Source organism: Telopea speciosissima, chromosome 7, assembly GCF_018873765.1.
Source record: "Telopea speciosissima isolate NSW1024214 ecotype Mountain lineage chromosome 7, Tspe_v1, whole genome shotgun sequence".
Taxonomy (NCBI): Eukaryota; Viridiplantae; Streptophyta; class Magnoliopsida; order Proteales; family Proteaceae; genus Telopea; species Telopea speciosissima.
In genome coordinates, this window is record NC_057922.1 from 14,345,790 (window position 1) to 14,457,247 (window position 111,458).

At 39.3% G+C, this 111,458-nt stretch overlaps 6 protein-coding genes and 1 non-coding gene across 10 annotated transcripts; 5 read left to right on the forward strand and 2 right to left on the reverse strand.

The window, feature by feature from the left end:
• The first annotated feature begins 29,404 nt into the window (after positions 1-29,404).
• On the forward strand, positions 29,405-31,231 carry LOC122668262 (probable LRR receptor-like serine/threonine-protein kinase At3g47570). Its single transcript, XM_043864851.1, has 2 exons — positions 29,405-30,086; positions 30,825-31,231. The coding sequence occupies exons 1-2, from the start codon at positions 29,405-29,407 to the stop codon at positions 31,229-31,231; spliced, it is 1,089 nt and encodes a 362-aa protein (XP_043720786.1).
• A 4,037-nt stretch (positions 31,232-35,268) lies between these two features.
• LOC122668154 (protein YLS7-like) lies at positions 35,269-44,342 on the reverse strand. Of its 2 annotated transcripts, none has more exons than XM_043864743.1 (4): positions 44,199-44,342; positions 43,354-44,128; positions 37,328-37,605; positions 35,269-36,323 (listed from the first exon to the last, which is right to left on the reverse strand). In XM_043864743.1, the coding sequence occupies exons 2-4, from the start codon at positions 44,027-44,029 to the stop codon at positions 35,514-35,516; spliced, it is 1,764 nt and encodes a 587-aa protein (XP_043720678.1). In that variant the 5' UTR covers positions 44,030-44,128; positions 44,199-44,342; the 3' UTR covers positions 35,269-35,513. The 2 variants fall into 2 exon arrangements, with proteins under 2 accessions (XP_043720678.1, XP_043720677.1); XM_043864742.1 differs by having other exon boundaries at positions 43,354-44,131; positions 44,202-44,333.
• Positions 44,343-55,618: 11,276 nt separating this feature from the next.
• On the forward strand, positions 55,619-72,699 carry LOC122667764 (hydroxypyruvate reductase). 2 transcript variants are annotated; one of them, XM_043864175.1, is made up of 10 exons: positions 55,619-55,737; positions 57,873-58,011; positions 59,472-59,616; positions 59,780-59,907; positions 61,201-61,272; positions 68,501-68,627; positions 68,721-68,845; positions 68,951-68,992; positions 69,973-70,185; positions 72,359-72,699. In XM_043864175.1, the coding sequence occupies exons 1-10, from the start codon at positions 55,622-55,624 to the stop codon at positions 72,425-72,427; spliced, it is 1,176 nt and encodes a 391-aa protein (XP_043720110.1). In that variant the 5' UTR covers positions 55,619-55,621; the 3' UTR covers positions 72,428-72,699. The 2 variants fall into 2 exon arrangements, with proteins under 2 accessions (XP_043720110.1, XP_043720111.1); XM_043864176.1 differs by having other exon boundaries at positions 55,628-55,737; positions 57,878-58,011.
• Positions 72,700-74,487: 1,788 nt separating this feature from the next.
• LOC122667761 (pentatricopeptide repeat-containing protein At1g56690, mitochondrial-like) lies at positions 74,488-77,191 on the reverse strand. 2 transcript variants are annotated; one of them, XM_043864173.1, is made up of 2 exons: positions 76,756-77,191; positions 74,488-76,650 (listed from the first exon to the last, which is right to left on the reverse strand). In XM_043864173.1, exons 1-2 carry the CDS (start codon positions 77,000-77,002, stop codon positions 74,891-74,893), a joined length of 2,007 nt encoding a protein of 668 aa, XP_043720108.1. In that variant the 5' UTR covers positions 77,003-77,191; the 3' UTR covers positions 74,488-74,890. The 2 variants fall into 2 exon arrangements, with proteins under 2 accessions (XP_043720108.1, XP_043720107.1); XM_043864172.1 differs by having other exon boundaries at positions 74,488-77,191.
• Positions 77,192-78,713: 1,522 nt separating this feature from the next.
• On the forward strand, positions 78,714-84,184 carry LOC122667762 (probable amidase At4g34880). The gene is made up of 5 exons (XM_043864174.1): positions 78,714-79,275; positions 80,060-80,274; positions 82,546-82,788; positions 83,079-83,277; positions 83,799-84,184. Exons 1-5 carry the CDS (start codon positions 78,736-78,738, stop codon positions 84,165-84,167), a joined length of 1,566 nt encoding a protein of 521 aa, XP_043720109.1. The 5' UTR covers positions 78,714-78,735; the 3' UTR covers positions 84,168-84,184.
• A 397-nt stretch (positions 84,185-84,581) lies between these two features.
• TRNAP-UGG lies at positions 84,582-84,653 on the forward strand. Its single transcript has one exon. It is a non-coding gene; the product is annotated as a tRNA-Pro (tRNA).
• A 17,327-nt stretch (positions 84,654-101,980) lies between these two features.
• Positions 101,981-106,484, forward strand: LOC122668263. The gene is made up of 2 exons (XM_043864852.1): positions 101,981-102,307; positions 105,709-106,484. The coding sequence occupies exons 1-2, from the start codon at positions 102,136-102,138 to the stop codon at positions 106,482-106,484; spliced, it is 948 nt and encodes a 315-aa protein (XP_043720787.1). The 5' UTR covers positions 101,981-102,135.
• The last annotated feature ends 4,974 nt before the right edge of the window (positions 106,485-111,458 follow it).

Here is a 111,458-nt window from a genome sequence, read left to right on the forward strand (position 1 = left end):
TACATCTTCTCCTCCCCCTCCCCCTCCTCTAAAGCTCCATGTTCTGTGGTTGATTATAGTTTTTAGACATCATGCCGAGGGATTCCTAAACAAGGGAGGTTTTTCTATTTTCTTTGTTTGTGTGTTTTGGTGATGCCGACCCAGGTGCTGGTGGCACTGAGAATGTTGTCGGCTCTGAAACTCCAGTCACCGTTCAATCTTCATCATTCCTCTCCTGTCGCTGGGCACTGGGCGAAGCTCCACTCACCGAACCAGCAGATCCTTGCAGATCTGTTCGAAAGTAGGTTGTGACATAGCTTCTGGTAGCCTTTTTGTCGTCAGTCGAAGCTCCACTCGTCGATCCAACAGACTTTTGTTGATCAGGCAAGTTTTGTTTGAAAGTAGATTATGGCAGCGTGTCGGCACGCGTGGGCAATTAGACGTTGGACTGTTCAGCAAGTTTGGGGTCCCTTCTATTGGCATGCATGTGCATGCGCTCAATTTTAGGTGTATCTGCAGTTTCTTATTTAGGGAAGTGGTTGTGACTCATCCCCTAGTCTGAATGACCCAGTCAATGGCATGTTAGATTGGGTCTATTTTCGATCTCGATTTTGGATACCGTATATCCATACCTTATATTTATCATGTTCTCTATTTGTTTTATATATCTGATTTCCTTTGTTTGGCATTGGACGTGCATAAATAAATAAACTTCTTTCTACCCGAAAAAGAAATTCTACAATCCACTAAGGAAAGATAGTGAATGCCAACTCATTGACCTTTACATGAGTTTTGAACCCAACTTAATCTAAACGCTCGAACAACTCCACGTGAGACTGGACCAACATAGTCCAACACTTTAAAGTAAGAGCAATTTGATCAATAGATACCCCACATTTGATAACTTCACTTTTAGGCCTCATGTTTTGACCCGGAAGAACAAATTGAAATTAAAAGGAACTTCCCACTTGCAGAAAAAGACATGATAAAGATCATTGAATCAAAAGAAAGTTCCAAATCCAAGTGGGTGTATTAAACAAATGGGGGATCCTAAGTAAGCCTCAAACGTACAATACGTTCTGGAGCGAAAGTAACATGAATTAGCAAGATTGACTCTTGCTGTCATGGCATAAAACACAAAACTTTTTTTTTGTTTTTTGGTAGAAACCGACTTGACTTGACTTGACTTTAAGTTATCATGGCATAAAACACAAAACTGACTTGACTTTTATGTCACACTTTCGTTACTCATCTATGAAAGTAGTCGTATGAAATACGGTGATGACTCTCTTCGTAAGGACTTTATTTTGCATAAGATGTTGAGAGCTTTAATTTTTTGGATCAGAATCCTCTACAATTTTGGTGGGGTGGTAGTATACATTCGACGGTATAATAAAGGCCAAGTGGTACACATGGCACACATGACTTCTGCTGTGCCGTCGGATATGCACTATCGCCCCACCGATACTGCAGAGGATTTTAATACCAATTTTTTTCCTCACATCCATCTCTATCGGCCTCGATCGATCAGGCTTACCCTTGTTTTCTTTTAAAAAAAAATATATTTCTTTACATTTTTACTCTTATTCATATTGATCCATCGATATGGGATCAGTCAGGAATCGATATTGGTATCCACCAATACCAATAAAAATCAGCCGATTCACTCAATCTGATACTAATTCCTCAAATCATATTCCGAAGTCCATAGTTTCCTGGACAATACATCTACGCAAAAAGGAGCCTATGTTCCTTGTATGAGCACTATAAAAACGAAGTTGAAGATGCCCTAATCTCTCTTGAGATGTAAATTGTTATGTTGCATACATACTTCACTCAAAACTCTTGACCCATATAATTTGTTCTATGGGATTTTCGTCGATGATTATGCTTAATTTAAACCTTGAGTTCAACTGAGTAGGAAAATCACGCTTTTGATATCATGTTATTCTTCTAGTTGAGATCAATAGGCTTTGCTCATATTCTCACCAGCTATAGAAATACTAACCTAAGGTAAATAAATTGCAGAATATGGTGCTAGTGCTGATGTTTAGACATTATGATGTCTACAGTTATGGGATTCTCTTGTTAGAGATGTTTACAGGGAAGCATCCTACCCATGAAATGTTCAAAGCTAACGTTAATCTTCACTACTGGGCTAAGATGGCTTTGCATGATGATAGAGTGATGATTGTCGTTGACCCATCACTTCTCCCTAGGGAAGAAGATGAAGAAGGGGCAACAACAACTGTAACCAACATCATTGATAGTCGAAGATGCGTGAAAAATAGAGTTCAAGACTGCATTAATTCAATTATTAGAATTGGAGTTGACTGCTCAGTTGAATCACAAGGGGATCGAATGAACATAAATGATGTGGTCAAAGAGTTACATCTGATCAAAGACATTTATCTTGGAGTTAGAACTCACCAAGGAAGACGAACTATAATAACGATTATGAACAATGGTAAGTCATCATTTCCTTCAAAATTTGAGTTTTTCATACTTATTGATGAAGCTGAAACTTTTTTTCTTCATCTTCCCCAAATGGTTTAGGGTTTGATTCTCAGTTTCGAACCCTAAACCATTTAGGAAGATGAAAGCAATTTGGTTATTTTATTCTTTAATTTTGGTAGTTTTTTATCAGAAGAGTATTTTGGTCATTAGATTCCACCAAATTAACGTCTAACATCCTAAATTAACGGATTTGACCAAAGTGCTACAATATTTTAAAAGTAGAAAGGAATTTACAATTAGAAAATTTGTAAGAGAGCATTTGGACAAATAGGCATTTTAGGGGAGGGGGGGCATTGTCAAAAACCCAAATAACCCTTAGACGTTTTCAAACTCCTTGATGCTAATCGACTTTCCAGAGTCCTAAGTTTTGCCTTTAAAGGCTTAAATATATGATAGAGTTGGGTTCGGGTTGAGAAGTCTCAGCCCGACTTCAAGGCTGGGTTGGGCTTGAGTTGGGCTAAAAAGACTTAGGGTTGGACTAGGGTTTTAAAAGACTCGGTCTGTTTCACCCATACTTTCTCCGGTGTTTCCGAAATATACAGAACCCCATTTGACTAACACTGTTAATGGAAAGAAGTAAATTACTATTTTACCACCCTCCTCCTCCTCCTCCAATAGAGGAAGAGAAAAATGGATTCTCTACTGCATTTGCCCGTTCTTGGTTCTTTCTTCTCCACTCCCTCTGTACAGCCGAAAAAAAACAGATCAATATCATGTTTTTTTTTAAATTTATAGAAAATCAGAAATTTGTGGAAACCCAATTGGTTTTACCTCAAACCCAACTGGAATCAATGATCAGATTAATATAAACCCAATTGTATTTTTTGAGAACGACTGGCTGCTTTTAGTTCTGCAATTTCCAGCACAGACCAGCAAACAGGGGAAGTTCTACCTTTGCTTCTCACTTGCAGAATTTCAGCTCTCTGTTTCGAAGGCTTTCATGGCTATGGGTCGTATACTCGTATGCTCGCTCGCCGTCGAGAGACCGACCGTCGAAAAGAGTAAAGCCCTAATTATTCGTCCCTATTTTGTTTTGCGGTCATGGGCAGTTTGGTACTTTTACTTCATAGTAAGGGTAGTTTGAACATTTAAAACTTGGAAAATTACATCCCCTCCCCTGTACTATATCCTAATTACACCTTTTTCCCCTTCATTTTCTCAACTCCTCTGACTGACGGTGTTAACTTGCTGTTAGTTATTATTTGAAAAAGACCATTTTACCGTTGTTCTAAAACACCACAAACAGAATTACAATGATACCTAAACACCTATATCTTTCCTCCTCCACCGCCTATGTTTTGAGTGTTTATAATGTTGTTCAAACGAAAATCAGAGGAGATCAAAGATACATAGGATCAGTTTTACCCTAGTTTTGGAGTCGGAAGTGCTTCAATTGATGTGGGTTTTATTAACCCATTTCTGACCCTTGGAGTTCTTGAGCTGATAACATCCATGTCAGGCTCGCAATTCCTGGCTGGCTTGCCACTAATCATCTCCACCATGACACACCCAAGAACCCATATATCCGAGGGGGCTTCCTGTTCCTTACCTGCAACAGATTCAAGCAACGTATAAAGAGGGGTTCCTCTCAAAGACAAAGAATGGAAGTCCTTCCTCTTCCTCTGTTCCTACACGGAAAACTTTTTCCTAAATCATTTTGTACGAAAAACTGCCAGAATTTAAGACCAACTCTAATTCACTCCTAACCTTTTGGGATTCGTGTGTGATTTGTGTCAGTACACTTTCAGCAAAAAAAAAACCTCTAACACTCCTTTTGGAACAGCAAGACTTGCATTAAATTACAACCCTCCACTTTACCTAATTTTTACTTGAAATTTTTATTTTTACATACTTTTTACTTAAAAACAGACAATATTCCTCGAAGATTACAACTATTAATTTATGACATTCATGATGAGGTTCTTTGGTGTATATTTTTTGCTTCTTATTTTTTTTTTTTTGTGGATAAGACAAAAACAGAGATTAATGTCAAGTTTGATTTATGGAGATCAATTTTGGAATCAAAAGGTTTTAAGATAAGTAGAATGAAGACATTAGAACGGATAATGAAGTATAGAAAATTGATGAGATAGAGATTCCTCAAAATGATTATTTTAAGTACTACCTAGGCCCAGTCATAATAAATAAAGTGATATTGAAGACGATGTTTCATCGAGAGTTAAAATGGGATGGATGAAGTGGAGAGGTGCAACTAGAGTGTTGTGTAATCGACGTATTCCTTTAAAATTTGAAAGAAAAATTTATAAAACAATCATATGACTATGATATATGGTGCCGACAATTAAGAAGTGATATATATATTAGTTAATTGTAGCAGAAATGAAGAAGTTGGGATGGATGTATATATATTAGTTAATTGTAGCAGAGATGAGGAAGTTGGGATGGATGTATGACAAAACTAGGAAGGATAAACTAAGGAATGATCATATTCAAGCTGATTTGGGAGTAGCCCCGAATCAAAATAAGTTGCATTGCCATATTCAATGGAGACCTTTGGGTGCTCCAGTTTGGAGGAATGACTTGATTCATAGACGCTGAATTTCGTCACCTCCTAACGATGATGACAACAGGATACGAACAGACATCGATATCTCTCTCAAGAAAGATTCTTATCCCTACACCTGAGCCAATGAGAGATCTCTCCAATACTTGTAAATGTATTTCTTTTTCTATCATGCATCCATGACATGATGGGGATGGGATCATTGAATCAAAAACAGAAAAGTTCAAAATCCAATTAATATGAGCAAGTGAGTGGTGGTTCCATATTAATAAGACAAATTAAAGTGGGTGGATGACCAACCAAGTAGCAGGATTGACTGCTATTTCACAGTTCATTCAGCCTTAGCTATTGGAATTGACCAAGTGGGACACCAAACCAAGTAGTCTCGTATGAAGACCGTTTTTGTCACGGTAATGCTCAGAACGCGGGTTTGTTTTCTCAATAGTTTCATGTCTAAAATGCAACTGATGATACTATAAATTGCAGTTGATGAGTTCATAATTAAACCCATCCAACTCTTCTTCCAGAGTTCTATTCTGTTTTCTGTTCTGTTCTGTTCTGCCTACTACTACTACTACTCCATCATTTCCAAAACTTAATTTTCAGTCCATATAACCCAGACAGTAATAGTAATTGATGGGTTTTTCCTGCTTGGTGCTTTTGTCCATTTGCCGCACTATGAATGCCATTCTTCTTCTTCTTCTTATCTTCTAGTGTAGCAGCAGCAGCTGCATGAGTTTGGCAAATGGAACGGATGATCGGCTAGCCTTGTTGGCCATCAAGGCTCGCATAACCAATGACCCCTTTCATGTTGTGAGCTTCTGGAATGACTCCATCCCCTATTGTGAGTGGCCAGGCGTTATATGTGGCGGTCGCCGGCATCCAAATAGGGTTAGAGCTTTGCTTTTACAGTCCAGTGGATTGGTGGGATCCGTGGCTCTAGAAATAAGAAACCTCAGCTTCCTTAGAGAGATTTCGCTCCAAAACAACAGCTTTCATGGTGAAATCCCTAGTGAAGTAAGTTTTCTGTCCAGGCTTCGTTATTTACTCCTATCCAACAATTCATTTGAAGGGGAAATCCCACCCAACATATCACGTTGCTCCAACCTTATTGAACTCCGTTTAGGTTTCAACAATATTGTGGGGAAAATTCCAGTACAATTTGCTGGCACTTTATCAAAGCTTCAATTCCTTTCATTCCATCACAATAGATTGACGGGTCAGATCCCACCTTCCTTTGGGAATCTTTCATCCCTTGATACCATTTCTGCAGCATACAACGATTTAAGTGGAAGTATTCCGGATTCCCGTGGCCAATTGACAAGATTAATGATTCTCGGGCTTGCTGTAAATAAGTTGTCTGGTACAATCCCTCCCTCTATATATAATAATCTTTCCTCACTCTCTGTTTTTGATGTCGGATATAATCAACTTCAAGGGAGTCTTCCACCGAATTTAGGTTTCAGTCTACCTAATCTATGGTGGTTTTCAATTATGGAAAACCACTTTCATGGTCCAATTCCAAGTTCTGTGTCCAATTTGTAAAAACCTGAAATACTTTATATAAGTGGAAACAGGCTTACTGGGAAAGTAGGTATTAATTTTGGAGGCCTATCAAAACTCACTAATCTTTTATTAGGGAAGAATCATTTGGGAGGTGGAGAGGCGGATGACCTGAATTTTGTCAACACATTGACCAATTGTAGTAGTTTAATAGCATTGGATCTTGGTCATAATCAGTTTGGTGGTGTGCTTCCCAATTCCATAGCAAACTTATCGACCCAACTCACACAACTCTATCTAGCATACAATCAAATATCTGGAAATATCCCAGTGGGGATCGGGAACCTTGTAAACCTTCAATATTTTGCCCTAAATTTTAACATATTAGGAGGAAATATTCGGACTTCAATTGGGAGAATTTCAATGCTAACTTTACTCCATTTACATGGGAACAGATTCACAGGGCCAACCCCTTCTTCTCTGGGAAACTTGACATTCTTGATTGATCTCTATTTAAGTAATAATCGCTTACAAGGAAAATTACCTTCAAGTCTTGGAAAATGCAAATCCTTGTTAGACTTGGTTCTTTCGGATAATAGTTTCAATGGTATAATCCCCAGAGAGATATTTGATTTTTCCACGTTAATAGAGCTAGACTTGAGTAAAAATTCTCTCTTTGATACTCTACCTTTGGAAGTGGGTTGCCTGTCCAATCTTGAAAGCCTTGATGTTTCTACGAACATGTTGCATGGGGAAATCCCTACCACTCTTGGTGCTTGTACAAGCCTAGAGTATCTTTTAATGAAGGGTAACTTATTTCAAGGATCCATACCATCGTCTCTGAGGTCTCCAAGGGGTCTTCAGGAATTGGATCTTTCACACAACAACTTCTCAGGTTTTATACCAAAATATTTGGATACATTTAAGTTTTTACAAAACTTAAATTTATCATTTAATCATTTGGAGGGGGAGGTATCAACAACTGGAGTCTTTGCAAATTTGAGTGCAGTTTCAGTCATCGGAAACAATAAGCTTTGTGGAGGTATACCAAAACTTCATTTGCCAACATGCCAAACTCAAAAGTCAAGAACATGGGGCTCATGCTTTCAAGCTGATAATCATCGTATGTGGTTGCGGGGGCTCTCTATGTTTAATTTTTATGACATTTCTGTTCATCATCCACAGGAGAAGAAAAGAAAGGAAAGAATCCAATTTTCTTTTGATAGGGGGTCGTCATTTTAGGATCTCATATGCCCAACTCCTTAAAGTTACCGATGGATTTTCTCTTGAAAATTTGATTGGAGAGGGGAGTTTTGGTTCTGTGTACAAAGGAGTTCTCAATCATGGGGAAACTATTGTTGCAGTAAAGGTCATCAACATTAGACAAAGAGGTGCTTCCAAGAGTTTCACGGTTGAATGCGAATCCCTTAGAAACATCCGACATCGTAATCTTGTTGGAATCTTAACATCTTGCTCAAGTATAGATTTTGAAGGTAATGATTTTATGACTTTAGTATATGAATTCATGCTCGGTGGGAATTTGGAGAGTTGGTTACATCCACATGCAAATGGCATACAAGATGAACAAAGGCATTTAAACCTTGTTTAAAGATTGAATATTGCCATTGATATGGTAGCAGCATTAGATTATCTTCATCATCATTGTCATACACAAATTATTCACTGTGATCTAAAGCCAAGCAAAATTCTTCTTGATGGTGATTTGACTGCACAATTGGGTGATTTTGGGATATCAAGAATTCTTTCAAAAGTAATAAATAGATCTCAAAATTACATGAGCTCAATCGGAGTAAAGGGATCTATTGGATACATTGCACCAGGTAATGTACCTCTTTACTTGATCTAGTATATTTTTTCCTCTTCTTTAGACAGTTATTACTGAATTTACTTTAGTATGATAAATCTGATATTTGTCTTGCTTATTCCACCCAATACCTTAAGACATAATTACTATTTTTATATACATTTTGTGACATATTTAAGCCCCTTCTTAAAGGTATGTATACATGGATTATATTTTGAGTGTCTTTATTTTTACAACAAAGTTTTGATTGCATCTTATTGTAATCAAATCATACCTTGAATTCCATAAGCTATAAACAATGGTTTTTTGAGAAATTATGCCTTTAGTTTGTGTAGAACTTGGTAGTTTCTGCTATACATAGATTAATGTGGCCACATGCGACACTAAGTTCGTGTAATCAAATTGCTTGGATATCATGCCATCAGATAATCTGTTGGATTTAGATCCACAACTACCGACATTAAAGGAGCCCATGTTCCTTGTATGAGCACTATAAGAACGACGTTGAAGATGCCCTAATCTCTCTTGAGATGTAAATTGTTATGTTGCATACATACCTCACTCAAAACTCTAGACCCATATAATTTGCTCTATGGGATTTTCGTCGATGATTATACTTAATTTAATCCTAGCTTGAGTTCAACTGAGTAAGAAAATCACGCTTTTGATATCATGTTATTCTTTCAGTTGAGACCAATAGGCTTTGCTCATACTCTCACCAGTTATAGAAATACTAACCTAAGGTACATAAATTACAGAGTATGGTGTTGGTGCTGAAGTTTCGACACATGGTGATGTCTACAATTATGGGATTCTCTTATTAGAGATGTTCACAAGGAAGCGTCCTACCCATGAAATGTTCAAAGATAATGTTAATCTTCACTACGGGGCTAAGATGGCTTTGCATGATGATAGAGTGATGATTGTCGTCGACCCATCACTTCTCCCTATGGAAGAAGATGAAGAAGGGGCAGCAACAACTGTAACTAACATCATTGAAAGTCGAAGATGAGTGAAAAATAGAGTTCAAGAGTGCATTAGTTCAATTGTTAGAATTGGAGTTGACTGCTCAGTTGAATCACCAGGGGAACGAATGAACAGAAATGATGTGGTCAAAGAGTTGCATCTAATCAAAGACATTTACCTTGGAGTTGGAACTCACTAAAGAAGATGAACTATAATAAGGGCTATGAACAGTGGTAAGTCATCATTTCCTTCAAAATTTGAGTTTTTCATACTTATTGATGAAGCTGAAACTTTTTTTCTTCTGTTTGAGTTTATTATTCTTTTAATCTTAGTAATTCTGATAACAGGAACATTGAATGTCTTTTTTTTTTTTTTTTGTCTTATTTTGTTTGAAATGTTTTTCCTTAGTTCATTTCTAGTTGAGATTTTTGTAAGCATAATAGGTCTATTTTTCATTTTGACTAATATTATCCTCTTGTCATTTCATAATACAAGAAAGCTTTGTGTTGTTTAAACGCCAAGGCAGTCTCCATTTACTATGAGAAGCTAGAGAAGTATAAAGACCGATTGAAAGCAACTAGTATGTTGGCTACAACAAGAGGATTTCCAATTATAAGCATGGGATTTTATTCCTCTCTTATTGGATATAAGGGATAATCTAGAATATTACATGAGCGTGTTTTTAATATGTGCAATTTGAAAATAATTGAGAGGTTCAGGGTATTACGTTTTGACTACAATAGTACATGTGAAGAGAGTGTTTGTTGTCGATATAGTATGTGAAGTACATATACATTTGTATTTAGTATCCCAGGGCCAACCAATTGTACGTTGTATTAAAAGTTTATTGCATATAATGCTTATGTCCTAATGTTGTAATAGTAGCAGAATGCAATATATTCATATTGCCCAAAAGAAATTTCCCCTTGTTTTATTTAGTACAAGAGAGTGAAGAGACTGACGTTAACATGACCGGTAAATTGATAACCGTTATACCTATCCAAAAAAAAATAAAGATTTGATAACCCTCATTTAGAAACAGGCTAATCTCAAAATAACCCGGGTTTTTAATAAATGCTCCTCTTGAAAATGCCCCTTACAATTTTTCTAATTGCAAATTTTCCCCTACTTTCAAAACATTATAGCACTTTGGTCCAGTCCATTAATTTGGAATGTTAGACGTTAGTTTGGTGGAATCTAATGACCAAAATGCCCTTCTGATAAAAATCCACCAAAACTAAAGAATAAAATGATCAAATTGACCTCATCTTCCCCAAATGGTTTAGGGTTTGAAATTGAAAATCAAACCCTAAACCATTTGGGGAAGATGAACCCTAAAATCAAACTTCCAAATTGCCCTCATGGTTTCAAACCCCATCTTAAAAACAGATCAGTATAACGTTTTTTCTATTTATAGAAAATCAGAAATTTGTAAAAACCCAATTGGTTTTTCTTCAAACCCAACTGGAATCAATGATCAGATTAATATAAACCCAATTGTCTTTTTTTAGAACGATTGGCTGCATTTAGTTCTGCAATTTCCAACACAGACCAGCAAAAAGGGGAAGTTCTACCTTTGCTTCTCACTTACAGAACTTCAGCTCTCTGTTTCGAAGGCTTTCATGGCTATGGGGCGTATATTCGTATGCTCGCTCGCCGTCGAGAGACCGACCGTCGGAAAGAGTAAAGCCCTAATTATTCGTCCCTATTTTGTTTTGCGGTCATGGGCAATTTGGTACAATACTTCGTAGTAAAGATAGTTTGATCATTTAAAACTGGGAAAATTACATCTCTCCCTTGTACTATAGCCTAATTACACCTTTTTCCCTTTCATTTTCTCGACCCCCTCTGGTAGGGGTGTAAATGAATAGTCAAAATCCGTTTTCGTATCCGTATCCGTATCCATTTAGCACTATCCGAATCCGACCGAAAGTTAAACGGATGCGGATACAGATAGGCTATAGCTATCCGAAAAGCTATATTTACATGTAAACGGATAAAATATCCGATACGTATCCGTGTCCGTATCCGTTTAGCACTATCCGAATCCGTCCGATAGCTAATCAGATGCGGATGCGGATATAGCACTATCTGAGCCGAATCCGATCCGTTTACAGCCCTACCCTCTGGCTGATGGTGTTAACCTGTTGTTAGTTATTGTTTGAAAAAGACAAATTTACCATTGCTCTGAGACACCACAAATAGAATTACAATAATACCTTTTTCATCATCTTTAACCTAAAACACCCATATCTTTCCTCCTCCACCGCTACCGCCACCACTGTTGCCGCCGCCTTCTCCTCCAACGCCTATGTTCTGAGTGTTTATAGTGTTGTTCAAACAAAAATCAGAGGAAATCAAAGATACATAGGAGCAGTTTTACATTAGTTTTGGAGTCTGAAGTGCTTCAATTGAAGTGAGTTTAACCCATTTCTGACCCTTGGAGTTCTTGAAGTGCTGATAACATCCATGTCAGGCTCGCAATTCCTGGCAGGCTTGCCACTAATCATCTCCACCACGACACACCCAAGAGCCCATATATCCCGGGGGGGGCTTCCTGTTCCTTACCTGCAACAGATTCAGGCGACATATAAAGAGGGATTCCTCTCAAAGACAAAGAATGGAAGTCCTTCTCTTCCTCTGTTCCTACACAAAAAAAAATTTCCTAAATCATTTTGTACAAAAAACTGCCACAATTTAGGACCAACTCTAATTCACTCCTAACCTTTTGGGATTGGTGTGTAGTTTATGTGATTACATTTTCATCAAAAAATAAAAAAAAAAACCTCTAACACTCCTTTTTTTGGAACAGCAGGACTTGCAACCCTCCACTTTACCCAATTTTTACTTGAAATTTTTATTTTTACATGCTTTTTACTTAAAAACTGAAAGGGAGAGATGAGAAAATGGTAATGAATCTCTCATGATGATTCGTTACCAGTAGTGTATATTTATAGAATGCTTTTACAGAGTTTGTTATACAGTTGTGCAAGAAGACAAAATGTAACAATAAAAAAGAAATCTCATAAAGAGAGGAGAATATCAGAATGTGAGGTGGCATTCATGTGTCATTGTGCTGCTCTGGATGCTGCTGTGGATGATGAATGGGATTGTGTTGATGTGTATTCTAGCTGTGTGTTATCAAAAACAGACAATATTCCATGAAGATTACAATTACTAATCTATGACAATCAAAAGTCTGATTGTTAGTTAATCATATGGGGAACTGTTCTTTTGATAAATGAAATTTATAGAGACAAGATAGGGAAAATTAGCTGAGCTGAGTAGATAGTTCCAGTAGGGCATTCATAATATTTTACGATCTCTTTGTTAGTGGTTATTAAGAATAAAAAAAAAAGGGCGTTGTTCTCTGTGTCGCAGCACAGGATGCACTTAGGCACATGGGGGTGGGCACAAAGACCACCCTGCCCCCTGAGTGGCAGGCCCATGTGCCTGGAAGCATCCTGCGCTGCGGCCCAGAGAACATTCTCCCTTAAAAAAAATTACCAACAGTTGCCTAGTGCAGTTGGTGAGCCGTGGTGTGCTTCATGCCATGCTCACCAAGAGGTCTTGAGTTCGACCTGGGTAGTACCTTACCCCCTCCCTAAAAAAGTAAAATATATATAAAAGCTCTCAATTCTAAAAAAAAATAATAATAAAAGAAATTACACTCCGAAAAATTTTTATTATCCACCAATGGAGATGAGAATTCAAGGAGGACAGAAATAGGCTCATGGGAGTGTTGTTGTAGGCCACACTCTCAGATAAAGAACTTTCTCCCAATTTTAAAATATAATGCCATCAATTCATAAGAAATAGCGCTAATTAAAATATGAGAAAAAGGCCATGCGACCTTTTAGGATTGGTGTATGATTTGTGTGATTACACTTTCATCAAAAAAAAAAAAAAAAGCCATGCAACCAAATAGAGATCTCTTACCATTAAAATACTATTTACTTATCTTCATCAATTCATATTAAAAAATTTTATCCGATTCCGTCGTACCCCAGTCCAAAACCAATTTAATAAGGATCGATTCAATTTGATCTCGGGTTTTTTTCATCGATCTTGACGGTTCGGGTTAAGATTTGACACCCTCAACTGATATCATGGCATAAAGTACAATTTTTTTTGCTTTTTTGGATAGAAACTGACTTGACTTGACTTGACTTTGTGTTATTATGGCATATACAAAACTGACTTGACTTTTATGACACACATTCTTTATCAATTGATTCACTATCATTATTTCTTATTAAGAACCAGTTTCTGACTCATCTATCAAAGTAGTCGTATGAAACACGGTGATGACTCACCTCTTAAGGGTTTTTTTTTTTTGTTTTTTGGTAAAAACTTCATAAGGACTTTAATTTGCATAAGATGTTGAGGGTCTCAATTTGTTTTCTCACATGCATCTCTATCGGTCTCGATCGATTAGGTTTATCTTTGTTTTTTTTTTAAAAAAAAAATAGATTTTTTTATATTTTTATTTTTGTTCGTACTAATTCATCGATACGGGATCAGTCAGGGATCGACTAGTATCCACCAATATTGATAAAAATCAACTGATCCAGTTGATCTGATACTAATTCCTCAAACCATATTCTAGAGTCCGTAGTTTCCCGAACAATACATCTACGCTTAATTGAAATTTAACATTTGATTGATGGGTTTTACCTTGGTGCATTTGTCCATTTTGATAATGTCAGATATTAATTAGTTGAAAATTTTTGGGATAAGAAGAAGTAAAGATGAAAAATGCACGATATGCAAATGGTGGTGCTAGAGCTAGATTGGTTGGTGGTTAGTTTCAATCTATTCAACAAATGACCTATCAATGTAAGTAACATAGAGTCATAGACAGATAATATAAATACAAATTTGACCCCACCCATCAAAACCAATGCATACCGTAATGTTTACTTCTCCTCTGACCCCAAAGCATGATCGATTAATCTTTGAAATTTCTATAAGAAAATAAAGATAAAAAATCGTTGTCTGATTACGTGGTCCTTCCATCAATGTGAAACCAATGAGAATATAAACGAACATCAACATTGATGAGATTTTTTATTTTAAAAGACTGAGCTGTAAGAAATAAAAGTGACTTGATTTCAAACGTCAATACATTTTTTTTCTTAAGAACTTTATTGGAATTGATTGGCCTCAAATAGGTCACCAAAGCAAGTAGTCGTATGAAGACCGTTGTTGTCACGGTCATGGTATGAGACAAGAGTAATTAATATGAGAGTAGAGAACCTTGTTTTTCCTACGAAACACATGGTAAGTCGTTAATGCCTCAAACAACACGTTCTGACTGAAAGTAACAGAATTAATTGAGACGAGAACCCTTCCTGTATTTGACCGGCCCATGTTCTTCTGTCATTTTATTGGCTAGACCGCCCAAAAAGGCAATCAATCATGTTCTGAGGTGTAGTTTAAAAATGAGGTGATCGTGACCTCGACCTCTATTAGCAAAATACATTTAAAACTCCGTTTGTATATTATATCTCTCTCTCGAATTTTGATCAATCATGTAAAGATGACTCAAAAGATTATATTTTTTAGGAAAATTTTTTCTGTTGATGTTATTGAAGTGCTGTTGTACATATCGTGCGATGCAGTAGTGGTCATGTGTGTACAGTGAATCCCATTGTGTACACATGATCGCTATTATATCGCATGATACACACAATAGTGGATAAATATCTATTTTTTATGATATTATCTTCAACTCAACGTCATAAAAAAACTCTCAATTTATATGAGAATAATGCTATTTTTATTTTAATATAAACATTTAAAATACTTATTGTCAGTTTTTCATTTTTTATTGTTCTTTTTTTTTTTGATCATTTTATTTGACCGTTCTATTGCAAATTTTTACTATTTAAATTTACATCATAAGACTTCATTTTTTTTTTGCCGTTCCCTTTTTTACTAATTAAGATCATGACAAGATAAATTCCTTAGTTTTTTTTTTTTTGGGGGGGGGGGGGGAGGGGTTAAAAGATAAATTCCGTACTTCTAGTAAATATCTATTATATCCCATTGAAAAGTATCTTTTTTTCTTTTTCTATCATTCAATTTCACTTCAGCAATGAAATTTTATTTTACTTTACCTGTTTCTAACTATTATACAGAAGAACAAATTGAAATACGGGTCAGGTGTCAGAAATTCATAATGGAATTGAGATTGCGGGCAGTAGATATTCAGTGCAGCTCATTAATTAATGTATTTTTGTTATTAAGTCAAAATCCTTTGGATTTAAAAGAAGAAAAAAAAATTTACTAGAATTAATTTGCTACTTTAAAATTTGGAAAAAAAAGTAAAGGAACCTTCCCTCCTAGTTGTAAAAAAAGAAAGACATGATGGGTTCGTTGAATCAAAAGAAAGTTTCAAATCCAATTACTATGAGGAAGTGGTTGCCGAATTTTTATCTCCTATAATTCTGACACCTTTCAATTTTCCTACAATCCCTTACATGGGGTTCCCTCCCATATTAAGACAAATTAAATTGGGGTCCTAAGAAAAAAACACATCGAGGAGCGGGCCTATAAATTGCAATTGAGGAGACTATTAAACTCCTCAATTCATCAGCTCGACTCTGTAGTCTCATTTTTCCTGCTTGGTACTTTTGTCCATTTGTTGCACTATGAATGCCATTCTTCTTCTTCTTCTTCTTCCTCCTCTCTGGTGTAGTAGCAGCAGCAGCTGCATGAGTTTGGCAAATGGAATGGATGATCGGCTAGCTTTGTTGTCCTTCAAGGCTCGCATAACCAATGACCCCTTTCATGTTTTGAGCTCTTGGAATGACTCAGTCGCCTATTGTGAGTGGCCAGGCATTATATGTGGCGGTCGCCAGCATCCAAACAGGGTCAGAGCTTTGTGTTTACAGTCCAGTGGATTGGTGGGATCCGTGGCTCCAGAAATAGGAAACCTCAGTTTCCTTAGAGAGATTTCGCTCCAAAACAACAGCTTTCATGGTGAAATCCCTGGTGAAGTAAGTTTTCTGTTCAGGCTTCGTTATTTACTCCTATCCAACAATTCATTTGAAGGGGAAATCCCACCCAACATATCACGTTGCTCCAACCTTATTGAACTCCGTTTAAGTTTCAACAATATTGTGGGGAAAATTCCAGTACAACCTGCTGGCACCTTATCAAAGCTTCAATTCCTTTCATTCCATCACAATAGATTGACGGGTCAGATCCCACCTTCCTTTGGGAATCTTTCATCCCTTGATACTATTTCTGCAGCATCCAACGATTTAAGTGGAAGTATTCCGGATTCCCTTGGCCAATTGACAAGATTAATGAATCTCGGGCTTGGTGTAAATAAGTTGTCTGGTACTATCCCTCCCACTATATATAATAATCTTTCCTCACTCTCTGTTTTTGATGTCGGATATAATCAACTTCAAGGGAGTCTTCCATCAAATTTGGGCTGCACTCTTCCTAATCTATGGTGGTTTTCAATTATGGAAAACCAATTTCATGGTCCAATTCCAAGTTCTATGTCCAATTTGTTAAAACTCGAAAAACTTTATATAAGCGGAAACAGGCTAACTGGGAAAGTAGGTATTAATTTTGGAGGCCTATCAAAACTCACTAGGCTTTTATTAAACACCAATTATTTGGGAAGTGGAGAGGCCGATGACCTGAATTTTGTCAACACATTGACCAATTGTAGTAGTTTAACACATTTGGGTTTTAGTTATAATCAGTTTGGTGGTGTACTGCCCAACTCCATAGCAAACTTATCGACCCAACTGGCACAACTCTATCTGGCAGACAATCAAATATCTGGAGATATCCCAGTGGGGATCAGGAACCTTGTCAACTTACAATATTTGGCCCTAAATTTTAATAGATTAGGAGGAAGTATTCCGACTTCAATTGGGAGATTGTCAATACTAACTGTACTCCATTTACATGGGAATAGATTCACAGGGCCAATCCCTTCTTCTCTGGGAAACATGACATTCTTGATTGATCTCTATTTAAGTAATAATCGCTTACAAGGAAAAATACCTTCAAGTCTTGGAAAATGCAAATCCTTGTTAGGCTTGGTTCTTTCAGATAATAGTTTCAATGGTATAATCCCCAGAGAGATATTTGATCTTTCCACGTTAATAGAGCTCGACTTGAGTAAAAATTCTCTCTTTGATACTCTACCTTTGGAAGTGGGTTGCCTGTCCAATCTTGAAAGCCTTGATGTTTCTACGAACATGTTGCATGGGGAAATCCCAACCACTCTTGGTGCTTGTACAAGCCTGGAGTATCTTTTAATGAAGGGTAACTTATTTCAAGGATCTATACCATCGTCTCTGAGGTCTCTAAGGGGTCTTCAGGAATTGGATCTTTCACACAACAACTTCTCAGGTTTTATACCAAAATATTTGGATACATTTAAGTTTTTACAAAACTTAAATTTATCGTTTAATCATTTGGAGGGGGAGGTATCAACAACTGAAGTCTTTGCAAATTTGAGTGCAATTTCAGTCATCGGAAATAATAAGCTTTGTGGAGGTATACCAGAACTTCATTTGCCAACATGCCAAACTCAAAAATCAAAAGAACATGGGGCTCATGTTTTCAAGCTGATAATCATCGTATGTGGTTGCGGGGGCTCTCTATGTTTGATTTTTATGACATTTCTTTTCATCATCCATAGGAGAAGAAAAGAAAGGAAAGAATCCAATTTTCTTTTGATAGGGGGTCGTCATTTTAAGATCTCATATGCCCAACTCCTTAAAGCAACCGATGGATTTTCTCCTGCAAATTTGATTGGAGAGGGGAGTTTTGGTTCTGTGTACAAAGGAGTTCTCAATCATGGGGAAACTATTGTTGCAGTAAAGGTCCTCAACATGAGACAAAGAGGTGCTTCCAAGAGTTTCACGGTTGAATGTGAGTCCATTAGAAACATCCGGCATCGTAATCTTGTAAGAATCCTAACATCTTGCTCAAGTATAGATTTTGAAGGTAATGATTTTATGGCTTTAGTATATGAGTTCATGCCCGGTGGGAATTTGGAGAGTTGGTTACATCCACATGCAGATGGCATACAAGATGAACAAAGACATTTAAACCTTGTTCAAAGATTGAATATTGCCATTGATATGGCAGCAGCATTAGATTATCTTCACCACCATTGTCATACACAAATTATTCACTGTGATCTAAAGCCAAGTAATATTCTTCTTGATGGTGATTTGACTGCACATTTGGGTGATTTTGGGATATCAAGAATTCTTTCAAAAGTCACAAATAGATCTCAAAATTACACGAGCTCAATCGGAGTAAAGGGATCTATTGGATACATTGCACCAGGTAATATACCTCTTTACTTGATCTAGTATAATTTTTTCCTCTTCTTTAGACAGTTACAACTGAGTTTACTTTAGTACGATAAATCTAATATTTGTCTTACCTATTCCACCCAATACCTTAAGACGTAATTACTATTTTTATATACATTTTGTGACATATTTAAGCCCCTTCTTAAAGGTATGTATACATGGATGATATTTTGAGTGTCTTTATTTTTACAACAAAGTTTTGATTGCATCTTATTGTAATCAAATCATACCTTGAATTGCATAAGCTACAAACAATGGTTTTCTGAGAAATTATGCCTTTAATTTGCGTAGAACTTGGTAGTTTCTCCTATACATAGATTAATGTGGCCACATGTGACACTAAGTTCGTGTAATCAAATTGCTTGGATATCATGCCATCAGATAATCTGTTGGATTTAGATCCACAACTACAGACATTAAAGGAGCCCATGTTCCTTGTATGAGCACTATAAGAACGATAATCTCTCTTGAGATGTAAATTGTTATGTTGCATACGTACCTCACTCAAAACTCTAGACCCATATAATTTGCTCTATGGGATTTTCGTCGATGATTATACTTAATTTAAACCTTGAGTTCAACTGAGTAGGAAAATCACGCTTTTGATATCATGTTATTCTTCCAGTTGAGACCAATAGGCTTTGCTCATATTCTCACCAGTTATAGAAATACTAACCTAAGGTACATAAATTACAGAGTATGGTGCTGGTGCTGATGTTTCGACACATGGTGATGTCTACAGTTATGGGATTCTCTTGTTAGAGATGTTCACAGGGGAGCGTCCTACACATGAAATGTTCAAAGATAGTGTTAATCTTCACTACTGGGCTAAGATGGCTTTGCATGATGATAGAGTGATGATTGTCGTCGACCCATCACTTCTCCCTATGGAAGAAGATGAAGAAGGGGTAGCAACAACTGTAACCAACATCATTGAAAGTCGAAGATGCGTGGTTCAAGAGTGCATTAATTCAATTATTAGAATTGGAGTTGACTGTTCAGTTGAATCACCAGGGGATCGAATGAATATAAATGATGTGGTCAAAGAGTTACATCTGATCAAAGACATTTATCTTGGAGTTGGAACTAACCAGCGAAGATGAACTATAATAAGGGCTATAAACAGTGGTAGGTCATCATTTCCTTCAAAATTTGAGTTTTTCATACTTATTGATGAAGCTGAAACTTTTTTTCTTCTGTTTGAGTTTATTATTTTTTAAATCTTAGTAATTCAAATAACATGAATTGAATGTGTTTGTTTTTTTTTTTTTTTGTTTGGGTTGAAATGTTTTTCCTTAGTTCATTTCTAGTTGAGATTTTTGTAAGCTTAGTCGGTCTATTTTTTTCATTTTGACTAAATATTATCCTCTTGTCATCTCATAATACAAGAAAGCTTTGTTTTGTTTAAACGCTAGGGCTGTCTCCATTTACTATGAGAAGCTAGAGAAGTACAAAGACAGATTGAAAGCAACTAGTATGTTGGCTACAGCAAGGGGATTTCCAATTATGATCATGGGATTTTATTCCTCTCTTATTGGATATAAGGGAATAATCTAGAATATTACATGAGTGTGTTTTTAATATGTGCAACATGGAAATAATTGAGAGGCTCAGGGTATTACCAACGTATTAGAATATTATTATATATAATGCTTGTGTCCTAACGTTGTAGTTGTAATAGTAGTAGTATGCAATGTATTCATGTTTCCCAAAAGAAATTTCCCCTTGTTTTATTTAGTTCAAGAGACTGACGTTAACATGACCGGTTAATCGATAACCTTTATTCAGAAACAGTCCAATCTCAAAACAACCCTAGACTTTTGTCAGACTCTTTTGAGTCTAATCGACTTTCCGAGGTCCTGGAGTTTTGCCTTAAAAAGGCTTAAATATGCGACAGGGTTGGGCTTGGGCTGAGAAATCTCAGCCCAACCTCAAGACTGGGTTGAGCTTGTGCTGAGCTATGAAGAACTTAGGGTTAGGTTGGGGTTTTAAAATACCCGGCCAGTTTCACCCCTGATTTCATTTGACTAACACTGTCAACGGAAAGAATTAAATTACTAATTTACCACCCTCCTCTTCCGTCTTCTTCTTCTTCCGTTCCCAACCCTGCTGGAACACAACCCACTCCACTTCTTAATCTTCTTCTTCCTTATTGGTATCTACCATTTGGTGCAACCCATTCACAGTCCTGCACTCTGCCGAGGAAACCCGGCAGAAAAAAATTGAACAACAAGTAAAAGATTGCATTAAACAACTAGATCATTCAGTAGCCCAGATGAAAGTATTTCATCAGATATGAGAGGAATGCTGACAAAAAGAAACAAATGGCGATGGAACACAGTTGATAGCTTGAGAAGTTTGTAATAGAGTTAGTAATCCAATAGAGGAAGAGAAAAATGGGTTCTCTACTGCATTTGCCCGTTCTTGGTTCTTTCTTCTCCATTCCCTCTGTACAGCCGAAACCCAATTGGTTTTCCCTCAAACCCAACTGGAATCAATGATCAGATTAATATAAACCCAATTGTAATCTTTGAGAACGACTGGCTGCTTTTAGTTCTGCAATTTCCAACACAGACCAGCAAACAGGGGAAGTTCTACCTTTGCTTCTCACTTGCAGAACTTCAGTTCGCTGTTGCGAAGGCTTTCATGGGTATTGGTCGTATGCTTACCCGCCGTCGAGGGACCGACCATTAGAAAGAGTAAAGCCCTAATTATTCGTCCCTATTTTGTTTTGTGGTCATGGGCAGTTTGGTACATTTACATCATAGTAAAGGTTGTTTTTTTGTTTTTTGGTAGAAATAGTAAGGGTAGTTTGAAGTCGCATATTTAAGGCAAACCTCAGGAAAGGTCCGTTTAATCAACCCAAAAGATAAACATCCGAAAATGAAAAGCGAAGAGTTCAATATACTCTTCAATATGATTTAAAAAAAAAAAAGAAAATTACATTGCAAGCTCCCGTGTTTTCAAAATATACACTCCAACCTCCTGAGTTTAATGTACTTGTTACACTCAGTCTCACTCCGTTAGTTGCTGATCTGTTGGCCATCGATCCCTTAAAATGATAAATATACCCTTCAATGGGATGTGAGTTTACCATTTTACCCATAAGGCAGCCCAAACTTCACACCTCCTTCCCCTGTTACTCGTTTAGGGTTCTCGTGATCTGCCTCAAGCCATCTTCAAGTTCATCACCGACGACCTGCGACGACGAGGGAGGTAATGGCTAAGGTAAGGACAAGGGTTTTTTTCTCCGCAATGGAAGAGATAACAGAGGGAGTGAATAACATCGGCATCGTCGATTCGCACAAGAAGAATCGGATTCAGGTCTCCAACACTAAGAAGCCCCTTTTCTTCTATGTTAATATTGCCAAGAGGTACATGCAGCAACATAATGAGGTTGAACTTTCCGCCCTTGGAATGGCTATTGCTACAGTTGTCACCATTGCTTAGATCCTGAAGAACAATTCCTCAAACCATGTTCCGGAGTCCATAATTTCCCGGACAGTACATCTGCGTGCAACTGAAATTTAACATTTGATTGATGGGTTTTACCTTGGTGCATTTGTCCATTTGCAGCAATGTTAGGTATTAATTAGTTGGAAATTTTTGGGATAGGAAGAAGTAAAGATGAAAAATGCACATCAATGTAAGTAACATAGAGTCAGACACCCCCTGGCCTCTGTGGGTAGTTGAAGAAGCAAGAACATGCGCTTCCAATTCTCTCATTGTCTTTGGTCTCTGCAATTTGATCATTATAATTCTGCTCTTAAGTGCTCCAAAGCCCACTTCACCAGGTACTGAAGAAAGTTTCATTTGTGCCGATGAAGTACCAAATAGAATTGAGAAAGAAGAGACAGGAGGAGATGAAGGGTTCACCTCTGAAGACATTGAAGCATCATTGTCTGCAAATGTTTATCAAGTGTCAAATGCTGTAAATTCACCCGGCGAAGAATTTGTCAGCAATGTTGGTACAGAGGAAAGTGACAATGAAGATGATTGCAAAGAAGATGATGATGAGCTGAGGAGGAGAGTGGAGGAATTCATTGAAAAGGTAAACAGAGGATGGAAGACAGAGAAGTTGATGACTCTGGACCTCAATAGAAGTCCCATATGGTGATTTGAACTGGTTTCAACATCTCTTGCTAATACAAAACTGTGATGAGATTGACCCAGGATGGAAATGGAAATTTTGTTTTTGGGGGATCAATAACCACTGGTGCTGCTTGACTCTAGAGCCAGGAGAGGAGAAATACTTCAACGTTTTACAAGAATGCAACTGAATTACTTTATTCCGGTGTAGAACAAATGTGCAATGATTGCAGAAAGTAGAATGATGGCCACGCTACCATTATCATGGGTTTCCTCACCAAAAAAAAAAAACCAGAAAGGAAGAACTTGTTCGAGAACCCAAAATACTGAAGTGGGTCTTTGGAGGATGACTGACTCTTCCATTTCTCCTTCTTTCTAGTAGAAATCCGACAATAAGCAGCTTTTGATTTCTTCAGGTGCTGCAGAAGCTCTAATGGGTGGAGTTGGGGTTCCAGGGAAAAACACAGGTCAGGGGGTGTCGCAGATGGGGTTTGGGGTTGTGGGAAAAATAGCAGCGGTGGCGGGTTGCGGGAAAACAGAGGAGGTGGAGCGGGTTTGCAGTTTGTAGGAGAGGGGGATTGAACACTGGGCGGGGGTAACGGGGAAGGTTGCAGCGGCGTTGGAGAGAGAGACAGAGATAAAAAGAGAGGGAAAGAGAGAGAGAGAGAGAGAGAGAGAGAGAGAGAGATGCCATCTGCAGCCCCGTCGAAGGTGCCCACTTCTTCTCCATCTCCTTCTCCGTCTCCAGCAGGTTTTCGCCGGAGACGGCAGAGAGTCCAGTGAGCAACCAGATGACCGTAGACGGACTTCAGGGTAGTAACCGGTTATGGGAGGTAACAGCCAGCTAACGTTAAAGATAAGTTTATTATATTAAAAAGATAGGATTGATTTAAAAAATATCAACGGCTTACATTAATCTGTTGCGTTTAACGCTGCGTTTAAGTGAAATAAGGGTCGACCAGTCACTCTTTTTCTTAAGGATTTTAATTTGCAAAAATGCTCAGGTCAGACTGTCAGAGGATCAATTTGTTTCTTTTAAGGTAGGGTATTATTGGAATTGGCCTCAAATGGGTCACCAAAGCAGTTAATCGTATGAAGACCATTGTTGTCACGGCCACGGTATGAGACAGAGTAATTAATATAAGAGTAGTAGAGACCCTTGTTTGTTCCTATGTAACACATGGTAAGGCCCATCCCTTTTCTTTTTTTTTTTTTCTGCAATACCAGCGGCGCGGCAGTGCACATCCGACGGTACAGCAGCGGTCATGTGTGCCATGTGTGCCACCTGGCCTTTGCTGTGCCGTCGGATGTGCACTGCCGCCCCGCCGATATTGTAGAGGATCCTGGTCCGAGCCGAAAAAGGCAATCAATCATGTTCTGAGGTGTAGTTTAATATAAGAGAAGTTAGGTCACTACTAACTTACTAAGTAGCAAGATTGACTGTTGTTAATAAGGGTGTCAATCGATCGGTTCGGTCCGGGTGCAGTCCGGTTTTTTCGATTTCGATGTGACTTTTAGGTAAATCGAAACCGAACTAATAAGGATTTTTCGATTTTGGCCGCAGTTTCGATTTCGGTGCGATTTGGTTTCGTATTGGTTTCAGTTTATGATAATGGGTCGATAGCGGTTTGGATTCGATTTGATATCGGGTTTTTTTAAACAAATTGGGTTAGGTTTGTGCCTATTATCTTCTCTTTTTCTTTTCAACTACATAAAATATTGGGTAAATTACACATCACCTCTTGGTTTTTGAAAAAACTCAAATCATCCCCTCTACAGTAGCGGTATTAGTCTACTGTTAGTTATTGGTGTGAAAAGACTATTTTACCCTTGTACTAAATCATTAGAATTAAATTTACAATACTACCATTTAAAATCTATGTTTGGATGTCAAGGGTAATTTAGAGATTTAAATTTATTTAACTGACTGACATCATCACTTAATAGCATAAAACTAACAGTAGTGACTAATTTGTCATATTGGGGTCTAAATCAAAGGGTGATTTGAGTTTTTCAAAAATCAGGAGGTGATTTGAGTTTCGTTTGAAAATCAGGGGATGATGTGTAATTTACCTTAAAATATTTCATTAGCCCACACTTAAAAAGGAAACCAGTGGAATAAGCATTGTTACAAATCAATTTTCCTATTTTCATAATCTCATACTCATTGATTTGTAACAATTTCCTTTATAATCGTAAATTTGCTCACTAATATTGAAATCAATTCAATTATTCATAACCTTATACTCATTAATTTTTTTATTGATTTCATTCGGTTCAGTTTTCGATTTGTTATCGATCGATTTGATGCGATTCAATTTTTAATCGATCCCATCATACCCCAGTCCAAAATCAATCCAATAAGGATCGATTCGATTTGATCTCAGATTTTTTTGATCGATTTCGATCGATCTTAAGGATTCGGATTAAGATTTGACAGCCTTAGTTGTTATCATGGCATAAAATACAAAACTTTTTTTTTTATTTTATAGAAACTGACTTGACTTGACTTGACTTGACTTGACTTTATGTTATCATGGCATAAAACACAAAATTGACTTGACTTTTATGTCACACTTTCGTCATAGGATCAGTTTTACCCTAGTTTTTGAGTTTGAAATGCTTCAATTGATGTGGGTTTTAACCCATTTCTGACCCGTGGAGTTCTTGAAGTGCTAATCATCTCCACCACGACACACCCAAGAGCCCATATATCCGAGGGGGCTTCCTGTTCCTTACCTGCAACAGATTCATGCGACATATAAAGAGGATTCCTCTCAAAGACAAAGAATGGAAGTCCTTCCTCTTCCTCTGTTCCTAGGCAGAAAACTTTTTCCTAAATCATTTTGTATAAAAAACTATCAAAATTTAAGACCAACTCTAATTCACTTCTAATCTTTGGGATTGGTGTGTGATTTGTGTGATTACACTTTCATAAAAAAAAAAAAAACTCTAACACTCCTTTGGAACAGCAGACTTGCATTAAATTACAACCCTCCACTTTACCCAATGTCTACTTGAAATTTTTATTTTTACATGCTTTTCTTACTTAAAAACAAACAATATTCCTTGAAAATTACAACTACTAATCTATGACATTCAAGATGAGATTCTTTGGTGTCTGTGTTTTTTTTTTTTTTTTTTTTTTTTTGAATAAGACAAAAACAAAGATTAACGTCAAGTTTGATTTATGGAGATCAATTTTGGAATCAAAAGGTTTTAAGATAAGTAGAATGGAGACAGAGTATATGTTGTGTAACTTTGATTACATTAGGACGGATAATGAAGTATAAAAAATTGATGAGACAGAGATTCCTCAAAATGATTATTTTAGGTATTTAGGCCCAGTCATAATAAATAAAGTGATATTGAAGATGATGTTTCACCAAGAGTTAAAATGGGATGGATGAAGTGGAGAGGTACATCTGGAGTGTTGTGTAATCGACGTATTCCTTTAAAGCTTGAAAGAAAATTTTATAAAACAGTCATATGACTATGATATTTGGTACAGGCAGTTAAGAAGTGATATATAGATTAGTTAATTGTAGCAGAGATGAGGAAGTTGGGATGGATGTATGACAAAACTAGGAAAGATAAAATAAGGAATGATCATATTCAAATTGATTTGGGAGTAACCCCGATTCAAAATTAGTTGCAAGAAATTCGCCTGAGGTGGCATTGCCATATTCAATGGAAGCCTTTGGGTGCTCCAGTTTGGAGGAGTGACTTGATTCATAGACGCTGAATTTTGTCACCTCCTGACAATGACGACAATAGGACACGAACAAACATCGATATCACTCTCAAGAAGGATTATTACCCCTGCACCCGAACCAATGAGAGATATCTCTCCAATATTTGTAAATGTGTTTCTTTTTCCATCATGTATCCATGGAAATTCATTGATTTGATATTTAATTTATACATTTTTATTTTTCATTTAATTATTACAACAATTGGATCGTTGGTTAAAGCAAAATATTATAATGCATTAGGGTATCTGGGTCGAATCTGTCCTGTCGATTTCTATTCAAATCAAATTAGAATCGATCTGAATCAATTCTAAAAACCGTAGAATCAATCTCTTAAATCTGATAGAACAAATTGAAATATGAGTCAGAAACCATAATGGAATTGAGCTTGGGGCTTCCCAAGTTGCAGAAAAAGAAAGACATGATGGGATCATTGAATCAAAAATAAAAAAGTTCAAAATCCAATTAATATGAGGAAGTGAGTGGTGGTTCCATATTAATAAGACAAATTAAAGTGGGTGGGTGACCAATCAAGTAGCAGGATTGACTGCTATTTCACAGTTCATTCAGCCTTAGCTATTGGAAGTAGTCTCGAATGAAGACCGTGTTTGTCACGGTAATGCTCAGAACGCGGGTTTGTTTTCTCAATAGTATCATATCTAAATTGCAACTGATGATACTATAAATTGCAGTTGACGAGTTCATAATTAAACCCATCCAACTCTTCTTCCAGAGTTCTATTCTGTTTTCTGTTCTGTTCTGTTCTGTTCTGTTATGTTCTGCCTACTACTACTACTACTACTACTCCATCATTTCCAAAACTTAATTTTCAGTCCATATAACCCAGACAGAAATATTAATTGATGGGTTTTTCTTGCTTGGTGCTTTTGTCCATTTTCCGCACTATGAATGCCATTCTTCTTCTTCTCTTCTGGTGTAGCAGCAGCAGCAGCTGCATGAGTTTGGCAAATGGAACGGATGATCGGCTAGCCTTGTTGGCCATCAAGGCTCTCGCATAACCAATGATCCCTTTCATGTTGTGAGCTTCGGAATGACTCCGTCCCCTATTGTGAGTGGCCAGGCGTTATATGTGGCGGTCGCCGGCATCCAAACAGGGTCGAGCTTTGCTTTTACAGTCCAGTGGATTGGTTGGATCTGTGGCTCAGAAATAGGAAACCTCAGTTTCCTTAGAGAGATTTCGCTCCAAAACAACAGCTTTCATGGTGAAATCCCTCGTGAAGTAAGTTTTCTGTTCAGGCTTCGTTATTTACTCCTATCCAACAATTCATTTGAAGGGGAAATCCCACCCAACATATCACGTTGCTCCAACCTTATTGAACTCCGTTTAGGTTTCAACAATATTGTGGGGAAAATTCCAGTACAACTTACTGGCACCTTATCAAAGCTTCAATTCCTTTCATTCCATCACAATAGATTGACGGGTCAGATCCCACCTTCCTTTGGGAATCTTTCATCCCTTGATACCATTTCTGCGGCATACAACGATTTAAGTGGAAGTATTCCGGATTCCCTTGGCCAATTGGCAAGATTAATGATTCTCGGGCTTGGTGTAAATAAGTTGTCTGGTACTATCCCTCCCACTATATATAATAATCTTTCCTCACTCTCTGTTTTTTATGTCGGATATAATCAACTTCAAGGGAGTCTTCCATCAAATTTAGGCTACACTCTTCCTAATCTATGGTGGTTTTCAATTAGGGAAAACCAATTTCATGGACCAATTCCAAATTCTGTGTCCAATTTGTTGAAACTCCAAATATTTTTTACTAGCAAAAATAGGCTTACTGGAAAAGTAGGTATTAATTTTGGAGGCCTATCAAAACTCACTAAGCTTTTAATAGGCACCAATTATTTGGGAGGTGGAGAGGCCGATGACCTGAATTTTGTCAACACATTGACCAATTGTAGTAGTTTAACACAATTGGATTTTGGTGATAATCAGTTTGGTGGTGTATTTCCCAACTCCAAAGCAAACTTATCGACCCAACTGGCACTATTCTATTTGGCATACAATCAAATATCTGGAGATATCCCAGTGGGGATCGGGAACCTTGTCAACTTACAATATTTGGCCCTAAATTTTAACATATTAGGAGGAAGTATTCCGACTTCAATTGGGAGATTTTCAAAACTAACTGTACTCTATTTAGATGGGAATAGATTCACAGGGTCAATCCCTTCTTCTCTTGGAAACTTGACATTCTTGATTCATCTCTATTTAGGAGATAATCGTTTACAAGGAAAAATACCATCGAGTCTTGGAAAATGCAAACATTTGTTACACTTGGGTCTTTCTGGTAATAGTTTCAATAGCATCATCCCCACAAAGATATTTGATCATTTCACGTTACAAGAGCTAAACTTGAGTAAAAATTTTTTCTTTGGTTCTCTACCTTTGGAAGTGGATCGACTGGCCAATCTTGAAGTCCTTGATGTTTCTGACAATATGCTGTCTGGGGATATCCCTAGCACCCTTGGTGCTTGTACAATCCTAGAGTATCTTTTTATGAAGGGTAACTTATTTCAAGGATCCATACCATCATCTCTGAGGTCTCTAAGGGGTCTTCAGGAATTGGATCTTTCACACAACAACTTCTCAGGTTTTATACCAAAATATTTGGATACATTTAAGTTTTTACAAAACTTAAATTTATCGTTTAATCATTTGGAGGGGGAGGTATCAACAGCTGGAGTCTTTGCAAATTTGAGTGCAGTTTCAATCATCGGAAACAATAAGCTTTGTGGAGGTATACCAGAACTTCATTTGCCAACATGCCAAACTCAAAAGTCAAAAGAACATGGGGCTCATGTTTTCAAGTTGATAGTCATCGTATGTGGTTGCGGCGGCTCTCTATGTTTGATTTTTATGACATTTCTTTTTATCACCCACAAGAGAAGAAAAGAAAGGAAAGAATCCAATTTTCTTTTGATAGGGGGTCATCATTTTAAGATCTCATATGCCCAACTCCTTAAAGCTACCGATGGATTTTCTCTTGCAAATTTGATTGGAGAGGAGAGTTTTGGTTCTGTGTACAAAGGAGTTCTCAATCATGGGGAAACTATTGTTGCAGTAAAGGTCCTCAACATTAGACAAAGAGGTGCTTCCAAGAGTTTCACGGTTGAATGTGAATCCCTTAGAAACATCCGGCATCGTAATCTTATTAGAATCTTAACATCTTGCTCAAGTATAGATTTTGAAGGTAATGATTTTATGGCTTTAGTATATGAGTTCATGCCCGGTGGGAGTTTGGAGAGTTGGTTACATCCACATGTAGATGGCATACAAGATGAACAAAGGCATTTAAACCTTGTTCAAAGATTGAATATTGCCATTGATATGGCAACAGCATTAGATTACCTTCACCACCATTGTCATACACAAATTATTCACTGTGATCTAAAGCCAAGCAATATTCTTCTTGATGGTGATTTGACTGCACATTTAGGTGATTTTGGGATATCAAGAATTCTTTCAAAAGTCACAAATAGATCTCAAAATTACACAAGCTCAATCGGAGTAAAGGGATCTATTGGATACATTGCACCAGGTAATGTACCTCTGTACTTGATCTAGTATAATTTTTTCCTCTTCTTTAGACAGTTATTACTGAGTTTACTTTAGTACGATAAATCTAATATTTGTCTTACCTATTCCACCCAATACCTTAAGACGTAATTACTATTTTTATATACATTTTGTGACATATTAAGCCCCTTCTTAAAGGTATGTTTACATGGATGATATTTTGAGTGTCTTTATTTTTACAGCAAAGTTTTGATTGCATCTTATTATAATCAAATCATACCTTGAATTCCATAAGCTACAAACAATGGTTTTTTGAGAAATTATGCCTTTAGTTTGCATAGAACTTGGTAGTTTCTCCTATACATAGATTAATGTGGCCACATGCGACACTAAGTTCATGAAATCAAATTGCTTGGACATCATGCCATCAGATAATCTGTTGGATTTAGATCCACAACTACAGACATTAAAGGAGCCCATGTTCCTTGCATGAGCACTATAAGAACGATGTTGAAGATGCCCTAATCTCTCTTGAGATGTAAATTGTTATGTTGCATATGTACCTCACTCAAAACTCTAGACCCATATAATTTGCTCTATGGGATTTTTGTCGATGATTATACTTAATTTAAACCTTGAGTTCAACTGAGTAGGAAAATCACGCTTTTGATATCATGTTATTCTTCCAGTTGAGACCAATAGGCTTTGCTCATATTCTCACCAGCTATAGAAATACTAACCTAAGGTACATAAATTACAGAGTATGGTGCTGGTGCTGATGTTTCGACACATGGTGATGTCTACAGTTATGGGATTCTCTTGTTAGAGATGTTCACAGGGAAGCATCCTACCCATGAAATGTTTAAAGATAACGTTAATCTCCACTACTGGGCTAAGATGGCTTTGCATGATGATAGAGTGATGATTGTCGTTGACCCATCACTTCTCCTTATGGAAGAAGATGAAGAAGGGGCAGCAACAACTGTAACCAACATCATTGAAAGTCGAAGATGCGTGGTTCAAGAGTGCATTAATTCAATTATTAGAATTGGAGTTGATTGCTCAATTGAATCACCAGGGGATCGAATGAACATAAATGATGTGGTCAAAGAGTTACATCTGATCAAAGACATTTATCTTGGAGTTGGAACTCACCAAGGAAGATGAACTATAATAAGGGCTATGAACAGCGGTAAGCCATCATTTCCTTCAAAATTTGAGTTTTTCATACTTATTGATTAAGCTAAAACTTTTTTTCTTCTGTTTGAGTTTATTATTCTTTTAATTTTAGTAATTTGGATATCAGGAACATTGAATGTCTCTTTTTTTTTTTTTTGTGTATTATTTTGGTTGAAATGTTTTTCCTTGGTTCATTTCTAGTTGAGATTTTTGTAAGCTTAGTAGGTCTATTTTTCATTTTGACTAATATTATCCTCTTGTCATCTCATAATACAAGAAAGCTATGTTTTGTTTAAACGCCAGGGTTGTCTCCATTTACTATGAGAAGCTAGAGAAGTACAAAGACAAATTGAAAGCAACTAGTATGTTGGCTACAACAAGAGGATTTCCAATTATGATCATGGGATTTTATTCCTCTCTTATTGGATATAAGGGAATAATCTAGAATATTACATGAGTGTGTTTTCAATATGTGCAATTTGAAAATAATTGAGAGATTCAGGGTATTACGTTTTGGCTACAATAGTACATGTGAAGGGACTGTTTGTTGTCGATATAGTATGTGAAGTATACATTTGTATTTATTATCCCATGACCCAACCAATTGTACGTTGTATTAGAAGTTTATTGTATATAATGCTTGTGTCCTAGTGTTGTACTAGTAGTAGTATGCAATGTATTCATGTTGCCCAAAAGAAATTTCCCCTCGTTTTATTAAGTACAAGAGAGTGAAGAGACTGACGTTAACATGACCGGTAAATCGATAACCTTTATACCTATTCAGAATAAATAATAGTAAAAAAAAAATTCGATAACCTTTATTCAAAAACAAGCCAATCTCAAAATAACCCCGATTTTTAACAAATGCCCGCCTAAAAATGCCCATTTGTTCAAATGCCTCTTTACAATTTTTTTAATTGCAAATTCCCCTTTACTTTCAAAACATTGTAGCACTTTGGTCCAGTCCGTTAATTTGGGATGTTAGACGTTAGTTTGGTGGAATCATGATCAAAATGCCTTTCTGATAAAAACCCACCTAAATTAAAGAATAAAATGATCAAATTACCCTCATCTTCCCCAAATGGTTTAGGGTTTGAAATTGAAAATCAAATCCTAAACCATTTGGGGAAGATGAACCCCAAAATCAAACCTCCAAAATTTAATGGAGGGTTTGATTTTCAGATTCCTAGGTGGATGCCTGGCTGCTAGAAATCCCTCGGGAACTTAGCCGACGGAGAGAGAGAGAGACCTACCATTCGGTTCTTATGCTATCGTGGATTTCCATTTTTCTTTCCGATAAAAGCTAATACATTTTGGTGTCAACCGCAGAGATCATACCTTTACGACAATCCCTTTTAAACATTTTAAACCATAAAAATGCCACATCATAAGGCTTCATGTAAGTCTGGAGTGACTGGAGTTGAATTGAATTCATGATTAATTTCCTGCTTGTAGGTTTTGAACAGTAACGGGTTGCAAATACTCTTTTTTCTATGTTTTTCTTTAAGATGGAGCTTAAAACCACGAGGGCAATATAGAGGTTTGATTTTAGGGTTCATCTTCCCCAAATGGTTTAGGGTTTGATTTTTAGTTTCGAAGCCTAAACCATTTAGGGAAGATGAGGGCAATTTGATCATTTTATTGTTTAATTTTGATGGATTTTTATCAGAAGAGCATTTTGGTCATTAGATTTTACCAAACTAACATCTAACATCCTAAATTAACAGATTGAACCAAAGTGCTACAATGTTTTGAAAGTAGGGAAGATTTACAATTAAAAAAGTTGTATGGGGGCATTAGGATAAATGGGCATTTTTAGGGAGGGCATTTGTTAAAAACCCAAATAACCCTAAGACGTTTTCAGACTCCTTGATTCTAATCGACTTTCCAAGGTCCTGAGTTTTGCCTTAAAAAGCATAAATATACTATAGAATTGGGCTCGGGCTGAGATTTACTTCAAGGTTGGGTTAGGCTTGAGCTGAGCTAAAAAGACTTAGGGTTGGACTGGGGTTTTAAAAGACTCGGATTGTTTCACCCAGGATAAAAATTCGTTTCACCCATACTTTCTCTAGTGTTTCCAAGGATATCATTATCCGCTACTGTATTCATCGTGCGGCGCTGTAGGTGCCATGTATGCACAGCGGCCCCACATGGCACCTGCAGCACCGCACGATGAGTACAGCAGCGCTGCAGTTACAGCCGCGGATAAAAATCCTGTTTCCAATATATAAAGAACCCCATTTGACTAACACTGTTAATGGAAAGAAGTAAATTACTAATTTACCACCCACCTCCTCTTCCTCCTCCTCCTCCTCCATCTTCTTCTTCTTTTTCTGCCCCAAAGCATGTAACTGCTCATCGCCCCGTCTCCTAACACCTGTCATTGCAGCCCCGCCATCGCTACCTGCTCCACCCTCACCGTTGCTGCTTCGCACACCATTGATTTATGCTCTGCTATCCGTCCTGCTCACATAAAGGAGAAAACAAAAACACTGTTTATCGCTAGGTTGCCCTCTTTCGATCCAGAGTTGATCTGGGAAGTTCTTGCCACTTCATTCGACTGGAACTCCTTCATTTCCATCAATTTTAACCCCCTGCTGGAAGTTTGAGAGAAACCCCAGTAATTGCCAAAAGGCTCTTCGAAACCCTACCGCTTTAAAAACCTGGCAGAAAAATTGAACAAGAAGTAAAAGATTGCATAAAACAACTGGATCATTCAGTAGCCCAGATGAAAGTATTTCATCAAATATGAGATGAATCCTGACAAAAACAAAAATAAATGGCGATGGAACATAGTTGGTAGTTTGAGAAGTTTGTAATAGAGTTAGTAATCCAATAGAGGAAGAGAAAAATGGATTCTCTAATCTCTACTGCATTAGCCCGTTCTTGGTTCTTTCTTCTCCACTCCCTCTGTACAGCCGAAAAAACAGATCAATATCACGTTTTTTTTATTTATTTATAGAAAATCAGAAATTTGTGGAAACCCAATTGGTTTTCCCTCCAACCCAACTGGAATCAATGATCAGATTAATATAAACCCAATTGTATTTTTTTAGAACGACTTGCTGCTTTTAGTTCTGCAATTTCCAACACAGACCAGCAAACAGGGGAAGGGAACATAGAGTTGAGAATAAAGAGGATTTTTTGAAAGAAAAAAAAAAGGGGTAGTGAGATTTTGTGGATTCAGCAAGCAAGAGAGAGATTGATAATATCTACTTTATTTAATTAAGGGGTAACCGATTAATAAAATACTTAATTTAGTTTAATAAGATTTTGAATATGGTTTTTGAATAATGACTGTGCAGGTTAAAGATTGTGTTAATAAAGGTTTACCATAAATAAAACATGGAATAATTATGGCATAACTCACTCCAATATTCTCTCACTCTCTCTCTTTTTTCCACGTTTCTTTCCTTGTTTTGAGTATTTTTTTTTTTTTGCAAGAAATCCTTATCACTCCAATATTTAATAGGCTGCTACACATTCTTGTCATTCCCAACTGTTCAATACAATAGTGGGTCTGATACAGAGGAAAACGGAGAGTTTAGTGACCGTGGTGGTATCAGAGCAAGAGCAGAAGCAGCACTCTCACGTATGCGACCACGTAACTCGATTCATCTTCTCTTTCGCTTTCCCTCTTTGCTTTTCTAAACCCTTTATTACCATCTCCCCTTTCGCTCTCTACAGGCGTTATGGCTAACCAACTAAACCTTTTAGAGGAGACAAAGGACCAGATTGGTGCCCTGAGTGCGAGGATAGATGGAATTGATGAATCTAAAATCTCAATCGAAGAAATTAATTGCAGAGCATTGTTGAACAACTCTCGGGCTTCATTTGATGTAAAGGTTGAATGGCTTTGCAATAAGTACGGGCAGACTCCACGCTTTCCTCCTGTCACAAAGTCTCAAGCCTTGTTTGAGCATGGATTTGAATTACATGTTACCATATCACCATACTACTTTAGGACCTACAAAATTGCATACCAGTACATGAACATGACTCTCCTTTAGATTGATAAATTTAAAAAAAAAGAATTACCTTCATAAATCACAATCTAGCCGCCAGTTCATTACTACTTTGTGATTCAATTTTTTCTCCCAATTCCCTCAACCTACAAAGTTTACCTAGATCAGTTGAAGAGGAATTGATTAAAGCTCCTCAAATAAATATTTCTCTACTCTTAGACAGAATTACAATTTTACATGTATAAAATTATAACTTTAACACAACTTATACGAACAGACTGAACCAATCGACTTAACTGCCAATGTCATACAGGGGCCTTGTCAATTACCTCAAATTCTCTTCTTATGTTTTCAAGCACAAGCTCATTCCATGTATCGACCGGGCCTGGCATACACCAATGCAAGCAATCTTGTGGCGGAGGCTGTCCATTAGGGCCACGCTTGGTGATCTTATTTGGATCCAGACTCCGATACGGACCTGGATGGCCATCATGACGGTAGCTAAATGCTTTCGTTATGTCCATTAGCTTCAACTTTGATTTGTTAGTTTGGCTCTTGATTGCCTCACTGAAGCCCATCACTTGTTTCTGATGCATTGCATCTGTAAACCCACTGGGCACCAGCTCACTATCTAAGGCAGGCTTTACCTTCCCTGTACATGACCCGCCTGTATTCCAGGCACCACCTTCATAATGATCAGGTGAGTAGGAACGAACAATGGTCAGGCCTGTGTAAGATGGGTGGTTCACAATTGCAGTAAGAATTGTCTGAACAGAGATCCTAAAAGCTTCAATATTGTCAATCTTCCTTGGGCGGGAATTATCAGGCCACCACAGCTGTCCTCCAACAATCTCATTGTTGTAGATGTATACGGATTGCTTCGCAAACCAATGCCCAGAAGAAAGAACTACCACATCAAAACTTGGAAGGTACTCCATGAAGTCCTCATCAGGTTTATCGAGGTGAAGCTTGATCACTCCCTCTGGAGCAAAGTCGAATGCCTGTGGTGTCTTATGGACGAGCCATGATGACCATATTCTAACAATCATCACAGAGGTCGATCTGAAGTACCAACGTTGCATTCTCCGGTTTCCACGGTTTTTAGGAACTTCCACCTGAAAATGTAATAAAAGAGAAATCTAATTATCCAGCATGTGCAAATACCAATACATTCTACTTAACAGAGTCAAACTTTTCATCAACAGTAAGGGTATCAATTGGGATGGATTAGGGTCCTAATTGGTTCCACCTTTTGGGGCCAGGACCAGAACCGTCCCGATAAACTGATCGTTTTGATTGAAATCAGTAATGATTATTGATGGGATGGTTGGGTTCCAGTTCCTAATTGGTTCTGGGTTCTGGTTACCAGGATTCCCCATTCCAAATCTCGGCATTGCCTGCAAGATTTTCAATTGTGCAACAGGGGGTGGAGCCGCACTCATAAAGCTGAGTTCTAAAATGGAAGAACAGAAGGAACACAGCTGGATTATGCCCAGCAGCAGTCAATGCAGCAAGTGCTGCCTGATTTGGAGAAACCCTAGGACCAAATGGAAGGGTTCCAAGCTGCTGACATAACAATGGCAGAGAGAGAGAGAGGGAGAGCCATGAGCATAAGAGAGATGGATAGAGAGAGGGTTTGCAAAGATGGCCACTGCGGATTGCCGGAGACAACAGCCACTGGCCGGACTGAAGCCCCTAACCTTTCTCTTCGTCAGTTAATCTTCACAACCCTAACTCCCTAATTTTAACTTATATCGTCTTTGTTTGATGGCTCCCTAATTGTTCTGGTTCCTAATCGGTTCTCATTGGATATTCAGTTCTGGAACCATTGGGTAATCTGGACAAAAATCTACCCGTCTTGATTAGTAAACTCTGTTCCAAAATCTAAACCCAGAACTGTCCAATAATCTAACAGGTGGGACATTTCCGGTTTTTAGCGGGTCGGTTATGGTCCTAAAGTGACACCCTTAGCAGCAGTAGAACTCATTGGTAAGGTAACTACTCCACAAATCAGCAAAAAGCTAGAACCATCAAGAACTGCCACTGAAATGCAACCAGGCTGGTGTATGATGATATGCTCTGTGAAGTTGTAAAAGAGCAAGCGTACCTATATAATTACCTGCCAGAGAATACATAACATGGACTCCATTTGGTTCCGGGCGACTGAATCACCAATAAATGCTAATGTCTTCCCTCTCATCAACTCAAGGAATTTTGTTCCATTGAACCGTGGGAGGTCGCACTGAGATGGTTTCCATCGCCAGTTCTCATAGTCTTTATCGGGCCTTCCGTTGCCTTGACAATTCTGCATCTGTGTCAGAACGGGGCATGTATTGTTTGTGTATAGCGGCCCAGCTGAATCATAGAACCATTTGCCGTTGTATAGATCGCAGGTGTCTAAATAATAAATGACAAGTCAAAGTATCAACAACCAACGCATGAGAAGAAGAATAAAATACTATGTAGAACTTTCTACAAGAGTAAAATGAATATCAATAATGGTATTTCTCCAGTGTGTTCCTTGATCCAATGTAAAAAATAATAGAGGTGTAGCATAAAGCTACAACCACAAAGTGGGAGCAGAGAACCTAGTTTATAAGCTCTACCAATGCATTATACATATTTTGCAGTACAAATGTGTAGCATGGTCAATGCACTGCAACAAAACCCCGAATCAGTGGTTTAATGATGACAAATATTGGCACTTGTACAATGCAACAAAATTGTTTATTTGTTGATGATGGAATACAATGGCCTTCACTGTAGACAAGGTGATATGCATAGACAGAGCTATTTATGTTCTAAATTTGGGGATATACATTGTCTGTGACTTATTTCATTAATTGACATGAGCAAATAACAGTAAAAAACAGAGAGAGATCTTCAGGAACATCAAAAAGTATTGAATTTGCATGTGTGTTTGTGTGTGTGTGTGCGCGCGCGCATGCACAAATGAGAAAGAGAGAGGTTTGGAATGCGTGACTTTGGTGCTTCATAAACTTCTTGAGAAAATTAATATCCAATTATCAACAAATAGATATTGAATTCATATAAAATCAACCAATATGGGCCAATAATATCTACACATCTCAGTTAAAGCCTCACACCTTACACCATACACCATACACCATACAACAACCTGGCATCATCTTAATTAGTTGGTATTAAGACCCTCATTTGTGTTTCTCTTACTCCTCCTTGGTATTCCTTGTTTACACAGTGATTCTACATATGGATAGGGTTAGACAAATATTTTAACTCAGTCCCCCACATCAAGTCATAACCTAAAAACGAAGTTTTGTTTAACTTTAATTTCAAATATACACGTCAATCCAAACTAGATTTCAACTAGGGCAGTTAAGACAACTTAAGGTACCATTTGACAATGCTGGTAATTAATATTCTGTAAATACACAGCTGGTAATTAATATCATTTAATAATATACACATTATCGTCTCTCTCAATTATTAGCAAGAATGCATTTATTTAACACATTATCCCTCATTAGAGAGTTTGTCTTTGCATATTAGTAACAAACTCTTAAATTCATAATGAATGGGGTATCAGATCAGCCACAACAATGTTGGCGTGTAAAGAAAATGTGAAATCCAGCACGGAGCTGATTGCATAAGAGAAATTATAGTGGAGGCCACACTGTTGTGATGTGATCGAAGGAAGATTATTACTAAGTTGTGATGTTACTTAAGATAATAAAAACAAGCTGACCATGGCCAAAGCACAAGGGCTACTGATTGAAAAATTAGCTTAGGGATTTTTGGAAGGAAATTTATCTGTTCCCTACTTATATCGAGAATATACCCCAAAGATGAACATGATTAAGTCACTAGCAAGAACAACCAAGATGTTTGGGCATAAAATTTTACATGTTGAACAACATGTGAAAATTTTCGAAGTACAATTTTCCAGATAAAATTTTATGCCGAAACAGATGGAGCCATAGGAAAGTGTGGAAAGTCCATTATAAACTATAACTTGTTGTAGCTTTAATTATTTTTCCACGGGTGGGGGGGTGGGGGGGGAAGGGATAGAGCAATAACCATAAAAATATAGTCTTCCATTGTTCCAATTTTTATTTTTTTTTTAATCTAGTTCATCTTTTTCTTCTCTGTTACTTTTTGCTATAATGATAGGAGAGTCTATGACAATACATCTATTACCCTGACATAAAACAAAATGTTTCGTCACTACAGTAGTTGTGTCCTATCTACATAATACCAAAAACTACCTTAACTATGGTTCCAGTTTTCTGCACCTAAAAATCTAAAATGCCCTTAACAAAGTTTATATCACTATGACCAATTGACCAATCGTGGGAGCCTTCTCCTCTACTCTACATTGTTCATTTGCATTCTTCACTTTCATACCAGAGATGCCCTTCTTCTAATTCGACTAGCTACCAAATTGTCATTAACATCATTTATATGCTGGAGGAATCTTCTCACAAAAACTTCAGGCTTTCTCACACTCATGCTAAATCTGCATGCTTCCCTCTTTGTCCCTAGTTCTTCATTTTTTTTTTAACATCCGACTTCAAGTTTATCCGCCCTCTTCCTTCTTTCCCATAAAATCTTTCATATCCATGTTATCTTTCCTCAAACAAAATTAGTTCTCTCTTTCCATAGCGCAGAAAAGTTAGTTTGTTAACATAATGGATGTCAAACATATTACACATGCAATGCATGTGCTTTCTCACTAGTTTTCCTAAACAAAGAAGCCCATTGGATATTACCATATCCACATATACAAAGAAAGATTTCCAGCTATGACTCCGTTTATTTCAATGTAAAATATCACACATAAACCATTACTTGGTAAACTTTAGCTAGAAAAATTTTACTTCTTGAAAAACTTTCCATGTTTGTTTTTAGGAGGTAAACATGATGTAAAATGTCATCGCAAGATTTTCCAATGCTTGTTTGCCATTTTTTTACATAGTAAAATTATTTAAATTAATTATATAAAATGACATTATAACCAATTTGAATTATGCAGCCCATATCATATGTGCATAATCCATATGTGATCCATCTAAGGCAACAACTTATATCCTTAAGAAATTGAAAATTTTACAAGCGAAGATTTTATGATCAAATTGCGCGTAAATTCTGGTAGGGTAAAATCTAGAAATGCACGGAACCCCTGGTAAATTTCCACCTATGAAAATTTTACAAATATAAAAATAAACAATGGAAAATAAGATTTTATAGTTAAATTGCTATTTTACACTGAAACAAACGGAGCCATAATAGAAGAAAATGGATGGAAAATTCAGATAATTTTAGTTTTATCATGAGTACTAATAGAATCATGAGTACTAATAGAATCACGAACACTGATAGGACAATGGACATGAGCATAGAAAGTTGAAACGAATTGACTCAAATCAGCACCAAAGTCCTTAACAGATGAAATAAATGGAATGGGCGTGATCTCACATTCTCATTCTTAGAGAAAATATGAGGTTCCATCATGCCCTGAAAATATTTTATGAAAAAAGCTCACCAACCAAAGCAGGTATTATCTCAACTATTTTTGTCCCTTAAAAGAGCTAAAACCGGGTTATAACAATAGCAGGTTTGCTATAAAATTTTAAGATATTTGCTACTTTTGAATAGGTCAAATGGAATTATTTTCTTCATAATCTACATTTCAACACTAAAAGGAAAAAGAGAAAGCCCACAACACCATAAAGGGCCAGCTCTCCAATAGGAGCTAAACGAGAGGTTACAAAAGAAAACCCACACCCGCCACAGGAAAATTTTTTAAAAAAAATGGAACCCAAAAATTCTCCAAGACTGAAGCTCCTAATCCTCCGAATTCAGCAAAAAGTAGGCCCACCAAAGAACTAGAATTAATCCTGAAACTTTAGATATCACAGTAAGATTTTGATTCTTATCAAGAATATTTCGCTTCAACCCCTGCCAGCACCAGCTGTTAACCTCGCTTAATTGCTCCCGCTTCTCATAATTAAGAGTAGCAGTCAAAATCTTTATCTGCCTTTATCTCTCTTTCTCACTCCCATTTTCTATTCTCAAGAGTTATATGCCCTAAAATTCCCTCCCTTCCTTTTCCTAACTCAGTGAAGAAAATTCAGACCGTGGAAAAGTTCATATATTTGAGCAATTAAAAGAAGTTATAATGGAAGATGAATTTATTGAGGAAATAATTTAGTCAATGTGAATCACTGAATCCATTCAAAAGAAGAAGAAAAAAATGATTTTGAAAGATGTTATATACAAATACTTATTATGAAAATTCGTTGGTACTTGTCACTCTATATAAATAAAGGATATGAAATAATAGATCGCTTACCAAGCTAAAAGGGTTTCTTGATTGTGTAGACTGATCAATATATATCAAAGTGTATTTCATTGATTGATAGGAGATGGAGGGGCAGAGTATGGATGGGGAGGGCGGTAATATGTGGCAGTGGAGTAGTGAGCATACGGTTGGGAGGGGTATGGGTTAGGTGGTAGATGGAGGTAGAAGCACCGGTCAACATTATGATTGGTGCGTTTGCAATGGCTACAAAACAGATTGCCTCCATGACCACGGCCGCCACGTCCACAGCCACCCTGATGTGAAGAGGAACCGGCATCAGAGGAAGCAGCAATATTGGCCTGGGCAGTGTTTGCAGAAGGTGCAGCAGTAGCGATGGGAACTTCAGTAACCTTTAATTTCTGAAACTCTTTCATACTCTCATGGCTCAGTAGTATGCCACTGAGTTCAGTGTAGGAGGGAGGCACCCTTTGAGTGAGCAGAGACAGGACAACGTCCTGCAGGTCGAAGCGAAGCGCGCGAAGAACATAATATTAAAATCAGCAGTTGCAAGAGGTTTCCCAGCGGCAGCCAGTTCATTGGCTAGAAGCTTTGCACGTTGAAGGTACAAAGCAATTGATTCGTCCGGGTGTTGTTGAAGATTCTGGAGATTCATGTTGAGAGACATTAGGCGAGTGGAAGAAGTGGATCCAAAGGCCTCATGAAGCGCGTCCCAGATAGCATGGCTGGTTTTCTTGTCGAGAACCAAGGACAGCACATTCTCAGATAAAGAAGAGAGAAGAAGGCTAACAATAGCCGAATCTTGCTGCTGCCATGAAGAGGTGTCGGCAGGAGGAGAAGGACACACGCTGCTGCCATCAACGTAGGAGAAAAGGTTCTGCCCCTTGAGGTAGGCAGTAAGTTGTTTGCGCCATAGGAGAAAGTTGGTAGAGGTTAGCTTGAGAGAAACGAAGTGGTGAGCACCTACAGGAAGGGGAGTAACGGTGGAGGAGGAGTCACCCATGGCAATGAATGAAAAGGGACTAGGGTTTCAAGGAGAACCAGGATCGTACAAGGGAGATGGGCGTGAGCTTAGAGCGGATGATACCATATCAAAGTGTATTTCATTGATTGATTTCATTGGAGTCTCAAAGAGACATTATATATACAATAGTTTACAAGGAGAAACAACAGAAACGTGGGAACCCTAGTCCGATACACTTGCCATACATATTGAGATTGTATGGGATTCTATATTTTATGTGATTTCATGGGATTGGGTTGCCTTGTTGAAGAGATTGAGTTTCATATCAGAATACCGTGAAGAGAGGGCAATATATGTCAATAATATAGCATAAAAAAATACTTAATAAAAAAAATACCAAGAAGAAAAATGACACCCCGACCAACTAATTAGTCAGTCACAATGCAATAAAATATAAAGTACCCTCTAATGACAAGCATTTTTAGAACTTTTTTTTGCGGAGTTGATGGAGGGGTGACCAAGAAAAAAAGTTCAGTTCATCGTATCCATGGATGGCTGCTCTTGCACAAGATCTAAGTCATGCTCTTGCACAAGATCTTCGTCATTCTAACCCCTCCAGAATAGCATATAAATTACAAATATAGAAAGAAGTAAAGTTATTCAATTAAGGAAAATAGATAGATCAGCAGCAAACCAAACTGGTCAATTTCAATAAGCAAAGACAGCTTAAAGAAAAGCTAAATAAGAGAACCCACCAGCTATGCAACGGGCTAAAGATAGAATTGACAATAAGTTACTCCGAAGGTCGAAAAGGAAAGTTGTAGCAGAAGCATAAATAAGATGATAAAAGCAGGGGAGAAAACAGAAAAAGAAAGGATACCTGAATAAACTGAATCAATTTTGCTAGACTTGCCCGCCAAAGGAGGAAACGGAGAAGGGGAAGTCACTTCCGTGGAATTTGTAGAAGAATCCAATTTACCATCCGGCAAATTAAGAGAAGAAGCCAAGGGACTACCATTTGCCTCTTGACCAAGACTCTTTGAGGTGTTGGACAAACCTGATAATGGCGGTTGAGGCATCTTCATAGCCCCAGAAACCTTCGGAGAAACCGAAATACTAATGGGCTTTTTTGGTTCTCGACTCGAATCATAGGCCAATGAGGAAACTGGTGCTGTTATCTGATCAACCTTCTTGGCCCCCGGAGCACTGGGAGAATCAGAAGAACTGAAAGGCTCTGCTTCTAAACCCTTAGTTACTGCGTCATCAGCAACAGAAGAGGGTTTCGGATCAGCCAAACCATGAATACCATCTTGTAAAGCTGGAAGCCGTGGAAGCACAAGCTCAGAATTGTTGTCACCAGGCAGTAAATATTTCCTGGAATTGTCAATCCCAAGTAGAAAACCCTGAAAGGTGTAACCTATAGGATATGAAATAAGAACCCATGAAGCAAAAATGAGGAACAGAGCTAATCCTCCCCCTGCAACTGCAATGGAGGAAACCGACCGTGGAAATACGGCCATTGTTGAAAACCCTTTTCTTGGCGAAGCCAGATTCATGGCTCTACACAAACAATATCTGATTATTTTACAGAAAACATTGTCTTCAAGGGTGAGTTTAGAATCTTGAGATCCCTTCCCTGTACAATCTCAGAATCAAAATCTACCAGATATCTTCTCCAGTCTAAATTAACGTGGCAACAAATAGCTGAGAAAACTCTCATTCCATAGAGATTTCATGGAACTTTCTGCAACTTCAAGTCATACCCCCTAATATGAATTCCATCAAGCAACGCGAAACCAACTTTGGACCTTTTCTCATATATCATGGATTCCCACTCCGACACCGCATTAAAGTAAAATTGACCAAGTCCCACCACGGGGAAAAAGAAAACCCACAAGAGGGAGAAAAGAAAGAAGAATTTCACACCAATGGGTTAAAGATCAGGAGGATTCAGGACACCATTTCCATTCTTGCTTCAGTCACTTTTTTCTAAATTTCAACCTGAACTCCTATAATCCACATAAAAAAAACCCGGATCATATCTGAGAACATTTCATCTGAAATTCAAAAACAAACACAAACATAAGCAACACTAGAACGAATCAGATGATTTTGGTAATATCAGCTATTTTTATCTCCTTCTCTGGTTCTGAGTTTGATAGGTAACAAGAATTGCTCGATTTAAGGGTTAAATAAGTAGAGAATCTCGGATCAGAAGGGCTTCTCGAGAGATTTTGCCGAAAGTGAGACCCTAACATAGATAACTCTTTTAAATGAGGGCCTACTTAGTATTTGCTTTTATTAATCAGACAAAACAAGGTTAGCCAGTTAGGGTAAAGTCTTGCAAATTATGATTGTAATTTAGAACAGGTATTTCTGATGTGAAATGCCGAAAATAACCCTTCATTTGTATTGCTTTGTCAGCTTCGCTGTTTTTGTATTAAGGTGACACCTTTATTCATGACCCTCATAAGGAGGTTTCCTATATGATCTAACTGATTAATGTCATGCGAAGAGTCCGGACCGAACCTGAATCCACATGGGATGACATCTCATATGAATCTCACTGTTTATGGGGTGTGAAACTCACTTTTAACGTGGCCAACCCGCACCCATGGATGGTGAAATCTATGTGAAGTGGCATTTTATGTGAGGAATTGATCCCAACTCTACGAAAGGTTAATCTGATTTGATCAAATCACAGCCTTATTGATTTTCCATTATCAAAACAAATTCTATTTGAATTCTAATTTATTGAAGCCCTAATTGTTAGGAATATGATTGAGATAGACCATTACATTTGAGATGAAATATCGAACATAATTTCATAGATAAGCAATGGTTAGAATAATAAAAAGCATCAATACATTGTGATAAAAGTAAACAATGGTTTGGAAATGATTTTCCCAACATTTTTTATGTGGGCTCTCACTTCCATTATATTTTTAATCATTTTTACTAAGGAGAGGATTCCCTACACTATCCGAGTGCAGTTTCACGCGAATGAGAGAACCCTTTTTGGAATCTAACAATAAGGTGAGAAACATTTATGACACATCATCCCCTTTCATGAACAGTGATATATGAGGGGATGTGTAATTTCATTTTTGAGTTGACATTGTACACAACTTTTACCATTTTTACTTAACAAAATAACAATTGTAATCATTTCACATGTTTGGATGGAAATTTCAGCAATCCATCACCATCCTACATTGTACATTGTTCATATGAAACATTAATTATGATTGTTTTATGATTCAATAGAATAGAAGGGCATGCTCAATAGACGAGGCTCCCGTCATTACAGGGTCAAGGGAAGACAGATATGTATATAGTCATACCTTCGCTTTGTAGAGAAATTGTTTCTCAATTCAAACACCACTAGGTCACAATGGAGCAATTTTAATTTGTATATTATTGTAATTATTGAATTATGACTTTAAATATTATGTAATAATATAATTGAAGGAGTGGTAGCAACATAAATCGTTTAATTAAGAGTATTTTTTTTTTTTTGGGTAAACTTAAATTAAAGTAAGAGCATGTTGTGTTATCCATTATTGCCATATAGTGGGTAATGGTTGGGCTCCATTACAAATAGAGGGATTCTGGTCGAATGTGGCCACGCTCTTGCTAAACACACGTTCTTAGCATTTTGTCTTATAAATAGAGAATCTAATATGTTGTTTGACTAAAATTAATTTATTCAATTAATACCATTTATGATTAAAACATTATTCAAAATTTATTGAATGTTTTAAGTAAGAATTTGGGTAGGTGACATGGATCCTTCCATCAACAAAAGAAGGGAGGACATAGTTGAGATTTGAAACCAACAATTCAAATTTTGATTACACTGTGTCCACATCTCTTAAATCATTTTTCCATTCGTAATCCACCTTTTTTTTTAGTATAAAAAATTCATTAAACTAAACAGAAATATTCCATGTACAATTCCAATCTCTCCAAAGAAGGGGAAAAAACAATGAGATAGACCTCTCTCGCTCTTACTCTATGAAGAAGCTGGTGTAAGTTCAGATACCATTGGAGGTAGACTGTACGAGCTATATCAAGAAATGTCACAAGTGTCAAATATTTACAAATGTGGTACCTGCACCCCCGACCCCCTTCTCTCAAAAAAAAATTTGCACACTTTAAGTTCTATTTTTATTTATTTTTCTGATGAGAATAAAACCTTATATTAAAAAGAAATATGTACATCACTATGGTATGGAGTAGTACAATTACTAGAGATCCTAGTTCTAGCTAAATCTAAGACTGTATCGTAGAAGGTGTTGTTACTACACCATTTGAAACTAACACTAGCGAAATTTGTAGTTTCATCAGCTAGAGTGAAATAGCTTTTAAGTAAATTCCAAGGTAAGCACATTTTGTCACTTGGATGAAAAAGAGACCAGAGGTCCCTGTTGTAGCACCATACTTCTTTGATGTTAATATTCGCCTTCATAGCGTGTTTTCATTCTTGCAGTAGCCCGTAAAGTTCTGCCTCATTCTCGTCATTGGTTGGTAGACGACCTACATATGTTAAAACTGGCCATCTAGCAAAATGGAGTAATCCCAACTGGATAATCTTAGTTCAGGGTCATAAGTGCCTGCGCAAATTAAGCCAGGGAATTGTAACTCAGGAGTAGAAACATGATTCAATTCATGGAAAGAATGTGTGCATGGTGAGGGTGCATGTATAGGATAAGAGGGGGGGTTGAATTTGCATATCATAAATCCACCGAAATACATCTTTTAAAACTAGCATGGGATCAGCCTTGGCCAAACCCTTAACAACTTTGTTCCTTAGCTAGAGACCAGATGAAATAACAGGTGATAATGAACACTGAGAAAAACCATATCAAAGATTGTTTATCAAAACTTTTTGAGCAAAGGAGAGAGGCACATAAATGTGTCATTGAAAGACTGGATGGATGCTCGGTTCTCAATCCTAGAGGACCAGATGCCCAGATGCATTTAATCCAATCACATGACAGGAATTGATGCCAAATCGATTCATCACAAGACCCATAGAGAACACAAGTAGATTCAACGGACATCCATTTCGAGATAATAGCTTTAACAGAAACTCCTGCATGTAAGACCCGCCAAAAAAACATTTTAAATCTTGGGTGAATCTTAATTTTCCAAAAAAAACACCACCATTTGGTAATCATGGGGCTGGGTGGATTCAACGGACATCCATTTCGAGATAGTAGCTTTAAGTTCTATTTGACCATATGCTACTTGGGGAATAAATGTTATTGGTCAAGTTATCCTCAAATCTTCTAATGGTCAGGACTCATGAGTACCTTCTATTGGCCATAAACTATTTTACTAAGTTGGTGAAACCTCAGTCTTATACCAAACCTACAACGGTAAAAATGGCCAAGTTCATCATAGTAAACATCATATGAAGATATCGAGTACTGCAAGAGCTAATCTTGGATCAAGGATTACACTTCAAAAAAGGGGAGAGGCAATGTGTGATCAATTAAACATTAAAAAGCATAGGTCCTCACTTTATAGACCGCAAACCAATGGAAGCAGTTGAGGTGGTTAATAAAAATATGGGAGAATGTTCTCTGTGTCGTAGCGCAAGCTGCGCCTAGGCACATGGGATGGGCGCAATAACCATCATGCCCCCTTAGTGGAAGGACCATGTGCCTAGGCACAGCCTACGCTGCGGCACAGAGAATAGCACCCTTAAAAAATGTTAAGAGGATTTCAAAAAAATAACTTAAAAGAATAATGATAGGACTAATAAAATATCTTATGGATTATGGATATTTACTGGGACAACGTGGTACTCACTAGTATATTGCATGGAGGCAGTACTTTCAGTTGAGCTGAAAAATCTCCTTAGAAATATTTATGGACAATGAACTCCCAAAAACCAAGTGGATGAGAAATCAATATGAGAAATTGAATCCAATCCAGAAAAAGATACTGCGTGCAATAGATAATACGAAAAAATACCAACAATTGATAACAAGAACTTCTTTGCGAGCAAGCCCTCCTCTTTTTGGTTGTAGCCCTTGATGACACGGCTGGCCTTATAACATTTTATGCTGCCACACGATTTGTATTCGATCTTATATATCCACTTGCAACCAATGGCATCATTGTTAGGAGGAAGAGTAATAAAGGTTGACGGGTTCTAAAATATAAAAGTTGGAGGCTAGAAAAACATGGTGAGATGAAAAAAAATAATTTATAATAAGATAAATAATGAGAAAGAGGGTGGGAAGTACTTTCAAATGGTTTAGTTGTTGGTGATAGTCCTAAAGATCGACGACATAAAATACACAACCAATTAACCTGCAACGATAATCTTTAATATATGTTGGAGGATGAGAAGTCTGAGATGATTAGCAAGAGCGTAAGGGGTTGGGATATGGTGTGGTGGTGGGGTAGGATTTTGAGAGCAGGGAGTGTTCACGTAAGTGAACATACGTGAATGATTCACAACCGGTCAGATGGAATTGATCCAAATTGCTCTGATAATTGAATGTTTAGATTGATTAGATTGTTCATCATAGGCAAATATGTTTTAAAATAAATATTGGGTCGATTTTGATGTAGTGTGGTGGTGTTATGGGTGAGTCTTGGTTGGGTTGGGGGTCAGTTTTGTGGGGACTGGAACTGGGTGAGTCTACTTTTAATATGCATTTGGCTGATAGAGACTCGCCCAGTTCAGTCCCCACAATAATTCGTTTAGTATGAATTGAATTCTTATATGCTTTACAAATGGTTATTACGGCATAAAGCCTATGAAAAGAAAATTAGGGTGTTAAAAATTAACCTATTGTGGATTGATGTCTTGAATTCTGTGGCGTTTTGGGCTGTGGACCACATCCGAAAGGCTGTTAAAAAATAGTAGGGCTTGAAGCTTGGAGGATTTGGCCCAATCTATTGCATCCCTTTCTTGTTGGACCATGCCGATCTAGGAGCGTGGCCCATGTGGGGCAGCCCCTTGAGATAATTTTTAAGGTTTACATTAGAGTAATTTTTGAAAAATTGTATCTCTTTAAATTGGTAGCGATGGGGGCATTAGGGTTAGGTGGGAACCGTTTTTAAAACAAAGAGACGAGAGGAAGAGAGCTTGTAATCCTATACTTCATTGCTATTAAAATCACACTTATCTATTCGTAGATGTTGGTACTTTGCCGAGCTATGTATTAATATATAATCGTGTGTTCTAATTGTTTGATTATTCTTTCTTGTGTTTTCTACATTGTGAATATGTTTCAATGTTCTACACAACTCATTTATGTGCATATAAGAATGTTTTTCTGCCTACACTTACGTGTCTATGTAATCGATGCATCCCTAAGACTATTTGCCAAATTTATTTTTTTATCCTATATTTCATTTTCTATCTAATCTCATTGTATACTAATAAACTGATTGCAAGGGGATCTTGGTCAGACTTACAACTCATATACAACGCTAACACATTATGGACAAATTTTACCTAAAAAAACACACGTACAATACGTATAGATGATGTATGTAGGTGACTGCCACGCTTAATTGGAAGCTCTATTAGTAAAATCGTGTTTTTTTTTATCGTTTTAAGCACGTTTTGCCGTATGTTTGTGTTTGAAAAAAAGGGCAAACGGCAAGCATTCCTATTTTAAACGCGTTTAAAACACGTTACCATTTTTTTGTTGAACAATGACTTACTTAACTAACCAAATCTCTCTCTCCCGAATTGATCGGTCCGATTCTTTCACCGACGTAAAGATGACTCGAAGGGCTATATTTTTCATGTCAACTCAAGGTTAATGAACGGACACCGAAATTAGAAGCATGTATCCTCAATTTATATGAGAATAATGCCGTTTTCTGAATTATAAACGTTTAAAACCTGCATCATCCGTTTTCCCTTTTTTTATTGTTCTCTGATTTTTATACCGTTTTATTTAACCGCCTGTTTGTAAATTTTTACCGTTTAAAACCCGTACCATAAGACTCCATTTTTTTGCTGTTCTCATTTTTGCTAACTATAATTGGGAGAATGGTTTTTATAGAGGAGTGTGCGTACTACGCTCATACACAGAAGAGGGATGCGAAATGACCACCCCACCCTCGTAAAATATGAAAACCTTTGCTCAGGCAGGGGCCACGCTCCCCCAGACCTCCACTGAGAACCCTGGAAAATAATCATCTCCAATTCCCTAAAACTGTGCAGTGTGTAGTTTGGGGTGGAGATATCGACACATGGCAGTTCGGACATCCAATGGTGTCAAGCTCAAGAAAAGAAAAAGAAGTCAATGAGCTCAGACCATTGGATGTCCAAGCTGCCACGTGTCGATGTATATCTCCACCCCGAATTGTCGCATTGCACAATTTTAGGAAATTGGAGAGGATTAAAATCTAGAACTCTTCTCCGTTATATACTCAAGTCCCTAGGTACCATCTCACGTAGGGGTGTCAATTGGTCGGGCTCGATTGGGTTCGGTGGGGCCTAGCCAAGCCTCAGGGTGCTTAAAGCTTGCACCATGATCGCCCGTTTAAGTCTTCGGGTTGGGCCTGGTCGGGCTAGGTCGGGTTTCGGGCTATAATCGGACTAGTGGAATCGGTCTTTAACTGGGCTGTGGGCATGTTTAACTCTAACCGGGCCTTAACTAGGCCTTAACAGATTAAGAGTAAAAGAATATAGGGTAAATTATCGATCACCCCCTAGTTTTCAATCGAAACTCAGATCACCCCCTAGTTTTTAAAAAAACTCAAATCACCCCCCGGTTTAGACCCAAAATGACAAATTAGTTCCTAACTTTAGTTTTATGCTATTAAGTGATGATGTCAACCAGTTAAATAAATTTAAATTCCTAAACTACCCTTGACTAGTGTTGATTTATTATTTTACCCTTTAACTAAAATACCCCAAATTCATCCTCTTCCTCACAACTGCAACTCAATCTCAGGCAAAGTTCACTGGAGAGAAGAAAAGGCAGATGTTTCATTCCAAGTGACAAGAAAAACCTCGGCAAGAAGCTTTGTCCCCTTGATTCCCATCTCTTTTAAAACCAAATTAAGCCCACTCTATCTCTATGTGTACCTCTTTCTCATTCAAAAACTTTCTGTAACTTATCTCTGCATGGGTACTTTTAGCTCCTTGCTCTTCTTCATCACTGTTTACGTGACATACCTCTCCCATTCGTCTTTAGAGATTGTTCTACCTCTGAGTCACTCTCTCTCAAAAACCCACTTTAAGTTTGACCATACCCACCAGCTCCTCAAATCCTCCTCTGTTCGTTCAACCACCAGGTTTCACAACCACCGTCATCATCATGGACACCTCCACCGCCGCCAAATCTCTCTCCCTCTCTCTTTCAGTAGAAACTACACTCTCTCCTTCTCTCTTGTCTCCGACCCAGTTCAAACCATCTCCCTTTACATGGACACCGGCGGCGACCTAGTCTGGTTCCCTTGCTCCCCTTTTAAATGCATTCTCTGCGAAGGCAAATACGACACCTCCGTCACCACCACTCCTCCTGACGTTTCTTCCTCTGCTTTCGTCACCTGCAACTCCCCTGTCTGCTCCACTGTCCACTCATCCCTCCCCTCCTCTGACCTCTGCGCCATCTCTCACTGTCCTTTGGAAACCATTGAAATCTCTGATTGCTCTTCTTTCGCTTGCCCACCTTTCTACTATGCTCTTATTGTACTTTATGTGTGATCTCTCTGTTTGATTGAACTCATTTGCAGGTTTTCTCCAGTCTGAAAGCGAAACGAGAAGAGCCCCTTTGGGACTCTTATCTGCGGAGGAGTTCTACGAACGAAACTCCGTCTCTCCTCTCAGCCAACGCTAGAGGCATGAAGCTCTTCACCCAATCCTGGATCCCTCTCCCAACCAACGACATCTTGGGTATAGTCGTTGTCGTCCACGGTTATACCAGCGAGACAAGCTGGTTCGTACAGCTCAACTCCATCCTCCTGGAAGAAGGAAAGAAACGAGATCAAAAAAAAAAAGAAAAAGAGATTTGGCTGTACAGGTTTTTCTGTCAAGCTGGTTCATTAAATCTTCATCATTCCCACGAAATGCGCCGATGGCGGATGCGATGGCGGTGCTCCGAGCGGAGTTGCATGAAAAGAGTGGGGTATTTTAGGTTGAAGATGAAGGAAGGGTAGTCTTGTAAATTTATTCTAATGTTTTAGTACAAGGGTAAAATAGTCCTTTCACACCAATAACTAACAGCAGACTAACACCGTTAATAAAGAGAGATTGATTTGAGTTTTTTCAAAAACCAAGGGGTGATTTGCGTTTCGATTGAAAACCAGGGGGTGATCGATAATTTATCCAAGAATACATTAATTATTCAGTGTAGAGACCAGCTCCTTGGTCCTTTTTTATTAGATATCCTATTGAATATCACTCACGACTGTTGTGGGTTCATGAATAATTTATAAATATTCAGTTCACAAGGTTTCAAACCCAGCAAATAAGGTTGGGCCAGGCTCAATCGAACGTTCGACGGGCTAAGGCCCCACACTGAGACCGCCCGATTACTAAACGATCAGGGCTGGCCCTGGCCTGGAATTAACACCCCACTTGTATGACGTCTTAGAAAGAGAGAAAAAAAATCTCACGCATGACATAACGTTAGTTTTTTTTTTGGGAAAATTTCATGGACACTCCTGTAAGTATATCAAATATCATGGATACCCTAAGCATTGTCAAAATATCACAGGCACCCCTTGTTTTATGACTTTATTTCGACTTAATCCACTCTGTTAGGTCTGTTCAGTTAAGATCATTGTTAACTCTTTTTAAATGACAAAATTACCTTTACCACTGGGTGAACTTCCTATAATACCCTTATGTCTAAATGTTAAACTGAAACACATTTTGCCTCCTGCCGCCGCCACCATCACCCCCACCACCACCACCACCATCCACTCTTACTCTCCCATCCCTTGCAATCCCGGCCCCACCCTGCGCTGCAATCCGGCTGCTGCAACCATCCCCTTAGGCCCCAAACCTTATTCCCAGTCCCTCTTCTTCCTCCCAACTCACCGCCACTGGAATCTACCATGGGGTATCGAGGAAGGAGATATGTTACAAAAAAAAAATAAAAATTCTACGTTCCTGAGCTCGAGAGAGATTTTTGTTTGCCTATGTTGCAGAGGCAGAGCATCAATGTCAACGGCCACACATATGGCATTCTCCATGCTCGTGTGTTGGCTGGATCTGGTGGAGGACCAAGGATGATTTGCTACAAGAAAGAGCAATCAACTATTTGAGTTCTAGTGGTGACGACGATGACGGCTGACGTTGATGAGCATCTCGACAGCAATTTCCCTTCCATATGTGTTCGTATATCTCTTCCCAGTTCCATTGATTACTTGATTTGTTGTTTGGTTCTTTCTTTATTTCTTCCTTTTATTTACTTATTTGTTTTGGGTTTCTTTTCTGATCCATTGGTTGTATTAATTAGGGATTTGAAGTTCAAGGAGAACTCAAATGCTCGACCTGATGTTGGACGAAAGAAACCAAAAAAAAAAAAAAGAAAAAAGAAAGAAAAAAACGGCCTCTGTCTTCACCACCTAGGTCCAGGCTCGTCTCTAATGGAAATGACACTTTTTTTTTTTTGTATTTTAATTCCTCATTCTTTCTTCTTTTATTGATAAATCAGATCAGAGCCTGCTCTGCGTGTTAAGGTTTTGGTCGTTTTGATTATGAGAATCTATGATTCAAAAGCTTTCCTACGTTCACTCTGATGGTTTTACTTTTTTGCACATCATAGACTCCCCAAATCTCAAATACTAATGATTTTCAGAACTCAAGTGTGAACTTGAGGGATAATCTAATGATTTGGGCTAGAGGTTATTAGGGTAGATCATGGGCGATCAGTCTTCTTGCTGCTTTATTTGCTGCATCTGTCCATTTTAGAACCTTTTTTCTAGAAGTGATCCATTTGTGCTCCTTTCATTTTTGGCTATCGGCCAAATGCCAGAGGCTGCTTCTTATTTCATTCAACAATCCAGATAAATTTAGATTTATAAACTTTGCGGATCTCAGTCAGATCTTGGTGCTTTGTCTTCTAAGAATTTACTCTAATTTACAGCAAGTCCAGATCAATGTGAGATCCTGTCGATTAACTCTTTTTCCATTAGTATTATAACTATTCATCCAAAAAAAAAAAAAACTCTTTTTCCATTCTATTGTCCTAAATACTTAGATTAGCATAATCTGGTTTCAACTTTCAAGGTCTCATTGATTTCTACCGTTCTGTTCTACACCCTTTGTTGTAGAGCCTTTTCTGGACTTCCTCAAAGCTCAAGGCCCTTACGGTTTATTATATCTTAACCAACTTCGATAGATGTAGGTGAGATTGATAGAAACTATGGAATGTGAATTGCAATTCACTGTGTGGCTTGTGAATTGCAAATGTATTCAGGTCCCCTCTTCATCTTTGATTGCAGAAACACTTCTTTTTCTGGAGCAGATCTAAAGGGGAGAGGGAGATTCTGAACAGAGGAGGGGAGGGGTGCCGGAGACGGAGGAGAGGGAGAGGGAGATCGAGTGGAGTGAAATTACAACAAGAAAAAAAAAGTTTAAATTAAAATGAAAAGTATATGGAGGGCAAAAGTGGAAAAAGAAATTTGGTTACAATAGAGTGTTGTATCTACCTTGGGGTTAAAATGGACATTTTAACTTTAGGTGTTAACTGTGCTTAAGGGAAAAGTTGACATTGTGATAATGTTTGGGGTATCTGTGATATTTGATACACTGATAAGGGTGTCTGTGAAATTTTCCTTTTTCTTTTTTTGGGATAAATCATGACATGACGTTACTCACTCTCGCGAAAAGTGTTCAGCGTGTGTTACCAAAAAGAGGAGTGTTCAGTGTGCTGAGTTCACGCCATCAACTCCACATGTCTTGAAGATCGATTTTAGGGTTCTTGAGATCGATTCTGATCCGATCTGAATCGGAATCGGTATGAACCGATTACTGGTTTTAAAACCCTGGTGGCAAGACAATTGCCACCTTTCGTCATCTTCCCCAACTGCGTGTGCAGGAATCTTCTCTGCGGGTATTTTATTAAAAAAGGAAATTAATTAAAAGAAAATTTCCCTTTCTTCCGAGAGTTAACCAATTCTCATGAATCCGTGAGTCCACTCTTATTAGAATGTCACATTGTCGTCATCGTCCCCAAATGATTCAAAGGCTCATTTTAAGCAGGAAAGGAATCGGGTTATCGCATCTCCCGAACTTCGCCATTGGTGCAGCTCGATTCCTTTGCAGGTAACCAGACAACACGGACTTGTTTGATTTCCTCCTCACTTTCCATTATCCGTGAACCTTTTTTTTTTTTTTTTTAAAACTTTCCTGTAGTTACTTAATTCATGGTGGATTCAGTTATTCCTGATCTTCTTTACTTTCCAGTAGTGTTTTTTTTTTTTGGGGGGGGGGGTATTATTTGTATGTTATTATAAGCTTATATTTATCTTTTATGCTTTTCAACTTCGTAAAGAAATAAAGTATTTGAAATAAAAATTATACTGAGAAATAAATCTGACATAAAAGTGTGATTAGCGGAGTTTAAGTACTTGTGTGTGTGTGTGTGTGTGAGGGGTTCTTTGCGTCCTGCAAAGATGATGTAGCATTGTTCATAGAGTTGGCCAGTTGGCCTTACCCCAGTTGATGGTCATGGGCTCATGGCTGAAAGCATTCATTCACTATCGAGTGGTCTTTGAAATTTTGATTATGCTGTAAAGTTTCTTGACCAACTGGCTCATGTCTGAAAGCATTCATGCCGTTTGTGTGTATGAGTGTATGTGGAGGCTGAAGACATGCATTTACACCTGTGGGATCCTAAAATTTTGATGATATGAAGCTTCTTAGGAGCTTTAGCTGTAAATTTGTTTGGCATAGGCAGATACTTATGCTGAACTGACATTCTTTTTTCTGAGCAATCACCAAACCAAGTATGGTCAAGTTCACTGAATTACTTGGATATGTAACAAGATTTAATACAATACGTGCCTCAAACATTGACTAGCCATTCTGGTGGCCATGAGCATCTAATGTTGGACCTTATTTTTATGTTACACTGCTTTTATTCAATTGGTCCATGTTGTTCAGCTAATTTACTGACAGTGTCCGGAGCTGATGGAAGCAAAGGCATTGTTTTCCTGATACTAACAATAAATTCAAACTAAGATGTTGAGTAGTCTTGATTAGTTGAAGTTGTTGATGCTTCAGCATAATTGATCTTATGAACTTCATGTTACATTTGGTTAAGTCTTGACATGATGAAATGGAATTTTTATTTGCTGGTTAATTTGTTGATCGGTATTCGTTTATTTAATGTTGTGTTGCTATTGGGGAATGTTGGAAATCTGTATTGAATTTTTGACTGTTGTATAGATTCTTTTGAATGGAAGTTGTTGCATGTGTTTGAATATTTTTTTATGGATCTTATTTTGGAAGACCTCTTTGACTTACTGATCAGTCTATGGGAGAAAACAAGAAGAGGAAAATTAACAGAATAAATAGTATTAGGTGTCATTCATCATTTTTAAGAGTACTATACATTGGGGGGGGGGGGGGGGATCCGTAAATTGTAATGCATAATTATTAGCATCACATTGATTTGCATAGTTGTTATAGTGAAGTATAAATATGCTTCTAACATGCCAATGAATGCAGAAAAAAGAAGGTACCTACTAATGCCAGTAAAATATCAAAAAGACTTGGGAACAAGAACACTAACCGGTCGCGTGGTTAGCGCGGTTCCTATGCCTAGACACAAACCAATGCCTTTGTATGCGAAAAGACTGTTCAGCCGCCAGTGAAATCGAAAATCGCATCCAAACCAATGCCTTTATGTGCATTTTCATTGGCTACCGCACTGGTGCAGGGGCTACATGACCTGTTAGCGTTCTCTTGCCCAAAAGATTTATTAGTATTAATTGTTCCAGGCTATGACATGGTTGGTCACACTTTAGATGCCTCAGTGGGACTCATTATTCCCTCGATCAAGTTGTGGTTAAGCTATTCTTTTTCCTGTTTAAAAAAATGGTGTTTCCTGTCAATGTTAGCATGGTTCGCTATTAAATTCAGGTTATTCAGCCGAAGTCATATCTGCTTTTCTTCAATAAGAAGGGCTATTCTGGTCAATGAAAGGCTACCTGTAGATTATGATCATGATCTTTTGTTATAAAAAAGTGATAACATTTAGCAGAACAGATCCCATCATGTACTAAGCTCTGCCCCCCCCCCCCCCCACCTCCCAATAGTGTCTTCTGTTACTTTTCTCCAGATCACACTTGATTGTGGAATGGCAAAATAGTCATTCAAATATTTTTTTCTTTTATTTTTGGGTCTGTATGATGCATTCTCAACATAACTCTTTTTAAGTGCGTGGGCCATTGCAGTGCAGATTTTTCAAGGGAGATACAGGAAATGGCTGAAAATGGTGTTAATAGTATCACCCGTGTGCTCTTTTGTGGGCCTTATTTTCCTGCTTCTCAGAATTACACACGGGAATATTTGCAAAAGTATCAATTTATACAGGTACTTTATTTTTAGTGCCTCACTTTTCTTTGTGTTTGATCTAATCTGTGTCCATAACTTAGTTATGTGGTTATCCTGATAATGATATAAAAGAATTTTAATTTTTACATGATCTACATCCTTTCCTCGTTGCTATTGCACAACCCAATACTTCCGTTGTCAAAGAGTTAACACTCGATTACTTGTTTTCTTTTGTCACTTTTATTATGTGTGATCTGTGAACCAGTCCTTCATCGAATTCTTTAGACCATATATTATATTCTTCAATTTTCTAAACAGAAAGATGAGGAAGTCATTTTATGTGGATAATTTTTTATATGAACATGTATATGAAGCTGATGTATTTTTTGTCAATAGAAGAACTGTTGTTTTGGTATTGGTGCCCGAAGTTTGGTAGATTATTCATATATTTATTGGTCAGAGCTGTGTCTTGATGGGGTGAAACCTCATGGTTCATTCTTTTTCAATTCCTCTACTTGTGTGCATGTGGAGTGCCCCATCCCCTGTTAATTGTAATTTAATTAATTTGTTTGCTATTCGAAAAGGAAAAAAAGTATATCAATAGATGTAAAACTGATTGCCAAAGTCCAGGATACAAGTCACATATTCAAGCAAAAAGATCTTAAATCCTGAAGCCTACAAAATTCATGGCTAATATATTTAGCCATTTTTGGTTCCCTCTTAGCGACATTGTATACCCAAATACATTATTCTTTCAGTTTTTTCTTGATGTGGCCATTATGTGTTTAGTTTTTGTGATTTTCCTTGTTTTACATGCTCATATTTTAATTTTTTTTATTTCCATTATTTTTTACCTTTTATACACATTTTATGACATTCTTTAGTTTTTCTTATTAGTATTTTATTTCCGTCATATTCTATTCACTTTTATAAATTCATTGGAGAGAACCTCATATTCTATTCATAAATCCCAGGTTATTTGGAGTTCCTTCAGTCGTCATGGTCCATAAACCTTTGCTTTCAAGGTCTTCTAAGACCTTCCTAAGTGTGTTGCTTGGTTTAGTTCGGTTTGAGTCTTCTTCTGGTTGTCCTACTCCTAGAATGGTGGTTTCTCTTGTGAATCTCTCCAACTTTGAGTTGCCCCTTGGCTGCCACTATTTTGTTTGATGAATTCTCTTTATGTCCAATCTATGTTGTTCTCTTCATTTTCTGCTTTATTGGACTGCTCTGCACATAAAGGAAGAGTTGCAATTGGCTATATAGAGACATCACTGTGCGAATCCATTTTGTAGTTTATTATTTGTTCAGTATTGGACATCACTTCCTCAAATCTTTTGGTGTCTTGTATCATTCTTTTCTGCGTTATTCTCTTTTTGAATGGCCATCTTCTCCTTTGAGTGCACTTTCAGTTATTATTTGTGATTTTAGAATTTTCTTTGGATGGAAAGCTTTTGTTGGTTGTATTATCTACTGAACAATTTTGTCTTCAAGTTTTGCAGGTTGATGATGTCCCCCTCGGGGATGTGCCAGATGTTATTTCCAACTACCATATTTGTGTATTGAAAAACCGGCGGTTAGATTCGGAAGTTATTTCTCGGGCAAAGCAGATGAAGCTTATAATGCAGTTTGGTGTTGGATTGGAAGGTCATTTTAGTAATTAACCTTTTTTTTGTTATATAAGTAATTAACTAATTCGATGAGTTTGTGGGCTTTCACAAGTTCTGTTTGTGTCTTTATGCCTTGTTTGCTTAACAATTTATGTCCAATGTCATAGATTTATACCTGGTGGTGCCATATTCTGTTACAGGTGTTGATGTTGATGCTGCTACAAGGTTTGGAATAAAGGTCGCCAGAATTCCGGGCAATGTAACTGGGAATGCAGCATCATGTGCTGAGCTGGCAATATATTTGATGTTGGGCCTTCTCCGTAAGCAAGTAGGTTACTTCACTAAAACCATTAATGCTGAAAATTAAAACTCATGGGTGCTTAATTTGCTACAACCTATGGGTTGCTAAATGATTTGGCGAATTTACATGGCCAAATTTGGGAATTACTCTTTTATTCCTCAAAAGGATGTTACATTGCCAACCATTTAGATCTGACTGAATTATGACTGACGAATTGTGATGTAAACGTAGATCTGTGTCATCATATCGATTTTTTTTCCTAATTCAGAATTGGTGAGGTGTATTGTAATTATTTTTATTCTTCAGGCCTATGGTTTGGTTGGAGTAGGAAGAATTGTTCTAGTTTTTGGTCAAATGATCTGTTCGCTACGGTTTGATCTAAAAGCTCGCACTGTTTGGGAAGGGCAGCTTAAATGTATACGTCAACACTCCCCCGCACGTGCAGGCCAAGATCCTATGGCCCTTGCACGTGGAACTCATGTGGCATTTCCTTCACGCAGCACCAAGGAAGAAGAAATGCCAGGAAAACTCTTATAATGCACTTCCCAGGAGTCGAACACTTGACCTCCCTGCTCTAATACCCATGTTCGCTACCGTTTCCCCTCAAAGCTCAAACTTTTAGGGAATGGCAGCGTAAATGTATACATCAACAAGTTCTATGTCTATTTCTGCATTTTTGATAAAAGCTAGAAAATAATTGTAAAATCTTAATGGGAAAAGGTTTTGTACAACGCCAGCTCAAAAGTGAAATGGCACACCCCCTCACATATCACTGTTTATGTGATGGGGGATATGTCATAAATGCCCCTCCCCCTTTTCTCAGATTCTAGAGAGGGTTCCCTTATTCGCCTGAAACTACACTCGCATAGTGTAGGGAACCCTCTCTCAATCTTAATATAGGGGTGAGCCATATGGTTAAGATGGATCCCCAAACTTGACATGTGAAATCTTGGTGGTATAATACCATCCAACAGTCAGTTTGACATGGCTCAAAATGATGTACTGTGAACGGAATGGTTCTTTCATGGGGTGATGTAGAATACATTTTCACTAATAGGAGGGGTGTATTAAAACAAGAACCATAACCATAAAAAATGGCCTTTGGCAGAGATCTGGTGGAACCCCTTGAGGTCAAAGTATTGGTTCTGAAGAACTTATGTAGTTATTGATATTTCTAGTGCATTATCAGTCATTCAGTCATGTTCATGGTTCAGCTGCTTTTATATGACACTATCATTTTTGAAAAATATCTAGTTCATCACTGTGTTTGTGTCAACTTTTTCTGAATCATTTTCCCTATATCATGTGTTACTGTTGCAGAAGGAGATGGAAATTGCTGTAAAGCAGAAGAGATTGGGAGAACCTGTCGGTGAAACCCTACTGGGGAAAACAGTTAGTTCCCTCTTTTATGGCTTGCTTTTTGCATTTTTTTTTATTTTATAGAATCGATGTATTTATCTTTCACTGCTCAATAGTTTTTGCCCCTTCTATGCTTTTGTATTCATTTCCACAGATGGTCCAACAAGAGGAGGAGTTTCCAAGCTTTAGAGATTTATGATCGAAGCAATATCCCCAATTCTTGGCATGGAGGTTGGGGATGATTTTCTTTCCATCTCATCTTTAGTATGCAGACTATGCACTCATACTCATGGAGCCATCAGTGGAACAGGCTGAAGTTCTATGGTCCTTTTAAGAGGCTTTGGATCTAATGTAGAAATCGACCTCAAACTAGGGAAACCAGCAGGAGATCGATTGCAGCCAGGATCAACACGATAAGGAATAAATTAAATAACTAAAAATCTCTTTCTTTTTATTGTTGTTTTCTATTACACATGAATGGCGAACATAAAGGATAAGAAGAAAGGAGAAGAAGATAAAGCAGAGAAGATAGAAGAGAAGGGGGTAGGGGGATGGCTCTCTCAGCCTGGGTCTCTCACCCACAACTATTCCAGCTGTTGAAACATGGAATTTCTCCCATAACTGATGGCAACAAGGCCTGAAAATTATTTTTTCCAAACCTGATCATTCCTTACAATAGGGGGCCTATTAATAGCTTAGCAAGCTTACAAAATAGAAGGTAGAAAATAGAAACTTCCTAAAACCAAAATAGAAGGTAGTAAAATACCAACTAATGAAAAATAGAAACTAGATGAAAATAGAAACTACTAAGGCTCTATAGATCCAGCCTTCTAAACATGCAAGGAACAAAAATTAGGAACTAGTAAATATAGTAACTACTAAAAAGAAAGAACAAATTAAGAAACTACTAGATACCTAGACTTAATAACTAAGAAACTATTACAAAAATAGAAAATAAGTTAGTAGCAGCTTCTAATAGAATATTCCACCAACATCCAGCAGATAATCTTCACACCAGCTGTCCATATAAGCCCTCAAATCACTGTTCACATGAACAGTAAATGGGTACTGTTCATGTGAACAGTAATTTTTTTAATAAAAAGATTCTGTCTTGGTCTCTTTTCTTCTTCTTCATGCTTCTCTCTGGGCTGGGGCTGCCTTAGGTGATGCTCCATTGAACCAACAAAAACTTGCCACATCATGAGACCAGGCTGCTTCTCACAGCAGTCGAATCCACAACCTTGCTGGGCTGGTTTTGGGGCTTGTTCCTGCGGGTACATATGGATTTGTGATCTTCATCAGGATCCCTCAAGGTTTTGAAAGTAAAGTTAAAAAAGAGTGCTGATTGGAGTCACGGGTGTGGAGGAGGTAAGACCTCATGAGTGTGCCAAGATTTTGGGTTGTTTTTGAGGTAATATAACCTCCATTTCTCTGGACTTCCCTGTTGGATCGAAGTAGGCACACATCTAGTATTGGGAATGCTGTTGCAGAAAGAGTGGATTGTAGACTTTTAGTGTGGAAAAAGGCCTTTTCCTTCCTTAAGGGAGTAGGTTATCTGAGTTTGCTCACTGCTTCACCTATTTATATACGCTGCTCAATGTGGAAAGGAGGTTATAGAAATTACAATACCATTTTTATGGCAAGGACGAAGATAAGAAGTGTCATTCGATGAAATGGAAATGGGGCTGGGGGTGGGGTGTGAGTTGAGAATTTCAAGAGTGAAGGTGATAAACTAATATCTATGAGGAAAATGGCTTGGTGACCTGGTTCTGGAGATTCTACTCTATGAGGAAATATTTAACTGAAAAGAAGTATGGATCTTCCAATTACAGCTGGGACCCTAGAAGGGATGAATTCATCCTACAGGCAGAAATTGTGAATAATCTTTATGATTTGTCAGGGTATCCTAGAGGTTGGTAATAGGGGGTCAATATGGTTTTGGGATGATGTATTGTTGAATAAAGGTAATGCAATCCGGGATTCAAAACCCTGATTTGGATCGCTTATGGGCCCACACAATCAATAGAAAACCAAGTATTAAAGGGGAATGACAATTTTGTAAATGACCAGAATTTTAAAGGGTTACTAAGGTAGATAAGGAGGGAAGGGATAGGATAGGAATTAGCAATTAAAGAATAATGGTAGTTTGGAATTAAAATAAATATAGGATAGGGGTAGGATTAAGAACAGTGGGGAAGGGCATTTCGGCAAAGAAGAAAAATGGTGCATATAAAATAACATCACTAATATCTTCTTCAACTTTCAAACAAGCACTACGTTGGACCCAAAGAGGCTTCGGTTGATTGAACTCTTTTAAACAAGCTCGATTTGAACTAAATTTCAGGAGAGGATTCCTTATCGACTGACTTCGTTAAACCAACCCAACAAGCACCCAAATCTACCACTCGAAACCTGGTAATAAATCTCTGAAGTAAGGGCTGGCAGTAAGAACAGGTTCAGGTGTGGTCGTGGGTCTGATTCTCAAGATAGGAGAAACTCTTGGGTCTATGATTCTTTGGGGATTAAATTGCCCTAGGGTGAAGAACAAATACACAAGGGTTGAGAAGGAAAGAAGAAGAAATAAAAGATATCAATCCCACGATTTGAGGGACTGATAGGTCGTTCTAAAACATGGTATCATGTCTAGGAGGAAGTACTGCATCAGTAATGGAAAGAAGCTGGAAGGAAGAACAATTGGGAGAGAATAACCAAACCTGGGAAGGAAAGAGTCACCAGACGACACAGGTTTCCCACTCTCACAGCAACCACCTTCATTCAAATAAATTTCGTTCATTCAACTATGGAAAATCAATGGATACATCCCAGCATATAAAGAAGTAAAAAAAAAAAACTCCTATTTCCTGCATAATCTACCTCTATAATAAAATAGAAGTTTATATAATTATCCCCAATATAGATATCAATCTCTATCCAGTACCAACCATCGTTGGTCCAAAAACCCGGGTTGGGCTGGTTCTTCCTTGGTCTGGATTTCCAGATCCGATGGTGTTGGTCCAACCATGATAGCACTACTGCATCAAAAGGTCAGCTACTTGATACCCTTTGGCTATATCATTGGCAACAGACAAGGTGACAATTATTTGCAATTGGTATGAGGCTAGAGATGGAACTGTAACTTTGTTCTGATATTTCTTGACCTTTGCTGGAAAGGAAGTTTGATGGATGCATTAATATGCTTAATGGGTTACAAGAGGTCCAGATAGGTTGGGATGAAAGAGAAAGAGAATATGTTATGTGTTACCACAAAGAAAAAGTCGCTGAGAATTCATCATTGAGAAACTTTTGGATTGGGCCTATTTCCAAGAGTAGAAACTTTTGCTTGGTTCTACTTCTCAACATGCCTCTTCTTATTGACCACTTTAACATTAGGGACCTAGCCTTGCAAACAGAAATGTTATGTGTTACCACAAAGAAAAATCTACTTGATGCTGGCAGGATGATAAAACATATCGGCCTGGAATTCTACCCAAATTGAATAAATAATACTTAGGTCCTGAAAAAATCCAATCGTAAACAATACTGTTCTCCAGAGTAGAATTCGATTGTATCCGTCTGGGAATGCCTAGGCATGAATATTGTTTATTCTATCTTTTTCTAAAATTATTCTTGTTGATCCTTTTGCAAAAAAAAAAAAGAATCCTAAATATAGGAACTAGCATGTTCAGGATAAAAGTTCAGACATGATCTGTAATCGATGGAGAGGGTGAAGAGAAAGAGGAGAGAAGATATGATCAGGTATCCACCTGATCTGTAAGGCTGGAATCCACCAGATCAAACTACTGAATCCACAGATGTAACACTCTTGAATCTCACAACAGTAAGCCTGAAATCCGCAAACCAGCAAAAGCATAAAGCCTCCATTCCATAGTTGTCAAGGCGTCCAGGCATCCAGGCGCCTTGGGCGCCTTGCATCCAGGCCCCCTCGAATGCCTTGGATCGCCTAAACAGTGACAACTATGTTCCATTCAATTATCAAAAACTTGTGTAGGCTGTTAGACCTTTACATTTGAAACAATATCAGAATCTATTAACCAGAGAAAGAGAGAGAGAGAGAAGAAGAAGAAGAAGAACAGACTGCAGAGAAGACTAACAATTGATAGCTAGGCTTCCCCCTTTATTTCTATTTAGAACTTTGCTGATCACAAGACTAAGAAAACAACAAGACATCTACTCAAACTAGGAATACAAGGGAATAACATAAGTAACTAGATAACATTCTAGGAACCGTAGGATTCAGCTAAAGTCTACAATAGAGGACTCCCCCTATCATGGAACACACCTAACCTATCCCCCGGTTTAATAACATTCTTATGGAGACTTGTGCTGAACAGACTTAAGACTCTGAAAAGGAAATTGACTCAAATAAGGACTGGACCTATTGGGACCTAATCCATCCTGACTAATAACTATTAAATAAATAAAATAAACTCAAAACAGGACCTGTCATGAACAGTAAGTACTGGCTGTCATGTCACAGCTAAGATTGTCATATTGCCAAATTGGCTGTGATGGGCTATGATGTCACAGTCAGTCTTCAAAAATTCTGCTGGAATGGCCAAAGTTCTGCATAAAATAAAAAATATATATAAAATAATATTAATAATAACTGTAATTTTCCAGGAAAATATTTTACGGTGAAACACATGGAGCCTTAATGAATCAAGACCATTCCTGTACCATTGGATTTTGACTAAGAGGGAATCATAGGCATAGTTCGAGGTCTCGGTCTCAGACATACTTTCTGTCAGGCCAAAAACCGAGTTGTCTCAGTCGAAACCATGTTTTTTTTTTCTTCAAATTTTGGCCCTTGGTTTCGGGGGCCATATGATCTAATTAAGTCATGAAACTTTCAGGACAGCCTATTTTTGGCTCTATAAACATAGTGGAACCCTTAGATTTTTAAAAATCGTACCCAAAATGGTAGTTTGACTTAGGACCCTAGGTTGGTAGTGTACGCTGTATATATACACTGATATGGCCTATTCCACACAATCTTTAATATTAGAACACAAATAATTCAAGTAAAACAACTTAAATAAGCAATAGGAATGTAAAGACATCAAATCATAAACCATTTCATAAATCATACATCTAACATTGTTCTAAGCTTGTTTAGGTAAGAAATTTTTTTTGTTGTTGGGGGGGGGGGGGTCTTCACTAACACACGAAACCAGACGAGACAGCCAAGACTTGGTCGAAATTTCGACTGAATCTCGTCGAGTTATGGTATTTAAGTGACTTGTATCATTTCATCCAAAAAATTAGGTAAAACGAAATTTCGATGAAATGCCGAAATTTCGGTCGAAACAGTGTAGTTTTTCTATTGTAATATTGGTTGCGAGACCTCGTACTATGGTCATAGACTCATAGGTCTGAGTTTCAAGCCCTAAGGACAGTCCAGATAAACATAAACATATCTTGATTAGAACCTGTTCCAATAAAAGACACCAACAACCAATTTAACTCAACATAAAACAGTGATTTGCTTTTGGTAGAAAACACAACAAAGATTTAGTGACCAGGAAATCCCTAACTGGTTGTCAAAACCTGTAGAAACGAAGCAATGTAGAACTGTGTAACAACGCAGCGACAGCACAGCATCAACGGCAGCCATTGTCAAAACCAAGAGAGGAACATCCATAGACTCCCTAACTCAGGCTTCAAGTCAAATTTCTAATATAAAACCTTCTTTTTGTATAAACCTAAATGGACAAATTAAAACTGTTGTTGTGTGTTGATGTACATTGTTGTAGCCCTTAACAGCTCGAGCTTTTGGGATGAGTGGTTGTGATATGGTATCAGGGCCAGGAGGTCGGGTGTTCGATCCCTAGTAAGTGTGGGGGGTTTGTGTTATGTGTTGTTGTGCTCCTTGGTGTCACGTGATGGTGCCATCACATGATGGTGTCCCGTGCAGAACCGTGTGGTCCTCCACATGCGTTGGGTGTTGTTGTGTGTTGGCATACTTTGTTTAGCCCTTGCTGAACAGCTTGAGCTTTTGGGATGAGCAGTTGTAACAAAAACTACTCATCATAAAATATAAAAAAAAGAACTAAATAAAACCTGTTTAGACTTAACTAAAAAATCCTTATCTATTTAGAGACTTAAAAAGTGACTCTAAAAGAATCTAAATAGACCTCCTTGTGTTTATGTATAAGATCACCTGACTGAGTTAATTTATGGTTACCTCATTACAAGATAAAGACCCAAAACTTCTGCCAATCCCCTGAAATACTAATAACTAATGATAAATTTAAAGAAAACTTTCAGCCTATCCCCAGAAACCTTGAACAGGACCCCAAATTGTTCATGCCTCCCCTATCTGGATGCACATAACAATTTTCTTTGTGTATGATCCTGCCTCACCACTACCATCTTTTTTCTAATTTGTGATACATCAGTCTTTGATATTGCTCAGGATGCTGAGTATTGTTGAGGAACACACTTTAGTTATTCTGTTTCTGTGAACAGATTCTATGGATAACCCCCTGCTCCTCCACTTCTTACTACTGAGGGATCTGGAAGGAGAGCAACGAATTAAGATATGTTGAACTGATTAGATTGTTTCTTATGGTCTCATCACTGATATGGAGTTGGTGTAAAGTAAGTTGGGTTTGACCCCACTTTATAGTCATAGAAAGGGAAGATTAATAATAGGGTGTTATGCAACTTTCTCTTGATTAAGGTTTTAAATATATAATTTTTCTATTCAATGTTTAGTGGATGTGAAGTGGCTGAGTTCAATCCAGGCATACTTAGCAAAAGAAAGGATGGAAAAAAGAAAAACAAAAGAAGGGACGGAAATTCCAACTCTTCTGCTACTGACTCAGAAAATGAATAAGTTGGTCCATAACTATATAAGCTTCTAAAACTTATTTGAGCATCCCTTGCAACACTATACATGAGATTTTTTTTTTCAATAACCAATGAAAAGTATATTTTTCTTGTTTCATCAGTTCTCTATCCCGATGTTCCATTTTACTTGTTTTTAGCTGATTAGATTGTACATCCACAATTTTAGTCCCAGATATTGGAACTTTGTTCATTTTCTCTGTAATACCAGGAACATATTATTGTTGGGATGATTAAAATTGTTCCACTGGTCGTGTTGCTTGTTCACTTCATGTATGACAATACACATTGAAGTACTCAAGTCTTCGGACAATATGTGCAAAATTATTATTATTATTATTATGTTCTTTTTTCGGGTTCTTTATTGGACAAAAACTCTTGGCTCCCGCAGGTGTTTATTATGGGGTATGGAAATATTGGGATTGATTTAGCAAAACGCTTGCGACCGTTCGGTGTAAAAATCCTCGCTACGAAACGGAGTTGGGCCTCAGATTTGCCTGTTTCTTGTCAACCAAATGGTATGCTAGAAATACTCATTGAATTACAGCAAGATTATGTTGTGGAAGCCTGCCTTATTCATTATCATATTGATTCTTGTGCTGGCTTTGCAGAAGTCAGAAACCAAAGTGATACTATTAATGATCTTGTTGATAAGAAGGGTGGTCCAGAAGATTTTTTTGATTTTGCCAGTGAAGCTGACATAGTTGTAACTTGCTTGGCTTTGAATAGTGAAACGGTCATTCTCAGATGCTCTTGTCAAATTTTGTTTGGTGTAGTTGTACATTTATACCTTTTTTCCTTCTGACACCAAGCCACATTTGTTGGCTGTTTTGACATTCAGGCTGGCATAGTCAACCATAAATTTCTCTCATCAATGAAACAGGTCTGTTTTTTTGTTCTTCTTTAGAAAGCCTACTCTCTCTCTCTTCTGTCATTTTTCCTTCTATCTTCTTTCTTTTTAGTATATTATTTTTGCCTCTTAAAGGAGGAGCACAAAAAATGCAGTAAACTACTAGTAGACTGTTATAAGTAATAAACGTTTAGATAATGAAGTTTCAGCTAGTAAAATTTTAATAAAACCCAAACAAAACTATATCTGAAAGACTTCTCTTCATGCATCCGTAGTCTTCATCTTCTGCCAAACTCCCTACGTGGGCAATGGGCCACACACCATCTTGACAGTGCCAAATGAGTATATTAGAATTAGAGTTCAAACCTTGGTGCCTTCTTTTATACATTGAGCCCATGCTTTCCAATCTCCATCATATAGGTAGCACTGCCAAACGACGTGTGTTATTCATTTTTACTAGGTTTATTAGTTTCTATGTATTTATGTTCCCATCTGTCACTCATTACATCTTAACCACAAAAATTATTATTAAAGCAAGCAATGGTTGGAACGACACATGTAGACCATGATTTGGTCTGCATGTGATTCTTCCAGAAGCCTTCCAAGCAGCTGCCATCATAGTCTGATGCAGTGGTGCTATCATAGTTGAACTGGCATGACCCGATCTAGAAACCCAGACTGAGACTAACCAGTCCCAAAACTGGCTTTTGGTCCAAAGGGGGTTGGTAGTAGATGGAATTGTAATCTTTTATTTTATTAAGGGTTAGGAAATTCACTTCTTAAGGATCCAATTGATAAGATAATGACTTCCAAAGGGATATCAGATATTTCTACACGTCTATGTTTTTTGGTAAATTTCTACATGTCTATGCTGTATTAGGAATCGTAACATACTACATCTTCAAGTGTGAGCATGGATAAAAAATTGTACTCCTGCCCATTTAAAATTTATGTTCCTATGTTCATGCATATTTACTTCAACGCTCTTCTAACAATTTCTGTTTGCTTCCAAGGGTGCTCTTTTGGTAAATATTGCTCGAGGAGGCATCCTGGACTATCAAGCTGTTGTTTCTCACCTGGAATCAGGTCATTTGGGAGGCTTAGGTATTGATGTTGCTTGGTCCGAGCCATTTGATCCAGATGATCCAATTCTAAAGTTCCAGAATGTTTTGATCACACCTCACATAGGTGGGGTTTCAGAATTTGCTTACAGAGCAATGTCAAAGGTACCTTAAGCAAACATCTCAAAGCTTTGGTTGTGGTTATGACTAATTTAATTTGGTTTAATTTACCATTGTTTGGTCATGATGGAATCATGGACATAGAACTGTTAGAAAAAAGAAATGGTTCAGCACTTCAGCCTTAAGAATTGTAGACTTGTAGTTCTCTTATTAATATATTTTTGTTTTGCTTTCTATTAAAAAACAAAAGACTTTAGACTTATAGTTGATGCCTGAAGATAGAGTTTTGGACTGAACACACTGTCTGCCTTTTCCATTTACATCAGTTTCTTTCTTTTCTATCGAGGACTACCAACTTTCTATCCTCCTAGAGGCTTGAATGATGATTTGACTATTTTCTCTACTTATTAAGTCTCTGCAACTCTTGTTATGGCATAAGACAATGCAGCATGACTGGTGTCTGGTGAAGTTTTTGCAGAAACACAGCATGCACTTGTACTCTGTGGATGCATATCCAAAAATATTGAAGGACTAGCAACTTAATGTGGGTTCTTAAAAACATTAGTTGTAGAAAGTGTAACTAGATTATTAGATATTAATATTAATAGGCATTCAGCTAGCTTCCCTTCTTAACCCAAACGTCCAGGTTTAAGTTTTCATATGATGCACTTGAATCAACATGTCTGATATGAACCGTTGAACTGATGGGCCACCTCTTTCACTAATGATGAGAAGTAATTCTGATTAGGAGTGGCAATTGGGACACGTTTACCCACCTTGTACATCTCTAGTTTGGGAGATAAGGATAAGGACATCATACCCTACAAGAAAATGGGGAGAGTAAGGGTAAACTGCTTCACCTGTCTAGCTAAACAGGGAGGGTAAGGATCTCCCAGTTCACTTGTGTAGGCTCTAAATAGGAATAGTTAGATAATTTCACAGCACAACCAAACCCCCCCCCTCCTGGTGTCCCCCCCCCCCCCCTAAAAAAAAAACAAATCCCATCTGTGGGTTTAAGCCTATAGCCTATTCGGAATCCCCCATTCAGTGGTTAAAAGAATATTTTTTCACAAAAAGTTTCGAGATATTTCATTTTATTACTGTGAGAATCAATCCTACTTCTTCTGGTCCTGGTGTTTCCGCACTTGAAGAAAAAACCTAGGGTGTATCCCTCAAATCATTGTTCTGGTACTGGTAATGGATGTAGCCTTTCCCTCCGGCAAGATGCCTAATATATACAATGCTTTGTGTGGGTTTGGAGTTTTATTAACAATTTGCTTGTGTAGGCAGGAACCTGGTATGTTCTGAATCCCAACATAAGGAATTAAAAAAGAAAAAAGTTTAACAAAGATGTGAATTAGGAAGGTTTGGTCGTCAAAATATGAATCGGAGACTGAATCTTGAGGCTTTACAAGCCGGGCTGAGGGGATTTTTAATGCCCACCCTAGGGCAGATCATTACCTCACCATATAGGGTGAGTGTAAAGAACCCCCCAACCCCATAGAGGGTAAGGCTAAAGCCATTACCCAACCCTACCCTCCTCAATTCTCGTTGCCACTCCTAATCCTATCATTTTCTCTCTCCATGGACTATCCTTCTGGTTATGCCTTTCTGTCAGGGTGAAATATTAGCGCTTTCTGTACTCATCTAACTAGTCTACATGTTGTGATTCCATTGTGACAGGAGGTGTTGATGCAGGACAGCCTATGGATTTAGATTTCTTTGGCTGGACTACAGGGGAGTTGTAGGAAAGTTAAAGACTGGTTAGGGTTTTAACAAATAGAAGAGATTACAACCACTAAACTGTAGGGAGTGTGAATGGTACCTATAAACTGTAGCTTTGAGAAAGAAGAGATGACCTTGCAAGCACAACTCATTTTTTTAATGGTAATCAGAACATAAATTGCCTACATATTCTTAACCACCAAATGTTGTGACAAGGACAAGTTATTTATTGCATACATGGTAAGGATGTTCCAGATCAGAATGTTCTGTAGCTTGTAGATTGATTCTCCATTTTGTAAGCTTCATCTAGAAGATCTCCTGCCTGTAAGCACCTGTGGAGACTAGTTTATTTTCTATAGATATCTTAGGTGAAAGCCATGGTTTGTGGGCACTAGCATCCATGTTTGACATACGACTGGTATGCCATTTGGCTTCCATTTTATGTGAAAGATCAATTCTCTCCCCTTACTTGCCTCTGCATTGATGTCCGCAGGTGGTTGGTGATGTTGCCCTACAACTTCATGCTGGGACTCCATTGACAGGAATAGAGTTTGTGAACTGAAGTTCAAATGGTTCCAGAAGATTTCAATTCGAAGGCCTAGTTATTTATGCAGTTAAAATCTAGCAGAGTATGGAGGCAGGTCTTTTATGAGCCATTTTTCCATCGTTTGTTATGATTTAGTTACTTGGAATTGTATCACTACACTTTCCTACTGAAAAAAATTAGCCGCTACACTATAGATGGTCTTTTGAATCTTGTACCATGGGTATCAAGGATTGAATTTGATGAAATAATTTGCATTGGTTAGGTATTACGAACTATCATCTTTTTGTGTGTGTGGAAACAGCTCCCTCTCTGTGAAAGAAGGGGTAAGACTGCATATATTGTGACACTCCCTAGATCCCGCAGTGGCAGGAGCCTCGTGCACTGGGTATGTCTATTTTTTTATATATATATAGAAAAGGGTGTAAAATATGATAGAGTGGGCAGAAAGTGACAATTCGGCAACGTAATTATAGAGATGGATTCAGCTAATGAATTAGGATGGATGAAAGATCCCACAAGCAAACAGTGGATGTTTCGACATCACGTCATACAAATCAGATTCCCTCATTTCCTAGTTGAATCGTTCATTCCAATGAAACATAACAATGTAGTCAATGAGTGCAGATGACCTAGCTAGCAAAACAAGCTTCCTGTCCTCTGATTTTTTATTTGTTCTGGTATTACTTTGCAAGCTGTGCTCTCTAAAGAAAACTTAAATGTTTTGTTACCTGTTATTCTTTGTGAGTGATTGAAGTCCATTTCCCACTGCTTCTCCTTTTCCCTGTAGGAGATTTAAATTCAAAAAAAAAAAAAAAAAAAACATTTGCAAATCTATCTATTTTGATAAGTTTCAGGCCCAAGTACATTTTCCCATGTCTAGATATAATTATGTAAAGGGATTTTCTTATTGACTTCTCATATGAGAAGTCAAATAATTTGTAACTTTACTTTTTTTATCCTTTTAGGTTAATAAATTTTTTCTAATGAAGGTAAATAATGTCATTTCATATGTGTACTAAAAAAATATGCAAGACCATGGCAACTTTTAATAATGCCTCCTACTACATTTGTGAAGACCTAGAGAGCATCCTAAACAACTGAATCTGCTGTTGCTGTCTAGAGGCAAAGAAGACCACTTTCCACACTTACGGCTGCATCAGTTCCTTATTCACTGCTGCTGGTTCGAAGGTCTTGATCTCAGCACTCTTCCTCCCAATCAGAGTGATACTTGGAGGACAGCTTCAGGCCCCTAAGGAGCCCAATAGACCTCAGTCTTGAACCTGCGTGCTGCTGTTCCTTTCATTGTATCGATCTTGCTGCAATCGATCTCCCGTTGGTTTCCCTGATTCGAGGTTGACTTTTGCATTATGCAGTGTCAGGATTACCTCAATCCAACCCAACTTGTGGATCCAAAATAAAGATGTAATACGTCCTGAGAAATAAACAAAGAAACATACATGATCTTAGCAGCAAAAAGACCCAGCCACCCGCAGGGGGCGAGGGGAGAAAGAATACTAATCCAAGGCTTAACTAAGGAGAAGGCACATGTATCAAAAGTGACTTTGTTTCCTGCTTGTAAGAGACTCAACAAGGCTAGATCGGTGATGTACTCAGATGACAGAACTTAACCAAGATAACAGAAACATGTTTGTTTAAACCTGTAGGAACGACTATGCAGTATGTGCTGATATTCATGAAACCCCCCCATTTTGACATTTCAAATCACAAAATAAAATGGGAAAAAGTTCTTTGACCGGGAGTGTGGCCTACGCCAACACTCCCATGAGTCTATCTCTCTCCTCCCTATATGAAAAGACACCTCTGCCCCCTTGTTTTAAGGAGGAGAGAGATAGACACATGGGAGTGCTGGCGTAGGCCACACTCCCGTACAGAAAACTGCTTCCCAAATAAAATATAGTCAACTTCAGTGCACCAATTAGAAATAAAATATCGAACTTATAATGTACCTTACTTTTGGACGGGTACTTGTTCACTGAAGGTTCTGACTTGGAGTGTGAGGAAGCAGATTGAGGATGGGACAATGCTGCATGCTGGATCAATGTGTCCACCGGTACTGTCATGTACCATTGGAGAGTTGCACATACCACTCTACCTTATACTGCAATGCAGATGCCAACTCAACTGAGTGAAGATGGTGAATACAAGTTCTTGTTCTATCTGCCTATAAATGGGGAGAACAGTTAAATCATAGCCTTAGCACTACAGTAAAGCATGTGCCAAGAGGTGCACAAGGACCCTACTATCCAAGGCTCACAACAAGAGAAAAGTTGCACATTGGTTGTAAACTAGAAGATTATTTTTCTGGATCTTTACCCCTACTTGTCCCAGCAGTGCAAAAGAGTTTGACAGAAGAGAGGACTGATTACTATTACAGCAAATCCTCCTGGGTGAACCTATAGAATAAGGACCTATCTGACCATTACTTCAGCAACTTCAATTAGAAGATATAGTTTGACCTCACCAATAATCTCTGCAAGAACACAGACCACCTTTAAAATGATGGAATCTACTGGCATCTCTCAAGATGATCTCTCGCCCTGTAATTTTTGCTATCAATTTAATTGCTGAATGGCAATCTCCACAAACCCGAAGGTTCTTCATGACCCGGATAGGCATTCCTTCAGGCACCCTCAAAAGCCCAAATGCCACAGCAAGCTTCTCACTGTGGTAACCTAAGTTATGCACCTTTTGTTCCTCATCTACATCATGCAACACAAAGCTACCATCTGGACAATACCCAGCTGCCCGTAATAATCCGCTCAATTTCTCCAACATTCCCACAATAGCCACATGATCAGGATGCTCCACACTATCTCCCCCAGTAAACATATGCACTTTGTTCTCGGCCTCAATCCAGCTACAGCCAGGTGACTTGCTTATGTTCCTGGCTCTCATCACTTTTCTCAGATCCACAACATCTTCCCATCTGCCTTTCGAAGCATAAATATTGGATAGCAAAATATAAGGCCCAGCATTTTTAGGCTCAAGCAACAAAAGTTTCTTTGCTGCTACCTCAGCTAACTCCAAGTTCTTGTGTGTCCTACATGCGCCTAATAAAGCACCCCAAACAACCGCATCAGCTTCGATTGGCATCTTTTCAATCAAATTCATCGCCTCATTTATATGGCCAGCTCGACCGAGCAGATCAACTATGCAAGCATAATGTTCAGCCGTTGGCTCAACAGAATAATTCAATCTCATTGAATCAAAAAGCTCCAACCCTTCCTTGACCCTCCCACTGTAACTACATGCAGAAAGAACTCCAACAAATGTAACATCATCAGGTGCCATGCCTGTAGAACACATTTCATAAAACACTCGTAGAGCTTCCTCTCCTAAGCCATGTTGGGCATAACCAGTGATCATAGAATTCCAAATAACAATGTCCTTTAGAGAACACCTATCAAACACTTGTTTTGCCTTACAAAGGTCACCACACTTAACATACATTGTCATCAAGGCTGAAGCAACAAATACATCCAAGTCAAACTGTGATTTTACCACCTCAGCATGAATTTGCCTACCGTGATCAAGAATTGCCAGGCTGGCACAGACAGAAAGAACAGTAATCAAAGAGGGGTAATTTGGCTTAATTCCTGCTTTTTGCATTAGAGCAAACATGTTTAGTGCTTCCAATTCAAACCCATTTCTTTCGTACCCCTTAATCATTGCACTCCAGGTCCCATCATCTTTTTCTCTCATTCCATCAAATACACACCTTGCTTCAGCAACATTCCCACTCTGGCCAAATCCGAGGATCATTGCATTACAGGAAATGACTGACTTCTCTGGCATCGTTTTAAAAATCTCCACCGCATCTTCGATCCTACCAGATTGGGTGTAACCAGTGAGCATCGCTGTCCAAGAAACCTCATTCTTTTCCGGCATTACTTCAAAAAGCTTTCTTGCAATATCTACCTGAAGATTATGCACGTATCCCGATATCATAGTTGTCCAGGTGATTACGTTTCGACGTGGCATGACATCGAAGAGCTCACGAGCTTCAGCCAAAAGGCCTTCTTGGCAATACCCTGAAATCATAGTAGTCCAGGTGACCACATCTTTCATCGGCATTTCATCAAAAAGACGACGTGCATCATCAATCCTACGATCTTTAATCAGCCCACCCAACATGACAGTCCAAGAGACAACATTCTTTTCGGGCATTTGCCAAAAGAGGGATTCAGCCTCCAAGATTATACCTTCCTGAACATACCCTCTAACCATAGCAGTCCAGGAAACAACATTTCGTTCAGGCATTGCATCAAAAAACTTACGTGCTTCCCTAATCATTCGACTTTTCACATACCCAGAAATCATACCATTCCATGAAGTCGTATTCCTGTTGGGCATTCTGTCAAACAGACTCCGGGCTTTTTGCGGTAGCTTGTTTTGGAAATATGCAGCAATGATAGAGTTCCAAGAAATAATGCTTTTGTCAGGCATTTCATCGAAAACTCTTCGGGCATTTTCAATGAGGCCAAGTCGTGCATAGCGAGAAATCTGAGAATTGGCAGAGAGTACAGCATCAGTGCAATAAGTTCGATAACGGGTCAATGAGAACAGCATCTAGAGACCAAAATGAAGGTACCCAGATGCGAGACAAGGAACGGTCTTTCAGAGTTGGCTAATTCTGAAGAGGACTTGCAAAATCATAACCATTACTTATTGTGATCCAAGCAATTCAAGCTTGAGATCGAAAAGCCTCACAATTTTCAGTACTTGTATCCCATTACCCTAACCCTGCAGGACTCTGAATCACAAATAAAATTGTACTTCTTTGGAACGATTCTGCTGAGAATAAAATGTTTCTTGCTCAACAGGGCATTTGGTATATACATCCTCTTCTTTTCACCTTAACTTAAAGTCCATTTAACAGGCCAAGAGGGTTATTCTAAACATCCAACTCCTATTCATGCGGTACACTCTGGAGGTCGACTCCCCAAGCCCGGTTCTGATCATTGATCACAAATCTATAACCTGCAAAAGAGTAAAAGGGCCAAGTTTCCCTCCACCGACGGATCCCATTCATTGAGAGAATGGGTATCATTAGGGTATTTTGGAACATGCCAAAATCCTAGAAAGGGTTTGTGAGACCCGCCTTTCTCTGATGTTGAGGGGCGGAGAGGTTTAATCCTACTAAAAGGATCAAGTTTTCCTCCACCCATGGATCTCATTCACCGAGAAGCGGGAGAAGGTGGGAATAGGTATCAGGAGAGTATTTTGGAACATACCAAAATCCTAGGAAGGGTTTGTAAACCGTCCTCTATGGGTGGAGAAAATCTGTCCTAAAAATTTTATAACTTTATTTTTTTGGGACTGTTTTCATGCACGGTCGCATAAGCCACCCAAGGTGTTACGATTTGTGCAATAGGGTTTTTGATCATTTTGACTTCTAATTGTGAAAAGAGGACACGACTGTTTGAAGCTTTAGGCCTTTTTTTTTTGCCCTTTTAGTCAGGAAAGGATCAGGGTGGTCGTTGGAGAGTTGTAGACCTTGTTATCTACAACTCTTCCATATTCCTAAGTAGGATAGTAGATTCATGTTGAGAGATTCTTTCATTTACGATCAAACACTATGAATCCAATACACTTATATATAATTAGAAAGACATCAATCATTAGTGTATCAAAACTAATGATGCTTAACCGTAATGACAAGGACCTCCCAGGTAGAAAAAAGACAAATAGAATTCTTTAAATGAGAATCTTATATCCTATCAAATGGCAGTGACACATTCAAGATTCTTGTGTGACCTAATACTTTGCACAAATCATATATACACGCACACGTATGTCTTGGTATCATTATTTTGAAACCTTACTTACACTTGTGCTTTAGAATCATCATTCCGAAAAACACATGATGACAATCATAATTCATATCCAATCTTATTCCTAATCAGTACACTATATATATATTTTGGTTGAAAGAATTTTCGGATTCGAATTCACCAACGACAGAGGGTCCCAGTCTTTTATAAGTGCCGCACTTCCATTCTTTTATCTGGTTGAGAATGAGATCCCAGTCACCCGACGTCACCACCACTACTAGACTACACCATTATTGGTGGCAAGACCTGTAGTACAAATTAAGAAATTCAAATTCCAAAAAGTGAAAGTGGTAACATCAATTATTTTGAACCCGGTAGGATCAAATTCCCATCTTCCAATGGGTCATACTACAGCCACACCGGCAGACTAGCTTAGAAGACAAAATTCAAATACAAGCAAAATCGCCCAAACGGCCAAACCAAACCCCCCTCTAATCAGGTCAACACACACACTCCCACAGTCCCATCATGCTTTCCTCTCACCACTCAATTCCCCTCTCCCTTCTTCGTCTCCCAACCCTATTTCTCCTAATCATCTCCACTTCCTCTGCTTTCACCATCAAAGAAGCCACTGTGCAAGACCTTCAATTAGCTTTCAAGCACAACTCAGTAACCTCAAGAAAGCTAGTTCAGTTCTACCTCCATCAGATTCGCAAGCTCAACCCTATCCTCCGAGGGGTTATCGAGGTCAACCCCGATGCACTCAGTGAGGCCGATAAGGCCGACAAAGAACGGAAGGCAACGTTTCAGGGAAGGTTACCAGCTTTGCCGGCACTGCATGGGATTCCGATACTGCTCAAGGACAATATAGCGAGTAAGGACAAGCTCAACACGACGGCCGGGTCGTACGCGCTGCTAGGCTCGTTGGTTCCACGCGATGCTGGTGTTGTGAAGAAGCTGAGGAAGTCTGGGGCAATCATTTTAGGGAAGGCTAGCCTTACTGAGTGGGCCAATTTCCGCTCTTCCAATATGCCTAACGGATGGAGCGCTAGGGGCGGCCAAGGACAGGTGAGTCGTTCAAAGTTGTTCATACTGTAACCAAAGCCTCCTGTCACTAACTCAATATTGGTGCCAAAAAAACCTTGTGAAATACTTCATTTGACGGTGACAGAATTGAACAATGTCCATTGAAAAAAGAACTGAATGCGTAGTCATACCCAGTCAAACTTTAGCCTAAGGAGTTAAATTTATGTTGTATAAAATTATAAGAATACCCGTTTACTCTAATGGATAAACTTTGGCTTTAGTTTTAAAGTATTTTCTCTATTATTTTTTTTGTTAAATTGGACTGATGAGATAAGTGTGAAGTCTTCTATAATATGGATTGGCCGTTTTGTTTGTTTGATTAATAAGATAATTTCTTCTGTTTTACTAGCGAAATTAGTGACCCTTTTTTGCTTTATATACTTTTTATTCTTGTTACTCTTTAATGATCTATTTCAACCATATTTTTCTCATGATGTTAATATAAGGGAGGGGCGTAGGAATCAAGTTTTGTCAGGTTTGGCTCTTGAACTCCCTACGACGTTGTAATTCGTTTGGAACCAATTTGAATGGATATATATTGTCCACATTATCTTCCATCTATGTTAAAATTAGATTGATATTGGGCCGGAAATATAGTAAAAAATGGCCAACTCAATGCCAAAACAGGCCAGAACAACTTCAGCAAAAGCTCTGGTTGGCTCAGGTCAGGTCATGATTTGACCCAAACAAGTTAAGAGCCTGATTTTTCCTATTCCTCTTTCCAATTTTTATGTAGGGATTGAGAACATTTGAATTATGTGTGCAGAATCCCTATTTTCCATTAGCCGACCCATGTGGCTCAAGCAGTGGATCTGCAATATCAGTGGCAGCAAATATGGTGGCAGTATCATTAGGGACAGAGACTGATGGTTCAATTCTCTGTCCATCCAGTTTTAATTCAGTAGTCGGAATCAAGCCCACTGTTGGACTAACTAGCCGGGCTGGGGTTGTCCCGATCACTCCAAGACAGGACACCGTTGGGTAAGCATTTCAAATTTAAATCATAGCTATCAACTAAAGTTCATTAGCTGGTATCATAAGAACGATGCTTTAGCCCCTTTAATTCAATTGACGAATCTGGGCTTGCTTTAGCGCGTCCATTTTGTTAATAATCTCTGCCCAGTTGGGACCAGGTTTGGGTGTACAAGCCTAGTTGTTGAATTTTGTGGACATTGTAGTCATTTATTACCTTTTGAGACAAATCTAGTTTCCAACCATGCCATAATAATGCTTTGAAAATTCATTGAAAATTTCAATTATCATCAAAGGATTTGGATTGGAATGAAATAAAAAAGGCCTCTAAATATGCTGAGCATATAGTTGAGATGAGCCACTAAATTCAATATAGGGTGATGTGTAGACCCATTATTGCACAATGAGGACAACCAAATCATTTCTCATGTGGTAAAAACTTTTTTTTTCATATCATTAATGCATATACTTCTAGAACCTAATATAAGGAAGGTGAAAGGTTTCATACATGGTTAACACTTCAGTTGCCTGGATAAGAATACTCAATTATTGTTTGCCTATCCGACGGTTGAAGTGTTGACTGTGTTTCATACAAGAATGTGTGCCAAATCATTCCTCCACCTGATGGAAACTTTTTTTGCATAATTTTACAAACTATAGGATCACTGGCGAATCAATTCATCCCAAAAGAGTAAGGAAAAATATTCTGTACAAGCAATAACACTCCGTTAACCTGCTTCGGCCTCCTTGGGGTGGCTCCACCACCTCCAGGTTCTCCTCCACTCCCTGGACCCAACCTCCCTCCCTGGCCCTATCCTCCCTTCTACCCCATCCTTTGTCTCTGGCCCTACCCTCCCTTCTCCCCCCAAACCTCCCTCCGTCATCCCCTTGGTGGTGTAGCCTGGAGTTCTCTTTTTGGCCAAGCAAGTCTGCCTTCCGGTGAAGGTACATGGGTCTGTTGAAATTTACTTTCTTGATAATGGGTTCTTCATTTTCAAATTCTCCAATGAAGATGATAAAGCTTGCGCTCTCGAAGGAGGCCCTTGTGTCCGTGGGTCTATTAAAACTTACCTTCGGATACTGGGCTCTTCATTTTCAAGTTCTCCGACAAAGATGATAAGCTCACGCTCTTGAAGGAGGCCCTGACATGTTGGAAGTAAACCTATTGTCCTTCGTCAATAGGATAAATTCTTGCAGCTCAACCAAGTTAGCCTGAGCTCCATTCCCCTTTGGATTTCCCTCCCAGGGCTACTGCTGCACTTTTGGTGTGAAGAAGGCCTAAGTATTATTGGGCCAGTCATTGGCAAATCCCTCTTCATTAATAGGAGAACCAAGATCATGGACAAATTGGTCTTTGCTTATATTTATGTTGAAGTTCCTGCAGATTCTATGCCCCCTTCCTCCATCACTGTGGTCGACGATGAAGGTCACTCCTTCAACCAGAAAATTTGCTATGACTGAATTCCACCCAATTGACAGACCTGCAAGGTCTTTGGGCACGCCACCAATGTTTCCTGAACTGATGGTTCGCAATGTCCAGATTTGGGTCTCTTCCTTATTTGATGTTAGATCATTGTTAGCTATGGCCCCTCTTGATGCACCGTCTCCCTGAAATAGTCTGTTTGTAGTTAATTGGGGTCTTGGCCCTTCTCTGCCCCTTCTCTTTTGAAGGCCCTTGCCTCCCTCCTTCTGTAAGGCAGGGTCTTGTAAGTTGTTTGTTGTATTGTTTGTTCCCTCTCTCCTTCTCTCTCCTTTGGTAATGGGTTTTTTTATTCATAAAAAAATGCATAATTTTACTTCTAAAACATAGTATAAGAAAGTTACAAGGTTTCATACATAATTATCAAGGCATTGCCTAGGCGACGCCATGGTGTCCAGGCACCTTGCCGCTATGGCGGTGTCGCCTTGGTTTTTGGCCCTCTAAAATGCCATGGTCACCTTCCCGCCTTGATAACTATGTTTCATACTTGTGAACACAGTCAAGACTTCAGCCATTGGTAGGAATACTTGATTCTTATGTGCCTATCCATGCCTGAAGTGTTGACCATGTGTTTCATACACGATTGTGTATGAAAAATCATTGCAGTGAGAACAAAGTGAAAATTAGAATGTTGCATTGTTGTTATCATTGTGAAAATTAGAATGTTAATCATATGCCTTGTATCAAAACTTATGGTGCTTTGTTGTTATCATAGTGAAAATTAGAATGTTAACCATGCCATCCTTTAGATATTACAATTGTAATCTGATAAAGACTTTCCACACTTCGGCTTCGGATAGACCAATCTGCCGCACAGTTTCGGATGCAGTATATGTACTAGATGCAATTGTGGGCTTTGACCCAAATGATGCTGAGGCAACCAAAGATGCATTGAAGTTCATTCCTCATGGTGGCTACAAACAGTTTTTGAATGCAAGCGGGCTTAAAGGGAAGAGATTGGGAATAGTGCGGACTCCATTCTTTAGCTTCTCCAATGGCTCAGTCATCGCTGAAGCTTTCGAGAATCATTTTCGTGTTTTAAGGTAACAAAGCACATTCAAATCTGTATAACTTGGACTGGCTTTGGTCTCGGCTTTGAACCAAATCAGGCAAGGATTTGCTGGCTCATGCTCAGTTTGGTTCAAAGTTCATCAATTTCCTAACCCAGGAAATGATCACAGAATACTGCTATAGGCAGATACAGTAGGATACTTAAAACCTTAGGTGACAGTCTATTTTGAAGGTCATACTGGATTTTGCTTTTTGATCACCTTGTAAATCTGTAACTGATTATCTCATTGTTGTGCATATTTTGGCTCCCCACAAAAAAAAGCCAAAGAGGTGCTACTTTGGTAGACAATTTGAAAATAACTAACATCGACATGATACTAGATTTCACTACAAGTGGAGAAGCAACTGCGATGTCTGCTGAGTTCAAGCTATCCTTAAATGCTTACCTAAAAGAGCTGGTTTCTTCTCCAGTCACATCTTTGGCTGAAGTTATAGCCTTCAACACGAAATTCTCAGATCCGGTAAGTCTCTTCTTTGGCTTTGCTTACTGATTGGTCATATTAGTTTGGATCATCAGATAACAAACAGGTCATGTTACATGTGAGCCCTACTTTCGTTGTTTTGAATCAGTCATGAGCTTGTCTTCCACTGTAACAAACATGGGTGGGTCCATGTGATGGATGCCCATACACCCATCTCACATTTCAAGCATCTCAGATCAAAACAAAGGAGGTGCATTAAAATTGAGTTCAAAGTTGTAGAATATTACAGAATTTCCAGGAGATTTCATCGCAACGAAGTGGATTTCTAATGATTTTGTGAAGCTTTTTATTCCATTTTAAGCCATAGTCATTGCTTGTTTCAGGTTGAAATTTAATGAGTGAGATGAGCGTGTGTTTCTTCATCACCTGGATCCATCGTCCAAGCCAATCAAATCTTTAATGTGGCAAGAAAAGCATTCATCAAATGCCACTGAATGTCAATTACTTTTGGTTTTTCCTGTAAATTTGTAATAATAGATTTTGCTTATTTTGATGTGCAGGAAATGATCACAGAATATGGCCAAGACATCTTTTTGGAATCTGAGAAAACAAATGGTATAGGCAAGACAGAAAAGGCAGCATTGTTCGATATGAAGAGATTGACAAGAGATGGGTTTGAGAAGCTGATGAAGGAGAATGAACTGGATGCGTTGGTAGCACCAGACATTGCAATTTCTACTGTTCTTGCAATTGGAGGATTTCCAGGAATTAGTGTTCCAGCTGGGTATGGACACAAAGGTGTGCCTTTTGGCATTTTCTTTGGTGGGTTGAAGGGTTCTGAGCCAAAGTTAATTGAGATTGCTTATGCATTTGAGCAAGCTACCAAGGTCAGGAAACCCCCCATCCACCAAACTAAGCCATCTCAGTAATGCCCTGTTTCCTTTTTTACTTTGTTGTTTATGTTGATATTATTGTGACTGTGCTTCTGTTATTGGTAACATTGGACGGACGTCTTTCAACCATATAGGAGCAGCTCTGCAACCATCAATATTTCTGAATGAGAAACGATCTACTTTACTGCAGTGCATCATGTTGGGGCTAACTAAATAACACCTACCATGGTGTCTTCTAGACAAATGCTTTTTCTTTTTCTAGGAGATGGGTAGAATGCCTTGACCTTCTGTTTTTTAGCCACGTGGAGGGTTTCTCTGGTCAAGCTTGAATAGAAAGCCCCAAGCCCCTTGGATTAGCCACTATATTAGGTGGGTAAATCTGTTTGCAGCTGCGCTGGTTACAATATTTCTGTAGATTACAGTATGGTTCTCGCTTCAAATAAATGAAGTGGGCATTTGGTCTAGTGGTATGATTCTCGCTTTGGGTGCGAGAGGTCCCGAGTTCGATTCTCGGAATGCCCCATAAGTTGTCATGTTTTTTGTTTTTTTTGCTATACTACAAATTTTCTCCTCGTCCCATTCTTAGATCTTCATTGGAAACCCATATGACTAAAAAGATTAATGTAAATTTTTTTTTATATTATAACCAAAAGATATTCACAAATAGAGATGTCATTTTCATGAAACTATTGGAATCTTCATTGGAAACCCATATGATTAAAAAGCCTAATGTGTTTTTTTAATCCTATTACCCAAAACATATTCACAAGTTGGGATGTCATTTTTTCATGAAACTATATTTCTATACCAGAAAGCTCATTTTTTCAAATCCATTCTCCATATCCTTCTCTTTGAGGAATGGACTCCGATCGGCAGAATCAGATGATTTCGATCAGAATCCATCGACCCGATTCTGAGTTTCCCTAATTCCCATTGCCTTATTATGGATCCAAAGATCCGATCGATCTAATCTGGATTTTACCATTTTAATAAAAAATGTGCATGATGGCCACGTATCGTCGTCTCACGATTAAAAAAAAAAAACACGAAACTTCCAGAAGAAGAACCAAGTGAGAGGGAGAGGCAGGGGAGCTGGATTGTCGGAGAGGGAGAGCAAAGGGTAGGGGAAGTTGGAGTCATACGAGAGTGGAGGGTTGGGGTGTAAGTTTGGCCCTATCAGCCCGAGCCCATCCTAAGCCCAAATAGGGCATGGGTTGGATTTTTCAACTCTAAAGGTAGGTTAGGGTTGAAATTTTCAGGCCCTAGGTCAAGGTTGGGCTGGGCCAGGGTTGAGGCCTCGGGCTAAGCCCAACCCAATCCTATGTTAGGTTAGGCTTTATAATTTATTGTTTATATTTTACAATTTTTATTTAGTATCTAATTATGTATGCTGGTTTACCCAAAAAAGGCAAATTATCTATTGAACGAAAATATTTATAATTTTGTTAAGTTTTTTAATCTAAAGAAAAGTCTAATAGTCAACTGAGTATGAAACAATCAGTACCCAATCACATATGTCTCATTTTTTAATGCACAGGACAACTAAAATGGCAAAAAGGCAAGGCAAGACAACCAGGCCCTAATAGAAATCAGGGTCAATCAGGGCCAACTTGGCCCAACCTGGCCCGATCAGGGTCAATCAGGGCTGGACTGGACTGCGATGAGCCCGACAGGGTTGGGCTTGGGCTAAGATATCTCAGCCCGACCTAGGGTTGGTTTGGGCTATGGTTTTAAAATACCTGACCCAACCCGGCCCTGTTTCACCCCTAATGGAGGGATAAGGAGAGGGAGGGGCAGCGGAGCCAGAGTTGGATTGGGGTGGGGGGAGTCGAGATCGTTACATAATGTGACACCAAACATATGATAACAAGGAGTTGGGATCTGCGTGGGAAGTGTGACCTGTAAAAGCGTGGAGTTGTAACGTAATTCTCCAAATAACCATAGGTGGTGATAATTTATTGTTACCATCTAGTATCATACAAGAGGGATTTTTATCTGTTGTTGTAACTGCAGCGCTGCTGTACTCATCGTGCGGTGCTGCAGGTGCCATGTGTGCCATGTGAGGCTCGCTATGCACACATGGCACCTACAATGCCGCACAATGAATACAGCAGCGGATAATGACAAAACCTTTTTTTGGATAAGACAAAATCCTATCAATAAGAATAACTTTATCGTTATCTAAAATACCCCTATTGTACATTGCAAAACTGTCTTGATACCAATCTTTGTATAACCAATCGTGATTACACCAAACAAGACCCCTTTATTTAATAAAGGGAAATTTATAAAACACCCCTTGAGAATGGACCGATACTCAAATCGCCCCCTCTTATTTGAAAATACTCAGATCACCCCTTGCATGAGAGCCCTATACTCACATTAGTCCGTATCGTTAGTTTTACACTATTAAATATATTTAAATTCCTAAACTACCCTTGACTAATGTAGAGTTACTATTTTACCCTTGAATCTAAAACCCCCAATATCCATCTTCTTCCTCACATGACCTGCAACATGACCATATCGGACTTCGTTCCGGCGTACCAGTTCGAGAATCTCTTCACCAAGCGTAATTCACCAGTGGCTCACGCCGTTGGGTTCTGGGATAACCAATCCTTCATTTCTACCTCCACTCTCTTCCAACTCCTTGGTTTCGGCACCACTGGCGGGAAGCTGATGCAGATGAAGGAGGTCACAGCGTTTCCCCCCTTAGTTAGAATACCAATCAGATCAGATTATTGACGCTGATGGATTTAGGAATAGATTCATCCTGGCTGGTTTGGTTTCAACTTTCTAGTCTCACTTCAGTTTGATTTCAACGGCAGCATCTCCACCTCCGGCGGCTTCTTTGAGAGTGGGAGAGAGACGGAAACAGAAATTCTCATTCTTGGTTTAGCGATTTGGGGAAGAAGGAGAGGGAAAGGGTAGTTTAGGGAAGCAGAGGCGGCGACGGCGATGTTGCAGGGCGAAGCAGAGGCGGTGGAGCTGTGACTTGCTCTTGCTACAGATTCCAGAATCAGATCTCATTACAAATCAGACTATGACTTTCTCAGCTACCGGTCCTTGCAGATCTCTCTCTCTCTCAAAAAAGAAAAGAAAGTTAGAAACCCTAAACATATTTAACCTCTCTCTTCCATCTTCTTCTTTCTCCTCTTTTTCTTCGGGCTTTGCTGTTCTAAAATAAAATCTAGGGCCTTACCACTGATGGTAAATTGGTCTTGCAACGCACACCATTAAGATAGAATCAAAGGAATGGATTTTTTATTTCCTGTCAATTCAAATCCAGCCTTGCCTTCCTTCTCTTCTTATTATTTACAATTGGATCGAAATTAAATTGGAGACTGTAGATCCGTTTTAACCCAACACCAGATCCGTTTTAACCCAACACCACTCTCTCTCTCTCTCTCTCTCTCTGTGGTCACATTTCACCCGAGAGAACAGACAGGGAAGGTAGAACAAAGTGTGATTGTCAATGTGATTGATCTTGGAGGAACGGTTTACCCGAGTTTGCCGGTGTCAAGCATGGAAGCCCTAGAAGGAGAGGGAAAGGGTAGTTAAAGGAAGCAGAGGCAGCGACGGTGGTGTTGCAGGGCGAAGCAGAGGCGGTGGAGTATTTTATGTTGAAGATAAAGGAAAGGATAGTATTATAAATTAAATTTTAAAGTTTTAGTACAAGGCTAAAATAATTCTTTTACAATAATAATTAATAGCAGACTAATACCGTTTCATTAGAAGAGGTGATCTAAATAATAATAATTAACAGTGGACTAACACCGTTATTGTAGAAGGGATGATCTGAGTATCGATCCATTGTCAGAGGTGTTTCATAAATTTCCCTTTAATAAATAACCAATCCGAAATTCGGACCGCGGGTTGAGGCCAATTCCTTGACCAATTCCACTTATTACTTGAACTTCGTCTCAAACTCACTGATAGTCCACGAAGGAGTGACAATTGCATCACCTTTTGATCACTTGGCCCACCTCAACCACTCAATTCAACCTAAACCACTATGAAAGTGCCCCTAAATTTAGCTCTACTGCATCTTCTGTTGCACCCGTTAAACCACACTGAGAGAGAGAGAGAGAGAGCAATGAATGGGTACTCAAAGATCAAAAGGTTCAGAACCACCAAACCAAGATCCATGGATTTTTCAGATCTCTTCTCTCTTCCTCAAAGTCACAAACCCATTACAGTGGCTACCTCCAAAATCCAAGAAACCAAACAAACTATTGACATGATCAAGATCAAACATCCTAATACTTTTGAGCAATTTCCAAAGCAAGAAAATGACGATGGAGTTGGAGAGATATTCGGTACAATCTTGAATAGAAGCTATTCTGTTTCTTCAACTTCTGGGAGATTCAGGGCTGAGAAGAACAGCAACTCATCACCTCAATCTGCAGTGAAGAGGGCATTCTCCATGAGGAGATCTTCTTCAACTTCAGTTGGGTACTCCAGGATTCATGACCAAAGTAGCCCACTTTTCTCTCCTACTGAAGATGATGATCTGATCACCATGAAGACAAGATCCAAGAAGAAGAAAGGCAAGATCCTAAAAGCATGTAAGCAACTTTTTGGACTTTAGGTTTTTTTTTAATTGGTTACCTTAATATATTCTCCTTCCAGTTTCTTATGGGGGACTTGGAGAAGAGGTGTTACAGGCTTAAAACTTTGAGCTTTGAAGGATTAAATTAATAGTTGAGCTTTGTTCTTGCCCTTCCCCTCTCTCTCTCTTTCTCTCTCCCCTGAAAATGAAAAAGTCATTGGATTCTACTTTTTTTTCTCTTTCTCAAGACAATACTATTTAGTGTAATTTTCTTGCATATGGGAATTTCTTGTGTCTTCCTCAAGAAATTGGGTACCTATAAATCCCAGCTTTCTAAGTTTAATTACTTAGATAAAATGTAATTTTAAGGATGGTGGATGGCATGAGTGAGAGGACCACTGGGCAAAGACTCATGTGAACTCCAGGAGGTAAAAGTCTTTCAATCAGCCACTTTCCTCACTACTTGTCATGTGCGTTTGTACAGAAAAATTGATGGGGCTGTGCAGCTTATAGGTCATCATAGTGTGTATGTGTGTTCACACAATTGTCTACACTGAACAAGAGTTTAGAAGAAAGTCAATAAGAAGAGTAACTAAAATGAGTAGAGGAAGTAGCTAACATAACCCCACATGATTATATCATTAATTATAAAATATTCAATATTTGGTTATTAAATTTTTTTCCTGTCATTATGTTTAGCGATGTATAACATTTCATTATTTACCACATGATAGTACATGGATCAGTCCATGTGATGAAGGACAAGACACGTATTTTATTGGTGTAATTTCAGCTTAAAATGAGTAGAGGAAGTGAGTAAAATTATAAAAGATGTCATTCTGTATTTTATATTCATCTTCATTTGATAGCATTTTGGTAATTTTACTAAAACATTGAAACAAATTTGAACAATTTTCCTTATTTTGAATTAAATTTTGGCCATTGAGATGTATGTAGAATCCTCTGTCACTGGCAAGTGGGAAGTAGTAGAGTATTATACTCATTAGGCCCTAGAATTTAAATCCTTTAGATTTAAAATGTAAGATAAAACTACATCTAGGAAGTGTCATTACTAAATATGGTAAAAATCATTATTACATATGGTAAAAAAAATTAAGTAGTTTACACAATAGCGAAAAGGTAATCCTTGCGGCCTTCCAATGTATGATACCGTTTGTCACATCAGTAATGCAATCCTCTATGCCACTTGCTCAAAGAACCCTCTCTCATATAATTATTAAGTAATTCATTACAAAAATTCCTTTTTAAGATTTGAAAACTTTTACTTCCCTTACCTTTAATTTCGCTAGCAACCAAACAGAGAGACTGATATACATACTCAAAACGTGTTCATATGGAGAGTGAAGAAAAGACGATGGATTGATTCTGAGTGAGTAGATTCATTAGAGATAGGACACAGATGAGGGGAGATACTTGGCAATTTGCGACGGAGAAACTCTAAAGTGGGAAGTACACACCTTGTATGAGTTGCCAAACACAGAATATAAATTTTGGACCAAAAAAAGGTAATTTTTAGAAAACACTCCAATCCAATGAGGTACCAGAAGTGTTTGATTGGAAAAGCAAGTGAGAAAATTATAGATGGGTGCTAGTAGTGTTACTGCATTTGAAGGGCCCCAGCCCCTAGACAAGGATGTCTTGTTCCTGATCTAAAGGCAAGCGGATGAACCAAATAATGTTTAAATTTTCTAGTAAAAACAGAGTTTGGATTGAAGAAGATTTCACCTAAAAAAAAATGGAAGAGTTCTCTGTGAGGGAGCGTCGCTTTTGTGTGTAAGTGGGGCTAATGAGAATATGCTTTGAAGCATTAACATGGCAGGTATTTTCGCCTTTCATGAGAGATGGGGTGGTCGTTTCCCCCCCTAGGGGCCATGCTCCCCCTACAAAGATCTTTTTCCCAAAAAAGAAAGATTGGAGAAAGATTCCACTAAGCTCCACATATAACATCAGCCTCTTTACCTTACTAAGTGAAGCGTTGTCTGGAGATTGAAGGCAAAATAAATCGAATAGAGGTCGTTGCATGGCCAGTGAGAGTGAAAAAAGAAAGGGCAAGAGATCGTTGCATAGTCACGTGGCCCCTGCACCAATGTGTAGGTCAATGAGAGTGCATGCAGGGGCATTTGCCTACATGAGATGGCTGAATGGTAATTTTGCATGCTCATGTGTTTGGGTCTAGGAACCATGCAACCAGGCAACGTCTTGTTTCCTAAAATAAAAAGACAATATCAATACCCGACCCATTGTCCACTCAATCTCAGCCCGGTTAAAAGGGGGAAAATTATCTCCTGTAATTCTCTGTTCGGTCCAATTCCCTAGTGCCCGTAATAAAAGAGGGGTGGACCCCATCTGAATTGAATGTTCGGGCAGAGGTAAAATGGTCATTGCCCCCCCCCCCCCTTTGGTTAGGGGTACTAGGGGAACTGGACGGGGCAGGGATTGTAGGGGATAAAGATCCTTAAACCCCTTACTAGAAGAATGCTTCTCCACGCCCATGTGGGTATTGATATTGCCCTTTCTTCTTGGGATCAATTTGCTTCTCAAGAGGAATAAATGAAAGCGAGAAATGCTTGTTTAACAGTCATTGTAAAGTAAATGGCCTGACAGATCAATATTATAAAAGGCATTTTTTATTTGATGGGCTGGGATTTTTAAAACCCAACTCAAGTCTGAATCCTCTTAATTCAGCCCAAGCCCAATCCGGCCGGAGGTTAGGCTGAGAGATATTTCAACACAGGCCCAACCCTACCGGGCTCAGTCAGCCTAGCCCAACCGTGATCTACCTTGATTAGGCCAGGCTGGGCCAGGTTGGCCCTAATTAACTCTGATTAACCCTAACTTTTGCCAAGGCCAGGGCTGGCCCTGATTGATCAGGCTAGCCCTATTTTTTCACCATTTGAATACTTTACACTAAAAACAATGAGAGACATCATCAACGTTAATTATTCTTAAAATAATCTTAAAGGTTTAAAGCCTAATATGTAATAATTAATAATTTAATATATAGTTATATAAAATTAGCGTCGGACTGGTCAGCCCGAGGCTTTAGTCCAAACTCAGCTCGGCTTGATCTCAAGCCTAAATATCCCAACCCTAGCACACCCTACAGCTGAAAACCCCAACCCAAATCCTGTCCTGGCTCAAAGAGGGCACAGGTTCACAAGAATAGACTCAAAATCCTCTATAATGCCTTTTTCTTATGATGCCTTGTAGTTTGGGTTTGAGACCTCGGCATGTGGAAGATTCTTCATCCAATGGTGGGAGCTCGATTAATCCAAATTTTTTTTTGGGAGAAATTACAAAATTATTCAAGATTGAGTTTTACTTTACCAAATTAACTACTCAATCTTTCCTTTAACTAAATTTTGGCACCAAAATAAAGTTTGGCATTACAAATTTAACCAAAACAGTGGCCCTCCCTTTGCTACATACGTTTTTTAACATTTTCACCCTCAGTTTCATCTTTCTGATTTGCCATGGCACTTTCCTCTTTCTCCCCTCTCCCATCCACCACATACGCAGTTCCCTGTACTCCTCGTCCAGCACCACCACTGACGGCGCCACCTCTGGAGAAAGTCAGACTACAAGCTGGGGATAATTCTCCGGCAACAGACGACCTAATTTGTAGTGAACCCCACATGCATTACAGAGTGTTTTGGCCCCCAAAGGACCCGTTTCCACTGTAGTGTCTTCTGCATATGGCAATGGCTGCACCTCCTTGGGGCTTCTTGTTGTTGTTGGTGGTGGTGGTGGTTTTCATTGGCCTCTGCCACCAATTTCTTCTTTTTCTTCGCTGGCGGCTTCCCAAGATAGTATACAACATGTCCACATTGTGGACGTTTTCCCAGAAGGCAAGATGTGACATGGAGGAGAACGATGACGAAGTAGTGGTGTCGACGAAGAAGATGAGTAAAACGACTCGGTAACAGAAGCGACCCCAGCGACCATGTTGGCCCTCTCGTTTAGAACGCTTGCTCCTGGCTTTACATATGACCGGTGTTGGGAAATAGAAACAGGGAGGTTTCAATTTCATGGAGGGCTTCGCGGTTTCCGTTTCAAGCAGGTTCTGGTTTCCATTCTTCGTTTTGTATGTGGGGCTTGAGGTGGATTGATATGGTACTGAGAAAATCTTCCACGAAGTGAGATAACCATTCTAGGTTTGTTAAATCGTTCGACTAGGAAAAAAAACATAAATTAAGTTATACCCAAACGTTGAGTTCGGAAATGGAAAATCTAGCAAAGTTGGAGTTTCATGGAAGAATTGTTTGCCTTGGGAAGAAACTGGGGCGCAGGGTTTCTCCCCTTCCTATCCTTGAGAGAGACCCTCTTCAACATTGTCCGGGACAATTGTCGATCCATTTGCAACCCACAGGTCATCAAGAAACCTTGCTGGAATGATTTCATGAATGCCATCTCTAATCAAAAACCGCCTTTTAATGTTTTTGCCATTTACGACACCACCTCCGTCATCAATGGTGGTTTTAGAGAAGGAGAGCTGCGTAGGTGGTGAATGGGAAGAGGGGACGAAGAAGAAAGCGAGGGCAAAAATGTAAAAAATCATATGTGGGTAGAGGCAGGGGTACTGTTTTCGCTAAATTTGTAATACCAAATTTTATTTTAGGTAATTTGGTTAAAGAAAAGATTGGATGGCTAATTTGGTAAAGGAAATCCCAATCTTGACTAATCTTGTAATTTTCTTCTTTTTTTTTCCTTCTCGAACTCAGCAATGTTGGATGTCGCATTTTTCACCTGTCGAGCTCTCTGGTCCGAACTGTAAGGCACCTCAAGATTAAGGTACTGCAGAGGGTTTTTTTTTCCTACTGCTATCATCCAGAGTGTTGCATTAGTGTCAAGCCATCTTCACCTCATTGATTTTTATTTTATTTTTTTGATGAAATCCTCAATGATTTATTAGACTAACAATTTCATTTTTTTCTTAAAATACAAAATTTTGATTGAAGTAACACAAAGAAACACACAACTACTTTAACTAAGAAATAGCAATTAGAGTGTTTTTTCTATTAAAAATAAAATAAAATTAGAGTGTTTAACTAAATCATCAATTCATTAAATCAAAACAAATACATGATTAATCATTCCATTAGTTCGAACTCCAATCACAAAACACATACTTTTGATCGTATAAAGTCGTATTTATAAGCATATCTCAGCATTTTCTTATCTATTTATTTTCCAAATAAGCATATCCAACACTCAAAAAAATTTCCACCAATTTCTTATCTCTTTTCCATGTAAGCACTTTTAATACTCCTTAAATGAACAAATTTTGAACTCAAAACCAAAATTTCTTTGTCATCAAGGCGTCAACTGCCTAGTGTAGTTGGTAATGGCTTTACTTATGAAAATATGTGGATGATGGCATGTCTCATGTTTAAAACATTTTTAAGAATAAAATAGAAAAAGAAAATCAAAAAGAAATGTATTATCGATGATTTGTCAAATAGGTAACAAGTTTTCCTCCATTTTGGTGGTCGATATACAAAATTTTCTTCCTGATACATCCGATATTCACAGGGCCAATCAACGACCGCCACGTGTCATAGACGACCCGCCCCATAGCCAAGGGGAACGAACCGGAGTCCCAGCACCATTCGGGGGCGGCCACTACTCGGGCGCGGCCACACATCCGGGGCGCGGCCTCCTCACAGCCTCACCCGGAGCGGTCTCACCTGGCGCGGCCTCCTCACGACCTCACCTAGGCGCGGCCTCACCCAGCAAAGATCATGGGCACCCGAGGTGGGGGCCACCCATCTACGACCCCGATCGTATCGCTAAGACTCATGTCACTACCGGACTCTAGACCCTTAGAGGTCACGTCATCCAGACGGATTCAAGCACCAAGGACGTTATCACCACACGCGGATATCTATCCACCAAGGATCCCGATGCCACCAGACACTCCGCCGCGGAGAGATGGTTAATCGGATAGAGCCCCGTTACCCAGGGCCTCTATCCACTCAACGGCACAATCGTCAATCAAACGGGGACTCTCCACACCGCCATATGCTACTATAAAAGGCAAGGTACACAACCCCATAGGGGACATCTAAACTCATCTGAATAATCACTATTCATCGCTTGCGCCAGAGATCTAACTTTGGCATCGGAGAGCCCTAGGCCGGGACCACACCGGTTCTCTCTCGATTGACCCCTTTGGTCCACTTGCGGTGACGGCACTCGTAGGACCGCTTGACGATTTCTTGACGCTTGATTGGCGCCGTGCTCGTGGGAACGACGCTAGCCATTACGACTACTAGCTCGCTTCCATACTCATTCAATGGCACGAAGGAAGACTACCACCACCAACAACGGAGCAAGGAATGGATCACCACCCGAGGGCTCTCGCCGCAGAGCCAACGACCAGGACCATGTCCCTCGGAGGAGGAGATCCCCCTTAATGACCGATTCGTGATCGCCGAGCCCAACAATGATGAGGCCAACGATGTGGTGGTGGAGGTGACACCGACCCCAATGCTCCGCCATCGTGGGTCGATCAACGACGCAACGCAGCGATCCTCGATGAACAACGACTCTTTCGAGAATACCGACGCAGCGTGCGACATCTCACCGTCGGAGGACTTCACCAGCAGCAAGGGTGGAGTCCATACCTCAACAAGAGACCTCTCACCACGGTCAGAACGTGGGAGGACGCCAACACCCGGGCGAGGGTGTCTAGCCCACGAGATCGGTCCGGAGGTCTCGTGTTCGACTGGACGACCGGAAGAAAGTCACATACCACGACGGCCGGACCTACGAGAAGAAAGCCCCTCACCTTCACGCAGATTCATCACGGCGTGACCATTCCCCATCCTACCAACACTCAAGGCGGGAGGGGACATCCAGGAGAGAGCGTGAACGAGGTCGCAGTGAACGTCCGGCCAGGTGTGGGGGCGACACGGGACGAGGAGCTCGATCAAAGACTCGCGACCTGGATGAGAAGTGGAAGGGTTGAAGAAGCAGACCAAAGGCGAGACACATTCCATACCTGGACAACACCCCTTCTCCGAGAGATCATGTCGCCACACTACCTTCCGGTTTCGACTACCCACCTTTGAACTCTACAGTGGTACCAGACCCTAATGACCACATCAACTACTTTAATGGCATGATGACGCTGTATGGGGGCCGGACGTGGTATCCTGTCGGGCATTCCTGCGTCCCTTAAGGGAGCAGCCACATCATGGTTCTCCAGGCTACGACCGAGATCTATATTCTCGTTTGCGAGCTATGTGAACAGATTCGTCACCCGTTTCCAAAGCGCTCAAGCGTAAGAAGACCACCGTCAATCTACTAAACGTGGTACGAACCCTGGGGAATCTCTCGGGAATACGTTACCAGGTTCACCAAGGAGTCCCCGGAGGTTCGAGACTTGGATGACCGGACACACATGCAGCCCTAGCAGAGGTATTAGGGACTGGACTTGATCAAGGACTGGCACGTCATGAGACCAGGACTATGAAAGAGCTCCTGGAGCGGTGCAACGAGTTTGCAAATATGGCCGAGGTACTACAAGCTAGAACAAAAATAATCGAGGCCAAGCCACGGACAACAAGAGGCCAAGACTGATGACCGCAAAGAGGGTAAGAGGTCGAGGACAGAGCGCCGACAAGAGCGGAGCGACCGCCCATCCGGAGGACAGATCGCCGCCTGAGAGAAGTGAGAGGGCAAGCACCCCGAGTTCACACCCATCAACACCACCAGTCCCGGATACTCATGCAGATCCAAGACCGTGACCTACTCCATTGGCCACGACCCATGCTAGCGCCGCCAGAGAAGCGAAACCCTAACAAATATTGTCTCTTCCACAAAGAGAATGGGCACGACACGAGGAGTGCTATCAATTGAAGAGAGAGATAGAACAACCGGTAAAGCAGAAGCTTGAACAAGTATGTGAAGGGGAGACGTGACAACCGCTCGTGCCAAGGAGATAGAGGTCGCGACGGAGACAGAGTGGAGCCGAGACGAGAAGAAAGAAGAACAGATCGAGAGAGAGACCGCCCAGAAGAGCGGAGAGATGCCACAACCTAGTGGCACCAAGGGACCTCCCATCCTCACCATACTTGGAGGACCAGGCAAGAGTCCACCGAAAGCTAAAGCTCATGCCAGGTTCGTGGGAGTGGCAGAGAAGCCCAAGAAGATAGCCAAGACCGAGGCGGTGATCTCCTTCTCGGATGAAGACTTGGAAGGACTAAACTTCCCGCATGAAGATGCCCCGGTAGTACAGGTGGAGGTAGCCAATCGACGTACATAGGGTATTGATAGACACGGGCGTCCGTTGACGCACTCTCCTTGGACGCCTATCGACGTTCGGGTTCGGGGACGACCAGCTCAAACCGAGCCCACTTATCTCCATGGATTCTCGGTGCCACCGCCTCCATCGAGGTACCATAGAGCTACCGTCACCTTCGGGGTACACCCTCAACAAGTAACCATCATGGTAAACTTCATGGTAGTCAAGTCCGTGGTGTCCTTCAACGGCCTCTTAGGGCGACCATCATTGTGACCCTTAGAGGAGTCATATCACCACTTCACCAAGATGAAGTTCCCCACCGAGAATGGGGTAGGCGAAGTCCGAGGAGATCGAAGAAAGCAAGGAGTGCTACGCCACCTTCATGAAAAAGAATAATGGCAACACCCGTGGAATGGCACTCGCCTAGAGAGCATGATCAGTGACTAGACAGATGAATCGACAGAGAGAGAAGGGGAAGGCGGTGGAAGACCTCATCCCATGGCCCCTCGGCCCAGGATGACCCCTCCAAGGTCGTTCAGGTCGGCTCTGCTAAGCAAGGAACAGAAAGAAGGGCTTGGACACCTCCTCCAAGCGAACATGGATGTCTTCGCATGGTCGACCTCCGACATGCCAGGAATACCACGTTCCATAGTGGAACACCGACTACATGTCGACCCAACCAGGAAGCCCATTCACGAAGCGGCGTAACTTCGCCCTTGACCGACAAGCAGAATCAAGGAGGAGGTCGAGAAGTTAAGCCGATCGGGTTCATCGAGAAGGAGAAGTTCCCAACATGGCTCGCCAACGTGGTCATGGTACCAAAGCCAAGTGGGAAGTGGAGGATGTGTGTCGACTACACCGACACGAACAAGGCATGCCCAAAAGATGAGTACCCACGCCCGGATCGACCCATCGATCGACGCCACCGCCGGCCATGAGATGCCGAGTTTCATGGACGCCTACTCCGGATACAACCAGATCCTCATGTATGAGGATGACGAGTCTTACACCGCATTCGGACGGACAAAGAGAACTAATGCTACAACGTCATGCCGTTCGGTTAAAGAATGCAGGGCCACCTACCGGAGAATGGTCAACAAGATGTTCGAGGAGCAGATCGGGCGCAACATGGAGGTATATGTGGATGACATGCTTGTGAAAAGCGCCCACACCAATCAACACCGACCGATCTAGAGGAAGCCTTCGCAGATCGAGGAGGAACCGGATGAAGCTAAACCCCGCAAAGTGCGCCTTGGTGTAACGTCGGAAAATTCCTGGGGTTCATAGTCTCGTCGTGGAATAGAAGCTAACCCATCCAAGATCAAGGCCATCAAGAGATGGCACCTCCTCGAACGGTCGGGAAGTGCGAGGTTGAATGGGAGGGTCGCCGCCCTTTCCAGGTTCGTGTCACGATCAGGTGATAAGTGCTTACCATTCTTCAAAACATTGAAGAACCTCCAAGCCCTAAGGACTTCACATGGACGGAAGAGTGCCAAAAGGCGTTCGGAGAATTGAAGGAGTACCTAGAGAGCCCACCGCTGGGCGACCGGAACCTAACGAAGAGTTGCGCTATACCGCCGCCACCCCTGTCGCGGCCGCAGATCTCTTAAGGAAGAAGACAAAGTCCAGAGGCCCATCTACTACGCGGCCATGTCCCGATCGATGCGAAACCGGTACACTAGGATCGAGAAGGTAGCCTATGCGGTGGTAATGGCAGCCAGAAGCTACGACCATACTTCCAAGCCCATACCATCGCAGCCTCCTCACGGACCTACCCTTGAAGAAGATATTGCACAAGGGGACGTCTCCGGACGATTGATAGCATGGGCGGTGGAGTTAAGTGAACATGCCAATCAAGTACAAAAGACAGCGCTCTTACCAGGACTCAACTTCCAGAGAGACAGAAGGCCTCCGAGTCCAACTCCCGGACGTGGAACGGATCGCGACCCAGGCACGGCTTGAGGGAGTCACCCTCAAAATCACTCACTCAAGCCCCCGATTGACCCTCTTGAGGTCAATAACTTCCCTAACGGTCCGTAGTGGGCATCGGGGACCGTGGCAAAAAGAAGCGATCCCTCCAATACTTCACGTTGCTAGTAATCCCCGTGAGAAGCTCCACAGAGGCATAGGGCCCCTTGAGCACGCGGCGAGCAAAGTGATAACATCCATGGTTCCCCTTCTTCAACAGATAAAAGTGGGAGAACAGCAGTGGCGCACCCAGGGGCGAAGAAGACATAGAAACCCAAGATCACCCTCCAAGAGTTGGGCAACACCGCCAGGGGTGAGGTGCCAATGCTCTAACACCAACTCGACAAAGCGAGGGATAGGAAGGCGAAGGCCCTGGAGGAAAAATGAACGGAGAGGCAGATCTCCCCGCACGATGAGAGAAGGCATACTCGGCCGGGCCCAGGAGCACGCAACATGACCTCGGCGGGAATATGAAACTCCTCGCGGAGGGAAACCAAGTCGAGGGTGACAAGATGCTAGCAACAGGCCTAACCTATCGCCAGGACCGGCGGTATGAGGATGCCGCCCAGAGGGTCGACGATCCCTACGGGGACCGGAGACACTAGAAGGTCCCACTCGTCCACCAGTATCACTAGGGGAGGGTATAGAGGGCGGAGTACCCACGGAAGAAGGCGATCCGGGAACGCTCCTCCGAAGATCCAACCCCGATCGAAGCGAGGCCAAGGGCACCAAGAGAACACAACCCAAAGGCAAGGACCCAAAATCAAGCAAAGGGGATACTAGTGGAGGTGACCCAAAAACAAGCACATGGTGGGCACCAAAAAGAGGACAAAAGACAAAAAGGGGGAATTAAAGGAGAACAAAAGGGGAGACAAAAAGTAAGAAAGAGAAATGAGAAGTGAAAGAAGAAGGGAGAGGAAGGAACATATACCCACAAAAACAAAAAGAAAAAGTGTAGGAGGTAAGGTTTGAACCCCAACCTCTCCTACCTCATTAGTGGATTTACGGCAAACCCCACAGAAAGTTTATTCGCAGCGGACCCCTCACTATGCAAAGACACCTACTCTCTTGGACATCCTATCCCAAGAGAGTGGGGGCAAATGATACATCCAATATTCACGGGGCCAATCAACGACCGCCACGTGTCATAGACGACCCGCCCCATAGCCAAGGGGAACGAACCGGAGTCCCAAAGACCATTCGGGCGGCCACTACTCGGCGCGGCCACACATCCGGGCGCGGCCTCCTCACGACCTCACCCAGAGCGGTCTCACCCAGCGCGGCCTCCTCACGACCTCACCTAGGCGCGGCCTCACCCAGCGCGGCCTCCTCACTGCGCGGCCTCACCCAGCGCAAGATCATGGGCACCGAGGTGGGGGCCACCCATCTACGACCCCGATCGTATCGCTAAGACTCATGTCACTACCAGGACTCTAGACCCTTAGAGGTCACGTCATCCGGACGGATTCAAGCACCAAGGACGTTATCACCACACGCGGATATCTATCCACCAAGGATCCCGATGCCACCAGGACACTCCCTCCCGCGGAGAGATGGCCAATCGTGATAGAGCCCCGCTACCAGGGCCTCTATCCACTCAACGGCACAATCGTCAATCAAACGGGGACTCTCCACACCGCCATATGCTACTATAAAAGGCAAAGGTACACAACCCCATAGGGGACATCTAAACTCATCCGAATAATCACTATTCATTCGCTTGCGCCAGAGATCTAACTTTGGCATCGGAGGCCCTAGGCCGGACCACACCGGTTCTCTCGATTGACCCCTTTGGTCCACTTGCAGGGTGACGGCACTCGCAGGACCGCTCGACGATTTCTTGACGCAACACTTCCAATACTTATACATATAATGAAAAGAAAACCCAAAGGTTTCCTTACCCAAAAAAATAATCCTAACAGACTAAAAATTCAAATAATGTTTTTTGGGGAAATTACCTGATTTTATGAGAAGAAAATTATAAAACAAGTGTATTTGACTCTCTTTTTACGCTTACAAGTTTTGTAAATAATTAATGTTTTTCTTTTTTTATTTTGTAGATTCTAGAACTTATCTTTTTTTTTCAAGGCGAAACTGCGAAAGTGTAATCCATTAATGTAAGGTCAGTCTTGTCATTTCAAAAGGCTCCAATGCTAATAGCCTAATATATGAATATTTGCCCTAATTTTCGCTTATAAAAGCGGAGAGGAGGAGATGGATAATAAAGGAAGTTGGTATATTCTGGTTCTCATTAGTTATTTGGTATAAAGAGAGAGAGAGAGAGAGAGAGAGAGAGAGAGAGCCAGCGACTCAAAGCGAGAGAGCGAAAGAGAGAGCGAGAGAGAAGGGCACAGTGGTGGAGCGGAAGAGGAAACCTGTGGTTGGGGTGAAAAAGGAAAACTCCGTCGTTCAAAGCGCCTCTTTTTCCGGATTATCGAATAAAATAATTGTACTTCTTCGTTCCCATTCGTCTCCTCTTCTCCCTTCTCTTCTTTTCTTTTATTAGTAATAGGAAGAACAAAAAATGTGAAAATTTTAAGCTTTGTTTTTCTTATGGATTTTTTGTTTTCTCCAACAATCTATGTCCGTTCTGCAGATTTATACAGGTACGAAATCCCCTATTTTATCCAGAAATTTTCCTTCTCATCTCAAATTCCCAATCAACGAAGCTATCTACATGAACCACACAACTCAATGTGCTTAAGCCTATTCTTCTCTCCCTATCATCTCAGCTTCCTTCTTTTATAATCAAAGAACCTCTGTTTTCTCCTCTGCGTCCTGTGATTTCTCTCTGAGAATCGATTCATGTAGAATAAAGCTCCGATTCTTATTTGTTTAGTTCTTCCATGAATGAACTTTAATTTCTTAGGTTCTCTGTTTTCGCTTAATCGATTCGAGCAAGAATGTTGATATTTTCTGATGAATTTAGCTGATTTAAAAAACAACTGTTGATTTTGATTTATTTATATCTCTGCGTGTTGGTTTCAGGTCGTAAACGAAGAAGAGGAAGATTAATTGGAATTCGAGAGAACCGATTCTCGACACATTCTGCTGATACCGATCGGCGCTCCGAAACGGTGGTTATCGGAGTCCCTTATTTATCCGGTCGGGAAAAGTCGGCTTCTGATCAGTGAATTCATCGGTAGACCAACATTTTGTGGAGGTGATAAAAACGCGGATATATATTCGGCGGAAGAGAGTGAGAGAGAAGTGTTATGGCATCGGTTGGTGGTGGAGAGGAAGCGGCGACGGTGTCGCCGAAGAGTCGCGTGAAGTTCTTGTGTAGCCATGGTGGGAAGATATTGCCAAGGCCCAGCGATGGCCAGCTCAAGTATGTTGGCGGCGAGACACGTGTCGTCGCCTTTCCTCGCGACATTGGTTTCTCAGGCAAGTCTCCTTTTTTTCTTCTTCTTCTTCTTCTTTTTCCCCACAATTTAGTTTCTCTGCGACGGCGAAGGCTATTTTACGCCGTCGTGTGCTGGTTTCAGTACATTACCAGTGCTACAAAGCTGTGCATGGCAGGTTCAGTATCGTCCGCCACGGTCAGTACAAAACCGTGTGCCATACTGATTCCAATTTGACGGTTGAGATAGCTTAGATCGAGTAGTAATTTAACGGTTAACGTCTTTGACAGGTCAGCTAGTTAGGATTGAAGTTATCGAGAGTTAAAGACCATAGTTTGTTACAACGGAAACTGCAAAATTTTTGAAACTTTATTTGATAAACGGCGTAGATTTCGAATAGGATTATCAAAAACAGAAAACCTCCACCTTTCTATCCTTGCTCGCCTAAGATTAGATAATAAATTAAAGGGAAAATTACAAAAAAAAAACCCTGTAGTTTGAAAAAATTATATCAATCCCCCTCAAATTTACTTTCACCTCTCCTTTGGAGGGAGGTAGGCATAATTTTGAAGAGGATCGATGTAATTTTTTCAAACTATAAGGATGGTAAACATAATTTTTCCTTAAAATTACAATACTGAATAATATCATTTATTTTTTTTATGAAAGGGTAATCACACAAACCACACACCAATCTGAAAAGGTTAACCGATTTTTAGGACTCTGGAATGGATATACACAACACATACCACATACCACATGCACACATACCCCATACAAATTTTTATTTTTTTTAATGAAAATGTAATCACACAAACCACACACCAATCCCAAAAGGTTAACGGACTTTTAAGACAATGGAATGACGGATATACACTAATACACAACACAGATACAACACTATTTTCATGCTTCTTAAGAACGCAGTGTAATTGAAAGTGGTGAATATCATGCAGAACATTAAAGCATTGTTACTAGTGCACAATAGAAATGCTTTAGTACAAATCTAGACAGTAAATTGAGTACCACTTTGCTACAACAAAGAAAGGGTATACCTATTGCATGAGGCTCGCAGGGTCCCCGTCACTTTAAGTTTTGAGGAGGGTTATAATGTACGCAGACTTACCCCCACTTTGCAAAGAAGTTATTTTCAAAGACTCGAACCCATGGCCACTTATCTAGGCTTTGTATTGAAGCATTTCTAATGTGCATTAGTAGCTCTGCTTTGTTTTCTCCCAAATATAGTTAGGTTTTTTTATTATCAATTATTATAATAATAATAAAAGAAAATTGCCTAGATCTATGAGATAAGAAAGTTAATTACAAATCAACTAAATTTTACTTTGTTTCTATATTTATTTTTCTTATAAACCTACTTGTTTTGTAATTCTTTTTCTTATCTCATTGTATATTTAGAAAATCGCCCTTAATAATAATCAATGATCTTTTTTTTCTTGGTAATGAATAATCAATGTTCAACAGCTAGAATGAGTGTGGGTAATACTGGGCCAAAAAAATTTGACAATATACACACATAAACTGTGGGCCAAGTTATGTCTTATTAATAAAATATTATATTTGATGTACGAGGCCTAAAGTATATAATAATAAATTATATTTTTTCACTCAAAAAATGGTAAATGTGTTTAAAACAGTTTTTAAGCCTTTCTTTGGTGTGTATTTGAGATCAAAAAATTCGAAAAATTTCACCCCAAAAAAAAAAAAAAACATGACAAGAAAACGACGTTTAAAAAAACGTGCTGTAACTAACTATGTTCATACAGTTAAGTTTTTGGGTGAATCTGAAACTGCTCTCTAATTGGTCGGTCTATTGATCGATCATTGGTTCGTCCCGTACGTTGGTTCGGTCTTGGTCTTATAAACCCGGTTGCGGAGTCAATACCAACCCGAAACAATTAGAGAGAGAAGAGAATTCGTGGTGCTGAAAGACCCAAAATAAACTTCCTCGTAGTTTAGGTTTGCACCATGAAGAAGCACACACAGATAGGTCACTAAAGCATAGAGAGGGAACATGCGTCTCTATCAATGGGTTTTGCGGTTCTGGTTTTCTCCCATCGGCATCCTCTGCGTCGGACTCTAAGACAAACATAAACACCCTAAAGGCTCTTAAGGGTGGTGGTGTTGGACATTTGATTCCCGGTTAACTGAGCTCCGACAGCATAGGGGAAGCGTGAAAGTCATCTTAAAACGGTTCGGTTGTAAAATAGCCGGTTCCGGTTCTGGTTCCCTTTTCAATTTCAATTCCATTTTGATACCCTTATGTGGGAGAGGTTGGAGGGGAGGAGGGAAGGGAATCAAAGGAAATCTATGGATTTTGAATTAACGGGGGAGAAAGAGAGGTGGAAGTTTAGATTTTTTAGGAGAATCAGAAAAGAAGTTTGGAGTAGGGAAGTTTGAATAAATACAAGGTAAATATAGGGGGATTATTATAATTAAGTAACCCTCACTTTTATGAACATGTTTGTTGAGGGTTGATGTCTTATATTTTTAGTGGACTGGCCCGTGGGGTGTTTCTGAAGGGCTGTTAAAGTCCGTTGGGCTTGAGGGTAATTCGGAAAATTTGTACATCTTTGTTTTCCTATAAATTATTGCGATGAGGTTATTAGGGTTAGTAGGAATTCTTTGTAAATACATAGAGGAGTGGGGACATAAGCATGTAACCCTTTCTCCATTGTTAGTAAAAATTATTTTCATCTTTTCATGAACATAGACACATTGCCAAACCACGTAAATCTTTGTATTGTGATCATTTGTGATTGTTTCTTTTTTCTATTTATTGTGCTTTTTGGATTGTGAGTAGGTTTTAGTTTCTACAGTGCTTTCCACATTAGCATCTAATTAGCTAATGAGTATCAGAATAAATGTATTGCTTACATCTTATAATAATAGTAAAAAATTCAGCTTAGGAATTTTAACAATTGGTTGAAAATATAAAAGGAAAAGTAACATGTTTGATGGGCCCATCTTGCTTACATCCATCGGATTCGGATCCTCTGCGGCCTGGGGTGAGTGGCCATTGTGCCACGTTCAACTCCTAAGTTGCCATGTCGATCCATTGGTTTATAGATGAGCTCCAACTATTTTGAATTTTGAATTGAGCCCCCCGTCTATCAACCATTGGATCGACATGGAAGTGGCGACCTGGGAGTTGAGCGCATACAGCACGATGGCCAATCAACTTCAGGCCGCCAAGGGTCCAAATCCTACATCCCATCCCACATTTTCATTCTAAATCACTGCCATCTATGCTTCTTCTTTCTCATTCAAAAGGATCTTTCTTGAATTATTTTCTTATGCTGGTTTTTCCTTGAGCTAATGTCCTCTTTGCATTAAAAAAAAAAAAAAAAAAAAAACAGAGTCCCTATGCCATTGACACTCAGATTGAGAATTTTGATTAAAAATTTCTCCCTTTTTTCTTGGCAGAGCTAATGAAGAAGCTTGCTGCTATAGCTGAAACTGACGTAGTACTCAAGTACCAATTGATACCAGAAGACTTGGATGTCTTAGTTTCTGTAACATGCGATGAGGACCTCAACCACATGCTCCACGAATATGATCGCCATGAGACACAATTATCCGAAGGTGGTAGTACCCCAAGGCTTCGAACGTTCTTGTTCTCCTCCCACCCGCCTATACCAATCGAAAACCAAATGAACAATATGGCGAGCAATTCACTCGAGCAACGTTACATTGATGCAATCAACTTAGTACGTAGCCCTAATTTTAACATAAGAAGTAGCTCTACCGGCATTAACCGTCCGACGATCTCGTCGGCCGGAACATCCCCAAGATCAAGTATTCCTGAGGGATTTAGTGGGCGAATGAATGATATGCATAGGGTCAATAGCTCTCCTAATCTTAGTAGCCTTCAACAGCAAAACCACCATGGTCACCAAATGCAACAGCAACATGCACATTCTTATTACCCTCCATCAAGGCTACATTTCTCGTATTCAAATGGGTGTGGACATGGAAGGGTTGGGACAACCCCTGTCTCAATGGGTCGAAGTGATTTTGGAAGGAAACAAATGAGTCATGTTCAGACTCCTCGATATTTCTCACCAACTAGACGACTTTCAGGAAGTTGGGGAAGCAGTTATGGACCTGTTGATGAAGGAGGCAGCATTCACAAGAGTGGAGAGTTTGAGAAGGGGGAGACTCACCTTCAACACTCTTCTATGAAACAAATATGGGAGTAAGTTGAGTCTCTCTGTAGAGGGATATTGAGGTACACCAGTGATTTTAAGAGTAGGTGATTGATTTATCTTCTTCCTTTTTGGTTTTTTTTTTATTTATAATTTATGGTTTGTTGCAGGGAGAAGGAAAGGTGTTCATAATATTATATAACAGCTAGCATGTCCAGAAAGGTATAGGTGATTCTTTTACATTCAATGATTCATCAGTTGCTTTGTTTATAAGAACTTTTCTGTTTGGTTTAATGTGATTGCATTTGTCTGTGACTTTGGAAGATGGTTCAAACATGGATTGTACTTTAAAAAAAATGAAAGCACTTGAAAGTTAAAACTGAAAAATTCCCATTATTACCTTACCCCTCTCCCCCACCCCAAAAAAAAAAAAAAAATAATTTGTTGGAGGATAAATTTTCCCTTCACAATTTTCTTACGCTGTCCAAGCACAATGATGACCATCGGTTAAAGAAATCCTCCTTCATTGACCGTGGCTTGAGGAAAACTTGGTTCGGTATTTTTTTAATGTATCTATATATGTCCAGATAGAATTTCTTATTATTAGTTTTTTCGATTTGTCAAAATTATCATATTCTCAAGTTCTTTCTGATTGAGGATGGAATCTCCATCTTTCCTCAAATATTCCAAGGTAAACTAGAGATTGATGAACACAAAAATTTGAAAACATGCAAAGCTGTCAGCCTTCTCGTATCTGGTTTGGTCAACTATGTGTTACTTTTGTTGGATGATGCAGAATGTCAAATCAAAATTTGACCGTTGGGAACCCCTTCCCCTCTATGTTAAGGTATCATCCAATAGAATGCAGCACTTGTACCCACCACAGCTTGGTAGAAGAAACTCCTTCAATAGAGAAACCCTAATGGAAAAGAAACTTTCTCGTCCTCTCTATGTGGACTCACTCAATTTATAAGAGTCATTATAGTCTTTCATAACTATCATATTTATAACCAGAGAGTTTTTAAAACCAATGGTTGTGATCTGACTAAGTGGTGTGATCCAAAAGGGTGATCTCGCAACTTGTCCATCATTGCACATAAGAACAATTAATGCAATATGTAAACGGTTAACCCCATGTGATAGAAACCTTCATTACATTTTAGTCCTTCCACTTATTAATGTCCCATAACAGGCATACAAATATGGAAACGAATACCGCCAAAAAACCCTAATCCGTCAAACGGCCAATATCAAAGAGTCTGAATTAGTGATTGGATATAATAATTTTAAAATATAATTATATTTATAATAATAATTTAAAATAACAATTTACAAAACAGCCATTAATATTGGAATTTCCATCCAATCAAAGTCAAAAAACTCTCTCAAGATGTTCTATCTTTCGAGAAATTGATATCTTGTTGAGTATCTCTTCTAGTTACAACGGAACACTGTACGTCAAGCGCACCGATATATAGCTAGTGAAGCCTTTGGTACACTATAAACGCATAATGCACTGCTGCAACGATAAGGATCTCTCAAGTATAAGGACAAAACAATTATTGGAGATTCTTGTTGCACAAACAACTGGTGGTATTCCATACAAGAATATCGAATGATCACATTCAACACACATACCATATGAATGCTCATACTATATTCTGCGATCACATTGTGAGACTAGAATGCCTAATTCTATCCCTAGTTGTAAACATTTTAAGGTCATACCTTCGGCAACCATCACCCAAAATATCAACGGAAATTAATAAAATCAATCATTATTGAAATGGATTTGATGGACACACACATAGATAAACATATATCCAACAATCTCCCACTTATATCAAAACCAATGTCCTATCAATCTTACACCCATGGTGTCAACATGTCTATTAAATACAATTGGTGTAAGTCCCTTTATCAAGAGATTCGATAAATTATCTGCAATGTCAACCTTGAAAATACTGATATCGCTACATTGTATAATCTCCCTGATGAGATGATATTTCAACTCCACCTAGTTATTTCTCTTATATGTTCTTGGTTGCTTTGCCTGGACTATAGCTCTCTTGTTATCACAATATAACTAAATTGGGTGTTATACTAGCTCAGGTACCACATTAAGGTCAATTAATAATTTCTTCAACCGCACACCCTCTCTGGCTGCTTCACAAGCTACCAAGTACTCTGCTTCAGCTGTGGAGTCTATCGTTGATTTTTGTTTAGCACTCTTCTATATGACTGCCCCCTCCTCCCATCATGAATAATATATCAGATCGAAATGGACTTTTTGTCATCCTCAACAATTTGGAAATTAGAATCTGTATATCACATGACTAATAGTGTATCTGCACCATACACCAAGAAATAATCTTTGTTCTCAAGTATATCAGGATGCACTTGACAATAGTCCAATATTATGGTCCAGGGTTTGACTGGTGATAACCCACCATCCAAACAACATGACAAATGTCTGGTCTAGAGCACAACATCGAAGCATAAGGAACTTCTTAATAGTGTCAACATCGTTCGAGTTATGAAAACACAGTGATTTAGAAAGAGTGGTGCTATGTCTGAAAGGAACACTTCTTTTCTTAGAATTTGCACTCTAAACCTTTCCAAAATGTTGTCCACATATAGAACTAGGAGTAGGAACACTTCTTTTCTTAGAACTTGCATTCTAAATCGATTGACGTAATTTTTCTATCGTGTGTACATTCCCATAATGATGGTGTTTTTTCAAAATCAAACTTTGTTGTTCAGCATCTTGGACTAGCCATCCCTTAAAAGATATTGTTAAAAGTCTAGTGCCTCTACCGCTCTGTGGGCTTTATTTTACCGGTGGCCCATCATCCTGTAAATGAGCTAGTAAAGCAGCCAATTGCTCAGCAGAGTCGCTCAGAGATGGCAAACATCGCTATTCTAGTAAGCCGCTTTCCAAAACATTTCCCAACAATTGGACGGAGAAAGTCCCACCATCATAAGCTTGCAATCTCTTATAAGCTTGATTCCCTAAATATAACTTGCATTTCCTAAGTCCTTCATTAAGAACATAGAGGACAGGCATGTCTTGACAGAAGAGAGCATGCCTACGTCATTCCCAATCAACAATATGTCATCCACATATAGAACTAGGAAACACACTGTACTCCCACTTATTTTTTTTTTCATCGGTCATCCATCTTTTGATCAAACCCAAATGTTTTGACCATTGGATGTTCCTACTCCTTAATGCTTGCTTGAATCCATAAATGAATCTCAACAGCTTGCATATTATGTTCTCTTATCCTGGAGAAATAAACCCTTCTTGTTGCATGTAGATACCTTTTTCAAGATGTCCATTCAAAAAAGTAGTCTACTAATCCATATGCCAAATCTCATAATCATAGTGTGTTATTATAGACAATAGATGGAGCAAGCCCCTTTCTCCTTTCCTCAAATTTAACATAGATGGAGCAAGCAAGGGAAATCCAGGTGATGCGAGGATTGGAGGAGTTTGTCGAGATAGTCCGGCGAGGTTTATTTGTGCCTTTTCGGAAGGTGTTGGATGGAATTCTGCGTTAGTGGCAGAAGCTTTATCGGCCAGACGAGCTATGTCACTAGCTCGAAACCTGAATTTGAAACACATTATCATTGAGAGTGACAACTTACTCCTCATCCATCTTCTCACTGGGCACACCACAGAGGCGCCTTGGAGGATAGCGGCAATAGTTTCAGACTGTTGTTCACTCATTCCTTTCTTTGATGGTATTCAGTTTGTTCATGCTTTTCGGGCTTCGATCCCTCCCCCTTTCTTATCCCCTTTGTTGTTTACGGATGCTTCGGGAACTTTGTTCTCACGTTAATGAAATCCTTTTATCAAAAAAATAAAAAACTATAAACAATAAAATCTGAATGAATTTTATCATTGTCACTGTGAAAAGATTTCATCATAATCCACCCCTTCCGATTGGGTGTACCCTTTCGTTACCATTCTTGCTTTAAAACATTCTACTTTTTCACCCACGTCCTTCTTCCTCTTATAGATCCACTTACATCCAACGGTTTTTACACTTTTATGATGGATCCCTAAGATTCCAAGCATAATTAGAATGCATCGAAACAATCTCAATGCCCATCACATCAGTCCAATATAGTTGTTGGGATCCAAATCTGAAAAATCAGATTCCATTTAAAACTCTTCTATTTTTTCGTTTTCCTCTATGAGTATGGTAACATGGAAAATTATCGTCTCCATTTATCTGCCCCTCCATTTCCTCCATTACATCTAATAGGGGGGAATGGACCCCACCCGTGCAGAGGGTAGGGTGGTCATTTCCACTCCCCTATTAGATGTAATGGAGGAAATGGAGGGGCAAATCCATGGTAATATCGAACCAGATGTTTAACCATCCTCTCACTATGTCGAGGCTTACTAGACAGTTCCATCACTTAATACCTCACTATAGTTGTTTGATGCAATTCCGAAAAATCAGATTTCAACTGTTCTTCTACTTTTTCATCATCCTGAGGTTCGCTGACCGGTACAGTTGTGCAGTTCCTCTCATAGGGGGGCTTAAATGATCATTTCACCCCTTGACCGAACACACTACCCGGGTGGGATCCACTCCCCTTTTATTAGAAGCACTCGAGAACCGTACCGGACAGGGGAACCGCAGGTGATAAAAATTCCTATGAGTATGGTATATTGAACTAGATGTTAAACCGTCTTCCCACTACGTCGAGGCTTACTAAGGGGGTTCCACACTCTGTTAACCAGCAAATCCAAAAAGGACTGATCATAACCTCCTGAAAGAGTTTTCAAGGGACTTTGACACTCATTGCACAGTGTCTGAATCAGGGAGATTTAGGACAGTTTCATGCACCCTTAGAATGAGAAACTCGCTCTTACCTCCACATCAGGAAACAGGGTCCGCAACCTCGGAGGGAAACCACATTAAGCCTTTCCTAATGTTATTTAACAAAATGGAGTGTCCTCCGAACAAAATGTTGTGAAAGGGCTTCAAATACCATCAGAATTCATCGCCA

Excerpts from the sequence above, each read along its gene's own strand:
- LOC122667764 (XM_043864175.1), top strand. The coding sequence starts at position 55,622 with ATGTCACATTGTCGTCATCGTCCCCAAATGATTCAAAGGCTCATTTTA. Across the intron at positions 59,908-61,200 it reads TGGGCCTTCTCCGTAAGCAA|AAGGAGATGGAAATTGCTGT; the intron begins GTAGGTTACTTC and ends TTACTGTTGCAG. Across the intron at positions 68,993-69,972 it reads TTCTCTCATCAATGAAACAG|GGTGCTCTTTTGGTAAATAT; the intron begins GTCTGTTTTTTT and ends TTTGCTTCCAAG.
- LOC122668154 (XM_043864743.1), bottom strand. The coding sequence starts at position 44,029 with ATGAATCTGGCTTCGCCAAGAAAAGGGTTTTCAACAATGGCCGTATTT. Across the intron at positions 37,606-43,353 it reads AATTGATTCAGTTTATTCAG|ACACCTGCGATCTATACAAC; the intron begins GTATCCTTTCTT and ends TTTATTATTTAG. Across the intron at positions 36,324-37,327 it reads TGTTATGTATTCTCTGGCAG|GTGGAAGTTCCTAAAAACCG; the intron begins GTAATTATATAG and ends TTACATTTTCAG.
- LOC122667761 (XM_043864172.1), bottom strand. The coding sequence starts at position 77,002 with ATGCTGTTCTCATTGACCCGTTATCGAACTTATTGCACTGATGCTGTA.
- LOC122668263 (XM_043864852.1), top strand. The coding sequence starts at position 102,136 with ATGGCATCGGTTGGTGGTGGAGAGGAAGCGGCGACGGTGTCGCCGAAG. Across the intron at positions 102,308-105,708 it reads TCGCGACATTGGTTTCTCAG|AGCTAATGAAGAAGCTTGCT; the intron begins GCAAGTCTCCTT and ends TTTTCTTGGCAG.
- LOC122667762 (XM_043864174.1), top strand. The coding sequence starts at position 78,736 with ATGCTTTCCTCTCACCACTCAATTCCCCTCTCCCTTCTTCGTCTCCCA. Across the intron at positions 79,276-80,059 it reads CTAGGGGCGGCCAAGGACAG|AATCCCTATTTTCCATTAGC; the intron begins GTGAGTCGTTCA and ends TTATGTGTGCAG. Across the intron at positions 83,278-83,798 it reads ACACGAAATTCTCAGATCCG|GAAATGATCACAGAATATGG; the intron begins GTAAGTCTCTTC and ends TTTGATGTGCAG.
- LOC122668262 (XM_043864851.1), top strand. The coding sequence starts at position 29,405 with ATGACATTTCTTTTTATCACCCACAAGAGAAGAAAAGAAAGGAAAGAA. Across the intron at positions 30,087-30,824 it reads TATTGGATACATTGCACCAG|AGTATGGTGCTGGTGCTGAT; the intron begins GTAATGTACCTC and ends CATAAATTACAG.